This window comes from Mercenaria mercenaria, chromosome 3, assembly GCF_021730395.1.
Source record: "Mercenaria mercenaria strain notata chromosome 3, MADL_Memer_1, whole genome shotgun sequence".
Taxonomy (NCBI): Eukaryota; Metazoa; Mollusca; class Bivalvia; order Venerida; family Veneridae; genus Mercenaria; species Mercenaria mercenaria.
The window spans coordinates 65,631,923-65,738,617 of record NC_069363.1 but is presented as its reverse complement, the minus strand read 5'-3'; the positions used below and the strand labels follow the sequence as shown (position 1 = coordinate 65,738,617).

The following is a 106,695-nucleotide window of genomic DNA, read 5'->3' as shown; positions in this document are numbered from 1 at the left end:
TAAAAAGTAAATTGTAAAGCATGTCTTAAACATTTATGTAAAATGTATGTACATATAGCAGTAGGGGAAACTTCCCGTTCGGGAAATCATTTATGATTTTTACCCTACTTCCCGAACGGGAAACTTGTTACTTATTATAGTAACATGCTTCCCGCTCGTGAAGTAAAAACCCGTATATTTTGTGTAGGTTCATTACAAATGCCCGGTGCATAAGGCTATATATGAGACCTCCAAATTGAACACGCCATATTGAACATAAAAGACATCTCTAAATGTCTACCTTTCAGGATATTTTTTTAATATCTTAGTATTTTTTTTATTAATTTCTCATTGAATCGGCCCTTTTTCTGAAACAACTGCAAAAAGCAGGGTTTCCGTTTCCCGATTTGGAAACCTAACTTCCTGATCAGGAAATTCTTCAACGAGTCGTGGCATTTTGAAAATTTGTGAAAATGTGTGGTACATCTTTTAATCATACTAAATGGAACACCGGCATCAAGCCAGACGAGGTCATAAGAATCAGAAGAAACATTTCAAACGAAGACCTGAAAAAAAACCCTGAAAAGTACAGTGTCATATTGCAAAGGTTGCGAAACGCCAATAAAAGTAGATCAAGCAACACAGACTGATACTACTGAACACGTGTGTACAGGAACAACTGTTACCTTAATTGATACCAGATCTTTCTTTCAGTTATTAACTTTTTCACTTTGTACCAAAAGCTAGTGTTTGATAAAAAGTGGTTTCACGGTATTTAGAAATAACAAAAAGCAGAAACTTTAAAATGTTGAAGAACATAAGATGTTTTATCCGGATCTCATCACTAATGTTAAAAATTTGGCCAGATTTTTTGTTTTCAGATGTGTTACTTAATGTTTTGCCACAGATGTTGTTTTGTTGTTCTTCACATGGATATTTTACAACAGATTCAATTGTCAAAGTGATACCAAATGTATTTTTCAAAATATAATTTTTAAACAAACTTTCGAAATTCGAACAGGTAGCTTTAAAGCAACTGACAGGGAAACAATTTGATAGATACTGTCATACACTAGAACCAAAAGTATTATTAAATTAAAGTCAGTTCTTTAGGTAACTTATAATACATATTAATATAACAGTATTACAAAACAAAACGATAGAATATAAAATGGGTTTACTTATAATGACATAGAAAGATAGCAGTAACAAGTCCCTATAAGTTCATGGTTTGGTTTCAAAGTATATATTGCTTTAGAATACTAGTATATAATTTCATATTTTTGTTTACTTCTCTTGTTAGGTTTAACGTGGTCTAAAAGAGCATATGCTGCCTTTGCACTCGGGTGTGCATAAAAGGAAGAGCTTATATTGCTGTATCAAGGGTAAAACACTAACTTATACTGGTTTCTGACTGTCTGTCTGTCCGTCCGTATGTAGATGCAATCCTGTGCGCACCAACTCTCCTCATTCTCTTGACACAATTAATGAAACTTGACACAAGTGATCAGTAGTAACCCTAGTTGTGCATGGTCATGATAGGTTCTTTCAGAAAAAAATTCTTCACAGTTATGGGACTTTGTTTTTTGTTTATATACTATATACATACAGTCTGCATATGCAATCTTGTGCACGCCTAACCTCCCGAACTCTTGCACCTTCACACAAGTGATCAGTAACAACCCTAATTGTGCATGGTGCATGTTACGTACTTTTAGATAAATATTCTGCAGAGTAATGGGACTTTGTTTTTGTTACTATACTATATACATAGCCTGCATATGCAATTTTGTGCACGCCTTTTGCACATAATTTAACGAAACTCCTCATAAGTGATCAGTAACAACCTTACTTGAGCATGGTGCATGTAAGGTTCTTTCTGAAAAAGATTCTACAGAGTTATGGGACATTAATTTTTTTTGTTACTATGCTGTATAAATAAAGTCTATGTACATACATTCAACATAATTATGCAATCTTGTGTGCGTCAAATTGCATTGTACTGTGTGAGTGTGTACGGGGGCACATTCATCACCTTCAGTGATAGCTCTAATTTAGTTCGTTCTATTTGTATGTAAGCTTGTATCTTAGTACTGATACCTTGGAATGATTGAAATTTCACACAGTTGTTTACTGCGATAATATTGCCCGCAGTACTTACACTCCATAACTACACTTTGCATTAATTGAACAGGGTGCACAAATGAATCTCTACTTTTTAAATACTAGGGTCCTCCTCAGGTTTTGGGATCCCCATTTGTCTCTTAATAAATTATATAAAAACGCAACAAATGTCAAAAAATTCGAGAATTCTTATTTCAAGTTTATATCACATAGACCCTTTACATGCACACAATGTAAGTTTCATATAACATGTGCATTATTGTGCATTCATGTAGCAACACATACAAGAGATCTAAAATAAAGTGTGATTCAATGTAGCAACACATACAAGAGATCTAAAATAAAGTGTGATTCAATGTAGCAACACATACAAGAGATCTAAAATAACGTGTGATTCAATGTAGCAACAAGGTACAAGAAATCTAAAATAAAGTGTGATTCAGTGTAGCAACACATACAAGAGATCTAAAATAACGTGTGATTCAATGTAGCAACACAAACAAGAGATCTAAGATAAAGTGTGATTCAATGAGGCCAGTAAATCAGGTTGTTCAGTTCAACAGGATGATGCAAAGAAGAGACCAAAAGCACCGCCTATAGGTACCATCGCTCGTCTACAGTGCTGGGCAATATGTAAGAAAAAGAGTTATAGTTCAGATTTTCTAAGTACAAAAGGGCCGCAATTCTGAGAAAATGCAGGTTAGAGGTATGGTTCTTCAACCAAATAGTTCCCTACTGATCTTCAACCACATAGTCCCCTTATAAAGATAAACAAGTGTGCAAAGTTTCAAAGCTGTAGCTCTTACAGTTTTTGAGAAAAGGTTACCTTAACAAAACATTTAACCACGAAACTCAAATTTTCTATGTACAAAAAGGGTCATAATTCTGACAAAATGCGATAAAAGTTATGGTTTTTGGCCTACATAGTCCCCTTATGATGATTAATAAGTGTGCAAAGTTTCAAAGCAAGCTTTGTAGCTCTTACAGTGTTTGAGAAAAGGCGGACCTAAACAAAACAAACATTAACCGACGCTGATGATAAAGTGACAACAGCATATCATAGATTCTTTTTCAAAACTCAGAGGAGCTAAAAATGAAAAGTGTTTACGTAAGAAACTATGCTAGAGTCACACAAAACAAAATCTTCGAATGTATCAAAAGTAAATATTCAAGTATTTGACCCGCTGCCTTTGAACCCAAACTCATATGAGTCTGTTAAAATCCTGGGGCACCCGACACACATAAAGTACAGGACCACAACTCGTTGAAAACTTGAAACTTGATATTATTACTGTTTATAACGAAATGAAAGAATACATTTTCTGAATGTCTGAGAGTTAGGACCATGTTTCGGAGAAAAAAGTTTGAACATGACCATATGAAAATTACACAGCATATAAATCATTTATATTTTTTTACAAAATCATTGTCAATTTACTCATATATGTATTGAATTCAGGTAAGAGACTGCATGAAGGGGCCGCACTGGACAGTTCAACGCTGTTAAAACTAAAAAGACCTGTTACATTATTTTTTTTGATGCATTTACAACAATGTACCAGCGCTTAAACTTTACATAACTAGGTTAAACATCGTTTTTGACAATTGTTTACTTTCATTTTCTTTACAAATGGCATTACTTTTTTTAAGAGGGACAACTCTTTTAGAATATTTTAAGTATCCAACTGTGCGGTTTTGTGACATGCTTAACCTTCAATTTCCTGATTGGGGAGTAACTAAAAGGCTAGGTTTCCTGATCGGGAAGTAAGGTTTCCAATTCGGGAAACTCTGCCTTTCAGCAATTTCTGAAGAAAATTGGCCAATTTCATTGTGACATAAAAATTTGATAAGACATTTAAAAAATTGTAAACGTTAGAAACTTAGATTTATCATTCAAGTTTAATGTGGCATATTCAATTTGCAGATCTTGTGTATATTCTTATGCATCGGGCATTTTAAATGAACTGAGTCTTAAACTTGTGATATTGCTTCCCGAACGGGAAGCATGCTACTATGAAAAGTAACAAGTTTTCCGTTCGGGAAGTAGAGAAAACCCCATAAATGATTTCCCTTCTCTATAGAGGGTTTAAATATCAGTGGTAAATAATAATATTGCAAAATATTTGAATATACATATATGATGTTCTGATTTTATGATAACTACCTTAAATCTGCTTTAAAAAGGACAAAATACATTGTATTGCCTTCTCTGAAACTTTTTCAAACAACTCTTTCAAAAGCTGAAGGTCATAGTATGTAATGTGCCGTTGAGAGAAGTCCACACAGTCAATTTAAATAGGTGTTTGACATGGTACATATTCAGGTTGTTCCTCTTTGTTCAGAAGATAAGAATGAGTCAAACGGGTATGAACTATTCAACAACGAAAAAGAACAACTTCCTCCCTGCGAACAGATCTATTCCATTGGCGCCGTTCACCTAAAGTAGGGTTTTATTGAACGAAGCATTGTTCCATGGCAATTGCCAGTTTGTTGATATTTCACCTAAAATCAGTGTATGGTAATTTCTAGATTGTGGTAATAAAAGGGATTTCTTTGCTGCAGTATCAGCATCTTCGTTTCCATAAATAGCAGCATGACTTGGAATCCAACAAAATAAGATAGACTTTTTGAATAGAAAAAACTAATAAACTTTTCTTCACTTTATTTTGATATAAAATTTAGGGCTAAATCAATAGCTTTGCCTCGGCTGAAAATAATGTGTGTTTTGGCAAACGCATTTTTAACTGATGAAGGTGGCTGATGGCAGCACAGCCAACCTTCGAATCATTTTTTGAACCGTCTGTGTAAATTGGCAAATAATCCTTGTAAATTCATCGAATTCAAAATCAGTTTCGTTCATAGAAGATTTTATGCGTAATTCAAACTGTTTGATTTGTTTCTGTTTATTCTCATATGAATCGAAGTACTTTGCTCAGCATTAAGAGGATAGTGCTAGGACTGGTCAGCTCGGTGTCAGTATACTGTGACTTGGTGGGGTATCTTGTCACTTGTCCACGGCGTGATATTCCAGTGAGGCAGCACTATAAAGTTGGGCATTGTGCTCACTGCTACAAGTAGACACCGTTTATGTGACTGAAAAATTGTTGAAAAAGACGTTAAACCCGAACACATGGACACGCACGCACTTTGATTTAAAAATGATTTTAAAGCAGGAGTGGATTTGTTTGCAGCCACCATCAAAGCATATTGTAATGAAAGTTTTTCTTGGCTTCAACAGGCAATGTTCTAAATGCACCAAGAGCAGTGCGAAGACCTGGTTATGGAATTTATCTTATATTTTCTTGCTGAACTATCAACTGCACTCTAACTTAATCTAATCAAAGCTCTATATAAACACTTAATAAAACCTGGTGATCAGCTCCCCAGTCAGTATTTGAAATTACCTTTAAAAGATTCAATGACTTCAAACATTTGGCTTTCAAATACTTTTATGTGGTATAAAATAAAGTTGTTATATTAAAATAAAACAACAAGAAATTTTGCTTTGTCAACAATTGGTATTTTGGTACCATTTAAGAAAAGTTCGGGGTCACAGTGTTGTTTCCGTATTTGACAAAAGTGAACACACTGAGGGTTCGACTTAGAAAAGTCAAAGCCATTTCCATGGCTCAAGTTTGAACTTTATTCAAACACTGGTGACTTTTATTACTAAGTCACCTATTACTGCGGTCTCTTTAGGAAATTTCTCTTACTTGGTTTGAACAATTCAATACATTGCATATGCATTCTATTAGGCAACGGATTACGTTAATGAAATTTCACTTGCTGGGAGATAACCTCTCATAACATGAAATCTCAACAATTGTTCTTACATCTTCATTCTATCATATGTTTAGTTGAATATCGAAATTTCGACAAAATCAAATCACGCAATCTTGTACATTTATATAATTTTAAAGTTAAAACTAAATTAAGTTTTAAAATCATGTTATTACACGAGTGTCTTTTCACATTAAACGCGTTGAATAGAATAAGCTCTGTCGACCATTTTATCATTCCGCTATAAAAAATATAATAAATCCGCCCCAGGTCTGGTTATATTATAGGAAATAGTCTCTTTATTATCAGAAAACTATTCCATTAAACTCCTCAAAAACTCTCATAGCAAACATAGTTTGTAGCGTCAAATTTATGTACCGGGGGTATATACATAGAGAATATTAGGTTACTGTCTTATAAATTTAAATTTATTAAGTGAGTCGGAGAAAATATAAAAGTCGAGGCTCTGTCAAGACTTTTATTTTTTCGTAGACGAACTGAATAGATTTAAATTTATAAGACAGTAACCTAAAGTTCTATTTATCCTACCTTCTGATCTAAAATCATTCTTTAATTAAAATTCAAAATTTACCAACTAGATCTGAGTCTGTCTTGCACAGAAATTAATACGCCCCACCATTACACAAACAGGTCTTTAAAATAAAAATATTACAAAATAAGAGCCGAAAAACAAAGGCTCACCTTGTTTTGCTTTGTGTCCGACTTCTCTGTTCTGCTGAACATTAAAGAATAATTTTAATTTGCTGCCAGGTGAAGTTTTGTCCTAAGTTCAGTTTGAATGCCAGATTACCATCTTCACCAAGCAAACGATTGACGAGACTTATATACACGCCATATCGCCGCTGACAGAACAAATAGGCAACCGTTTCCTCGATATTTTATTCAATAACACTCCATTCCAGATGCAATATATCCTAGATTGAAGTGTAGAAAGCTAAAATTCTGAACAAACGCTATACATGAGTCACTTTCCGTTTCTCCGAGCGTTTCCGTTATAAAAACGTTTTGTAGTAATTGCAAATATGGTATGCATACACTATACATTTGTGACATGGTCTCACGTACCTTATAAAAGCGCGTTTATGAAAATAATTGCATAAATATGTCTTTTAGCAGTTATTCTCAAAAACAAGATGGCGTCGTTTTGAAAAAAATCCAAAAAGTAGTCCGCCAAGCTTTATCTAGTCACTGACCAGATAAAGCAAAATTTATCTGACCCCTTGATTTTTGCCGTTATTTTGCATGAAAGTAGGATAAAGTTAACTTACTGCACTGTGCTAAAATATTCGACTTAAAGCGACTAACCCACACATTGTGAATTGTAATTTTTAAAATAATTTAACATTGAAAGGCAAAATGCCGCCTCTGTTTCATATATTTACTATATTTACATGAAACATAATGGTTGACCAGTTTATAGTTTCCAGAATTACGGGAACAGTCGAAGTTTTGCAGTTTTTCTCATGAAATTTTATAAACCGTTACAACGCTTTATTTTGTAAACATTGATAAATAAACAACGAGACGCGACAGTAATTTAGACGCTATCATCACGTGGGCAGCAAACTAAAAGTGCGCATGTAGTTTGATGGGTAAATTTATATACTCGTCTACCGATTAGGGAAGTCAGCATGATTTACTTTGCCTTATTTAGGTAAGAACCACTCGTACCGAATAACACTACCTAAATAACGGACCGTTCCATTTTTATCGCTCGCCGCTTTTTTCTTTGGTTTCTAATTTATTGTTTTGTTTCTCAAAACTGGTAGTACCTATAAATCAATCAATTATAAAGTTATGGCCGGGCAATGCTTTTTATTAAAGTGAAGTGTAAGATTGTTATCAAACTTATAAAACTAACCCGTACAGGTTTAAAAATATCAAAGAAAGCTTAAAAAGCATTAGATCATATTAAAGGCGGAGTTTATTTAGATATAATTACGTGTCAGTTGTGACATATAATTTTAGTGAACATGTTAGAACTAGATTTACTAACTCATTTTGTCTTTATTGAATTGTAGTGAAGAAAAAATAAAGACAAAATTTAACGGATCTGGGAATCGAACGCCCGACGAAAAAGTATAATACGAATACCGTAACCGCTCTAGGCCAACGAGAATCACTGACTGCATCGTAAACGCCTTTGAGAAGGAAACTTTGATTTGGTAAGTCACACTTGACTGAGCAACTGACCTAGAAAACTATAGTAGTTACAAGCTGGCCAATCAAACTCCGTGACCTTAGAAATAACCTCTGACGTTAAAATTATTCTTTCCTATTTGAGGCGACTCTCTGACTGAACGCGCTCCACGGATTACAAATTACAAAACCCGAGGATGGAACAGTGGCTTTTTCAAACATGCCAAACATCTTATTTGTCACAAAGGTTAACATACATGTACGTCGTTACCTTGGAATGCATGGCGACCCTCTAAGTGTGCGCAACAAATTCACGCGTCGAATGGTACACACTACATGTGGGCAATTGCCGTATTTACTCTTAATTGTCGTATTTACTCAACTGAAAATGGTAATGGATTTACTTTATTGTAGGATTCAACAACTTACATGTATGTTAGCGTAAATATTTTGAAAATAGCGGACTTGACATTATTCGGTGACCAATATTTAAGACAGACATTTCAACCAAAATTTTTACAAGATGATCATTATATATTTATATAGATGTTCCCTAGAAGGAACTTGCTATGCCTTAACTTGTGATAATGTTGATGTTTTTTTTTTTAATTTCAAAACGTCACAATAGTGTGCGATACCTATACGTGTGCTTTCTATTGATAATCACATGATGTGTAAACCTTATCAGAAATTGTAGACGAATGTTTTTATCCTTAAGTTAAATTTATCAGGAAAACAACGTTTTTCAACAGAATTTGATGAAAAATACATTGTAAGAGCATCGAATATGCAGCATCTAGGTGAATACAGCAAAAGGTTGATATTTTAAAATCTGACCCCACGATGTGTCGGTTAGTCGCGTTAAATCTGGGCTGAAATAGCAGTTGAAATTCATGTCTGTCCGCAATAAAGCACGTTATGTAATGCCAAAACAAAATATGATTGCTTTATTTCACTGCCACAACGCCGAACATGTGATAAACAGAACAAGTCTAAAAGCTTTGATATTAAACATTCGTGAAGTAATTCATTTTCATATTACTTCATTTAAAAAGAATTGATATTTTACTATGACATACTCTGTAGACCTTTAAACCATTTTGTTACGTTTTTTTCTAAAAACTGAACTTTTCTCGTGTTTCTCGCCTTCGAAAAACTAGACTCTTTTTAGCCCGTAATTCACGTGTGATTATTAGTTGATTTTATTTTGTTGGGTTTAACGTCACGCCGACACAATTATAAGTCATATGGCGGCTTTCCAGCTTTGATGGTGGAGAAAGACCCCATATGCCCCTCCGTGTATTACTTCATCACGAGCGGGCACCTGGGTAGAACCACCGATATTCCGTAAGCCAGCTAAATGGCTTCCTCACATGGAGAATTCAACGCTTCGAGTTAGGCCCGACCCCACATCGGTGAGGGGCAAGTGATTTGAAGTCACTCGGCCGCGGAGGCCCCAGATTATTAGTTGAGTTGACATATCATGTGCAGGATACTAACATGAAATATATACGGTTACCATTTTGTGACAAAATTTAGGTTTTTGAAAACGGGTCATCTTATTTGCAAATTATTTTCTTTTCGAATATGCAATCTGGAGGCACTCACTGAGCAGTGAGAAAAGGATGCAGATCAAAGAAATGTAAGCTCGTTCAATAGAGGGGACACACGATGGACTGTATGACTAGTGCGCTTCAAACATGCAGGCCCTCCCTGGTGGCAAAATCCAAGAACCTTTGACTAGTGGCTTATAATAGGACAATACATGTTCTCAGGAGCTTACAACACATGGCTGATTATAAATATGATTCTCAAAGCTGGAAATAACAACAATCTCCAAGTTCCTGTTTATTATCACTTTACGACAAATAACACGTTTTTGAACTATTATAGATGTAAGAATAACAGAGAAACTTTGTTTTGTTTTGGAACATTACATACATTGATAATTTTCTTATTTTATTTTAACTTTTGAGTAATTATCACAATTCTGGTGTGTTGAGTGTACAAAATAGGTTACATTTTGTTTAAACAGTGGTACATACCTGGGCCCAGTTGTTCGAAACTTTAACAGGCGATTAAGCTAACAGTTGGTTAACTTTTAGAGTTATTTTTCTTTGAAAAACAAATGTATAATGTTAGAATAATGAACAATGAAAACTCTTTACAATGAAATTGAAACATCATACTAGGGTTTCTCACCAAGTCTAGTATTTGAAACAAAATTTAACAGCCGGTTAGTTTAACAGTTAAAGTTTCGAACAACCGGCCCCTGAATTAAACAGGAATATTGGTCTGCATAACACACACACACACACACACAACACAACACAACACACCACACACTATATATATATATATATATTATATATTATATAAATATATATATAATATATATTATAATATATTTATATATATATATATGACAAGTAAAACTTGCATCTATCTGAACTATAGATAAGAACTATAAATTTTATTTTGCAATGAAATGAAATCTACTTGTACACGAAAATAATGACAAAAATTGTTGTTGCAAAATAAGATTAAAATCTTGAAATAAATATAATTACACTTTAGAAAAATGCTTGGCTGACTTAACTGTAAAATAGAAAATGAATAATAAAACTTATAAAGAAGTGCGTATGTCGAAGTTATTTATACATGCATTGAAGTTATAAACTCGGTTATTTTAAGAAATTGACAACGTGTCTCTGGCCGCAATGCTCTAACGACGGAGAAAAAACTGCAGCGGTTTTGATATATTATCAATCGACTTTTGCCATCGGCTGCATTTTAAGATGTTAGTCGATATGCTTTAGGCAGTTTCTCGAACTGAAATGTTTAATGCAGTCTATACGATTTGTATTGAGGTTTAGATGTAATTATAGACGGTGTCGTTGCAAATGCCCAGTGTAGGTAATTTAGATATGTCCGGTCGAAATATGCAAGTTACGAGTACAAAATGTAAAGCACTTACTTTTCAACAATTGACAAGTCCGCAATTTAGAAGTAGAAATAAATGTACAAACAGTATCAGTTACATCGCAGGGTATGTGTATGAAGGTGTTTCAACAGTGGTCAGTTAGCCTACCCAGTGTTACATGATCCCAGGTCGGAACTTCCTTGTCCACTTCAGGTTGTTGACAATTTCCTTACAAGAAACTGGAAGGCAGTCTTGTACTGTCCCTACTGAGCTGTTCAGTCACATTGTAAGCCTTACATTCCGCACCTTCTACTTTATTCAACAAATAGCACATTTTTTATCGTTTTTTTTTTTTTTGTGTGGAAAATATCACATATTTTTCTTCATCTAACAATACTAACATGACCGGTATGAGGAGCGGATGCCTTTAGGATTGGACTTTCTGAGTCTATAGTAGACACATACAGCTTGCATCATTTGAAATGTGGCAAAATGATGTTCTATACGAATGACTATTATCCAATAGGTACGTAAGATTTGCAGACTGAAATCCTGAACGAGACCCTATCTTCCAAAATGACCAAAATATAACATTACCAGTATAAAGGGCGACACATCCAGTCGTAGCTCGTGAAAATTAAACTATATCGCAAGGGAAAAATCTATTTCATAAATATATATTACGTTATCTTATTTTAAGCTACATGTAGTCACATTGAGCGGAAAAATGTAATTTTATTGCTATCTAAAAATATAGTTTGCCTTGAGCTTCAAGGAAATGCGTTTGCATGAAATCAGTTGATATTTAAAGGAACGTGTAAGGGCCTAAATAGTGTTTGAGGCGGATAGAAAAGCAGACAGAAAATGTAAGAATATTTGTAAATTTCACTTTTTATTCTAGTAAAAAATTCAATATATCAATGAAAAAAAAAAGCTTTATCATATGTGCTATTTGTTTGGCGATGGATGTGAATTACATTTCATATTATTTTTTGTTTGTCTCTTATAAATCTTTCATTAATTTTGTTCTTATTTCCATAGTAGGGTAGAAATAAATTCATGATTAAATCTCTGTCATACATTGTAAGCTGTTGTTTTGGTAGTTAACAGACGTCGTTATCTATCGGGTATGTTTTTCTTTGAATTTTTACTGTACAGAGAAAACACAGTAATTTGGTTTTATTGACAACTAACAACCATAGTATCAATATCATAATAATTAAAAACTGGTCATACAAGTGGAAGTGATCTTACGTCTCGGTGTATGTACAATATCAACGAAAATGCTAGTTTTATTATACAATGTGCCAGATAACAAGACAAAATAAGATTATTATATTTTTGTCATTTAAATATCATGTGTTAGAAAATGTGGAAGGATGTTCGGGGAAGGGGAGAAAGAAAGGATCACTTTTCAAAAGGGTCCCAAAATGCAGCCTCATTAGGCCACTAACCACAGCAGTATAATCGTGCACGCGCACAAGACTAACACACGCAGACAAGTACGCACTCACGCACGCAGCCTTGTATAGTTAAAGAAATTGTAAATAGACAAGTTGGACAAACATCAGAGGCACCGCTCAGGAACGGCCGTTGGCAAAATAATCACGATATATGGTGGGTAGTCATTCTCATCTATCAGATGTTCGTCAAAATCCCGAGACACGTTCATCCGGGGAACCACGGTAGACCTCTGGTATGCGAGAATGGTGGGTAGCTAACATCACCCCAAAACGGAAAGGAGGGAGGAATGGTGCGTAAAAAGGGGAACGGGTGATAAGAAATATCACACGGCCACCATAGAGAGAATAAACATAAACGAAGCGGACGAAAGTCAGGTTGAATATCACTGTGTACATTCCTTACTGAATTCTTGTCCTGTACATGGAAGAAGAAGTAGAAGAAGAAGAAGAAGAAAATAGGAGCATCGCCTTGGAACTGTCATTAACCTGTATAGAAGCCACTTGGGGTTTAAACGCGTTTTGCGCATGTCCATCTCTTCCATACCCTTTCTTCAACAAGTTAGGCAAGACAGTGTAAATAAAATAACACTACGCTAAGAAAGGCGTTTCAAAATTTTCCTGATATAATAGATTTGATAGTAGAAACAACCTATGTACAGATGTATGGTTAATGCATCATCCGTTTTATTAGGTAATCGATTCTCAATCACTCTACGGTAACATGCGATATACTAGTATACCGAATGAGACATACTATCGAATTAAAAAGTGTGTCATTCCAGCACGTGCACAGAGCGTCTGACTTCTGATCTTTCGGAAGAATATGCATTTCCTCGTGCGTAATAAGCGTCCACATAGCTTGTCTGAACCGCAACGTCTTGCACAACAATATGGCAGTACTATTTTGTTTTATTCCAAAATCTACCTTTGAACTGATACACGCATATTTCTGCGCAAGCTGATGGATTGTAACGATTCCCGATTGAGACAGTGCCTTATTTCATATTAATTTTGGTTATTAATCGATATCTGACATAGCAGTATTGACCATATCTGATCCAGACTGTATAAGGGGAGCACATCATTTCTTGTCGTATTTGTCCTTGTGGAGCAAATCATAACGGTATAGACTTTGATGAAAGTGTGAATATGTTTTTAGTATTTAGTAAAAGATATGTTAATGTGTGTCAGTAGAGCCTAAATTTCGAAAAGGCATGAGTGTTACTTTTTATGCCGCCATATTCATTTGGTGTGTGTCTGTGGTGTGTGTGGGGGGGGGGGGCATAAAGCGTTGCTGCTGTACGTACGTCCGTACGGTCCGAAAGTTCGTGTGTCCAAATCCTCCCTCTGCTAGCCTGATTTCCTTCAAATTTTCAGAGGAAAAAAAGCTTAATGTACAGGTGATCATGACGGGAGGACATTTTGCTTTGACTGAACGAGCTTAATGTGTAAATGACCATAATGGAAGGAACAGTGTCTATTTTACCGCTGCCCAACTCCTAAAATACACTTGAAAAGATATGCTAGAATGTTTCACAAATGAAGAACATGGATGTTAAGATGACTTTAAATAATAGGCTTTTCCTGAGCTATTTTTTTCATAAATTGTGACCCTTTATTGATAAAAACTTTGCTATTTAGATGATGGCGCAGTATGTTGGGGCATCCTTGTTCTTTGGACACAATTCTAGTGTTTACATTGATTAACATAGCAAAGTTTTCAACTTTAAATATACGGTAATGTCAGTTTTGTTACTTGACTTACTGCTCCAGGAGGCTTACAGTGTTTATCCTGTTGGTTATGGTTTCATGCTGCCTTGGTCACAAAGGGAGGAGTCAAGACAGATACCGTTATAGCAAGAACTACAGGTTTAGAAGACCGACGATTTTTCCCAATCCTTTTACAAGTACAATGATGCCGCGAACGACGACAACAACATTGCCGCCACCAAGCAGACCAATCGATTCCCGAGACGACATTGATTCCGCAAGGATCGGTGTCAGAATACCACCACGAGAGTGTGTCATATCCTATAGCGATTTCGTAACGCACGTGAGTTATTAATAATACTTATCATGTACACTGTATTGTGAATCGTATGAATTTAAGGACGTATACTAATTACTTTACCGAATGAAAGTTGCTGAATTAGTGACTGATACGTTTTAATATTAGACAGCTGTAAATGATTAACGGCAAAGATTACATAATTCCAAACACTACAGACACCTTATTTGCGCTGTTAACCCTTTACACATGACATGCAAAATGTGGATTAATTAAACAGTAATTAAATTGCACCCTAGTCGTAACCGCACTTTCTGAATAAAAACACGAATGTACTGTATCATGTGCATATTTTTATCACAAAGTTGAATGCACCCTAGTAAAATGGTGTATTTTCCGAGATAAGTTTTTCTTAAAGTCAAAGATGTATTTCTAGAGAAAGGTTATATGTACATATAATTTACATATAATTAGTACAAAAACTAAAAGGGAATAGTAAGAATACTGTTAGCATGAGTAAAGTACATTTTGCAATAGTTCAGTTTTGGAAAATTAAAAAATAAATTCATAATGAACACTTACATAGGGCCTACAAATTGTCCTAACTTTTTATCATTTTGTAATCGAGATACGAATACAAAAGAATAAACAAAATGGTTTTACTGTTTGTTTGATATATTGGTAAAACAAAATAAATAAAATTCATGATTGAGGACAATGGTATAAGTAAATAAATGGCAAGGTGTTTTGTTGATTCTGAACGTGTTTACACCCATACAATTTTTCTTTTACGTAATGCAATTTCATGAATATAAAACATGTCAATTATGGAAAAGAATTTGTTTATCTCATGTAGCACAGTACATTTGAATCAGTAACGTAAACGCCATACTCGAGTTATTCAAGACATTTTCAATGAAAGTTATAACCTGGAAAACTAATTTCAATACTTTGTTTAAACTAGTATTGTCGGAATTATAAGAATCGAATCCTGTGTCCGGTTAATCACAATTCATCTCTAATTCCGCAATACTCCCGTCATCTAAAATATATTACTATACTGTAAGATTTTATGGCATGACATTGACCAGTAGTTTCTGCAAAATTAGTCTCCCTTGAATATACGCGGATCGCGGACCCGATAACGTTTATCGATAGACAGTTTTACTATAGATTTATATAGGAAAATATATTTCAACCATTAAAAACGTATTTTTATCGTTATTTAACAACATTTTATAACCTCGTGAAGTAATCTTCATTTTTTGCCATTTATTTCAATGTATTTTTTATTGATGTGGTACCAAAACATTTTGCTTCCATTTTTGTTTGAAGTTGATGACTATGGTTTCTATGTGTTTCTATATAAAAATGTGGAATATATCGCATATGTCAGGTTTTAAAAAGCTATAAATTATTTTCTATCAAAATGACATTATTTTATAACCTCGTAAAGTATTCTCCATTGTCTGAACATTGTATGGGTATTTTTTATTTTAAAATTGAAGAGTGACAAATTGCTTCCATTTTAATTTGAAAATGAAGCAATCACAATCTTCAGGACTCTTTTCACATAAATTTACTTGACGGTATACGGCAAGGTGTATCAATGTGTTGTATATCCGTTCGAGAGTTTTATTTATTTATTTATCCGTCACTAGTGCCAAATTATATAGTCTATTTAATACTAGGATTAAAGGTAAAACTTCTTTTGAATTGGCAAACTTTAAGTAACATCATTGGTCTTAAAATGTCCGCATAAAATTGAAAAGGCAATTAGAATTAATGATTACATAGATATACTGCTATATCATAAATAAGTTAACCAGAAATTTTGACAGAAGTTTCAAGATCAGTAAAGCCGTATCTACACAAATATTGCACAGCTTTGTAACATTTTATTTTAATAATGCTATAATACAACAGTATTGTTATTTTTATACGTTACGTAATTCCCTTAATATTAGAGCAGACGTAGCAGAATAATTCATGGAAAGAATAGTGGTTATACAAATGTAAATATATGAGTCCTTTGCAATGTGTTTAATAACACTTTCCAAGTGAAAAACAGTCCTTTCGCTACTTACAAAATGATATCACATGCGCAGAAAAGAAAATAACGATTTTGCGCATGAGATATTAAATCGCCGGGAAATGATATATTATTCAGGTTAATACACTAATAAGAAATTTACATTGGTGATTTTATGCAGTACAATAAATTTTGATATTATATCAATTTGTAATTATTATGATAAAGTAACATATTTTCTTGTTAAAGCATATATGTGAAGGAAAAGTTTGCTTTTTGATAAGTAACTCAGACATAATATTCAACTTGTAAACCACATTAATATACTTAAATCGTTTTTTTCTATTAATAAAGTTAATAATATATATACAAGAGTTGTTAAAATACGTAGACTGGCTCTACAATTTTGTTCCTGTTCTTTTTTTTGCAATTTAGTATAACTTGTACCGTTATAACTTCTAATTTGTTCGCTCATAAGAATTAACGTGCAAACGACCTAGTCGACGTGTTGACATCTTTGAAGTAAAATCATCATTAACATAAAATTGATTTCCCAACTCCATGAAGATAAGTTATAACATGTATTCGATGACTCCTTAAAATTTAAAGTAAATTGGCCATTTGAGTTTAAAACAAACAACAACTTGTCAACGGCATACGAGAATGCCTTGAAGTCTGAGCAAAACATTAAATGGTTTAAGAACTAGGGAACATCAGCAGAAACTTTCGAGTTACAGTAGAAGACAGGAGTTGTAGCTGAGTTATCTTGAATACATCTCGATTATACATTAAAATTGATTTTAATAACTTGATAGGGTATAACATGAACCTGTAAATAACTTGTATCTATATCTCCAGAGAACATAATGAAGAAGAAAAAAATCATATATCTTCGTGCTTTATCTAAATATGTGCCGCGCTATGAGAAAACCAACATAGTGGCTTTGCGGCCAGCATGGATCCAGACCAGCCTGCGCATCCGCGCAGTCTGGTCAGGATCCATGCTGTTCGCTTTCAAAGACTATTGCAATTAAAGAAACTGTTAGCAAACAACATGGATCCTGACCAGCGCAGACCACTATGTTGGTTTTCTCATGGCACGGCTCAATTTCTTCCTACGCTTATTCTTTAAATGTTGTGCTTATTTTTAATCACAAAAGTTGTCCATAATAAGTTCTGAGGACTTTAAGGAAAAGATGAATCACGGTGGGGAATCACATGACTTTAAAGGATAGAAAAATAAATTTCGACAAGCATTATAAGCTGGTCTATTTTCATTGCTCGTATAAAAGACACGCCAATTAATTGTATATTTTTAGTTCGTTATTTTTTTAAGCTATAGTAAACAACACCAATTAAGAAATTGTGTTGCTTCTGATATTTATAAAACAAAGAGGACATTTGTATCCCTATATTGATATAATGTATTTGTTTGATTTTTCTGAATTTGCTAGTCACAGAAATACCCGATATCGAGATTAAAGAATCGCATCCTTTACTTTTAGGTTTAATTTTACCATGTTAAGGAGAAAACATATAATTTTACCTGAGTGCATTCAACCCACTGGAAAAACATCTTAACAGGATTCAGTATATTGTATGCACATAATTATGATAACCAGTAAAATTTCTTTTAACATCATATTCATATTTTGCGGTTACCTCTTTGGCAAAACACTCGTTTTCATCTGAAAGGGTTTTCTGTTGTAATGCGTAATTGTTACAACATATTTCTTGCTTTAAAAACTTATGTGATATGAGTAAAGGTAAAAATGAATTTTATTTCCCGTCGCGTGAGTAGTTTTATGATTTTACTTAATGGGTTCAAATAAGGCAAAGTCAGACACTACAAAAAGATAAATGGTTGTTATAAATGTACGTTTCATGTCACCCAAACCTTGAGGTCTAAAATGTGCGCCGCCATGGGTGTTCACTTTTTCTTACATGTGTTTATTTTGGAAAAAAAAAAATCTTGTCTAAATTTCAAAGACCTGGCTCTGTGTTCACATATTTTTTGTTTTTTGGTCTCAACTTAGATTGAGTTTGAAGTTTTATTGAACAGAACACAACAGAATATTTAATTTGACTTAAGCATGTACAGCTTATCGTCCATACATTCTTATATACTTTTCCTTGTTAAAGCACTCTTACGCTAGAATGACGTCATGTTAACGTGCGGTGACGTCAATGTTTTTGTTGCGAGCAAGAAAGAGCGCTACTATGGTTTATCTTCTTTTATAGATTAAAGACCCACCACGACCTAGTGACCTAGTTTTTTCGCCCACAAAACTTCATGAAAATCATTCTTATAATACAGGTAATATACAGCTAAAGGTACAGGTTTTCAGGTGGACAATTTAGGCCCTTCCTGAATAAATGTGTGTTCACAACTTTATCTGCAAACTTATTCAGTCATTCTCTTTTCAGCATAGTTTTAAGTATATAGATGAATAACTGTCTTACACTGTAGAAACAAAATGTGATCGAAATTTAACTAAATACATTGATTTATTTACATATTACTACATTAATTCAATACAATTTTAAGACATTAAACACACTGTCTTTGCCAAATATATGTCACTGTTATACAGTTATTTCGTAGTGCCTCTTTAAAGGCATACTAGAATCGAAGTAATTTATAGCAAAACCGTGTTTTAACACTATTTTACATTCTGGCGGTAATACGTCGTACAAATAATTTCACTCGGACTGCGCCCTCGTGAAATTATTACGCTCGTCGTATAACCGCCCATCGTGTATAAATAGTGTAAAAACACTCTTTTGCTATAAAATATTTATGAAATATCAATTTTACTAAATGACAAATCAAACTCAGCTGAGACTGAACATGTTTTGTGAACATGGAGCCTAAAGCTTAAATATTTAGGATACTTTAGATATCAAGCATGTATCATTTTGTAGTGGTCTTCTACCAAGTTTGTTCATATGATACCCTTGGATCAATATTGGCTTCGCCCTCAGGATTTTTGGTTTTACATAGACTGATATAAGATTTTTTTTAAAATGCAACTTCTTGACTGAAACCGTACTTGACAGACCTTAGATATTTTTCATGTAATTTCATGTGGCATGGTATGGTGGTCCTCTATAATTATTTTTCAAATGATGGCAATGGGGTAAAAAAACCTGTCTAAAACATGAAGTATCAAGTCCTTTATCTTTTGCGTTATGTAGATGTTCCTAAGCAATCTGGTTTAAATCTTAGCTCTGTGGTTAAAATTGTTCCCGCCCAGGGGCCACTTGTTTTGCATAGACTTATATTAGAAAAAACTTTTGGAATCTCCTTGTCTATAGCTGTAAAACCTAAAGGCTGGACATTTGGTATGTAGCATCGTCTAGTGGTCTTCTACCAAGTTCGTTCAGTTCTTGCTATTTGGGTCAAATTTCGCCATGGAGCCATTTATTTTACTTTAACTGATATAAGAAATCTATAAAACTCCTCTTCCGTTCTAAAGCTATGGGCCATTTAGCTCGACTTATTTAAAACAAATTTGTTTCACCACAAACACTTGGGATGACGACCTCCTCACACCCCCCCCCCACTCCCTTCCCAACTGTAAGCCAGTATTTTTAAGTATTCAACATAGGTAGAGAGCATAGACCATTTTTTGGTTCAATTTCACCATATTTAAATTAAAGCACTCAAAGCACTGATGGAGACAGCAGTTGCTGCTAATCATTTTGTAAAAGTGACCTAATGGCCTTGTTTTTAATCCCAGAGAAAACGGTTTCGAACATGGCATTGATTTTTTTAAAAAATCAAACATTTTATCTAGGATTTATGTAGATCTGGTAGAATATACAAACTAGATATCATTAACACAAATACTCCTTAGGTGATGTTGAAAATGGGGTCTATACAATGTTTACAAAGTTAACTATAATTTGAACTTGTAACCTAGTTTTATTACCAGAGGTGACCCAGTTTCAAATTTTGTACAGTTTTAAGAAAGACAAACATCCTGATGGCTACGATTGACCGCAAATCAGTTAAGACATTTCAGATACAAATGTAATACCAAATTTGAAATCTGTTATTTGAAATTTTTAAAGGTGAACATTTTAAATATACTCAGCAAATTATTAGGATAATGATGTTTACAATAAAAATTGTATAACGGATGGCACATGTAGAATGCATGTGTCAAAATATAAAGTGTGACTGAAGTGCAAGCATACAATTATGATTGTTACAATTGTTAATTATGAAGTATGCATGGTCCGGTCTGATTTCTGCATGTACACGGTAGGCATATGTACAAAGTCAATGTCCAACAAAAAGTACTAAGACCTAAACATTCGTGTACTACATGCAAAATGAAGAAACGAAGTACCGAAACGAAAGTCCGTGTCATGCGAGTACCGTGTGTTTGGATATAGTATATTTCAGATTTCAAAACAACCGCCATTAGAATACCACTGGTACAATAGTACACCTTACGAACTTTTCAAGAGGAAAATGAAAGCAGTTACCTGGAAAGTCTATTAAAGTTTCTTTGGGTCTCTTTAGACAAACACTATAATCACATCATTTTACAGATGAAACTAGAGGCCATTACCTATATCATATGTACTTACTGACATCATTTTGTGGGCGAAACTACACCTCATTTGCTAATAAATCATGGTCTTATTGTTATCATTTTATAGATGAAAATAGATTTCATGAGCTTTATAATACTACCTAATAGCATCATTTTGTAGACGAACTATATTCCATTAGATATGATAACAACATGATACAAAATATCTGTAAGTCTGTAGATAGCAAAGTCAATTCTCTTTTCGTTATGGATCAAACATACGCTTAGTAAACATTTACTTACCTGGCAAAACAAGTTTTCTTAAATTAATGCTTTTTTTTGTAAAAGAGTTATACGAAGAAATAAAGGAACATAACTCATTATCCCAATTAACATCATTATATATACCCTTTCATGTCACTCAAACGGGTATAAATAGATAATAGATATTCACGCTTGGTAAACAACAGGGCTATCTTTTTCAGAGGTATACGGTAAATCGTTCTGTCGCAACTTTCGAGCTACTACAGGTTGAGATAGAAGAACGTCAACTTAGGTGGGTGTCATCATAGTTTTTGTATTTTTACAAGCTTTTTATTGAATATTAAAAATCGGGGAATGGTAGGCGATGTAAATTTGCTTTGACTTTAAAAGCAACTTAAACAGGGGGGTGGGACGTATTTCCAAAATGGCATCATTTGTTTACTTTTTGACATAAAAGAGGACATATTTTGCAGCGGTAAGTGTGTTTAATATATACAAGTTTTCAGACGATAACGCCAAGTTGGTGGCCGTATAATTTATCTTCCATAGGATTTTGATCTTATATGTTTATCTTTGTTTGTTAAAAAGTTATTGAAGGTACAGTGCCAGTTTATAGTGATGAACAAATCGTAGCCGTGCGTGAAAATGTAATTCCTGTACAAAACGAACACTTTACGTGATGTTTATTGATTTGGACGTACATAAATTTATACTGTAACTGAATATATTTATGTGCTACTTCTGCAAAAATATTCTGGTACAAGCAATAATTTGTTGTTTGGAGTTGTACACACGACATTTTTGTTGTGTGATTGTTCTACCAGGAATATGTATAACTACATGTAGTATCACAATTGAAACAGTTTTCCTATAATATATGTATATACAATTGACATTATAAAAATGTCAGTTTATAAAAGTTTTCAAATGGTACAGCTCTTTAATATCATTCTAATAAAGTCGCAAATATTATTCATAGTTTGTGCATTAAAATCATACATATACTTTCTTCATGTTAAACTCGCGTTTTTCTTTGCAAAACCCACATAAGTCTTGTAGTCCTACCTGGGGACAATTATTTGCATGTAAATGACACTGATGCGTTAAATCATTTTAGATCTTACTATGCAGCCAACACGCAACATTGCATTCTTCTTCTTCTTTCTTCTTCCTATTATTATTGTTATTATATTATTTTTATTATTAAATTAGTAGATGTACTCAGCACCCTTTCATTATGAACACATTTACATACAGAGGCAGTCACTCCAGGTGCAAAATTCATCCTCTTTCAGTACAGACACAGAGCGATCTGTCCAGAGCGACTGGGCGGGAGAAAGGTCCAGTAATAGAAAGATAAAAATCATTTAGAAACAGGCATTTCTGGCTTACTGAACTTAGCTCTTTTTAAATCATTAATGTGCTTAGTGTAGCACTTTTTCCTTGAAAGAACCAGTACAGACCTCATTCTTCGGTGGTCTACTCTTAAAGAGTATCTCGTAAATTTCAAGTACTTGACTGGTATTTGAACCTTTGACATTTGGATTGAAAGTCAAGTGTGTCACAAATACATGTATACCAAAGTTTCATTGCATCTTTTTCAACAACACTTTTTAAACCTAGCTTACTGTGTTGCATGTAGGGTATCTTAAATACTGTATGATTTTTAAGATTGTGCAGATTGGAAATAATACACTGTTTTTCAAGGTGAATGTACCATGTATTCAAATGGGATTAAAATTTCAAATTTCATTTTCATTTTTATAGAATGGATGCGCTATCTCTCTAAAGAACCTAAGGAAATCTTCCTTTCTCGTAGATATATAAGTCATATTGAAATAAATCAAATACATGTACATGTACCAGAAAAAATGCAGTTAGCTGCGGTCACTTTTGCACAATAACCTGGAAAATGTGTTACGTGTCCATACCCTATAAATTATTATCACTAAATTATATGGCCAAAAGCACAATTGATTTGTCATTCATACACATACAAGTGTGCAAAAACATAATTTTCATCTTGTAATCAAACAAAAAAAGTGTTGATTGTTGCTACATTAATAGAGTCTTCTTAATATCCGGTCCAGAACTCTACCAAGAGATTACAATATGACTTGGCATAAATTTTCCCCATACACGCCCTGCGCAAAACCCGAACCCCTAGCTCAAAAGTGAAGGTCACACATAGAGATGAAATGTCAATCGTTTTTTCCCTGTCCTGTCTATAACTCAGTTATTCATTAAGGAACTTAGATGTTTCCCACGCTAATATGATGTGGCATGCGCAAAACAAGGACCCGTAGGTCTTAGTTCAAGGTCACATTTGAAGGTCAAAGAACAATACGGCTTTCTTCCTATCCTGTCTTTGACATGGCATTGATATGATCTGTTTGGTGGTAAATATATTCCCCATAATCAGACGACGTGTTAGGCGTGAAACCCGTACCCCTAGCTCAAAGGACAAGGTCACACTATGATATAAAAGGTCAACAGTTTTTTTCCTGTTCGGTCAATAAATTTGTCATGAAAAACAGGATTTAAATATTAGTTGGCATAAATTTTACCCTGTAAGAACATGCTTCAGGCAAAATCTAGATACTTATCTGAAAGATCAAGGTCAAACTTGTAGGTCAAATGTGAAAAGGGCAATTTTCCTATCCGGTCTAAAACTCATCTATTCATAAAGGTATTTGTAAATTATTTGACACAATGTTCTCAATAATGATGACGTGCCTTGCGCAACACCAATACACCTATGTAGAAGGTGGTCAGGGTCACAATGAGAGATCAAAGGCCAGTATGATCAAAAGTCAATATGGTAGTTTTTACTCTCTAGTCACTTATCCACATCCTGCACCCTACATTTACCCCTTATCTCTCTCTTTGCCCGTTTTGGACTTAAGCTATTATGGCAGGTTGGTGTCATCAAATCTTTCTACGTATATGTCTGACCTTTAATATCAGGAATTAGAAATGTACGAAAAGTCTAAAAGTCTAGAGAAATGCATAATATTTTATGTTGCTTTCTCTAGTGTTGATGAGAACAACATTACATTTAGTATTTTATATATAACACTTTATATTTCTAATTGCCGATGTTTATATTGGATTGTAGACTTTAAGAAGACATTTCAGTAGAACAATTACACAACAAAAATGTCGTGTATACAACATCAAACAACATAATGTTGCCTGTACAAAAATATTTTTACAAGGGGAGGTTTTAGAAGTAGCACATACAAATCTTCAATTAAAGTATAAATTTATGTGCAAGTCCGAATCAATAAACATCCCGTAAAGTGTTTGTTTTGTAGGAATTACATTTTCATGCACTGCTACGATTTTTTCGTCACTATCAACCGGCACTGTACCTTCAATAACTTTTAACAAACAAAGATAAACATGTAAGACCAAAAGCCGGGTGAAGATAACTTATATTGCCACCAACTTGGCGTTACCGTTTGAAAATTCGTATAATAATAAAACACACTTGCCCTCCCCTCCCCCTATCCTCCATCTGTTAAAGGTCGCAAATCTATTCTTTATTTATGGTCGTGGCGATGTTTACCAGCAAACTGATTTAATGGTAAACTGGGCTGTTTCGTCATGAAAGCACTTTTATTGTCAAGTATTTGCATTTTAACTGATATCTAAAGGCAAACCGAGTAGGCTTGAGATAGTTGTAAGGTATACAATGTATTTGGAAACAAAATTTGTACCAAAGATGGTTTGCGAATAGAAATATTCACTTTTTGATTGTGAGAGACAGCTCTGTCGTGAAGGACATAGTCATGTCTCTAAGGAGACAGCTCTGTGTTACATGTACAGTTGACCGTAAAAGGACAGTAGTTATGTCCAGTTACGAGATACAAATCAGTTATTACATTTTTATATTTATACAATATGTGTAAAATACATTTTGCCTTATTTTTTCTTATATCTATTTTGCTTGTTTTGGATTATTGCCGTTTTAACCAGTACTACCTTGTTTTCCGCAAGTAACCTTCAACTTCTCCTTATGAATCATTGCGTCATAGACGGAAGTTAAACGATTTCAGACACACTGTCAAGTATTCAGGGAGATCATACGCCTTAACCGGGCATCAGACTCGGGCATCAGACTCGAAGCCCATGACCAATAGATCTGCACTCACTATTGAGCTAAGTGGGCTATAGCAGGCTATTTATTTAAGAATGTACATGTGCAACTTTTCCTCTAAAATGAATTAATTCAGTTAGAGAAAATGTACTTCATGAAATTAACTTGTGAAAAGCAATAGACGGGTTTACAGGGTTACCCGTATTTTTATAAGACGCCAACTTTAGTGGCAGTGGCTCTGAAATTTGTTTACAATATATAAAATTTGTAAAATCAAATCTGAATATAATGATACCATTATTACTTTCCGTGGAGGACACAGCCCTTTTTTGTACGTAAATAAAATGTATTTTGTACAAATAACACAGACATCATTGTACGAGCACGTTCAAATGCACTTGTGAATCTAAAACTTTAAGTTTTTAACAGTCATACTTATTTATCAATTAAATTTATAAGACAACCTTTCGTAGAAGCTTATTATGATGTATTTAATGTACTAACATGTACGCATTAAAACAGCAACCTCAGTTACACATACAATAACTGACCAAATGACTAAAGTGATCGGTCCTCTAAATGTTAGAACTTCTTGTATAATTGAAATTCTAATATTTCTATTTTTATTTCCACCAATCTATTTTATTTGAACAAATCAGACGAGTTATTAGCAAGCGTTTGGCTGAAACGGACAAGGCCTAGACTCCAGATTTAGGGTAAAATTATCTTTCTTTGAAATTGAAATTTCGTCATACTATGATTTAAGAGCATTAGCATCATAAAAATACGAAATAATAATAACAATAAAAAACTTGCCCGAGCCGGCAATCGAAAAAGGGCCGCCGCAGGAATAAAACTTTCCCGAGATGAAATACCTACTTCAGAATGGTTAAAATAAAGGCAGTTCACTTCCGTTACATCGTTACAAACGCAACTTTTCAATTTTGAATGCAAAACAAAATCTAATTGAAAAACAATTCATTCGCACGTCTGCCCATAACATAAACTGTTTTTGCTTTATTATCATTTCTTCGCAAACCCGTGATAATCGTAATCGAAAGCTAGAATATCAGGTTAAATATTTATATATTTTTAAATTTCTACTTTCACTTTCAAAAAGTTGAAATCAATGCTCTGATTGGCTAGCGGAACTCTCCGAACTTGACCCTCAAAATTGTACAAATAGGCCTATAGCCTTATGAAACATCTATATCAAAATGCTATGCAAATTAATACATATATGTATGATCAATGGTACAGTGACTGTATATTATTTTAAAAGAGGACAACCCAATATAAATATTGTAAAGTTCTCAATATAGCATTAAAATTTTGAACACAGTGCTACCTTATAAAAACAGAGCTATCTCCTTGGCGACATGACTATCTCCTCTCAAAAACAAAAAGTGGATATTTCTTCTCGCAAACCATTTGCAAATACATTGTATACCTTACAGCTATCTCACGCCTACTCGGTTTGCTTCTTGATATCAGTTAAAATGCATATATCTGACAATGAAAGTGCTTTAATGACGAAACGGCCCACGGTGGTTAATCAAAACGGCTTCTATAGGAAACCTTTTGCGTTTACGAAAACGCACCGGTTTCTATACGTATAAAACGTAAACATCTGGACCGGACACGTCAAGAAATGTTGGATAATTTCAAAGGTATTTATGTTTTTCCTTCAACTGCGATTTCACGGAACATGTAAAACATTTATGTACATATTTCAACAAACACTTACCCAAGGCAAGCATCGATTACTGAAAATAGCCAACAAAATACCGAGATCGTTTGCGAGTGATCACCGAGAATTGAAAATTACTCATTTTTTCAATGTTTTGGAATAAAACTGTACCATGTATGATAGCGTTCTTGAGTCAGTTAACATTCTTTTCTCGGCAGTTGTCCACAGAAGATAACCAAAATGGATTATATGCTCGGTATTGTGTAAATTAGGAAGACTAATAATATCTGTCATGTGTTTACGAATCGGATAGAAATATCTGTCCCGAGGGCACCTGCGCATTGGGCGGTAATGAGGCTTGCCGAATTATCGCCCATGCGCAGGTGGCCGAGGCACATGACTGATATTTTTTCTTGCATATCGTATACATGGTAACATTTTATTCTGGCAGATTATTTTTCTTGCATACCGTATTTTACAAATAAGAGATAAAAGTACTTACGTAGCACTCTTTTTATAGTAGCGCGGGAAATTAACGTCCGTAAGCAGAAGTGACGTCATGATGTTTTGCGTTACGCACAATAACAAAGTTCCACATTAGTTTTGTCGTTTGTAGCGTAATGTTATGTTTTTATGGTAAACTAACGTATTTTGAATCGAGAAATATACTATAAGGAACGGAGAGAAACTATCAAGGTACATGTTTTTTTCGTATTTTACATAAACAATATATTATTCATTACCAACTTTTAGTAACATCTCGAAACCGATAAAGCGGGACAGATCTACCTATCATAAAAATCAATAAAACCAATAATCCAATATCATCGCTACCAATTTCCTAATTGTTGTTGTTGTAGTAACACGGGGGGGGGGGGGGGGGAATCGATAATTAACATCTTTGGTCATTATCTGATGCATTTACAGGCGGGCGGTTTGCTAAACGATATACTTGAATTGAATGAAGTTTTGATAATCATTAAAGTGAAAATCGGAACAAGTCGAAAATTTATATAATACTGTATTAATTGTCAAATAAAAGTAATATTTAAGAATATGAATATGTTATCTAAAATATTTAGAAATCGTTACATTTTATACATCGGACACATAGATTTACTTTCTTTTTAATACATGAAACATCATGCTAACGTATATCTATGTACAGAAAAGAAATATTTACGCACAAGAAACTGTGTAAATAAAATAAATATTCAAGAATATGAATATGTTATCTAAAATATTTAGAAAGCGTATATACTTCCTCTATTCGCGCTTTCTTTCACATATTATGAACATTAGAATATGAGCTTTTCATTCTAAAATATTTTCAAAATTCTAAACCACTAACGTTTTTCGATTTTCATCGTAAAAGGTAGTAAAAACAGCAAATTCTCATGTATTTCCATAACATAAAGTTTGTCAGTAATTAAGTTTTGAAGCCTTCCTAAGAAATATAGCATTTTTTTTCAAGATATCTAAAAAGTACTTTTGTGGTCGAACGATCTGGAGGCCGGTCGCTTTAAAGAAAAAGAAGTATAGAAATAAGACTTATACTTAAAATACTTAACCTTTACCATGCTGGACACGATTGGTTCTTCCTTTGCAATCAGTGCAGACTGATCATGATCTGCACTGTCTGCCATTCAGCCAGTAACTTTTTGGTATGCATCCTTTTCATAATTAATAGTACTGTCCAAATTGAAGGACAGACAAGTTCATTATTGTAATTTAGTATGGTAAGGATTAAGTTTCTTATATCGTTCCTAAATAGAAATATCATATTTGCGTGATTTGAATAAGTACTGCTGACAAATACTACTACCATAGTATACTTTAACTACAAATATATTGTTACAGGAAAAAACAACAACATTAAATAACAATAACTCATCAATATCTCAATTTTAGAATAACAGACTTAACTAAGTAATCACTTAAGATTTTTCGTGAAATTTGGACCAGGATCTTTACTCAGTTGATATTTACGGAACAACACTGTTAACGATGTGAATTCTAAATTTATACTGATTCTTTCTACTGTCATACGATTTATGAAATAAGGGTAAAAATCGTAAAAACAAATTTCATGAAAGAAAGGGAAAAGACTATATAAAGACAGAAGAAAGTGAAAGACATATATTACAACGCAAAAACCATAAAACCGTAAAGATACCTATCATTTATAGTAAATGGGGTAACATATTTTTTATGGCCCGCCTTGAAACAACACTGACCGGATATTGTTTACCCCTAGGCAATATTGTAATACACAATAAAAGTCAAAGGGTAATTTTAAGATATTTGTTACAATTAAATCAAATAATAGATATCGCAATTTTTTAAAACGTGTGATTAAAGAATTTACCAAAAACATGCATTAAATTAAGAATACAGAATAATATATACAAAGGAGGTTCGGAATGAAGCAGAATTATCAGTTCATCAAGGCTATCTTTCAAATTAAAGTTTGGTCATATTATGAATAATAGAAAATGATTTTTTTGTTATGTTTAAAAATTATTAAAAAATCCAATATGAAGAAAAAAAGATGACCGCGTCGGAGATCGGACCCGGACCGCTACCGCAATAAAAAAAAGTCTCCAGGTCGTTTGACAAAAAATAATATAGGTATCTGGAAATAAATAAATTAGTCATCGTTATATTTCTTAAGAATGCTTTGAAACTCAATTACTGACAGGCTATATTTTACGAAAACACATGAGAATTAGTTGCTTTAAGTATATTTGCGATGAAAATTAAAAGCATTTGTATATTTAACGCGAATTGAACACTAAATCCTCCATAGCGTTATTTTAAACGACAGCGGATCTAGGTTTCGGCGTTTCTGAGTCCAACAATTAATTTGTTTTAAATTGTCTAATTACAATGTTTTTTTTTTTTTTTTTTTTTTTTTTTTTTTTTTTTTTGTTTTTTTTAGTCAGTGTGAAGTTGCCTACAATTTATAGGCTTTGAGCTATAACAATTTGTACCGACAAAGTCAGACTAGCAGACGACAATATTTTCCGTAACAGCTTCCGAGTACTTACGGATGACGGCGGAAAAAGCCGGAATTTTTTAAGAAATGTTCACTGTACACACTAAAATGTAAAAAGGACCAAACAAACCATTCTAAAATTTAAAACAAATTACACATAACGAAAATTGAATAATTTTTCTACATTTTTAGGGGTATCGAATTTTTGATTTTTTGCGGAAAATATCTCATTTTATCTGTTATATTTGGAAAAGTCGGTTTTTTTTACCCGTTTCCTTCTGAGTCTATATGAACTGAGGTGGGTCTGTTTAAAGTCAAAAAGGACCAACCAAATATTAAAATAATTTTTTAAAAAAATATTCATAATATCCGGAATAAATTAAACTTTAATTTGTGGGGTATCGAATTTTTGATTTCCAAACAGAATTTTTTCTATTTAAGTTTAAGTATTTTTTTCCTTCTTTGTTTATATAGGCAAATTTATCGATTTTCCAATAGATCGATGTTACTAAAAGTTGGTAATGAGTGCATGAATCACTAGTTGTCATAAACAGCACGAGAGTCATCTGGCATGGGGGTGCCAGATGGGTTTTGCCGGCATGGGTAAAATCACCAGAAACGCCAGTCCGGTGTGCAAGAATTATAAAGGCAGCGGGTTATATAAGATTAAGGCACCGGATATGTAACGAAACTGTTGCCATCGGTTGCTATACGAAATGACATATAGATAAAGAGAACATTCACTATTTTACAACGTCTGTTTCAGCTTAAAACTGGTTAAAATTTAATTACGCATAATAGCAAAAAGCAAAGAAAGTATGAAGAAGCACTGGTACGAATAAGTGATTAATGGTGAATTGAGACTGAAATGTTAAACAATTTGAAAATACTAAAACACGATAATAGCAACGGATGATTTTGAAGATATCAAAAGCAATGCAAAGCGGCATTAGGTCATTTCATTAAGTAGTTAATTGATGCAGAGTTTATATATAACTTCTATGCGGGCCAACAAAATACAATCAAACATTATCTTATTTATGTTAAATGTTCACAGTTAATTCCTGTTGCAATCTCTCCGATGCTGGAAAGGCAAGCTAGCGTAATTTCACACGAAAACATGTCCGTTTGTTTATTCTTCCCTCATAAAAATGAAAAAAAAGAACAAAAAAAAACTGTTATTATGAGAGGAATTTTTCTGCGTGACCAAGTAATCAAATTACCTCCCTCAAGTAGAGCGTCTTCTCCTTTTCAATCTGAAATGAAAATATTTATAAAAAACAGAAGTGTCTAATAAAATCTGGAAAGTAGATAGCCTAACTCATTCGGCGTAAAGGTTTGTCCATTTTCAGACCGGATATTTTAAAGCTGTCATGTGGTCAAACCTTTACGCCAGCCCGCAATAGCTGAAAAAACATACAGAAATCGGCCGTCAGTGACCACATATTAATACGTCAAACTTTGTAAAGTAAAAGGATTAACTGATGTTGAAAGCTAACTTAGATAACTTATAATATTTATGATTATCCGTCAGAAAATATTCAATTAGAATTTATTTCGTACAATTTGGAGGGAAATCAAGCCGCTGAACTTTGGGTACCACATTTCTCCCGCATAAGTGTCGAACATGTAAAACGGTGTCAATGTAAATTATCATACCGTATTATTGTGATTTTTGGTTGCGGGTTTATCCCGCTACCGAAGTTAAAGTGTATTTCTGACAATCATAGCATCTTTATTTTATTCCGAATCACATCCAAAGGATGTTCATGTGCTACACAAAACATTCCCATTCATGAACAGTGTGGATGAATTATCAATGATCAAGCAGTTCTTATTCAACCTGTATCCACTCACACTGACCATTTAGATTATATAAGATCTATCAATGATAAGGTATTCTAGCCCATGGTTACATCACAAGCTGGGTCAGGCAGGGTTCATCTTAGATATGAGGCATATTAAATTTGTATTTGTTTCTCATTCATGTATAGCATTTAAACAGAAAATAAATCTACCAAAAACTTGCAACCATCAGACATTTCAAGGCTTTGATTTTTCTTGGCAGTTGCAAAAACATTAATTTACTTTATTTATGCCTGGACATACACAGTTTTACAATCGCTAATAAATACATCAGGTAAATTGTCAAGTAAACATGATATTCGGGATGTACTTTATTCCAAACGAGATTCGACTGGGATCCGTGCATAAAATTGCAGATTGTAGCAGACATAGAAATCTGCGCCCAACTTAAAACGTGTCGCTGGCCTCCAACGTATAATTAGATCTAGTAATTCTAGTAAGTTACCAAGACATTTTTTAAATTTATCGTATAGTGTCCGGTACTAAGTTGTCGTATATTATCCGTAGCGCATGCGATCATTGTTTATGACCGTATAAATGCAATTGGGCGCTTTTTTACAACAATTCTTTTTTCATCACAGTCAAAGCCTATGCGAGTTTTCATCAATATCATTCAGGATTTATTTCTAAAATCTTTGATAAATCTCAAAACCACCACTTTTGTTTACACATTTATATCACATGGGTTTGCAGTGAGTCATTTCTTTTCGGTTAACTCCAAGGTAATATCAAAGAAGTAGAGTAAAAATGCTACACTTTATGATTCAACGTGTACCGTGAAATGCAACAATTTAGCAACTTTCATGTTTTATTTTGACTCTCCTTCACAACTTTCCACGTGTCTTCAATTTTTGACAGGCATTTATATGCGTATAAAAACCGTTGCATTTTTCGTATAAAAGCAGCGGAACACAAGAAAATCGTACAAAAGTCGCTTCGATTAACCACCATGGGCACAGTTTACCGCTAAATCAGTTTGTTGTTGAACATCACCACGACCATAAATTAAAAAAAAAAAAAGCGAACTTTAAGTTCTCTGTAAAGTTAAATAAAATCTTCATCGCCTACCATTCCCCGATTTTTGATTTTCGATACCGTACTTGTAAAAATACAAAAAATATGATGACACTCACCTTTGTTGACGTTCTTTTATCGCGACATTCACTAGTTCGGAAGCTGCGACAGAGCGATTTACCGTATACCTCTGAAAGAGGTAGCTTTGTTGTTTACCAGGCGTGATATTCAAAGCCAAAGAACGTACGGTTAAAATTGCAAAACAGACCATAGTAAAATATACAATGGGTTGCTAACAATTCAAACTGTTTCATAATCAGCTTAATAGTATGGTATATAATAAATGAAATTTCTGATGTTTTTTCCCAACAAAATATGTAATTTAACGAATTACAATCGGAATACTCTTGACATATTCGCTTTTTTTCGACGCGTAGCAATACAAATCTTATCTAGAAAAGATTCGTGTTGCTTATCATATAAAATGCAGTTATGTCCAGAGTATCTTAATTATCCAATATCTGGAAATTTTAATTAAACTGAACCTTAATTTGATAAGATTCGTATTGTTTATTATCGAAAATACGAATAATATACAACCAGAGTATTTAAATAGTTCAATACATGTAAATAGTAACACGAATCTTAGCTACATAAATTTCCTGCTGCTGGTTACTGAAACATCAGATTGTCCAAGAAAAACTAACCAAATTTGTAGAAGTTAAGGACAATCTCTTCGAGTTATTATTTGTTTTAAAGTATTAATCTTACTAATACTGTATATAAACTGTTTTACTGGATCTTATGCCAGAAGTATACGACCATACTGGAGAGACCTGAGACGATTTTAAATGATGAACACAGCCAGGATATTTTCTTTCTGAAATTTATCCGAGTCCGATATACATTTGCTTTTGTAAAAACCTATGTAAATTGAGATACTAACCAGTGTACATGTAAGTCTTTTATTAAATTCTTAAGTACGTATCAAGTACTTCATCTTTACCAAAAGTGATGTTGATATATTTTATTAGGTTGCTGACATGGACTATATCTCTCCCTACGGTATTGACAACGACTATCCTATAAGTGAATTAATTTCATTCAAGTGGGCAGTCAAGTGGAAGCTGATAAACGACACTCATATTGATAGACTCGGAAGTTATTGGTAGTATTATTTCTTTACGATAAGTATCATTATCGAAGATCAAATATTGCTAATATTTTATTACGTTTTTCCTAAATTAGTAATAACGGTCTGCAGGAGTAGTAGCAGAGACTTTTTCAATGTGGAAGATGCTACAGTATGTATTTAAGAAACGAAACAAGGAAATGCATTGATGCAAGCATCAAAGACGCCGCCAAGTGTTGTGTCTGAAGAAACAATACGAGTTTATAAAATATTTAGAAATATTCTGACCAGTTGAACATGTGGTCACAAATGGGAAAATCTATGCTTCAAAGTTAACTGTTAAAGGAATCTGCAACAAGGTTCGCACTCTCAAACTACATCACTGTACCTATCAACTAAGAAAATAAGAAAAAGGTTAAAAATACGTTAACTGTGCTACTTCCTACGTTCATTTCAATATATATATGCTTATTGATTCCTTTATTTAATTTGTTAACAGGTTTTTCAAGGAATTTTATTCAGGCAAATTGTAGTTTTCTGTATTTTAATTTTTTTAATTCTCGTCAATTTTCGTCGAAGTTTACTAAAAGGTTAATGTAAAATACATGCGCAATATATAAACAACACTCCCTTGTCCGCAATTCACGCGTTGCATTTTGGTATATCTGTGGTGTGTTCTATTTATAGAATATGAGAGAGTGCTATCAGGTAAGTGGTTCATCGAAAATGAAACTTATTAAAAACATTGTATTTGAATGTAAAGGGCTAATGGAAAATACTCTAAAGAAGTTGGAACATATTTACGTTCCGATTAATACACTTTTTGTCATTTTAGTTATGTTTCGTGAATTCTTCTAATTTCTTTATTTTGAATTTACCAATGTTAATTCATTCCGTATTGCATGTAACTGTTAAACTAAAAGTTACGACGTGAGGTTTCATTCCAACAAATTTCCGGTATGACTACTTATTTTAATGAACTTGTAAAGTTTAAATTTTTATCATAATAAAGGGTGATACATTTCATGTTTTAGTAGATTTCACTCAGCACAATGAAAATGTATTTTATACTTTCCACTGTTTCACTGTGAAAATATGAGACATATTTTATTTTAATCTATCTGAAATTCTCCAAAAACAAGCAGTATTATAACAAGAAATGTTATGGCAGCATATAGTGAAGCTTATTTTTTTAGGGATGATACTACAAAAATGTGTGGTTTCCTTGACTCGACGTTCAAACGAATTGATGAAACAAAAGCAATTTTTGGCCCAGCAACAGGAGGTATGTATCAGTAAAATAAATCAGTTAGAGCTATGCCAAAGTGAAGTATAAACAAAAATGTTTGTAAATGAAATTTGTGTTACACCTGTACAATCTCGGTTAGGTCTTGCCTAGATCGGAGTCGTGGGCCGTGAGGTATGTGCACTGGTTTTTATTCAAATGAAACCAATAATGACTTTTCTTAACACTTTTATATTATACCTATCAGAACCATATGTAAATAGATTCAGTACACTAAAACGATCTGATTTAAGTACGATTATGGAATAGATCTGAAGTGTCTGGAGTTATTGACATTTGACTTTTCAAAAATGGCACTCTCACAACTTCATTTTACTTATATGTATAGCTATAAGATTTGATGCAAATTTAAAAACGGACCAAATCGCTTCAGTTTGTCTACAGTGGTGCCATTGATGTGTAAAAATAGAAATTTCCTTATTTTACGCTCAAGCACATTCATTTCCCTTTTTTTTTATTATCAAAATGACATTGCTAAAGATTGTTTGATATAAGTAATTGAGAACGCATGACATTAAACCATTTGGTCTAGAGTGGTGTGACTTTGATTTAGCAGTACGGTTGTATTTCCTAGTCTAACCTGTATTTTGAAACAATGGTCTTGCACAGTGTTCTGAATGAGTCATAGAGGACAAGTTTGACTAGAGTGATGTGACCTTAATGACTGCTTGTAGTTGGAAAATGTGAAATACTTGCGATTTTAATTTGAAATCGCTCCTTGTTTAAAACATTGTTTTTTTTTTTCAACTTTTTAACGATTTATGCACTGATAGGAAGTTTGTGTAATGTCTATAACAGGAATGAATAAACACGAGGGCCGTATAAGGCTTGTGCACTGAAATGAAGTTTATGTGGCTTGGTATGATGATACAGGAATGGATAAACTCGAGGACCGTAACTCTGTTATGAATAGTGATACAGTTTTCGCTATTTTTGTAACTTATTGTTTTCAATTTTTAAAACTTAACATTAAGGAGAGTAACTTTTTCCTCACCGCAAGGAATTACCTTACAAAAAGTGGTTGCAAATAAAGAGGAGAAAGTTACATAACTTTATCATTATTTATAAATAAACTCCCTTCGATCTTCTCAGATCGTTCGACACGACTTTTATGTCGTGTTAATGGTTCTGTTTAGTTTCACAGCATGACCATTTTGGCCAGGGTGGTTCCAGTACTCCCGCTTTCAAAGCCTTTAGTATTGTATGACCACCCCTTGGATATGGTGCCTGCTTTTCAATTTTGTCTTTTGACAGTTCCTGTTATATGCTGGCTCCATAACCTAAGATCCCCTTTCTAAATTCCTGTATGTTTAGTTCTGCCCTTTGTTTTCTCGTTTAGGGCAAACCCATTATTTTATCTGGGGACCAAACGCCACTTTTCATGGAATTACACGCCACAACCCGTGTATTATTGAAGGTTCCATGTTTACCGCATTTTGAATACATCGGCGGATGTCTCCAAATTTATCTTTGTACTTTTAGTATGTGTAAATATTGAGTTCTGCTCAAACCCGGTAGCATGCATTTCCGCTACCGTCCATGAACAGGCTCAATCAAACCAAGCCTGCAACATTTTCGTTTTTGTCGTGTTGAGCGACCTGTGAAGTTTCCACTTTTTCTATTTTATACATCATTTTCAGCTTGTTAAAAACAATTTTAGACTTGAATCTATTGATGAATCACACTTTGAATCTATTAATGAAAATTAAATATAACATTTCACAATTATTGATGGGAATGAAATAAATTGAAAAGCATAAGAACCGTATCTCTGTCTTAAGTAATAATTGATACCATTTTCTGTTCTTAATTTTCCTTTATATTTGATACAATTGCCTTGACCCCACTGAATAAGAATAAAGTAAAGTACTTTTATATAATGAATATTTTGGCCAAAAGAGAATATGTTAAGGTGAGAACGATAACTCTTTCGTGAATAATATTAACATGATCTCCAAAATTGAAATTAAAATTTGAATAGTATTTGAAAGTTTGTTCTGACCGCATTTGGGAAGAACCGAACTGAAGCAAAGATTTATTTGTACTTATTGCATTGAAAAAATCTTTATTTGTTCTAGCCACCGGCGCGTTTGTTACATCTACCAGGAAAGATTACATATTGAGTTTTGATGTGCAAAATCACGTTATGCAATACGTTTGCTATAGTGGAGTAGATGAGAGCAGGTGTAAGGACGCTGAGATTTTCCTTTTGGTCAAGGTAAGGTTTACTTTTGATATTGATCCAAATGTAATTTGATTGTTTGGTAGTTTAATATATCCCTAATTTGGTATATGAGATAGACAATTTACAAACATTATATTTATTTCATTTTATAACATAGCTTAGATTACATAGCTGCAAGACAATATTTACATATATTTACATATATTGATGATAAATATGTCTATGCTGTGTAAATTAGCATTATAAACATGAATTAAAATCATTTGATTTTTCCCAAATATTTGATATAATAAAAGGAACGGTGAATTATGGCTTAAACGAAAAGATCAACATTGAATCGAGTGGACAATATGATTTTCCTGGAAATACGGATAGTATAGATAAAATCAGGAACTATATTTTTATCGTTAGAATTACAATCTAACGTGGCTGTTCTCTTTAGATGATGAAGAGAACAATATCCTGATATTTATAACCACGGAAAGTAGACCATTTATTTTCTCTGTAGCAGGCTTGCCTGAAAATGTTAATGTAAGATTGACTGCTATTTGTGAGCGTAATTTAATTTTGTTATCCCAAAATATACGTGCTTTCTGGCAGTCCTAAAAGGTTGATTTTATAAGTAAGTCCAGAAGTAAGTAGAGTATGTAAGGTGCCTCAAGTATTCATACTTCCTAATTTTGGCTTGAATATTACCTACATAAGTAGTCCAAAGTTTAAAGCGTACTTCAGCGGTCTCTAAAATTTGTTAAGAATGTGAATTTTAATTGTCACTTAATCTGTTCAGGCATTAGCATTTCTTTGCAGTATTTATTCCTTGTTTTCTTTTCTCGATAGAATGTAAAAGATGTATTTTTTTATGTTTGTTATCATTTTGTTTCCAGGTTTTAAGCCTCTTAATAAAATATAAGTCCCATCATTCTCGTGTGTTGTCCGTTGTTAGTTTTCTATTACGTGAATTGCACTTTGGACTTTCACTTTTTCGTTACATTCGTATACCTAACAGTTGAATGACCTAGCTTGTGACAGATCGACTATAGGGCTCAAATTGAATACCTTTGTTATGCGTCCTATTCATTATTTATATTGACACAGTTGCGAACACAATCGTACACAAACGTACATAAACGAAAAACATACAAAGAATAAATGTCACGTCAAAGTAACCATCATCTCTCGTTTTCCTTAATACCCGATTTTTCCGAATTACATCGATTTCATATCAGTCATTTATCGTTCGCTTTTGCGTGTAATTGCCGGAGATTAAACCAGGGATCAAACGGCACTAAATAAGGTCGTCAATTACTTTATTTCATCAATATATCATAAATGTAAAAGAAATAGACTGGATTACTTAAAACACAAATTATTCTGATTACGACATTTTTTGTATAACAGAAAGAAAATTTATCGATATACCAGATTATAAAGATCTATATGCTTGCTGGATTTGACAAATTTTTAAAGAAATGACATTTCTGCCCATCCAGGTGGTCTAAATACATGTCTCATCACATTAAATATCCAAAAGAGTTCAAGAACTAAAATACTTACTTCCGGAATCATTGTGCTTTGATTTTACACGTAAAGACGAAAAACTTCTTTTTTATAAAGTAATATTTATCGCCAATGTAATATCCCGTTAGAATCTTTAAAAATACCTAACATTTGCATTAATCAAGCTACAGAATTATGCCATAATGTTACAACAGTAGATGAAAATCGAGACCAGCCAACCATACTCAAGATAATACTAGATTATCTTCATTCCAGTACTTATGAAACCGGCAATCATATTAGTGATCGTTTAGTTACCTGCATATTTCTTAAAGCGATTGGCTATGCCAACGTACCGTACAAAGGACCAAAAGACGAACTTTAAATTGGCATTACTTTCAAATTTACTCAAGCCTTTCTAGATTTAGTACATTCAGACATCCCTTATGAATATGTTACCGTTCGCCGACGAGACTGACCCTTGCATAATTATGAAATACGTATAGAAAACTTGAACATTGGAAACGGACCGCTACAAACCATAGAAAACCGTTTGACTGGATACGTATTAAGTCATAAAATTAGTAATATTAAAAAAAAAACAAGCAAAAGAGAAGTTTTCTTTAACAATATCAAATACATTAAACGATTTTTATTTTAATAACCCTCACCAATATTAGCAAATCGTTCAAATGCTTGTTCAAGAAAATCCATTCTAATGCGATTTTACCCCTCTTTTCTTACATAAAAATGACATGCTATGATAATTCTTTCACTTTGTCAATACTTTAGACGATTATTTCTTCTCCGTTTCAAATATCGATGATTCGCGAGCTGGCTTACTAGCTTTTCCAGGAAAAGAAACTTATGAAAACATCACTCTGAACAAACAAGGTTGATATTATCCGTAAGTATTGACTGAAATAATCAATATAGTTTAGTAATGGTGCGCGTAGTGGTAAATTGTTTGCCTTCTGCGCATGTTATCATGAATTCGAATTTGTTTCATACCATATCTTTTTTGTTTCACTGAATCTTTATCTCTATTGCTTTATTCTTATATTAATTTATGTACCTTATTTAACGTTTCTTAATTGTGTGTTGATTATTATTATTTCATTATTTCTTTTTTTTAATCACAGTATAATATTTATTTTCATAAACAATACAAAATAACAGAAGTTCAGCTCATTCCAGTTCGCTGGCGGTATCTGTAGTGCCAGTACTGCGTGTCAGTACTACTTCCGTCATTTGAATCAGTCGTGTCATCTGCCAGGTTAATGAAAATTCTATTCTGATGCTAACCTGTGTAATGATCGCATGCCTTTATGTTTTTCTATCGCCTTCTCGACATGATCACAGACATTTCTTCATCTATCCTCCCCATTTTCCGCAAAGGTAGCATTGGTAAGATTCATTGTGTCATTAAGTCTGAAATGATGGAACGGCACAAGTGTATAAACAACGCAAGTGTAAAATGAAAGAGTTGTATTTTCTTTAATATAAACAGTGAAAATTGACTTTCTATTATCGTACTAATCTAAAAGTAAAATTCCGATGGCCAACAAGGGACTTTAACTGGCTCAAAATTAACTTAATGGCATTAAACTCAGGATGGTATGGCGGGAGACGCAGGACTTCATGACCATGACGTCGTATAATCTGGACTACGGAATATGATGGTGATGGTTTATGCAGTCTGAACAGATCAAGAAGTTGTGGTTTCAACAAGCCGTCGTCAAAGGCAATGTTATGGTTTCGAAGCCATTCCTGAAAAATGACAAAAAGACAAAGTACAAATACCGTTACCTCGATATTCAAGGGACTGCAAAAATTACATCGACGTATCCGAAGTTCGACGCAATAATATCATCTATCTAGGACTACAGGATTACATCCCATTCTTCTTTTAGAGAGTTTGAAAGGGGAAAAAAATAATATAAAACGTAAATACGTTACTAATCTTAATTTTTTTGACAAATAAAACATCTTAATTCAATACTACATACATGCAACTTTTTAAATATGGGGTCCTTCCCCATGAATAGCATGCTCGGTAGAGTTTCTAGGTATCCCCCTCCGGGTTGGTGACCGGGCCCTTTCTAAACAAGTCTATATGCAACGGTAATGATCCTGGTTGAGTAGTCATTTTGAATGTGTTTCAATAACGAAAATTTGCCAGTTATAAATACGCATATTGTTACTCAGTCAAAAATGGCAGATTTTCACTCAGTCAAACAAAAAATATTTTGTCTAAGTTAAATTAATAATTACATTGGAAAACAGTTTGCCCGCTGTTTTAGACTAATTATTGAGAATTAAATGCAAACTTGCTAACATTTAAATTGATAAAAAGACTAAATAACAATCAAAACAAACACACAAACCTACCTGATTATGATTAACACATCGCCGGACAACAATAGGTTAATTTTCACACCTTACAAATAACATGGGTACTTTTTGACAAACTGTAATATCGACGAAACCAGGTAAAAAAAACAGTACAGATAAATTGACGGGACTGAAAAATCCCATCGAGCTAAACAAAATATCGTGCTAATAATACCGAGGTAATGATAAATGATACCATTAAAATATATAGAGGAAAGTCGGGACCGACCAAAACACATCGTTCTAACCGGAGTATCGAGCTAACCGATATCGAGGTAACGATATTCAACTGTATTGTAAAATGCAAAATACAACTGGAAAAAGTTTAACGATTATATCTTTACACGGAGTTACTTCAAGTTTAATCAATTACCTTAATTTCCTGCTTCATAGAACTAGACGTCGGGAACTTCTCTGCTTGCATCGAGTCATAACTTTTGTTGTCCGTCACGATCGCACTAGGGTTATGTAGATTGGGAAGTAGCTTTTCTTCTAACCACTTCGTGAAGTTTTGTCGGTCCATTTCATGGTGATAGTCTCCATGTGATGATGATGTTTTGAACACTATTTGAGCTCCCTTGATAAATCCGTTGCGACATGAACAACCATCAACCGTTGTCCGCGGTTACAAGGAGGTAAAACACCCGGCAGGTCATCCCATTGCCAACATCTCTTGGCGGTAAAAGCTGTGTCAATCCTGGTTTCGTCCATGTAAACAAGACAATATCCCTTGTCTTCCAGCTTTTTCTTCTTAGCATAAAATGCCAGCTACTGCCTGGGTAACTGATTTCTGTTTTTAGGACAGTCAAACGATTCTTCAATGTCGGCAGCTGACGGCGATGGGTGTAGAATTCCTGAATCTTGTTCCTTACGACAGACTTGTCTACGGGTTTGTAAGGTACTCGTTTCGAGCGTTGCGGCGACCTAAGTGTTCCTGTTTCCCTCAGCTCTTTCCGCAATCTAAAACTGTTCGTTTACTGCCTCCAGTTGCTTGAATTGTCCGTTGAATAAACGAACCCTTGTCCGGTCCTGGATTTTTCTTGAAGTACTCGGACACGTTAGAGACAAATAATTTGTCTTTAGATCTAAGATATTTTAAAGATTTTTTATTCGATATTTTCAAAACGGCGCAGTGTCATGTACATAGAAGAATGTCGGATACTACTTCATTCCTTTCCGTGTTGGGGAGGGCCGTCATCTGACGTTGTAAGAACTTGTGGCCCGGCCCATTTGCTTATTTGTTTGTGTTTGTAAAAAAAATTGTTGTATATGCTTGTAAATATTGAATGAGCAATAAAATATGTTTAAAATTCCTTTCCATAAATGAACCAAAAAATTATGATAAGTGTGGTAATTTTCCGCCTAATAATTTTAAAGATAAATAAAAAAAAAATAACATAGCAAAACGTAGGGCTCGAACACGTAATGCAGAGATTTCTGTCTGAACAGTTTGTCCTCACTGCCATTTTTACATCTGACATACTGTCCATTAAGATGTATATATAGCATTGGCTTTTCGGTAGTTTTCGCTATTTTGGTTCGGACACGAAAATTAATTTACGGAAACATACGGAATATTCATGAGTGCCAGGTCAATACTTACGGACAATATCCTATCTAATCTACATAAAAATAAAGCAAACGGTCCGGATAAAACAAACCGTAGTATGTTAAACGAAACGCATGTAACAGTTTGTGAACCTAGAGGATAGTTGTTTCTTTCAGTATAAGACCGCAATATATTTAAAATCACTGAGTGAGCACCATATCCAATATTTTCACGAGTGGTGTAACTATTAGTGAAAACGTAACTTGGTGTTCACGTGCGAAAAATATTTCGATTTTACATGTAAAACAAACAAAGTTTCGTTTATTTTATTATACATTTTAATGGTTCCAAATTGTATTTGTACCCATTTTACCGACGTAGCGTCACTCGCATTACTTCATGATGTCACAATGATGAGACGGTATTTAGGTTGATAATTGTCAAATAAATGAAATTTCCAGATTTTCTTTTCACAGTGCGATGGGACATGTATATTTACAATCTTGTAAATTTTATTTTATTTTAATTAATAGTTTATTTTGCAAAGACATTTTCAGTTAATCATAACTGATATTCCATTGCATTTACCATGAAAAATGAAAATGATATTTCCACTGATATAAACAGTGAAAAAAAAATCAATTTTATTTCATTGATATATATTCCAGTATTCTGTTGAAAAGCTTGGAACAAATGACAAGTAGTCAGGGTTTCTGCCAGGTCATTTTACGGTTCACCATTTCATTGACATATATATAATAAAATTTACTCAGCTTGTTGAATGTAAATCTACATGTATTACATTCTGCAACATTAATATATCTTTTGATAGGGTTCATTTTCAACCTAAGACAATATGGAGAAAATGAAATATTATAAACTCGATTATCAGTTATCTGCACAATCAAATCTAAACAGTTTAGCTATACAGGGTCATCCTATTCTGGCGAGACATTAATGTAAGAATGCATGAAGGATCAGTTATAATGTCTTTGTTTTCTTTTTAAAGTAAAGGTCTCTTTTAAGTATATCTCGGCTGTATGGGGACGACTATACACTGGCCATTCTGACAATCTTGAATATATCAAATCAACATTAAACCAAGATTTACATATAAATATGACTTACGGTTTGACAAAGTCCATCTCATTTATGTTAAGACTCATAAACATCTTGCAGTTACATTTCTGGATGACGGTACATGGCATGTACACATTTCATAGTTTCTTCAGCATCTTAAGTAAGGACAACAATAAACGAGTAACCTACAATCTTTACATAACATTTGAGTATGCCTCTGTTATATGAGATAACCGTACCTGTTATATGAGATAATCGTACAACATACGAAATATGTTTTTTTCGTACGTATGTAAATACGAAAATGTATTACTTCAGAAAATCGAATGTAATGCTGTCAGAACAATCACCGGTTTAACTAAATCTGTGCAGATAACTAAAATATCTCAGCCCTGACATGGCCTTAAACCACGATTTATTCAACAGCCACATACGCAACATCAACAATGAACGTACGGATATTGATGTGAAGATACTGAACATTTATTTTTTTCGCAGTCCATTGTACATAAAGAAGATACTTCAGATATTTCGATGTCATCCTTATAACTGTAAAAACTGTCAATTTATCCGTTGATTTTTTTTTAACTTTTTTCAAAAAAGTTCAGCAATTTTTTAAATCAATCAGACACTGAAACTCCACGTAACTAATGAGGACACACAAGGCACAACGGATAGTTTTTCCTTTTTCTGTTTATCTTTAATCTACTAGACATTTTTCTCAATTAAGTTTTCTCTGTATTTTATATGTTTATACTAAATTATCTATCGCGTTGTTACTTTGACCTGCTCTTGGGGAGGGCTGTCAGTAGAATGTTGAAGAAACTTGCTGTCCAATTCGATTCCTTCTGATTTCAATGTAACTGGATGTTAAAATAATGTATGTATTATGTTTGTTGTATAAACTCGTACTGATTCGTTTGCAAAAAATATGTTTAAACTAAATATGCGAATAAATAAGCAGGCAACATCAGCTACAAAACTGTTGTATGACAAACTAGGTATCAAGTTACAGATACTTGCTTGTGTTTATTTTACCTCTCGGTAATCCATTTAAATACTAAGTGCAAAGCAAAGGAGCTGCTTCTGTACCAATTTTCACGTCTTTAATATGACACATCCAGAGACTGACGTCCCGGCCTCCCACACTCAAAACAGGAACTCTACCGTTGAGCTACTGAATTTGTTCCACTTTTTCTTTGGTATGACGCGACCATGGGCAGATCTCCCAATCTCCAGCACTCAAAACATCCACTCTACTATTGAGGAATTGATTTTTTGCTTTTCACTTTTTTTTTGGTAAGACGCGGCCGGCCATGGATCGATCTCCTGCACTCAAAGCAGACTCTCCACCGATTGATCTATTTGTCAAGTCTTTGGTATGAGGCGTCCAGGGATCGATCACAATGTCAATTGAAATATACATTAATGTGCTTACATCCTCGTTTATAAGGGACAAATGAAATTTTGTAAATATCTAGGATATCAGAAGCTATAATATATAAAACAGACTTGTAGCTTAATCTGAAGTGGACTCCAGATGCATTTTTACGATTACATTAGGGGAGTTTCTCAAAATGTTATAGGCCACTGTGTCAAAATCTAGAAAATTCAAAATGTCATCAAAATGTAGTTCCATCTAGAATGTCTGATTTTATATAAAAATATTGTCGCTTAAGTTAGTACGTGTAGCTATATTGGCCAGGATAGGAAATGCATATGAAATTAGTTGGAATCAACAGCAATCAACACCAACACCAACCTTTACGATCTGAAAGGTGTATTTCTTAAGAAATCGCAAGCAGAACGCCGAGATTATTGTTTAATGAAACACCAATCCTCTAACGCGCCCATGTTCATTTGTGTTATTTTGATATTCGGAAAATATCTAAATAACATGTTACTTTGTTAGTAATGTTAAAACTTGAATATGCTTTTTCTTTGTATATATCGATCATCAGTAAAATGCCTAGCAACATGCAAACAAAACCCAGAAATAAAAGTTTTGGTACTTCGATTACATTTCAATCTTCTGACGTTTGACACCTAAGACCCTTACAAAAATTTTGAGAAACTACCTGAAATTCATTCTACACGGATGTAAGTTTCAAATCTCTAACAGAGACCACTAGCTCTTAGAAACCTCATTTAACATGCATTTAAAGCCCATTGCATGCAAAATAACGGATTGACAATATTTGTAATCAAAGTAACTTTACTTTTCAGGAACAGAGACCAAACCAACCGGGCAGTGATGGTAAAGTTACTGGGGAGATTTGTTTGGACGACATAGACTGGCGCCTGATTGAAGAAACCTTCAAAAACTGTTTGGGACAGCAGTTTGTAGACGATACAGACCCACAAATCATGTGGCTTTGGGAGAATGATGGCGAGGCAACTGAGGGTAATGGATTAAATTGTACAAATAGATACTTTGAAGAAATAAATGATACTGTAACAGCTTTTATATACATTGTTTTGTCACTGTTAAGTTGATCTTTTATAAGAAGAAGCATCTGATTACAATAGATTATTTTATTTTATCAATATGAGCCGTGCCATGGGAAAACCAACATAGTGGCTTTGCGACCAGCATGGATCCAGACCAGCCTGCGCATCCGCGCAGTCTGGTCAAGATCCATGCTGTTCGCTTTCAAAGCCTATTGGAATTAGAGAAACTGTTAGCAACAGCATGGATCCTGACCAGACTGCGCGAATGCGCAGGCTGGTCTGATTCCATGCTGGTCGCAAAGCCACTAAGTTGGTTTTCTCATGGCGCGGCTCATATGTTTTTACATTTACTTATAACTTTGGATAACTATTACATGACGAAGTATTTTCAGAGAGTCAGAAACACCTGCTTTTCAGATGATAGTTCAAAATGGAAAGTAGATGTTCACTGGAATTAGTTAACATTACATTGTATTTCAGAGTGCGCAAAGCCAGGAACACCTGCTTTTCGGAGTAGTCTAAAGTAGATGATCACGGAAAATTAGCCGCCACATCGGCTCTCGTTCCAGTATTTGGCTACCCATGCTATTTTACATTTTGATTTCATTGCGATTCGTATTATTTACTTCAGAGTTATTTCTGCGGAGATCTCGGAAGAGAATCTTTCCAACCTTTCCAACAATCAGTTGATGAGTATTTCTGTTCTGTTTTAAAATTTGAATGTCGATTCAGACAAACGATGTTATTCAGTAAACGTTCGTGGTATGACATTAAAGGAAATAAATTAGAGTCGATATCTATAGTTTTAGTTTTGTTTCGGTAGCAGTTTGTAGGCTTTGAAGTAAGCCGAACAATAAACAGAAAGCAATACAAATAAAAAATAAATAAACATACTATAACAATTACATGAGAAACAATATTAATGACAAGTTTTACAATAACAATTACGGAGCAATGAATATAAATAACACATACAATTAGAAAAATGAAATATAGAATAACAAAGTTTAACACATGGCTTACAAACATTGAATGATAGTAAGTTATACATACAGATACAAAGTGGCATAACATTTCATTTGTTATTCTTCTAATATCCTAAAAGGAACCGGATGTATACTTTTGAAATTTAGCGTGCGCTTAAAACGTCATATCGTTGATAACATTTCAAAAGATGAAATTCCAGAATACGCAATCATAACATTTCAAAAGATAAAATTCCAGAATACGCAAACATAACATTTCAAAAGATAAAATTCCAGAATACGCAATCATAACATTTCAAAAGATAAAATTCCAGAATACGCAGTCATAACGTTTCAAAAGATAAAATTCCAGAATTCGCAATCATAACATTTCAAAAGATAAAATTCCAGAATACGCGATCATCACATTTCAAAAGATGAAATTCCAGAATACGCGATCATCACATTTCAAAATGATTTCCTTTGATCTGGCCTACTGACCTCGTTTTTAACCCCACATGACCCAGTTTCAAACTTGATATTTGGATCGTCAAGGCTAAAATTTTGACCAAGTTTTATAAAGTTTGAGTCACAACTGTAACCTTTGTAGTGTTCACAAGCTTTTCCTTTGATTTGACCGAGTGACCTAGTTTTTGTTTCCACATAACCTAGATTCAAACTTGACGTAGAGGTAATCAAGACAAATATTGTGACTAATTCTCATGAGTTTCAAACTTAAACTGTGGTCTTTAGATTGTTCCCAATATTTCCCTTTGATCTAGCTTATTGACCTAGTTTTTGACCCAACATTACCCAGTTTCAAAGTTGACTTAGAGATCATGAAGGCAAACATTCTGACCAAGATTAATGAAGATTGAGTTACAACTGCCGACTCTAGTGTTCACAAGCTTTTCCTTTGATTTGACCGGGTGACCTAATTTTTAACCCCACATAATCTAGATTTAAACTTGTTTCATAAAGATTGTTTTACAACTGTGGCCTCTAGAGTGTTTACAAGGCAAATGTTGACGGAAGTCGCACGCCGACGGACGGACGCCGGACAATGACCGGTCACAATACCTCACCTGAGCACGAAGAAAAAACTAAACAAAATTAAAAAAAGGTAACATAAAAAAAACAAGAGGGTCATGATGACCCTATATCGCTCACCTGTTAAACTTTGCACTTGAATCATCAAGATAAACATTGTGACCAGTGTGAACAAGCTTTTCCTTTGATCGGAGTGTTGATCGAGCTTTTGACCACACATGACCCAGTTTCAGATTCTAGGAATCATCAAGATAAACATTCTGACAAAGTTTTATGAAGATATGGTCATAAGTATTGCCCATAGAGTGTTAACAAGCTTTTCCTTTGATTTGAGCGGGTGACCTAGTTTTTGACCCCAGATTACTCAGTTTCAAACTTGGCCTAGAAATGATCAAAATAAACATTCTGACAAAGTTTCATGAAGATAGGGTCATTAATGTGGCCTCAAGAGTGTTAATAAGCTTTTCCTGTGATTTCACCGGGTGACCTAGTTTAAGACCCGACATGACCCTAGTTTCGATCCAGGCCTAGAGATCATCAAGATAACATTCTGTGCAAGTTTGTATTATAATCAAAGCATAAATAAAACCTCTATATGACTGAAAGGGCCAAAATAGAAAATTTTGCCCCTTTCAGGGTCAGTAACTCTAGAACTCATAACGGAAACTAGCCGGTTTTTGAAAGGAACCAAGATCTTATTGTGACTTAAGTTGTATGTAAGTGTGGTTAAAATCGAATGTAAAATGTTGCTTCTATCGTGTTCACAAGGTAAAATTAACACATTTTGGCTCTTTCAGGAGTCAATCAGGGGCCGTAACTCAGGAACCTTTGAATAGATCTGACAGATTCATCATGGAATCCAAGAGTTAATGTTGTTAAAGATATTTTGCATCAAATCAAAACCATAAATGAAGTCTCTATATGGCTGCAAAAGCAAAAATGGAACATTTTGTCCCTTTTAGAGGTGGAGGACAAATGATTTCAGACACAATGTCTTTCATCAAATCGTCACGGAGAACATACGCCCCGCACGAGGATCGAACTCGCGACTCCGCGATCTGTAGACCAACGCTGTCCCTACTGAGCTAAGCGGGAGGACTCAGATATTATGCCAATACAAGTTGTGTGCAAGTTTGATTCAAGTTGATTGCAAAATGTGGTTTCTATCGTGTTCACAAGCCAAAAATAGCAAAGTTTGGCCCTTTAAGGGACCATAACTCTAAAACTCATTAAGGGATCTGGCCAGGTTTCAAAAGGAAACCAGAAATTATGCCATAACAAGTTGTGTGCAAGTTTGATTTAAGTTGATTGAAGAATGTGGTCTCTATTTTGTTCATAGTCCAAAAATAGCACATTTTGGCCCTTTAAGGTGCCAAAACTCTAAAACCCATGATAGGATCTGGCCAGATTTCGAAAGGAACCCAGATTTTTGCCAGTACAAGTTGTGTGCAAGTTTGATTAAAGTTGGTTGCAAAATGTGGTCTCTATCGTGTTTACAATCCAAAAATAGCACATTTTGGCTCTTTAAGGAGCCATAACTCTAGAACCCATGATGGGATCTGGCCAGATTTCTATCGTGTCCACAACTTCCCCACAAGAATTATCAGAGGTGGAGGACGAATGACTTCAGACACAATGTCTTTTATCAAATCGTCACGGAGAAAATACGCTCCGCCCGAGGATCGAACTCGCGACTCCGCTATCGGTAGACCAAAGGTGATTGCAAAATGTGGTCTCTGTCGTGTTCACAAGCCAAAAACAGCACATTTGTGTCCTTTAAGGGGCCATAACTCTGATATCTATGATGGAATTTGGCCAGTTTTCAAAAGGGCACCAAATATTATGCCAGTAAAATTGTGTGCAAGTTTGATTAAAGTTGATTGCAAAATGTGGTCTCTCTGATGTTCACAATCCAAAAATAGCAAAGTTTGGCTCTTTAAGGGGCCATGACTCTAAAACTCATGATGAGATCTGGCCAGTTTTCGAAAGGAACAGAGATATTATGTCAACACAAGTTGTGTGCAAGTTCGTGTTCACAAGCCAAAAATAGCACATTTTGGCTCTTTAAGGGGCCATAACTCTAGAACCCATAATGGGAACTGGCCAGTTTTCAAAAGGAACTGAGATATTATACCAATACAAGTTGTGTGCAATTTTGATCAAAGTTGATTGCAAAATGTGGTCTCTATCGTGATCACAAGTCCAAAATAGCACATTTTGGCCCTTTAAGGGGTCATAACCTTTGAACCCATGACGGGATCTTGCCAGTTTTCGAAAGGAAACGAGATATTATGCCAATACAAATTGTTTGCAAGTTTGATTGAAATTGATTGCAAAATGTAGTGTCTATCTTGTTCACAAGAAATTGCGAACGGACGGACGGACGACGGTGGCAGTTGAGCTAAAAAAGTAAGAACACTAAAAGTGACAACTGGTACAAACTTATTAGCATCAGATTTTTGCAAGATATTCTTATAAATAACAAAAATATATTGTTCAGAAGGTAGTAAAGCGGTGCAACGCCTTTGAAATAATGCAGAAATTCCACATTAGATACTTAATACCGTGTTCAGACTACATTTTTAATCCTATATTAACTTGCGTCCACACTATATGTGGTTTAAACCGTGAATTATGTAAAGGTCAAGTGGTTTCTGTAATGTAGCGCTAAAACTACCTCGGGAGGTGGTTTTAATACCATATTAAAAAGTAATACTACATTATTTTACAAGTGTGAACGCAAATGTGAGTTATAACTGGTTTTGCAATCCCAAATCCACAGGTCTTACCTTTCAGCAGAAGAATACCGTGTGTTTCTCTTTTGTATCAAACTATTGATGCTATTGCTGGCAAAAGTAATTGGAGTGTTGATGAAATACAAACATTAGATTGCGATATGGAGTCATGCTGATGCTCAAAATGGACTATAGATGGAATGAACAGAAATTCTTAGATGAACACAGAAGTTTAAACATTGTTTCTGTTAGCCTCCTTCTTTGTTACCTTTTTTGCTTATTGCAAAATATTTGTTAACTTCCAACATTGCATGTATATATTTAAACCACATTTATTTGCCTAGTGTGGATGCAAACTAGATTATATTTTGATAGGTTTTAAATGTCAAATACCAATTATAGCCAATTAGTGCCTGATAAAAATAAAACAGATCTGCTAGTGTGAACACGGTATTATTTTCACCCACTATCAATTTTCAGTGTCATATATACATTCTCTGCCAAACTTTGTGGAAACAACATCTCGAAAAAATTCACCCAAACTGTGGGCGAGTAGCTTTAACAGTGATAACAATCGGACGTGGATTCGTTGACACTTACATAACCCTAAAAATAAAAAGTCACGTAATAAATCTGAGCGCAATATGGAAAGTAGTGTCATCTACAGGAATAAACAATTCTGTAGCCAGTCTAACTCTTGAAAAGAGCTAGAACACTCTCTTATTAGTCCCCTACTGGTTGAAAACCAGTTTTTGACACTAGGAATGCGCTTTTCCGTCCGTCATTCCGTCCAACCGTCCGTCCGAGCCCACATTTGCATACTTGGTTGCTAAAGGAACAATAGGTAAATATTCTTTTTCTTTGATGTCACTCATTTCATAAGCTTTTATGTGGCTATTTTAAGTGGCTAAAAGAACAATAGAGAAAACAAAAAGGTAGCCATATAAATACCCACATGTACGAATGTACACAATTTCGGATCAGGTCCTACTACAGTGCACGTTTATTTGTTGGAATTGGCGGATTGAAAAAGTAAATTTAAATTCATATAAATCTACATGTAATTTGTTATAGTAGAATGGTAGGATGACAGGATAATAGGATAGCAGTATATCAACCTCTCGTCGTACTATCGCTATCCTACCATCCTACTGTTGCTATTCTACTGTCCTACCACCGCCACCCTTCTATTCACCATCTTACTATCCTACATCCCTTGCCCTACTATTTGAAACTTAATTACTGACAGCTTATTTGTTACAGAAGCACATAAGAATTGTTTCTTTTTACTATTTCTTTTCCATTCAAAGTTGAAAAGCGTTTGTAGCGGGGTACCGGTGGTAAACCGCCTTCCTTGATAAACAGCTTTATGTTAAACGATCGTGGTGCATTGATCAAAAGCGCAGGAAAGTTTTATTGCGGCTCGGGTTCGATTCCAGATGATTTGTAACGGCTGAACATAAATTCCGATTAGGCATTTTACAATGGTCATTTAATCAATGTGTTCCTATGAATTTGTTTTGTTAAGGACGGTTACTCAAATATTTGCTAATAAAGCGTATAAGGCCTAACTATAGTAAAGGAACCAGCGTGGGAGCCATTTCAGCGTAATGGGGGATAGGTTTTTGAAAACTAATTTTTCACTTGGCATGGCCACACAGGTCTAATTCAAATCTAGTTTCTGTTTAAATTTCATTGTGGGTGTATTTTTGACATTTTGGTAGGACAAATGGGAAAGGAGGTTGTATTTGGTGAAGTGAACTTCCAAGTCACAACAATGTGATTTTGATGTGATTTTACAGTAATCAAATGTGACAAGATAATTCTCTCTTAGACAATACATGACCCCTACTTAACTTTTCATTTTATGACAGTTTTTTTTCATAACTCTTTAAAATGAGGAAAGGATTTGTTCTCTAAAATAGGTCTATCTATGTTTGGCAGCTCTTTAAAAAAGTTTGTTTTATATAGAATATATAGGGAATACTATTTACCGGTGTGTGACCATCATCCAAATATCATAAACTGCGGTTTGAAAAGACAGGCATAGATTCATCTATCATTATCTTAAGTAAATCTAAGAAATCGGAAACAGATTTAAGTTTCTCATACTCTGCATCCAGCCTTCTAACATTTGAGCGTTATTTTTGAAGAACTGTGGGCATGCCCTAATTATCTCGTCACTAATTTAAACCCAGCTCCAGCAGCAGTCATATGGGAGTTAAAATCGCTCACAGATGTTTCCAAGAATGACAAACGCATGTCGGTAGTAGAAACTTTACGCTTTGCTTTCGACAGAGTCTAATTTATTACTATTACGACCGGTGTCAAGGGATGTTCAAAGGGAGGTTCAAAGCCTGACAACCACTGGAATTTCTCTGCCGACTCCTAGATCTAGGATTGTAGTTGCGGAGACAGATGAATAGGGAACTAAGGTGATTGTTGTGATTGCTAGGTATATAGAATCTTATTGATAGTGGCGAAAACACTAGTGCAAAACTTTAACCAGTTAATTGCCCGAAAAACCTCACACTTTTTCCCCACCATGCATTAGAATATAAGCTTGAGAAATGTCACAATTTCCATTTCCTCCCATGAACAACTAATTCAAACAGTCTGCTGTTATTCGACAGGACTGTCTTGCGATAGGGTTTTTGTTAAAATAAATAAATTTAAAAAAAAACAACGACAAAACCAAAGCCTTCGCGTCCCCTACAGATGCGATTTTTACCTTGCCTTTATGAGAGAAATAGCAAATGGAACAGCATAATGAATCTAGCTATTGCATTATATAAACCAAAAGAAACCGTTGTTTCGTTTTTGCGTAAAGGGTGGTGGTACAAGTAATCATGGTAGTATATCTACCTGCTGAATGGTGCTGAAGACTTACGTTAACATGAAAAACGGAGTCGTATGTTTATGTTTCCGCAAAGGTGTATATCAATGTCGATATAACCTGGGATTGGCAGTTTCGGCGCTTACAAGGGCTGCTTTCAGTGTTTCTTTCTTCCATACTTGTTCTTTATTTATGAAAAAAATACCTTGCGATCAAATATGAAACGTTGCCTTACGTACACATACGAACAAATAATCATCTCACCACCTGACAGGACCACACTTCATAGAAGTCTTAAATGAGAAGCTGGAAATATGATACATGTTTGTGTGTACTTATCTTACTTGTATGAAGTAAATACCCTGTTAAATACTGATGTAAAAAGCAAAAAAAAATACTGCTTATATTGAGCATTGCATGGCGAGGGAATATTTAGACAACTGATATAAATTATGTGTCTAGAATATTTTTTTAGGGTGTTGCTCTACAGAGGTTGCACTGTATTATGTAATCTTATTCAGTTTTATATATATCTTGTTTCCTGAGACGTTGGTCGTAGCACTGGTTCATTTTATACAAACATATCTAGCTTGGAGAAAAAATACCACGATAGCAACACATTACTATTTTAGAAAACACTGAGACAATTTAAGACCAGACCAAAATTGTTTAGTACATTTAAAATAATTTAAACCTTAGAAAATATTAATTTTAACAAAATTTCGTCATTTTGTTATATTGACAATATTATTGAATATGCAAATTAATTCATAAAATTAAAAATACTGCTCATAAAAGGCCATTGTCTCAGCTCTATTTTGATATAACTTTTATGTCCCCACTTTGGTGGGGGGGCGGGGAGGGGGTTGAGGGGGCGGGCGGGTGGATATAGATTTGCCCTTGTCCGTCCGTCCGTCCTTCCGAGAATGTCGAGTCGCGCCTAGCTCTAAAAGTATTTGACGTAGAGTCACAAAACTGTACAGGAATGTTGGTCAGCATGTGTGCACCTGGAGTTTTGCGTCCGGATTTATTCAGTCGTGTAGTAGTTATGGTCCCTGACTTTGTAAAAATTGGTCATTTTAGTGTTGTGTCGCGCGTAGCTCCAAAAGCATTTGACATAGATACACCAAAGTTTACAGGAATGTTGGTCAGCATGTGTATTGTGCACCTTGGGTTTCGAGTCCGGATTCATTCAGTCAAGTAGGAGTTATGATCCCTGACTTAGTAAAAAATTGTTCATTTTAATGTTGTGTCGCGCGTAGCTCCAAGAATATTTGACCTAGAGTCACCAAAGTTTACAGGAATGTTGGTCAGCATGTGTAGTTGTGCACCATGGGGTTGCGCGTCCGGATTCATTCAGTCGTGTAGGAGTTATGGCCCCTGACTTAGTTAAAAATTGGTCATTTTAATGTCGTGTCACGCGTAGCTCCAAAAGTATTTGACCTAGAGTCACCAAAGTTTACAGGAATGTTGGTAAGCATGTGCAGGTGTCGTTTGCCATGTAGTGGTGGGGGGGGGGGATCTGTGTCCCATGGACACATTTCTAGTTTATAGCTTTATCACAAAACCTGACCAAAATATCATTGATTAACATCTGTATTGTTGTCATTTCCAAAAGATGAACGGTTGCCATGGAAACAGTGAAATCATATATAGTTCAAGAGTTTTTTCATTGGAACATTTTTAGTTTGAAAGAGTCTGCCTTGCAAAACAATTTGTTACCTGTGAAAACAATCTAAGGGGGAAAACATGGTTGCCTTTGCTGATACCACCTATATGCAGATTGATTTTGAATGCCATAATTTATGTTTTGAAATTAACTTGGAAAGTTTCCATTTTTACGGAATGTAAGGCGTGTCACAAACGCATAGTATTTTATCTTGTAGGTTCAATGTTGAATTACAAACAATGGAATCTGCACTTTTAAAAAGGCATAATAGTATATATATCTTATGGTTAATGCTAAAAATATCCTGACAATACTTGGAGGTGTTTGCATAAATCTAAACGTGTATGAATGCGATGGAAATAACGTTGTACATGTGCAGCTATATTTCTATTTTTTAAAATATTTTTTACCCTTTTTCAAAATATATAATTTAAAATCGGGTTAATTTGGAATTGCGAAATGTGGACTTTGATATAAACAATGAACCATGTAAGAAGATGAATGACCAACGGGTTTTGGTTGCGGGTTTTATGTAATAGTGACAAATGTCAGTCTATTCTAGAGAGTTTCGCAGAGTACTGATTTTAATATTGTTAGAAATGCTCTGGGAGAGTTGACTGGCACCTATGGCTATTAAATAACCCATAGGTAAATAGTGATCAAGAGTTATTTGGCCGGCCATTGATATGTTATTTCTCCATGCAAGAGGTCATCCTGATATTTAGTCACTAGGTTTTCATGAAACAAATCTAACTCAAGATAGAAAAAAAAAATTGAGTTTGAGACATATGGCATTTTTTGAAGAAAGTTTTACAATTAGTGTTTTTTTTTTTAAATTAATGAACATAGTTTGAGACCATACTTTATAAATCACTTATCGTATGATATTTCTAAGAAACATGGTGCTAGTCATTTACCATGTTTCCTAAGTTTTATGAATGAATCTGCTTCAGATTAACCATGGAGTAAATATGATTTTGCATAGAATTTAATTACATTTTTTTTTAGAAAATATATATATCCTTAATTAACAGAAACAGGATCATCATTTTCATCGAAAAAAGGGACCTTGCCACGACATCCTAAATCATATATGTTTGAGATCACATTAAAATTTTGCAACTTCAACAATCATCTTTCTTACTTAGTGGTTGGTACAAATGAAGAAATTGAAAAAGATAATCATATACTTCTTTCTGTTTCAGTTTTCACACTAAGCAGAAAATAAAATCTACCAAAACAAGCAACCCCCAGACGTCTCAAGGCTTTGATTTATTACTGTATTTTGCTACTAATATTATTGAAAAAATGTTGTTAAACATGAAACAAATATTTAAAGTTGATTTTCAGCTATCAATAATACCCTAGTACTACTTTTAAAATTTATGTAAGAAGGGAATAACGGGGCTGTATGACCGGTATGCTTCAAGGTACTGGCCCTCCCTGGTTGCCTTTTACCCAAGGCTAATAAAAGTACATACATCACTTGGCTGATTAAACTGTGTATGCTGTAGAGAGAGGTGACTTTTGTTTCATAATTCTCAAAGATAGAAATAGCATCCAGGTTTTTGTTTATTATCATTTTATGATAGATAACACGTTTTAGAACTATTACAGATACTTTGTTTATGAGCATTATACGCTCATGAACTTTAAAAAAAGACATGTCCTAGATTTTGACACGTAAAAACTTTTTCATCTGCTGTATGTACTTGATTTATTTTAAATGAAAAAGGTGTATTGCAATGAGGATGTGAGGATATTTGTTGAAAACATAGAAACAAAATATTCAATTACATTATACTTTTAAATTGGAAAACGTATCTTTTTTCTTATCCACCACCTTACACCTATTCAAAATAATTGTGTATAAATATAAACATAGCATGCAACATAAAGAATAGGTTTAAAAAGAGATTACAACAGTTTCATTTTTTGCGGACACGTGCTTTTAGATCCTGTAAAAAGAGGTTGCAAAAATGATCTTTCCTGTGGCTTTGCTACTTGAAACCTAACAAGTAGGCTTCTTTTAAAAAAGAAACCTAGGAGAAGTCCAGTGTTGCCCTTTTTAAAGTTAAATCGGAGACATAGATAACAATTGTTATATGATAGGTTGTGCTACAGACGAAAAACAGTTTCCCTGTTGCACGCCTGACACTGTGATCTATTAGGGGCCATAGGCACTGTGACCATGACCTAATGACCTCAAAATCAGGTTATGATCAACCTCCGCCAATCCGAGGACTGTAGGCCCAAGCATATCCTAGTTACTGAATTTCATTTAAAAATGTTTTAAAGCATACCGCGGCAATAATTTTAGACTGAACTTGGCTCTGGTGAAAGCTGCCAAATTAGCATTACCATTTTAGCGAGAACCTCACATGACAGGCTTGTTTGTCAGCTGCCCCGTTCGTTTGTGCCAAAGCTTCCGAAAAGCTTTAGAAAAGCTTAGAAGAAAATCCCAATCGAACAGACGTCTGCCGGAAGTGAAAGAATATATCATTCTTTTTTTTTTAAATGTATTTTTCAGAGATTTTTTATTGTTAATGCGCTATTTTAAACATTTTATTTGTTCTAGTTTATTACTTAGTTTGTAAAGTTTATATGTAGAATTGCCGCCTTGTTTTGATCACATGATTAACATCTCCGACTATCGAAGCTCGAAAGAACTCTTCTTATTCCGGCAAATCTTCCGAACGGGGCAAACGAACCCGCCAGTTAAACAATAAATTCATTTAATTGAACGAAATACATTTAAACGTGATTCAATTCATATGCATATCTTTGAATACTTTGAACAAAGTATAGTAAATATATATATATATATATATATATATATATATATATATATATATATATATATATATATATATATATATATATATATTTTTTTTTTTTTTTTTTTTTTTTTTTTTTTTTTTTTGTTTATTATAACTGAATATAACTGAACTGTTTCCAACATTTGTAACAATAGTATTACACTATATTTCTTTATTTTAAACGAACAATTATTTTCGTCTTAGAGGATTTCAAAACTTACTTGTGCGCAAGCGCATTGGGCCATTTTAGACCGGCTCATTGTAATTTGCGCTAGAAAGTGAAATCTAACGCCATCAAATTAGTAGATTAATCTAAATCCTCCTAGTTTGAAAGCCATCACTATGGAGAGGTCTGTCTTGATAGACCTCTCTAATAATGTCTTTCTTGTTGCTGTAGGGTGTAGTTTAGAGAGTTGGACTACGTAGATCAATGTAAAGAATCGCACCATCATATATTTTACCGATTACTTCCGTAGCTGTTAGGCACACAAAACTTTGTTTTAATATTGATCACCTTTTTGTAGTACATTTTATTGCGTTTTCAATTTTGGACTTCTTTCAATTAGAAATAATAATTTCATATTCGGAATGCAATTATTGCAAAGTATTGAACTATATGTGTAAAATGAATGTGAACACTAATCGTTTTCATGCATATTCATTTTTCCTGGTGCAATCCAAATTTTAACAAGAGCTGTCTCCGTAGGATGACACATGCCCCCGATGGCACTTTGAATGAATAGTTATGGCCGATGTTAAGAGTTTAGGACCTTTGACCTACGGAGCTGGGTCTTGCGCGCGACACATCGTCTTACTGTGTCACACATTCATGCATAGTTATTTTAAAATCCATGCATGACTGACAAAGATATGGACCGGACATGCCCATCAATGCACTATCATGAAAAATGATCTTTAACGTCTAAGTGTGACCTTGACCTTTGAGCTACGGACCTGGGTCTTGCGCGTGACACGTCGTCTTACTGTGGTACACATTCATGCCAAGTTATTTGAAAATCCATCCATCGATGACAAAGATATGGACCGGACACGCCCATCAATGCACTATCCTTTAACATCTAAGTGTGACCTTGACCTTTGAGCTACGAACCTGGGTCTTGCGCATGACACGTCGTCTTACTGTGGTACACATTTATGCCAAGTTATTTGAAAATCCATCCATCGATGACAAAGATATGGACCGGACACGCCCATCAATGCACTATCCTTTAACGTCTAAGTGTGACCTTGACCTTTGAGCTACGGACCTGGGTCTTGCGCACTGCACGTCGTCTTACTGTGGTACACATTCATGCCAAGTTATTTGAAAATCCATCCATCGATGACAAAGATATGGACCGGACACGCCCATCAATGCACTATCCTTTAACGTCTAAGTGTGACCTTGACCTTTGAGCTACGGACCTGGGTCTTGCGCACTGCACGTCGTCTTACTGTGGTACACATTCATGCCAAGTTATTTGAAAATCCATCCATCGATGACAAAGATATGGACCGGACACGAAAATTGCGGACGGACCGACAGACCGACAGACGGTTCAAAAACTATATGCCTCTCTTCGGGGGCATAAAAATAGTCCAGTAATCGTCTTACTCACTCTAGAAGAGTAAATGTGCGATTTGAAATACTGGACTCTAAGTGAAAATACAGTATCGAGCTCGATTAAAAGCAGTCCAGTACTGCAACTGCAAAGAAGTGACATCCTAACGGTGTTTTAAAGTCATTTATTTAACCGCAAACATTTGGTTTTAGGATCCACCATTCATCATCCATGCCCATTGTTAGTCAATATCTTTAATAATTTTAACACGAACTGATCATGGCTGAGATCATAGGACATATTTTATTACATTTTCAGCATGCTGTAAAATTGCCAGTTACCAACGTCCTCGTGTTGCTATTGTCCGGTTCAATAAAGTTGAAAGCGTATGGCATATATAAAGCAGGTATCTATGCGCATAGAAATGTTCTATAGAAGAAATATTGATTGATTTATGAAAGTGTCAGTTGTCAGGACCGGTGTATACTGATACCAAGGATTAATAGACAGGTGCCAAGTTAAAGACTGATTAATAGACAGGTGCCAAGTTAAAGACTGAATTGACGTTTTTTTCCAAAATTTCACACTTGTCTGTCTTGTAATATAAACAGCATTGACAGTAATAGGTGCATTTTAAAGCAGGCTGAAAATGTAAAGCAAAAAATTTCTATGATCGTCCCCTTTGTTCAGTTCGTGTTAAAATGCTGACAGATGTTGGCTTATGTTGACAAGGGTTGTGGAATGAAGGTCCTGATCCCAAACGTTTGTTCGTAAAACCTCAAGGAAGTGTGTTCGGTATTTTGTATCTATGTGCATTTACATGGAAATATGGTTATTTCGGTATAAAGAAATATTTGATTTAATTGTAAACTGCCAACGGCAACAGGAAATAAGTTAAATTAGATAATATTTGAAAGAACTTGTAAGACAGTAAATACAGTGAATGCCAACAAACACCAAATATCTTTTTCGGTGTATCTGTCTAAGCCAACTTTTGACCTACTTAAAAACCAATAAAAGTTGAAAATTGATAATTCTTAAACCAATGAAAACAGCGGAACTGGGGCGAAATGAATACTTGGCTGAACTTAATAAACTGTTTCGCAATAAGTTCCGTTACATTTCAACAGAATATTACAGTAGATACTGTCTCTAATGACGTTTATAGGTGGAGCACAAAAGTTTTTTGTAGACAGGAGGTATTTATACACGTATATGTCATTCGCTCATTTGTCATCAGCTTCTTTGAAATAGAACATTGCATTCGTCAACATACCTCAGTCTCATTTGCTCATTTGTTACTGGCCTATTTGTAATCATTAAACAACTTCCATGCATATTGTTCATCAACCTTATATAGTGCCATTCTCTCATCCCAAATGTAACAAAGTGTCCGTAACGACATAATTTATTTTGTTACCAACTCATTAGACTTGTGTGTCATTGACTCATTCGCATATCGCTCATTTGCAATATGACAAAATGTCCAATACTTAATAGCGACATATCGTCATGTCGTTAACACATAAATGTGTTCATTCAAAACTTACAACTTGCAACATGTATCTTCATGTCTCTTTATTTTGTTATCTACAACCTGCATGCTCACAAAATTCATACTTACAAGATTTAGCTTACCAAAAGGTTCCTTCTAGCGCATATTAAATATTCTTTTTAAGGGATCCTGTTACGATGTTTAATAAAACAAGTATGAAAAATGTGTTTTGTTAGTTTACGGGCATAATTAAAAAAACATAACCATACATCGCAGTAGATATATAATAGAAAATGTGGAAACTCCACAGGTCGCTAAACACGACAAAAATGAAAATGTTGCAGGCTCGGTTTGATTGAGCCTGTTCATGGTCGGTAGTGGAAATGCATGCTACCGTCCACGCCCTCTAGCCACGGGTTTAGCAGAACTCAGCATTTACAAATGCAACAAATACAAAAAAAACTAGAACTATCACTAAAGGTGATGAATGTACCCCCTGCATGCACTGACACAGTACATTGCAATTTGACGCACATAAGACTGCATGATTATGTGGACTGTATGTATATAGACTGTATGTATACAGTATAGTAACAAAAAAACAAAGTCACATAACTATGCAGAATATTTATCTAAAAGAACGTAACATACACCATGCACAACTAGGGTTGGTACTGATCACTCGTGTGAAGTTTCATTAAATTGTGTGCAAGGGTTCGGAAGATTAGGCGCGCACAAGATTGCATATGCAGACTGTATGTTAACAAGAAACAAAGTCCTATAACTCTGCAATTTTTGTTGTTGAAAGAACCTAACATGCCCCCTGCACAACTACTGTTGTTACTGATCACTGTGTGAAGTTTCATTAAATTGTGTCAAGGGGATGAGGAGAGATGGTGCGCACAATATTGTGTCTATGTATATAGTATAGTAACAAAAAAACAAAGTCCCGTAACTCTACAATATTTTTTTTCTGAAAGAGCCTAACATGTCCCATGCACAACTACTGTTGTTACTGATCACTTGTGTGAAGTTTCATTAAATTGTGTCAAGGGGATGAGGAGAGATGGTGCGCACAAGATTGTGTCTATGTATATAGTATAGTAACAAAAAACAAAGTCCCGTAACTCTGCATTTTTTTTCTGAAAGAACCTAACATGCCCCATGCACAACTACTGTTGTTACTGATCATTTGAGTGAAGTTTCATTAAATTGTGTCAAGGGGATGAGGAGAGATGGTGCGCACATGATTGTGTCTACGGACAGACGGACAGACAGACGGACGGACGGACGGACGGACGGACAGACTGACAGACAGACAGACAGACAACCTGAAACCAGTATACCCACCCCCCTTACAACTTTGTTGTCGGGGGGTACAAAACAATTCAGAGATATCCGCAGATGTGTTCATACGGCGGTGCACATGGAACCTTCAATCATACACTAGCGTGTACATCCGTGAAAAGCGGCGTATGGTCCCCAGTTAAAATAATGGGTCTGCTCTAAACGAGAAAACAATGGGCAGAACTAAACAAACTAGAATTTAGAAAGGGGGTCTAAGGTTTTAGAGCCTGCACATCACAGGAACTGCCAAAACTGACAAAATAAAAATGCAGGCACCATATCCAGGGGGTGATTATACAATACCCAAAGCTATGAAAGCGGGAATATTGGAACAACCCAGGCCGAAATGTTCAAGAGAACCAATAACACGAAGTCGTCCTGAACGATCTGGGAAGATCGAAATATAACATTTTACTACAGTACATATTCACAGAATACCGAGAGACACTTAAGTCACTTTACTACAGTACATATTCACAGAATATCTTAGTTTTCCGAAGTTTGCGAAAACCACAAGATATTAATTTTGGGGTATTATGGAAGGAATCTGTCATACACTATAAAGTGATCACTGTCAAAACAAGCCATATTTCTTATATTTAGAACGTGCAGTTCATTAAAAGGTCAGATTTGTTTCATGAGTAACGTATCATGTGTTTTCTTCGTTGAAACATTTCCTTACTCTTCATATTTCACATGTATAGGCATTTGTAATACATCTAGAGAAAAAGTATTTACGAGATAAGGCTGTTCGTAGCTGAGTTATGTGCGCTTGATTTAGAAAAAAAAATGTCATGTATTTTATTCGGCAGCAACACGTATATAAATGTTGAAGTCAGTATTTCAAAATACAAACCTTAATATGTTCCGGGAAGTCTATTTGTACATTAAAGTAAGATATTTGCTTGCAATTTGTAATGAATAGACGTACGGAATTTCGGTAGTTGATCCGAGGAGCACATGGGGTCTTCCTCTTAAAAAATCATGTTGGATCGGAAAGATAAAAAATATTGTACTTGCTGGTTTTGACATTTTAAATATCATTTTCTGATTTTAGTTTAATTTTTTAGCAATTATCTCAATTCTGTTGTGTAGAGTGGACAGAATTGGTTCCATTTGGTTTAAACAATTGTATACATCTGAATTAAACAGGAATATTGGTCTGCATTACATGTAAGATCAATATATATTTCACTAGTAAAATATTGCATCTATCTGAACTATATATAGATAAGTATTATAAATTTTATTTTGCAATGAAATGAAATTTACTTGTACGCGAAAATAACGGCAGAACTTATAGTTGCAAAATAAGATTAAAATCTTGAAATAAATATAATTACACTACACCTCACTACTGTTTCTGACAAAAAAAAATAAAACAAAGAACAACAACAATAAGAAAAAAACCCATTAGCGTAGTTGGAGTATTGAACCCCAGCCCCCTATGAAACAGGCCATCGCGTAACCACTTCACCATTCTCAGTATAGTTATAATATAGGTATTGACTGTATAGCAAACCATACTGAACCCCATAACAGACAGACAAGTCTATAAATTGAATTTATAAGCTTCAAAATTAAACTATACTGCTCTGCATTCGCTAGATGACTGACTTCACTGTTAAATGGAAAATGTATAATAAAATTTATAAAGAAGTGCATAGGTCGAAGTTATCCATAGAAGAATTGAAGTTTCAAACTTGAATACCATCTATCGTTTATTCTAGGAAATGTGTTTGTTTGTTTGTTTGTTTTGGGTTTAACGCCGTTTTTCAAAGTATTTCAGTCATGTAACGGCGGGCAGTTAACCTAACCAGTGTTCCTGGATTCTGTACCAGTACAAACCTGTTCTCCGCAAGTAACTGCCAACTCCCCCACATGAATCAGAGGTGGAGGACTAATGATGGACATAGTGCCTCTGACCGCAATATTCTCACGACGGAGAAAATTTGCGGCGGTTTTGATAAATTATCAATCGGCTGTATATAAAGATGTTAGTCGATATGGTCTGAGCAGTTTCTCGGACTGAAATGTTAAGGGCAGCCTATATGATTTGCATGAAGGTTTACATGTATTGCAAATGCCCAATGTAGGTAATTTAGATATGTCCTGGTCGAACTAGGCAAGCTACGAATACAAATGTAAGGCACTTACTTTTCACTGATTGTCCACAATTTAGAACGGGGGTTAAAATGTGCAAACTGTTTCGGTTACATTGCAGTGTTTATTAAGCTGTTTCAACAGTGGTCAATTAACCTACCCAGTGTTACATGATCCCGGGTCGGATAGAACTTTCTTGTACATGAAACTGGCAGGCAGTCTTGTCCTTACTGAGCTGTTCAGTCAAATTGTAAGCCTTATTTTCCTCAGCATTTGCTTTATTCAGCAAACACGCAATTTTTATCGTTTGGTTTTTGGAAAATATCACATGTTTTTCATCTAGCATGTCCGGTATCAGGAGCGGATACCTTTGAGATTTAACTTTCTGAATAAATAGTGAGCACACCTGGTTCGGATAATTGAGGACTTTACAAAAGCTTTCATGCATCATTTGAAATGTGGCAATGTGATATTCTCTACGAATGACTATTATCCTATAGGTAACTTGGTTTGGTAGACTGATTTTGATTGAACTCTCAATTAGAAACAGGCATACACTTCCTTTAAGCTCATTTCGGAGTAATAATAAATTGACATAAACAGAGAAAAAGTAATTTGACGTTCTCTTCGAAATAGACGATAAACACTAGAAATGTATGTGACTTATATGACAAACACACTAAACTAACGCTTGACAAATCACCACCGGAAGACCGTTCCATAGGTTCAATCCACATCCTTACTGTACCTCTTTATATTGTACTTACTCTTAATCCTCCACCTCTGATAATTCATGTGGGGAAGTTGGCAGTTACTTGCGGAGAACAGGTTTGTACTGGTACAGAACCCAGGAACACTGGTTAGGTTAACTTCCCGCCGTTACATGACTGAAATACTGTTGAAAAACGGCGTTAAACCCAAAACAAACAAACAAACAAACTCTTAATCATTCAAGTTCAAGGGAAGTGATTTTAGATTGGTTTTACCAAGTTTATTTACGAGAGGTAATGCAATGTGCAACGCCGCTCTTACCCAAGTTACACCGGCTTAGGCAGAATTAGACTTTTCAGAAATCCTGAACGAAAGCCATTGTTCAAAAAGCAACAAAATATAACAACATAGGGGGCGACACATCCAATCGTAGTTTGTGGAAATTAAACTAATATCGCCAGTGATTTTTTTTTTCATAAATATGTATTATATCATGTATTTTCAAGCTACGTGTAGTCACATTAGGCGGAAAATTGTGGTGATTTAATGGCTAATCTAAAAATATTGTTTGCCTTGAGCTTCAAGGAAATGCGCTGGCATGAAATTGTGTAATATTTAAAAGAATGTGTAAGATCCTACATCGTTTACTGGTATTTGAGGTGGACAGAAAAGTAGACAGAAAATGTAAGAATATTTGTAAATTTTCACTTTTTATCATAGTAAAAGGCTCAATATATCAATAGAAAATTAGCTTTATCATAAGTGTTATTTGTAAAAAAAAGGCAAAAAACAATTGCTGCTACTCTTGTTTGGCAGTGGATGCAAATTACATTTCATAATTTTTTTTGTTTGTCTCTCATACATCGTTAAGTAATTTTTGTCCATATTTCCAAAGTCAGGTAGAAATCAAGTCATGATCAAATATCTGTTGTTTAAATTAATCTGTTGTTAGTTTACAGACGTCGTTACCTGTTGTGTATGTTATGTTTTTCTTTGCATTTTACTGTACAGAAAAAAGGTCGTAATTTTGTTTCATTGACAATTAACAACCATATCATCAATATCATTAAAATATATATATATAAAAATGGTCATACAAGTGAAAGTGATCTTACATTTCGGGTTATATATAATATTAACAAGTAATGGTAAAATAGTTTTATAATACAACGTGCCGCCGCATTTATATGAGTATAACATAACGGGATAAAATCAAATTATTGTATTTCGTCCATATTTCCGAAGTCAGTATTTCATCTTGTTAATGTAATGAACAAAAAGACAGCATTCGTTTAAATAACGGTGTGGTAGAAAATGAGGTAGGATGTTGGAGGAAGGGGAAAAGAATGGTTGACTTTTCAATAGCGAAAGCCACGGTCGAAAAACTTAGTCTGCTTGCCACAAACCACAGCAATGTAATCGTGAGCGCGCTCATGACTAACAAGCTTGCTTGCACGCACACACGCACGCATACACACAGAGTAAAAGAAATAGACTAGTAGGACAAACATCAAACGAAACAGTGGGGCAAAATCATTAGTTTGGAGCTCCAACCGGTATGTGATGACTAGCTAACATAACTCCTAATAGACTTGAAGGAGAGAGGAATGGTGCGCGAATAAAAAAAAGTAACACTTCCAGCATACAGGAGATTATAAATAAAATATAACATGAAGCGGACGAAAAGCAGGTAAAATATCACCATGGACAAAATACATTCCTTACTGGATTGCTGTTCTGTATATGAAAGAAGAAGAAGAGGATGGTGATGGAGAGGAAGAAGAAGACGGAGAAGAAGAAGAAGAAAATAGGGGCGACGCCTTTGAACTGTCATTTTATATCTGTATAATGGTCATTTGGGGTTTGAATGCGTTTTGCGCATGTCCATCTCGTACGTACCCATTTTTCAACAAGTTAGACAGGACAGTGTAAATAAAGTACTTGTAACACTCCGCTGAGAAACACTTTTCAAAACTTTCCTAGAATAATAAATTTGAAAGTAGAAACAACTTGAAGCTTTATGTACAGATACATGGTTAATGCATCAGCCGTATGATTATGTTTGGTTATTCATTCATTGATATCGTTCTTTGTTTCTTTGTCCAGAATGTATCAGGGGAGCACATATCAGCTAAACTGATACCTCTTGCTGTAATTTTGCTTGTGGAACAAATCATAAAAGTATAGACCTTGATGACTATGTGAATATAATTTTATTTAGTAAAATATATGTTAATGTGTGTCAGTAGAGCCTTAATTTCGAGAAAGCGTGTATGCTATTTTTATGCCCCCAACTTCTTCCATACTACTAGCCTTAGATGCTTCAACTCCAACTCCTCAAACACTATTTAAAGTATATTTTAAAAAGTTTCACAGATGAAGAACTTCGATGGGAAGATGACATAAATAATGAACTTTTTTCTGTGGCTTTTTTTTCTAGAACTATTGCCCTTTCTTGATTAAAACTTTGCTATTTTGATACATGGGAGCATCCGTGTCTTATGGACACAGTTTTAGTTTTTAAATTGTTTAACATACGAGGACGGGTCAATATATATACTGCCCAGACCACTTCTGGTCTGATTTCAGCTTCTTTATGCATACTTATATTTGAAGGAGTCTTTTCTTGAGACTATTGTATGAAGGAATAAATTTTCTTTTCGAGAATTTAAAAGGGAAAGGTCCCACTTAAATGCTGCACTCCGTCAAGGAAATAATACGTGTCAACATCCTACCTATTTAAAAGTATGTGTTGGTGCATTGTACGCCTTCTAAAGCATAATGGTATTCTAAAATCATGAATGTCCCGAGTATATCATTCAAGCTCATGCAGCTTTGGACGTTGTATAAAATATACATGTATGTGAGTCAGATATGAAAATTATTTTTATGACACTTCAACACAATCCTTTGGCAATATACAGCAGGTATCTTCACAACTTTAAATCATTTTGCTGGAAGATAATTGCATCAAAAGATAGACGGCGTAATCCCGAAAATGGCGAACATTGGATTTTCATATTCCCCACATTGATTCAAACCTTATTCTAACACGACCAGCAAATAACCTAAATACATGCAGAGCAAAATCCATCTCGGGTTATTCTGCAATAAACCACTCGCGTGCAATGACGTCATCAGATCCATGTGCGTAGTACGGTCGTAAAAAGTAGTTACCACTTTTTTCTAACACTGTTGATACTAGTATGTCGTGTTAGAATCGAAATAATTAGTTCCCAAGTGTGATTTATCGTAGAATAACCTGAGTTTTTCGTTCTTATGCGAAACATTATATCACTCAGGCCTACGGCCTTCGTGATATATTCTTACGCATAAGAACTTAAAACTCTGGTTAGAATGGAAATAATTAGTTCCCAAGTGTGATTTATCGTAGAATAACCTGAGTTTTTCGTTCTTATGCGAAGCATTATATCACTCAGGCCTACGGCCTTCGTGATATATTCTTACGCATAAGAACTCAAAACTCGGGTTATGCTACGATAAACCACGTTTGGGAACTTATTATTTCTTGAATAAAATACTGAATCATGCAATTTAGTACAATTATGTTGAAAGGATATATTTCTATGTCTCATTTTGTATTTTTAAATTTTCTGTTATATGTTTAAGCAGAATTTTTAAGGCAAAAAATTTGGAAGGTGGTACGTGTATACAAGTGACCGTATTTCAAAGATAACTGATTAATATTTATAAATTATGTCGTAAAATGTTTCTGATAAACAATCTCTGCGCATTGAAGCCATAATTACCAAAATACTTTGTTGTTAAGTAGCAGAGGCCGGATACTTACTGACCCGCTCTCGCAGCAAAGTTTTCAACTTTTACAATTCGATAACGTCAGTTTTATCACTTGACTTTCTGCTGCAGGAGGCTCACAGTGTTTATCCTGTTGGTCATGTTTTCATGCTGCCTTGGTCACAGAGGAAGGAGTCATGTCAGAAACCGGAATAGCAGCAAGTACTACAAGCCTATAAGACCGACGGTTTTTCCCTTTCCTTTTACAAGTACAATGAAGCCGTCGACGACGACGACGAGGAGGCCGCGACCAATCAGTCCGATCAGTCCCCGAGATGATATATGGGCCGAATTGATTGGTGTTAGAATACCACCAAAGGAGTGTGTCATATCCTTTGACGAGTTCGTAATGCACGTGAGTTATGTTTATATTACACTAATCATGCGCATTGTATTTTAAGCCAAGGAAGCCAGTAATGTGAATTAAAGAACGTACACTACACGCCTGGTTAAACAACAGGGCTACCTCTTTCAGAGGTATACGGTAAATCGCTAGGTCGCAACTTCCAAGCTAGTACATGTCGCGATAAAAGAACATCAACAAAGACGAGAGTTATCATATTTTTTGTATTTTACAAGTTGTATTGAATATCAAAAATTGAGGAACGGTAGGCGATGTAGATTTGATTTAACTTTACAGAGAACTTAAAGTTCGCTAATTCATTCTTGATTTATGGTCGTGGCGATTTTTACCAGTAAACTGATTTAACGGTGAACTGGGCTGTTTCGTCATGAAAGCATTTTTACTGTAGATGACTTGCATTTAACTGATATCAAGAAGCAAACCGAGTAGGGCTGAGATAGTTTTAAGGTATACAATGTATTTGGAAAAAGAATTTGTACCAAAAATGGTTTGCAAGTAGAAATATTCACTTTTTATTGTGAAAGACAGATCTGTCGTGATGGAGATAGTCATGTCGCTAAGGAGACAGCTCTGTGTTACATTTACAGTTGCTCGTAACAGAAAATTAGTTATGTCCAGTTACGAGATACAAGTCAGTTATCACATTTTTATCTGTGTATAATACATTTAGCTTTATATTTTCTTATATATTTTTTGTTTGTTTTGGATTTAGTGCTGTTTTAACCAGGACTTCTGTATTTAGCACCAGTACTACCTTGTTCTCCGCAAGTAACTGTCAACTTCTCCATATGAATCATTTGTCATAGACGGAAGTTAAATGATTTCAGACACACTGTCTGATATTCAGGAAGAGCATACGGCTTAACCGGACATCACACTTGGAGCCCAAAATCAATAGATCTATACTCACTATTGAGCTAAGCGGGCTATAATTTTTTAGAATGTATATTTGCAACTTTTTCTCTTAAATAAATGAATTCATATAGAGAAAATATACTACATGAAATTATAGCCGGGGAGCCAAGGCATGAAAAAAAAAATGGATTTACCTGTCCGGTTATGCTAAAGTCAGTTTCTATACATATTATGAAAGAACAATGTCTTATGGATTAGAAAAATCGGGCCTGCAAAACAAATGCTCTTGCGAAATTTGAGTATATCAAGGGGAGATAACATTGTATATTTGCAGTCTTTTAAGATTAAAAAACGTTTTTTTTTCACTAACATAACATGACACCACGTTTATAAAAGCATTTCAGATATGTATATTTTAACATTGCTTTTATACATAAGGCTTAGGAGGCAGTAAACAGTTTTCTGTGCTTCTCGGCCTAGAGTCGCCTACCCAACTTTCAAAACCTCACACAAAAGTCTGTAATCACACACCTGAAATAAAGATATTGCAACATTAACATCACTGTATGTCTATCGTTACAAACCATCTGCAATACATCTCTAATATCTAGTTTTCTGTTTACAAGACCTGAATTTTGTGCTCTCCCGGTCGCGGAAACTGATGACGAAAAAGCTAAATTTGCCAATTTTCAAATCGCTGTAGAAAATTCCCTGCAAATGATAGCTACAACTGCTACACTGTTCCATACTCCGGTAACACTGTAAAATCTGAAAATAAGCTCAAATATATGTGCCATCCATACCGTTTTTTCACTATTTCAGTTTTCCTGAGGCCCCTGCTAAAATGACAACCCCACTTTAAGCTAGCTCAGAGGAAGCATGTATACGCACCTGCAAGTCATTACGTCATACTATCAAGATCAAGGCTACTCAACTGATTTTCTTTAAATAAGTGAAACTCAATTCTAGCCTCTGAAACTTTAATTCTAGCAATTATTATTATTTTAAACTTCAAGTATCCACTTCAATCCGTAAGGTGCCTCTTATTTGTAAATTTGACCCTGGCCAATTCGACACTAACAGCTAAAAACTGTTTACTGCCTCCTTAAGGGAGACAAAAATGATCCCAATAGTATGACATTTGCTGTTTATTTTCTAATTTAATCAATTCAGACCAAAAGAAACCCAATTTCATGCATATCCAGCATATGCTGTTGAAAATTTTGACAACTGGAATAGATCATGCATGCAAAAATTCTACCAGGAACGCGTACCGAAATTTACTAGTAATATTATAGTTTCATTAAAGGCCCATTGCATATGAAAATGAGGTCTCAGTCATGTTTTTAGTATCTAGATATGTTCAGCTGCCAAACTGGCTGAATTTTATGGCAATTCTAAGTCACTGGTACTTTGCTGGACCTGCTCCAGGAAGCTACAAACACATGCATGAGCACCATATGTCATCGTCTTAATGTTTCACAAAATACCCCTACATGCTATTTTGTCTCTCTCAAGACACTAAAAGGTGGCTATTTGAAGATAATAATCTGCACTGTGATGTTTAGCTATGATGTACATGACTTTCAAACTATAGAACTGACTGCATCAGACCACGTCAATTTGATAATGATCACTTTTCGCGAGTGATGAAATATGAGAAAAACGTTGTTTTTGAGACAAATCTATCAAAATCTATCTGTTTCAGAATAAATAATATCTATTTTCTAAACTTTTTGTGCTGTGACTAGCGTCAGTGTTATAAGCAATATGTACAAAAATTCTAAACTGAAACGGACGATGAAATACTGATTCAGAGGACATAGTGCTGAAAGTACCCCTGAGGTCTGCTCCACAGTCCGAGCCACTATTTTTGCTGTTAAAACGCTTACTGAATTAATAGAAATCAATGAATTAGCATTTAATTGCCTTATTTGACGACTTTAATGTCACAGTAAGCATCTGTTTAAGCCAAACGATGCTATAACAGACAAATCTTTCATTCTATCGGCTCGGAAAACACTATAAAACTGACATTCATAACTGAATCGCGGTTATCTTTGTTATTGCTCTTAAAAACTCTCATTTTGATTCAAAATTAACTTTAAAACTCATATTCCTTCACAAATCATACTGAAAAACCTCTAAGACATATAATAAATGCACATGGAAGAACTTACAATTTTTCAAGATTTGCTCTTAAAAGGAGGCAGTTAACAGTTTTCTGTGCTTCTCGGCCTATAGTCGCCTACCCAACTTTCAAAACCTCACACAAAAGTCTGTAATCACACATCTGAAATAAAGATATTGCAACATTAACATCACTGTATGTCTATCGTTACAAACCATCTGCAATACATCTCTAATATCTAGTTTTCTGTTTACAAGACCTGAATTTTGTGCTCTCCCGGTCGCGGAAACTGATGACGAATAAAGCTAAATTTGCCAATTTTCAAATCGCTGTAGAAAATTCCCTGCAAATGATAGCCACAACTGATACACTGTTCCATACTCCGGTAACACTGTAAAATCTGAAAATAAGCTCAAATACATGTGCCATCCATACCGTTTTTTCACTATTTCAGTTTTTCTGAGGCCCCTGCTAAAATGACAACCCCACTTTAAGCTAGCTCAGAGGAAGCATGTATACGCACCTTCAAGTCATTACGTCATACTATCATGATCAAGGCTACTCAACTGATTTTCTTTAAATAAGTGAAATTGAAATATGCAAAATGTACTCATTTTATGTACATTTTATTATAAAATTTGACACCTTAAATACCAGAGAATAAAATAAGAATATTTAACCTTAAAAATGTATGTACTTCACGACCGATAATTAGAACAAACAGCCTGTTATTTACCATTTGATAAATACAAGCAACACTAACTTAAGCTATCACTGAAGGTGATGAAACTACCCTCCACACGCACTGACACTGTACAAAGATTGCATAATTATGTGGACTGTGTGTATATAGACTCATGTATATAGTATAGTAACAAAAATCAAAGTCCCATAACTCTGCAGAATATTTTTCTGAAAGAACCTATAACATGCACCATGCACAAGTAAGGTTGTTACTGACGGCTTGTGTGAGGCTTCATTAAATTATTTGAATGGTTCGGGAGTTTAGGCGCGCACAAGATTGCATATGCAGACTCTATGTATATAGTATAGTTACAAAAGACAATGTCACATAACTCTGCAGAATATGTATTTCTAAAAGAATGTAACATGCACCATGCACCATGCACCATGCACAACTAGAGTTGATAATGATCTCTTGTGTGAAGTTTCAATAAATTGTGTGTAAGGGTTCAGGAGATTAGGCGCTAAAAGAATTGCATTATACAGACTGATAGTACATAAATGAAAAGCAAAGTCCCATAACTATACAGAACATTTATATGCACAACTAGAATTACTACTGATCACTTGTGTGAAGTTTCATTAAATTTTGTGAATGGGTTCAGGAGATTTAGACAGGATTGCATATGCAGACTCTATGTATATAATATAGTAACAAAAAACAAAGTCCCGTAACTCTGCATTTTTTTTCTGAAAGAACCTAACATGCATAATGCACAACTGCTGATGTTACTAGTCAATTGTGTGAAGTTTCATTAAATTTTGTCACTGGGATGAGGAGAGATGATGCGTACAAGATTGTGTCTACAGACAGACGGACTGACAGACAGCCTAAAACCAGTATACCCCCCTCCACCCCACAACCCTTACAACTTCAAAACAGTAAAAGGCGACGAAACCTTTACTTGCTGACTATTCATTTGGAAAGTAAATTATTTATATACCTTTTATACAATTTTGTCAAAACCGAGAAAATGTAGGGGTTTGAAAATTACCCCACCCATCTAAAACCATGCATAAAATGTGATCGATCGATCCATACAGTTTGCGACAATTAACAAAGTATAAATGCTTGCTTCGGTGTTGTATACACCTGTTTTTACCTTTCTAATAATAAACAGATATATGGAATGTAGTTCTAATATGTTGAATGTAAAAAAAGAAATTTGACAAAATGTGCAATTTTAATGTCTACATCTTCATGAAACTTGGTTAAAATGTTTATCTTGATGATTCCTAGGACAACTTTAACAGGTGAACGATACAGAGTCATCATGACCCTCTTTTCTCAGAAAATGCTAGCATAAGACTTAGATGAATTAAATGTAAAATATACAACAAAGTGCCATGGACCGAGTATTTATACAAGGAGTAATAACATTGTAGATAACACTTACTGGTTTGGCACTAAAGGCTGAAATAGTGATTTGAATTTATATATTTGTGGTCCATCTGGAGTATAAACAATTAATTTTAGTTACACATTCCAGCAGTACTAACGACAAAAAGTTACATCTGTACATGCAATTTAAGTAGCCATTTATACAATACTTTATAATATCATGCGTAACTATCCAATCTGTATATAGAAATACTTATATCAATTTATACATGTACTTTACGGCTACCGCAAAAATTGACTTTGCCTTATACTGTATAAATATAACTTACACTGCCAGTGTAAATGGTAATCTTATTACTTAAAAACACTATGTTATTTTAACATTGTCATTTTTAGACTACAACAGTTCAATATGTCTTATTTGCAACTTATACACTAGTATCAATCAAATTCATTTAATTCTGTGTCAAACAGACGGTGTTTTATTCTGCGACACTTCAGGCATTGCATTGCACAGGCAGGATACAATGCATTTTATATTAGATTGGTGCAAATACAATTTCTTAAGCACTTTCCTTTCGTTCATTTATAAAGTTTTGCTTGAAGGCTTTAGTTAATTAATCATCATTGTTAAGACAAACTGGCCGCTGCATAGATGACGTCCAAGTTGTATTGGGTCAGATAGTATGAAACTGGATACATATGCAGACTTGTAAACGGATATCTGATATGCCGCTCGTAAAACTTGAAATCTATGGAAGACATCTAAGGTCTCCTTCGTTAAGGACAAATACATGAGCTCTATGTTAATCTGTACTTCCACGATTTTTTTTCCTTCCGTACAATAATGCATCAAATAATCTGCATGTTCTTCTTTAGTGACATGAGCAGCACGGCCTGGTTGACCAAGAAAATCTAGAGCTGTAAAATGAGAGATGTTGTCACTTAAATTGTTGGTGGTTACAAGAGTACAACAGCTTTAAAGGGTAGTTGCATGTGGTCAGTAGAAGACCCATATTGTTTTGGTTGTCAGTAGCTGAAAGGACATAGAATCTAGTCACATGAAATTGATTCCGAAAATGTTTCTGCTAACTAAACATCACTTTTGCCTACAGTTGCCAAACCTTAAATTAAAGATGAATGCTTGTGGTCAGTAGATAATGACCTTTCTTAATTTGATGGTCAGTAGGTCTCAGTGACCTTGAGACTGAAAACGGTTTCCGTTGAAAAACTTAAGAATGATTTGACTTACAATCGCCAATCTTCATACGATGATTGCCTGTGTCCAGTAGCTGGCTCCTATTGCTTTGGAATCAGAGTTATATAAAGACTGAAAAAGGTTTCCGACGTAAAACCTTATTAACTACATTCATTAAATTTAAAAGAATTATTTTCTGTGGTCAGTAGATGGGCAATATTGTTTTGCGACAATTGATCAAGGATGAAGATCACAGTTACCTAGCTTTAGGCCTAACATGATTACTACTCAGTAACTAAGGTACGTTTTGTCTGTCGATCGTATTAAAATGTAATGTTTGTAGTCATTAGAAGACCCCTGATATTAACAAGTTCAAAAGTCAAGGTCATAAAATTTGAAATTACACACCATTTGCCTCCAACAAACCATCATGGGGGCATATGGGTTTTACAAACACCCCTTGTTTATATCATATTTTATATAACTTCAGATAGGCTGCGTCGGTATATTTAGTGTACATCGCGTTAATAATAATTCTAAGATGTGTTTTAAAATTAGTAACGAGTAACTGCCCTTGACTTTTCATTTAGCATTTGGATAAGTTTTGCAGTCTCGAATTTTCCAAATAAATTAACATTTAACTATAACCATTTGAAGAGAACATCGGACTAGTAATATCGCTTTCTTGGCATTTTTCGGTTTTTAGCCTCTATACTATAATCATTTTACTTATACAAGGTGGGTGGGGTAATTCAATTACCTCCGTATTATTAATTTTTTTGGTTTTGGCCAACTTGCACATGAAAGTATTCAAATGAGATAGTAAAAAATTAAAGTTTGAATGTAAAGGTTTCAGTACTTTTCGGGAGCGTTGTTTGCATTTTATCAAATCATAATTTATGAACAGGTTGTTAATTCTAATTATCGGCTACCAAATAGATACTGTTTTCGATCTTATATTTTAAATTTAAAAGCTCTAAAATACCCCTCATCTATCTTTAAATTGTCATAAATATCGATTATATTGTTTACATGATGAATAGAATATATTTCATTGATTTTTGGTCAAATATTTTTGTTATACATTTTTGCACTGTACACAGTTGGTGGGGTACATAAAATACCTCGGATTTGCGTATATTTTAGCCAAACCTGAACAGGATTGCACGAAAGAGTATTTAAATAAATTGATTTCCAAATGAATAATTATTAAGTAAAGGTTTCATCGCCTTTCATGATTGCTGCTCGTATTTATTACTTTTTTTGCATTATATAAAGTGGGTGGGGTACATAAATTACCTCGGATTTGCGTATTTCTCAGCCAAACCTGAACTAAGTTGCACGAAAGAGTATTTAAATAAATTACTTTCCAAATGAGTAGTTTGCAAGTAAAGGTTTCTTCGCCTTTTATTAGTGTTGCTCTTATTTAATAACGGGTTGTTAATTCTAATTATCGGTTGTAAACTACATATGTTTTCTTACCACTTTTGCTATTTAAAAATCTTTTAAATACTCCTCATCCAGCTTTATATGGTCAACTATATATTATATTGTATAAGTGATAAAAAGAATATATCTCCTTGGTTGTTTGTAAAATATATTTTATTATACATTTTTGCATTATATAAAGTGGATGGGGTACATAAAATAACCCGGATTTGCATATTTCCTGACCAAACGTGAACTAGAGTATCTAGATTATTTTCTATTCTTATGGACTGTTTCGCAGCGGTATTTATAAATGACTATGAGAAATAAGACTATTTAAAAGGGTACTTCTTAATACCGTAATTTTTAGGTTAAATATTTTTTATTTTATTCTCTGGTATTTTAGGTATGAAATTTTATAATAAAATGTACATATAACGAGTACATTTTGCATATTTTTCAACCATAAGCCTTATGCGTAAAATCAATGTTGAAATATACTTATTTGAAATGATTTTTAGAAACGTTATGTCATGTTTAGTTAGTAAAACGCGTTTTTGAATCTTAAAAAACTGCACATACAGATCAGCTCACGCGGAAAACCCACTTTACGTTTTTCCTCGAAGGAAAAATCTTGTATAGCGAGGAATTCCTCCGAGTACTGCCTAATTCTGACTCGGAGTACCGACTGTTATAGTTTTATTACTTTAGCGGAATTCCGTCGAGTCACTCCGAGAAATTACTTGACGGAACTCTGAGTCGAAATTATACAGGTAACACTATAATGATTTCCGGTATTTTATAGCCACTCCGCGCGACTCCGAGTCTGTAATAAACAATAAATCTGCCATTTCGAGTGCCGCGAGATGATTTGACGAAACTTCGAGGCAGTATTTCCTTACTTGAACGGATATTTTTTATATAATTAGCTTGTTCTTTTAATTGTATGAAATTGGTGTGAATTTTGATATTGAAATAGTTTCTGACCATGCGAATTAGATTAAGAAGTATATTTATGTATAATAAACTAAATTATTAATCATGCGAAATAAAACAAACTTTCATATCACCGCTGTTAAAGGAAAGTGATTTGTTAAATTTTGATATTTAAATAATTTCTGACTTTGCGAATTAAATTTAGGAAAAAAGTCGTGTAATAATTTATGCACTAAATTAAGAATAATTTATAACTAGATAAACTTTGAAATAACACCCGCTAAAAGTAAATTGTTTAGTATGATATTGAAATATATGCGAATTAGATTTAGAAGTAAATTTATGTAGAACGGACTAATTATTAATCATATATAATTAAACAAACTTCCAATGACCGCCGTTAAAAGAAAGTGCTTCGTTAAATTTTGATATAGGAACAATTTCTGATTTTGCGAATTTAATTTAGAAATAAAGTCATAAAAAATGCACTAAATTGCTAAATTATTAATATTTTATAACTAAATAAACTTCAAAAATACACCTGTTAGAAAAGTAAATTGTAAAGTATTAAGAATTATATAAAAGTAAACAAACTTTCAAATAACTGCCGTTAAAGAATAGTGATTTGTTAAATATTATGTTGAAATAGTTTCTGACAGTGCAAATTAAATTTAGAAATAAACTGATGTAAAATGGACAAAATTAGAAACTATATAAAACTAGATAAACGTTAAGATAATGGCCGTTGAAGAAAAGTGACTTTTATAAATAAATAAAAATTATAGGAGAAATGATTTATTTTATTCATTTTGAAGGAATTATAAATGGGATAAGAAATACTACTGCCGTATCCACTCAAAAAGTGTTAAAATATCATAAGTAAACATAAAAATTTGGTTTATTTTAAAGTAAGATAAAAATACTACAGTATTATTTTTATTTACAAATACTGTGTTATTTCGCTTATCACTATGTAAAATATAATCACCCTGCTCCGATTAATCTGAAATCTGTCCTCGAAGTTACTCGAAGGCCCGTTTAAATTTGTATAGGTAATTATTTATTCGTCTCGGAGTCACTCGAAGGAATTCCGTCAGATGACTCGGAAACAAAAGAAAGCAATATAGGTGTGTATTCCGCTAATTGGATTTCATCTCGAGTCACTTCGAGGATTTCCTTCGAGTGACTTCGCATAAATCCTCGGAGTTAGATAGCGAAATTCCTTGACGGAAAATGGCTGACTCGAAGAAACTTCGAGTCGGAGCCTTGGTATTCGTTTTGGCCATTCTCCGAGGATCGAGTAGAATGGGTTTTCCGCGTGAGCTGATCTGTATACAGAGTTATCTCCCCTTCATATTCTCAAATTTCGCAATAGTTCTTGTTTTGCAGGCCCGATCTTTCTGATCCGCGAGGCATTGTACTCTCATAATATGTATAGAAACAGACTATAGCATGACCGGACAGGTTAATCCTGTTTCTAGGCACTTTTCGCACTTTTGGCTCCCTGGCTATTAGCTTGTGAAAAGCAATAGACGCGTTTACAGGGTTACCCGTATTTTTTAAGACGCCAAGTTTAGTGGCAACGGCTCTGACACTTGTTTACATTGCCTTTTACATTTTTAAAAATAATTTCCGTGGAGGACACAGACCGTTTTTTTTGTACATAAATATAATGTATTTGGTACAAATAATAGAGACGCTTTGACTTCATCATTGTACGAGCACGTTCAAATGAACTTGTTAATCTAAAACTTTAAGTTTTAAACAGTCATACTAATTTATCAGCTAAATAAAATTTATAGGACAACTTTTCGTAGAAGCTTATTATGATGTATTTAGTGTGTTAACAATGAACGCACTAAAATAGCAACCTCAATTACACATATAATAACTAACAAAATGACTCAAGGGTTTGATCATCTAAATGTTAGAACTTCTTCTTGTATAATTGAAATTCTAATATTTCCATTTTTACTTCCACCAATCTATCTTTATTTTAACCAATCAGACGAATTATTAGCAAGCGTTTGGCTGAAAAGGACTGGACTCCAGATTTAGGGTAAAATTATCTTTCTTTTAAATTGAAATTTCGTCATACTATGATTTAAGAGCATTGGCATCATAAAAATGCGAAATCAAGAAAAACAAAAGGACCAGGGCCGACGCGGCAATAAAAACTCTTCCGCGATGAAACACGTACTTCAAAATGGTTAAAATAAAGGCAGTTCACCTCCGTTACATCGTTACAAACGCTTTTTTCAAATTTGAATGCAAAAAAAAAAAGGAAAAACAGTTTATTCCCACGTCTGTCCATAGCATATACTCTTTTTGCTTTATTAGCTCACCTGAGCACGAAGCGCTAAAGGGTGAGCTTTTGTGGACAGTGATTGTACGTCGTCCGTCAACACCTCCCAGCCTAAATCACCAGTCCAGTTATAATGAAACTTCACAGGAGTGTTCCTTGCATGATCCAAATTGAAAATTAGTCAAAGAAATGAATCCCATACAGAACTCTGTGTCAAGGCAACCGGAAGGAAAAACTTTAAAAACCTTCTTGTCCAAAACCACAGTGGCTAGGGCTTTGATATTTGGGATGTGGCATCATCTAATGGTCCTCTACCAAGTTTGTTCAAATTATCCTCATAGGGACAAAAATGGCATAGTATACCTTACAGCTATCTCACGCCTACTCGGTTTGCTTCTTAATATCAGTTAAAATGCATATAAAGGGTGTGTAGTAAATTCGTTCCTATTCGTTTTTGTTACCCTAATAAACTGTATAGTGTCGAATGGATTTTTTTCTTGCGCGTCTTGCATTGTTACTGTAAAACCTGAATTGTCTCAAATCAATTTGCATGTAGACGAAGCGTGATTTCAATAAAAATACAAAGTTTATAATGATCGATAAGAATATGCTGTTGAAATTTTAAGACTTTCCTTGTACTATATTCAATTTTCTAAAACTGATATGCGTTCTTGTTTGAATTTTAAAATTACAGCAGCACTTGCCTCCTCATTTGAAAATGAAGCGTATGGTGAAAATAGGAACGAACTTTTTACACACCCTTTATCTTACAATGAAAGTGCTTTCATGACGAAACGGCCCAGTTTACCGCTAAATCAACTGGCTTGTAAACGTCGCCACGACCATAAATTAAAAATAAATTAGCAAAGTTCTCTTTAAGTTCTGGAAATTTAATTTCTCTGTAAAGTTAAATTAAATCTTTATCGCCTACCATTCCCCGATTCTTGATTATCGATTCTATACTTGTAAAAATACTAAAAAATGATGACACTCACCTTTGTTGACGTTTTTTCTTATCGCGACGTGCACTAGCGATTTACCATATACCTCTGAAAGAGGTAGCTCTGTTGCTTACCACGCGTGCACCCAATAATTTACTTTCTTTACCGATTAAAATTTGCTGATTTAGCGACTGATATGTATAAATATTACATAGTCAAATACGACTAACGATAAAAGATTACATAATTCCGAATTCTTCAGCTTTGAACCCTTTACATGAAATGCGAAAAGTCGCTGAATTAACGGTAAGTTGCGTCCAAATCGTAACAGCAATGCACATTTTATCACCTTTCTGAATAAAAATACGAATGCATTGTATCATGTGCAAATGTTTATCAAGTGGAATGCATCCTGGTAAAATGGTGCCTTGTTTTCCTAGATAAGTTTTCTATAAATCAAATGTGTATTTCTAGAAAAATGTTATATCATACAATTTACATATGAATAATACAAAAACTAATGGAAAATAGTACGGAACACTCACATACAAAATTAATAATGCTAATTTTATATCATTCTGTAATCGAGAAATGAATAAAAAGACTAAACAAAATGATTTTACTACTTGCTTGATATATTAGTAAATAAAATCTGGAAAGTAGATCCCTCGGAAGCACCGAGAAAAAGGCAAACAGTGAAAATTGCAGACTCGGTTTCATTGAGTCTGTTTATTAGCAGTAATGGAAAATACAACACTGCCCACGCCGCCTAGCACCGGTTTAAGCAGTATTCAATTCTCAAATCTAAATGAGTTGAAATCAATGATCCCGAAGGACCAGAAAATATAACAACACTGAGATGAAGTCGGGGCGACTTTTTACGGCCGCCACACAACACTTAACACCCGCTGTTGTGAAGTAAATAAAATCTGGAAAGTAGATCCTTCGGAAGTACCGAGTACAAGGCAAACAGTGAAAATTGCAGACTCGGCTTGATTGAGTCTGTTCATGAGCAGTAATGGAAATGCAACACTGCCCACGCCCCTTAGCACCGGCTTAAGCAGTATTCAATCTTCAAATCTAAATGAGTTGAAGTCAATGATCCCGAAGGACCAGAAAATATAACAACCCTGAGATGAAGTCGGGGCGAAAGCACATATAACACCCGCTATATAAAATTCATAAGACAATGTATTGGAAATGAAATGAGAATGTGTTCTGTTGATTTCGTGTTAAAGGTAATCAAGCAGCACTTCCGGGCTAGTCGGATAATGGCGGAAAGAAAACAATTCTCAGTTAAAGTGGCATCTTTAAGTTTAATGTATGCCAGTTCCTGTTTTTATTTCATTTTGGACCTATACTTGACATTTTGGTAGTATTTTCAAGGAAATTGTTTTCACATTGATAGAATTGTAAACAAACCTTATTACTCATGTGTCCGTACCAAATTTCAGCTGGCAGTTTGGAAGATATTTACTAATGTTGACCTGTCAAACAAAAGAACTCTCTTAGAAGATAAATAAACTCTCCTTGTTTTTTATTGGTAGTTTATAGGTCATTTAAGAACATAAGGTCGGTAATACGTTTTAAAATGAACCTGGTAATATTTAAACCGGTTTCTGTTTTTATTACATTTTGGACCTATTTTGGTAGCATTTTCAATGAGATTTTTTTCGCATTTATAGAAATGTAAACAAACCTTATTACTCATGTGTTCATATCCATATTTCAGCTTGCAGTTTGGAAGATTTTCCATATATAGTGTTGACCTGTCAGACAAAAAAGTCTCTCTTAGATGATACAAGAACACTACTTTTCTTGATGTTTTTTGTAGTTAATAGGTCGTTTAAGAGCATAAGACATGCAGTTCGTTTTTTTAAAATGGGACTGGCTATGAGTTACAGCTCTCAGAAGATTCTTAATTTTATATAGAACAAATAGCAATTTCATTTACTACTGTACATCCTATAACCCGTTAACATCCTTCTTTTATTATAGTAAAGAATATAAAATTATCACAGGAAAATAACTTTATTACCTCATGCAACACAGTACATTTCAAGCAGTAATGTAAACGCCATACTTAAGTTATTTAAGACATTTTCAATGAAATTTTTAAACTTGAAGACTTATTTCAATACTTGAAGAAAACGGTATTTAACACTTAAGTTATTTAATTACGTATAGTTTTAGACACATTAATAAGGATTGTTTCTGTAAGTCGTGTGCTTTCAAGCCTTTGACTGACAACATAATCGTTATGTACAATACCAAATAATTCTGGAGAGCTCTCTTTCAAGTAATGTAACTGACTTTAAATTAACTTACTATAATGTAAACAGTTAGAAAAGACTTTTCTCATGCATGTAAACAATACATTACAACAAAAACTAAATATAATAAAAGTCTAATAAGTGAAATTAATTTTTTTTTTTTGAACTAGTATTGTCCGAATCATAAGAACCATATTGAAGCTTTTAAAAAAAAGTCTACGTGTCTGAGACTCGAACTCCCGACGAAAAAGTATAATACAAATACCATACTGCATCATATACGAAGTGTACTGATTTCGTTTCATGTTATTGTTTTGTTTGTTTACATTTCAAAACGCCATAATACTTTGCTATACCTATATGTGTGCGCTCTATTGATTATCGTGTTTGGTGTTATTTTCTCTCACTGTCACGCGATGTTTGTAAGGTCCTCGCTGAACGGAATTCCGTTTTTTGTAAACCGGGAAACCCTAATCAGAAATAGTAGACAAGTGTTTTTACTTTTAATTTATTAGGACAAGGATTTTATACATCATTAGATGAAAACAGAAACACAATTAGACATCAAATATGCTACATAAAGGTGAAAATAGGACACATTTGATTTTTTTTTTTTAAATTTCACACAACGATGTGTGGGTTAGTCACTTAAACAGGAATAACCAGTTTCAAATTTTAGTTACTTTTAAGAAAGACAAACATCCTGATGGTCATGAAAAACATTTCAGGTAATGCCCAATTTGAAATCTGTTATTTGAAAAATTAAAAGGTGAACTTTTTCCTTTAGCCTAAAGTATTCAAGTTTTCAAATCTGCTCATCTAAATAAAAGTTGTATAACGGATGACACGTGTAGAATGCATATATCAAAATATGAAGTGCAAGTGCAATCATACGTTGTTAATTCTGAAGTATGCATGGACCGGTCTTATTTCTGCATACAGTAAAACCTACTTAAGCGGTAACCTCTAATTAGAAGCCAACCTGTCTTAAGCAGCCTGTGTCTCATTTCCAAAAATGGTCATTTATTCTATAAATTACCTACATTAAGCAGCCACCTGCTGTAAACAGCCACTTTTTCCCACTCCATTGGCTGGCTGCTTAAGACAGGTTTAACTGTATACACGAAAGGCAGATGTACAAAGTCAATGTCCAACAAAAATATTGAGACCTAAACATTCGTGTACTACGCGAAAAATTATGAACTTTATATTCACATTGGAAACATTCGGAATCACTCAGCTCTAGGGTTAGAGTTTATGGTTAGGGTTAGGGTTGAAATTGGCCCCATCCTGGGGCAAACTTACTTTTACATAGAATTGTTTTGGGAAAACCTTTAGAAATATTCTTGTCTTGAACCATAATGCATAGAGATTAAATATTTGGCATGTCGTATTATCCAGTGGACCTCTACCGAAATTGTTCAAAATCATGACCGGTCTATGCCAAATGAAATGTTAATTCTTCAGGTGTATCGGTTGAAATATCATTCAATTAGCACTGGCAATCAGTCCTTTCAGAGCTTTGATTGAAAATCGCCATAGCCCGTGTGAGCAAGACGAACACTATGATAATATCATTTTATAGATGACATTAGACGCCAGTTAGATGAAAGTAGATAACATGTACCTAATAACATCTTTTGTAGGCAAATCTAGACTCCATTAGCTGTAATAACACGCTCTTAAGGGGATCGTGACAAAAAAAAAGAACTTTAGGACTGAATTCACATTTTCTTAATGGATCACAACATTTCTACATCGCAACAGTAACACGAATCTTAACTACATAAAATTCCTGTTGCTATTAACTGAAAAAAGCAAATTTGTGGCAGTTCTGAGCACTCTGTTCGAACTATTATTTGAGTTAAAATATCATATTTTCTGGTCCTTCGGAATCATTGATTTCAACTCATTTAGATTTGAAGATTGAATACTGCTGCAGCCGGTGCTAGCGGGCGTGGGCATTGTTGCATTTTCCATCACTGCTCATGAACAGACTCAATGAAACCGAGTCTGCAATTTTCACTGTTTGCCTTGTTCTCAGTGCTTCCGAGGGATCGATCTACTTTTCAGATTTTATTTTAATCTTACTAGAAAAAATCACAAATGTCAACTGATTTACTGGAAAATGATATAGCTAACGCATATCTCTCCCCGAACCTTAATAAGTTATCTTATGCCAGAAACCTACGACCATAGTGGAGCGATCTGAGAAGATTGTTGAATGATGAACACAGTCAGTCTGAAATTTATCCGTGTCAGATATACGTTTGTATTTGTAAGAACGTATGTAAATGGAGATACCAACCTGTGCACAAGTAAGTCTTTTAATAAATTCTCAAGTACTTATTAAGTACTTCATTTTTACCAAAAGTGATGTTGATTTATTTCATTAGGTTGTTGACATGGACTATGTGTCTCCCTACGCTATTGACAACGACTATCCTGTCAATCCCGAGATATCGTTCAAGTGGTCTCCCCGATGGACGCTTGAAAACAACAATGGTGTCCGAAGACGCGGAAGTTATTGGTAGTATTATTGCTTTAAGATAATTAACATTATAATCGGTCCAATATTGCTAATATTTCATTTAGTTCTTCTTAAATTAGCACTAACTGTTAGCAGGAGTAGTAGTAGGGATTTTTTTTCAATGTGCAAGATGCTACAATATTTCCTACAATGAAACTTTTAGACTTTTCACTGTGAAAACATTAAATATTAGACATAGTTAATCTTCAAGAAATTCGCGCAGACAAGAAGTGTTATAACAAGAAATGTAACGACAGCAAATAGTGATTTTTTTTTTCTTTTAGGAATGATATTACAGAAAAGTGTGCGTTCCTTGACTTTGTGTTTCAACGAGTTGATGAAACAAAAGCAATTTTTGGCTCAGAAGGCGGTATGTATCAGTAAAATAAATCAGATAGAGCTTCTCTAAAATGAAGTGCCAACAGAAATGACTAAGTGAAAATTTGTTTACCTTTCCTAATATTAAACTTATACAATCTCGGTTAGGTCTTGTCTAGATCGGGGTATGTGTACTGGTTTTATTCAAATGAACCATATAGTGACTATTCTTAACACTTCTACATTATAACAATCAGAGTCATATCTAAATAAATTTAGCACAAGTACGATGATGGAATAGATCTGAAGTGTAACATCTGTTTTTTATTAAATGGCACTCTAACAACTTCCTTTTATTTATGTGTACAGCTGTAAGATTTGATGCAATTCTAAAAACGGACCAAATCGCTTCATTATGTCTGCATTAGTGTGCCATTGGTGTGTAAAAATAGAAAATGTCATTATTATACATTCTAGCACTTTCATTTCCTTATTCATCATAATGATATTTGAAAAGATTGTTTTATATACTTAGTGAGTAAGAGCAAAGTAACGCGAAGTAAGGATTGTTTGTTTGTTTGTTTGTTTTGGGTTAAACGCCCTTCTTTAACAGTATTTCAGTCATGTAACGGCGGGCAGTTAACCTAACCAGTGTTCCTGGTTCTGTACCAGTACAAACCTGTTCTCCGCAAGTAACTGCCAACTTCCCCACATAAGTAAGGATTGAGAACGCATCACATTAGAGTATTAGGTCTAGAGTTGTGTGACCTTGATTTATCAGTAAGGTTGTATTTAACCAGTTTAACTTGTTTCCCAGTCTAACGTGTATTTTGAAAGAATGACTTTTCTCATAAAAACATTGCTCAGTGTTCTGAATGAGTCAGAGAGGACTTGTTTGACCAGAGTTATTTGAGCTTAATGGCTGCTTATAGATAGGGCTTTCGAAATGTGTTTTACAGACAATCTGCGAAACACTAAGACTTGTGATTTAGGCCTGAAATTTCCCCTTGAATAAAACGGTGTGGTTCTGTTTAATAATACCCAATTTTTCAATTGTTTAACGATTTATGCACTGAATGGAGGTTTTTGCGTACATGTCTGAAATAAAAATGGATAAACTCGAGGCCCGTATAAGGTTTGTGCACTAAAATGAAGATTATGTGACTTGGTATGATGGTACATATCTATAACAGGAATGGGTAAACTCGAGGACCTTAACTATGTTCTGAATATTGGTAACATTTTTGTCATTTTTTTTTTTTGTCAAAAAAAATAATACATAACTTTATCGAGATTATTTATAAATAAACTCTATTTTGAAGATTTTATACATTATTTTCAGCTTGTTAAAAAACATTTTAGACTTAAACTTTGAAGCTACTAATGAGAATCAAATGTACAATAATTGATGGGAATGAAACAAATTGAAAAGCGCAAGAACCGTAACTCTGTCTTAAGTAATAATTTATATCCATTTCTGTTCTTAATTGTTCATATCTGATACAATTGCCTTGACTCCACTGGATAAGAATAAAGTATAGTACTTTTATATAATGAGTATTTTGACAAAAAGAGAAAATGATAAGGTGAAGAACGACAACTTTTCCCGGAATAATTATAACATTATCCTCCAGATTAAAATTAAAATTTTAATAGTAGTTAAAAGGGTACAAGGAGTGTTTTTGTAGCCATTATAACCGCTGCAAAAACGAGCTGCTTTCAGTGCGGTTATGAATCACCATTATTGATAGCTCAAGTTTGTTCTGACTGCATTTAGGAAGAAACCAAACTGAAGCAAAGATTTATTTGTACTTAGTGCATTGAAAACGTTCTTTATTTGTTCTAGCCACCGACGTGTTTGTTACAGCCGAAAGGAAAGACTATATGGTGAGTTTAGACCCGAAGAAGTACGTTATCCAATACATTTGCTATAGTCAAGTGGAGCGGAACAGGTGTAAGGACGCTGAGCTTTTGGTTGTAATCAAGGTAACAATTACTTTTTATATTGATCCTATAGTAATTTGGTTGTTTGGTAGTTTAATATATCCGGATTTGATATATGAGATAAACCATATACAAACATTATATTTTAGCTCACCTGAGCTAAAGACTCGAGGTGAACTTTTGTGACCACTCGATGTCAGTCGTGCGTCATGCGTCGTCGTCCGTCGTCCGTCTATCATTAATTTCTTAACTGCACAATAGTGGTTTGATTTTAACCGAACTTGCACACAACTTGTATTACTATAAGATGTTGGTTTCTATTCTGAACCATCCATATCCCAACATGGGTTCTAGAGTTACGGCCCCTGGAATGGGCTTAAAAAGTGCTATTTGCCTTGTCTGCATGATAGTGGTTTCATTTATGATTTGATTTTAACCAATCTTGCTCACAATTTGAATCACCATAAGATCTTGGTTCCTTTCTTAAACCAGCCATATCCCGTCATTGGTTCCAGAGTTGCGGCCCCTGACAGGACAAATATTGGCTATTTTGGTCTTGTTTACACGATAGTGGTTTCATTTGCCAAAGGCTCAAGGTGAGCTTTCGTTACCGCTCGATGTCCATTGTCTAATGTCCACCGTTTTTTAAAAAAGATGTGTTTTTTTTAACTACTGAGCAGATTTAAAATACGTGCAAATCTGTTGTTGCCATGACAACCGAAAGGAAAGACTTAAAAAATCTTCTTGTCCAAAGCCACAGGTCCCAGAGCTTTGATATATGGTGTATAGTATCATCTTGTGATCCGCTACCAAGAGTGTTCAAATTATCTCCCTAGGATCAAATTGTATTTGTACCCATTTTATCCACGAATCGTCACTTGTATTACGTCATGACGTGACGTCACGGTATTAATAAAAATTGAAAAAATTGACAAGCAGTTGATGTTTCCAGATTTCTTTTACAGTTTATTGCGATGGAGCTACATTATTTATAATCTTGTAAATTTTATATACATCTATATCTTTATTGAAGTTTATTTTTCGAAGACTTTCCAGTTAATCATAATTCATATTCCACTGCATTCACCATGAAAAATAAAAATGATATTTTCACTGCTTTTAAACATTGAAAAAAAAATCAATTTTATTTCATTGATATATTCCAGTACTCTGTTGAAAAGCTTAGAACAAATGACAAGCAGTCAGGGTTTCTGCCAGGCCATTTTACGATTCATCATTTAATTGACATATATAACCAAATTTACTCAGCTTGTTGAATGTAAATCTACATGTATTATATTCTGCAACATTAATATAGCTTTCGATAGGGCATGACATTCAGGGCTCATTTTCAAACTTAGACAATATAGATAAAATGGAATATAACAAACTTGATTATCAGTTATCTGCGCAATCAAAGCCAAACAGATTATATAGAGTCATCCTATTCGGGCGAAACTTTAGTTAATGTAGGGGTACCTCAAGGATCCAGCATAATGCCTTTGCTTTCCTTTTTATGTAAACGATATTACCGAGCCTCTTTAAATATATGTCAGCTGTATGCGGTCGACCATTTACTACATAATATATAAATGGCTTAACTTTTGACATAGTCCATCTCATTTTATGTTCAAACTCATAAACATCTTGGAGTTACATTTTGTGATGATTATATATGGCACATACACATTTAATAGCTTCTTCATCCTATTAATTCGGGACAAAGATATTGCTAAAGTTCAACATTAAACGAATAACCTACATTTTTTCTACATAAAACCAAGTTTTGAGTATGTCGCTAGTATATGGGATAATTGTACAACGTACGAAAATGTTTTACTTTAGAAAATCGAATGTAATGCTGCCAGAACAATAACCGGTTTAACTAAATCTGTTTTCATCAATAGTCTTATTAACAAAATTGGCTGGATTTCATTATCCGATAGACGCAAATTACTTACACTAGTTGTCATTTTCAAATACACAAATGTTGATCTACCAACTTACTTAAATGAACTTCTGCCAGATATGGGGGCCTCCTAGGCCGAGTGGTTAAGGTCGCTGACTTTAAATCACTTGCCCCTCACCGACGTGGTTTCGAGCCTCACTCGAGGCGTTGAATTATTTATGTGAGGAAGCCATCTTGCTGGCTTACGGAAGGTCGCGGTGGTTCTATCCAGGTGCCCGCTCGTGATAAAATACTGCACGTAGCCTGTGGTCTTCCTCCACCATCAAACATGGAATGTCGCCATATGACCTATAATTGTGTCGGTGCAATATGAAACCCGATAAACTATTAAATTATTCTGCCAGATATTGTAAGTGATATAAATTCGAATAATCTGAGAAACCAGCTGATTATGCAACTGTTGTCAAAATACAGCATTACCGTCATCTATTAAGCTTTTGAATGATTTAGATATAGAAACTTGGAATTCACAACCTCGCTTAAACGAATGCTACTAAAACTAAAGCACCCGTCAGTCCAATATATGTTCATGTAGGTGGCTGTTTCCTATTAGTGCATCATGTCCAAATACGAAACACACGCAGGCAGTTAAGGTTTTACCACGATTTAAATTTCCGATGAATAACAATAACAAAACAAAACCAAAAGAGTATTCAGTTCTTTCCAAAAATCATTACGTTATGATTCAGCCTAATGATTTTCTTTACCCGTCAGAAAGGAACAATCCTTATGTCTCAGGGTCGAGTTTTCATTACCAATATTAAACAATAGATTTTTACGTGACTTCAGTGAGCTCATTAAAACAATTTCAACCAAAAATATTGATGTACAATGTATAGTAGCACAATACAATGTCCTATATGCATTGCGGAAAAATAAAAACGATTTTGACAGATCGTGAAAACTAATGACAAATTTGACAGATGTAAGATGACTTATGACCTGATTAAAAGTTTGCTGTTATTTCTACCTTCCCGTAGTGCTGAAGTTTACAACTCATAAATTAAAACAATAAAAGAGTTGACTGTTAACATACTGCCGGTTTTTCTCTCCAAATCTCGTAAGAATTATTATTGTTTCAATCACCTGTCACTAATACGGGCCATTCACAGAATTGTAACTGGAAAAACAGATCCCTTATTCTCTCATAAATACTTAGGATTTATCTAATGAGCACATGTATTTAACACAATTTTAATACCAATTGTGCATTACAATAATGCTGAAATATCTCAGCCGTGACATGTCATTAAACCGCGGTTTATTCGACAATCATATACGCGACAACAACAATGTACGTGCGAATATTGGTATGAAGATGCTGAACATTTCTTTTTTCTCTGTCCGTTGTACATAAACAAGATACTTCAGATATTTCAATACCATCCTAATAACTGTAAAAACGGTCTATTTGTCCGTTGAATTTTTTTTACTCTTTCAAAGTAGTCCAGCAATATTTTAAATAAGCCAGACACTGAAACTTCAAGTAACTAATGAGGACACACATACACAAGGCACAACGGATAGTTTTTACTTTTTCTGTCTTTCTTTGGTGTACTAGACATATTTTTTCAATTATTTTTCTCTGTGTTATATATGTTTATACTAAATTATCTATCCAGTTGTTACTTTAACCTGCTCTTGGGGTGGGATGTCAGTATAATGTTGAAGAAACTTGCTGTCCCACTCTTTTGCTTCTGATTTCAGTGTAATTGTTTCTTTACATGGATGTTAAAATACTGTTTGTATTTTATTTGTTGTATAAACTCGTATTGATTCGTTTGCAATAAAATATGTTTTAACGTTTTAACTAAATATACGAATAAATAAACAGGCACTGTTGTGCGGCAAACTAGGTATCTAGTAACATATACTTGCTTGCGTTTATTTTTACTTTTTGTAATCCATTTCAATACTAAGTGCAATGCAAAGGAGCTACTTGTACCAATTTTCACGTCTTTGATATGACGCATCCAGAGATTGACGTTCCGACCTCCCACACTCAAAGCAGGAACTCTACAATTGGGCAATTGATTTTTATTTTTCGCTTTTAACTTCTTTTTGTATGACGCGGCCATGGATCGATCTCCTGCACTCAAAGCAGTTTCTCTACCACTGGGCAATTGAGAACATATCTGTTTGTAGCATCGCGGCCAGGGATCGATCACAATGTCAATGACCACTGTGTCAAAATTAAGAAAAAGTCATCAAAATGTAGTTCCGCCCAGAATGCCTGCTTTTATACAAAAAGTATTTTCGCTTAAAATAGTACGTGTATCTGTAATGGCTAGGATCAGAAATGCATGTGAAAATAGTTGGAATCAACAGCAATTAACATCAACACCAACCTTTACGATCGCAAGCCCTAATGAAAAGCGTATTTCCCAAGAAATCGCAAGCAGAACGCCGGGATTATTGTTTAATGAAACATCAATCCTCTAACGCGCCCATGTTCATTTGTGTTTTGTGTGATAATCGGAAAATATCTAAATAACACATGTTACTTTGTTAGTAATGTTTAAACTTATATATGCTATTTCTTTGTATATATGCGATCATCAGTAAAATGCCTAGCAACATGTTTCAAATCCCAGAAATAAAAGCTTTGGTATATGTATACTTCGATAACATTTCAAACTTCTGACGTTTGACACCTAAGACCCGTACAAAGATTTTGAGAAACTCCCTGAAATTTATTCTAAACGGATGTAAGCTTCAAATCACTAATAGAGACCGCTAGCTCGTAAAGACCTGAATCATTTTACATGCATTTAAATCCCACGGCGTGCAAAATAGCGGATTGATAATAATTATTTTCAGGAACAGAGACCAAACCCACCGGACAATAATGGTAAAGTGACTGGCGAAATTTGTATGGACGACATAGACTGGCCCCTGATTGAATATACCTTCAGAAACTGTTTGGGACAGCAGTTTGTAGACCATACAGAACCACAAATCATGTGGCTTTGGGAGAATGATGGCAAACCAACTGAGGGTAAAGGCTTAGAATATATAAGCAGACTCTTTGAAGAAATAAATAATACTGTAACTGCTTTTATATACATTGTTTGGTCATTGTTAAGTTTATATTTGTAAGAAGAAGCATTTGATTACAATAGGTTTTATTTCACTTTATCATTTTTTTTTACATTTACTTTTCACTCTTTGGATACCTATTACATGACGTTGCATTTTCAGATTGCGCAAAGCCAGGAACAGATGCTTTTCGGAGGAATTTTGAAAATCAAAAGTAGATTATCACGGAAAATTAGCTGACACATCGGCTCTCGTTCCAGTATTTGGCTACCCATGCTATTTTACATGTTGATTTCCTTGCGATTCGCATTATTTACTTCAGAATTATTTCTGTGGAGATCTCGGAAGAGAATCTTTATCTTTCCAACAATCGATTGTTGATTATTTCTGTTCTGTTTTAAGATTTGAATGTCGTTTCAGACAATCGATGTTTTTCAGTGTTTCATGGTATGACATTAAAGGAAATAAATTATAGTCGATGTCTATAATTTTAGTTTTGTTTCGGTTTCAAATTTGTAAGAGAAAGATCGTGAAACTTTTAACATCCCAATAGAAATGTAGATTAACAAAAACAAAGTTTACGACATGGTATACAAACATTGAATGATAGTTAGTTATATACACTGAGGCAGCAACGTTGTACTATAATGACCGGAAATACATCTTTGAAGTTTAGCGTGCACTTAAAATGATATATCGTTGATAATATTTCAAAACATAACATCCCAGAATACGCAGTCATATCATTTCAAACGACAAAATTCCAGAATATGCAATCATCACATTTAAAAAGATAAAATTCCGGAAAACGCAATCATAACATTTCAAAAAGTAAAATTTCAGAATACGCAAACATAACACTTCAAACGATAAAATTCCAGAATACGCAATCATAACATTTCAAAAGATGAAATTCCAGAATACGCAATAATAACGTTTCAAAAGATAAAATTCCAAAATTCGCAATCATTACGTTTCAAACGATAAAATTTCAGAATAAGCAATTATAACATTTCAAAAGATGAAATTCCAGAATACGCGATCATCACATTTCAAAATTTCAGCAAAATCAAACAATGACATGTTATACATTTGTTCATTTTACGACTTCAGTCTATTTTAGAAAACTCACAAAAATACGATAAAATGTCCAGAATTCGAGAACAAGCGCTCAACTTTACGTGGGAATAAAATGACACCAATACAAAATAACGTCGTTGTCCTCCCTTATCAACGGTAATTTCTGATTTTTATGTGCTATTAACAACATGTTGGTCTAAATATATATCGTCGCTGAGCTGTTACCACTTTTTTCCAGCCTCAAAGTTTCAACATCAATTATTTCGGACATAGTTCAGGTTAAAGACGCTCGTAATTCTTTCTTGATATTTTGAAAATTGGGAAGGGATTTTTTAAGTTTTGCCGCAATTTATGTTTTTATTTTGGAGATAGCTCAAAGATTGAAAATTACATTTTAGCAAACCGTTTCCAAGTTATTCAATAGTGTTGACCTGTCACAAAAAAAAATCTAATAGAAGATACCAGACCCCTACTTTTCTTGATGTTCTCGTTGTTTATAGGTCGTTTATGAATATAAGGCTAGTAATTCTTTTATAAAATTGTATTGGCAATGTGTGACAGCTCTCAGAAATTATTAATTAATTTTATATATAACATATAGTTAACCTATTTACCTCTGTGCTTACCTATAACAACGTCATTGACAAAAATTGAAATTTGTCCAAATCATGCGCGGTTTTCTGCCAATTTTCTCAGAGGGTATGGAGGGGGTCCGACTGAACCCTTCCTATGACAAACATGTGACTTTATACACTAAATAATTTATTGTGATTTTAGTGGACGTTAGCCGTTTACAAATACAGGGTTGTCAATGGGGTTTTGATGAGCAGGCTGAAATAGAAGAGAAGCCGAGCAGCTAGAGGGGGTCCTGAAAATTTTGAAATTCAGAGCTTCATTTTATATACAACATACCCCTTATTTTCACATGTTTATGAACTCACCTGTTAAATTTAGAGGAAGTAATAAAAGTTTTCGAAAAGGTAAAATGTTTTGTTTCTTTGAGATAATTAACATAAACATGAATTATGTCGGGATCTTATACAGCACCATACACTTTGAATGCGATCCTAATATTGCCTTTTCGAAAGAACATTTTCTTTCCTTCTTCGCTTCTTTCCTTCTTTTAGGATTTTCCAGGTGGGATGTTAAACCCCTAAGACTTTCACTGTTTGTGGGTATATTTTTATATGCGTATTCAGAGCCTGAATTTTTAGATTAAAACGGTGTTAATGTGTTATTTACTTGCAAACCCGAGTAGAAAATGATAGATATGGCACGCATAAACGCAAGCTAGGAAAACTGTCTGAAAGTGATGTTGCGGCAAGTACGTTGCAGTTCGCACGCGTTACTGAAAATGCTACCAAACCTTGAAAACTAATTTTATCAAACTGAAACTTGGCAGTTTTCATGAGTTCCTGGTACTAAATCAATGATATTGAGAAATTGCAGAATTCTAGTTTTTCTTATAGGTTTAGAACTACCAAATAGCACTTCGGAGCTTGTCAGGTTAAGTCCTCAGTTTTCCCCCTTTTAAGTGTCATTTTCATGTTTTATGTAAACCTCTTCCTATTTTCACTTTATTTTGGACATATACTTGACAGTTTTGTAGCATTTTCAAGAAGACTTTTACATTTATAGAAATCTTAACAAACCTGATTATACATGCCGTCATTCTCAAGTATCAATGCTGTCAGTTTGGAAGTTTCTCGTGTTGACCTGTAAAATATATATAAATCTCTCTTTTGGTAAAAAGATTGATAGGTCATTAATGAACATAAGGCTAGTAATTGTTGTGGGCAGCGAAGCGTGACCACAGATTTACCATACCACAAATTTACGGTCAAAATGCTTATCCGAAACCGAAGAACAAGTAGTTACATGTCCTTCATACATTTTCCGTAATTCAAGTCTGTTTTACTTTCAGAAAGCTTCTAAGATTCAACTTTATCAAAAAATGCACTGCTTAAGTACACATTTGTCGTAATATATATTTTATAACAAAAATCAACGCGTATGAAAATGAGCATGCTTGCTTTGATCACATAACCAAAACAATTCCTCATCACGTGACCAAAATAAACTATAAATAACCTTCAAAAATAGTATAGTACTTCAGCACCATCCGCGTAGATCTATAATCGGTATTAATACCAAGTTGCATCTTTTGTAAACGTTTTAACATAAATAGTATAGTACTTCAGCACCATCCGCGTAGATCTATAATCGGTATTAAAACCAAGTTGCGTCTTTTGTAAACGTTTTTACATAAAACTCAGTTCCCGCTAGAAAAGTTAACCGAAATATTATTATTTATAACAACACCAAAGAGAGCTTGTTTTGGTCACATGATCAGAAAACATCTAACTAGCACGGCGTGCGTTCTATTTTCGGATAAAATTGCGCCCGTGCATCCGTTGAACTTTGTAGCGGCATAGATATTGGTTAATGGAAAGATATATTGCAAGAAATTAACAGAAGAGGTGTTTTCCTATTTATTTCTTATAGAGAAAGATACGATCCTTTTATAATATTTACTTAAATAATCTTTATTTGCACGACTTAAGAAAAATAATTGCAGCCGTAACGGAGGGGACGAAAAATTCGTACCTGTTTCCCGAAAGTACGAACGTATGCAATTCAATTTGATTTAATATTATATTCCAGCTGGTGTTTTTGATTGACATATCATTAGAGGGTATAATTATTTCGAAAGTAGCATCATTTTTGACAAATTCGCCTTTTAATCGCCGGTAGATTTGCGGTGTTTTCGTTCCCAATTATTCACGTTCTGGCGTACGATTTCTTCTCGGATAATTATACAATAGCGGGATTCGGAAGACTGCAATGAAATCATTTGAGATCATTCAAACTGAGTTAGAAAAATTTCAGTTTTCAATATTTGAATTTGAACAATAAAATTCGTACAATGATCCTTTGGAAGCATAGAATGCAGCCAAGAAGAATAATAGCAGTTAATTCATGAAAGTGTTCTACAAGCTCTTGTTATCACTAGAATCTCCAAACAACACATAATTATCAATTAGTCCATAACTTTTGCTCACATTTACTGTTATTCCCCTTGTTCCAGTAAAAGCAGGGTGTTTCCCATTGATTTGTTAAAAAATGCTTATAATTCAAAAAAGATTTTGAGCACAATTAACCAAACCTCTCATTAACCAATTTTCAATAAACACACGAGCTTTGCTCATATATTATTTTATCCCCTTTGACTCTGTGTGTGTGTGTGTATGTGTGCGCACGGTGTGTGTGTGTGTGTGTGTGTGTGTCCGGGTTTAACGTCTTTTTCAACAATTTTTCAGTCATATAAACGACGGTGTCTACTTGTAGCAGTGAGCACAATGCCCAACTTTATAGTGCTGTCTCATTGGAATATCACGCCGTAGACACGTGTCATGATTCCCCACCCAGTCACATTATACTGACAATGGGCTGACCGGTCCAAGCACTATCCCCTTAATGCTGAGCGCCAAGCGAGGAAGCTGCTAGTACCATTTTTTTACGTCTTTGGTATGACGCGGCCGGGGATCGAACTCGCGACTCCCGCACTCGAAACGGACGCTCTACCACTAGGTTACCGAGGCGATTAAAGCAGACTTTTATCCCTTGATTTGGTAAAAGAAAGATATGAATATGCTTATTAATCCAAAGTAGTTTAACCAGAATCACCAAACTTAAGCTAACTGTTCATGCCCATTCCCAGAAGCTGTCAACCGCTGCCCACATCAGTCCTCTCAGTGCTTTGATTTTTATAATGGACATAACTATGTGACAGTTCTCAGGAAATTTTATATATAGAAATATAATATTAAATTTATTTGCTAATGTGCTGCCTTAAATCCAGTGCATACCGCAGTATTATATTCAGTCATGTCTGTGAAATGTAAGTAAAGAGGAAGATGTTATTACGGGTCTTGCAATCTTAATTTCAAAGATACCAAAAGATGGACAAATTGATCATAATCGTATATCTTAATATTTTCAAAACTACCACTTATTATACCACTTATTATAAAGAACACTATATGAGTAAAGGCGACGATAAGTTGAAAGTAATTCAGAGTTCTAGGACATTGGTAAAAGAGTAAATTGAGAGTAAAGTTTTTCAGTTTAAAAATTTTAACAACGTGTGACATGCAATAATAGACTTCCGGGGTAAAATACAGTTTTACACTTTTACATGAAGAGATTTTTCGGTCAGTACGCAAGGTCTCGTAAAAGTAGATACTGAAATGTTTTTCAATCTGCAATCGTTTCACTGCCCTAATCTTTAACGGGACCCGAAAAGACATTCATAGCATTGGGGAACAGTGTACGCCAGGCTCCATTTATCATACATTAGGATTTAAGAATTTTCACAACTAGTGATATTGTCTTACAATTTAAGGCTTGCTTACTATGTACTGCTGTTTTGTTCATATCCTACCTATCCATTCATGTAAATGACTTGTTCTTGCATGTAAATCATATTGGCAAATTAATAGTCTGATATTCCTTGTCCAAATTTCTAATTTCTGTATCCCATTTTCTAATTTGTTTGTATAAAAATCACGTTTTCCAATTTCTTAATTAGATGTTCCCGTTTGTAAATTGTTCTTATAAAAATCACTCTTGTGATGTAAATTATAACAATTTGACATTAAAATTCTTACTTGTAAAATGTATTTTACTTATTTTGAAATAACTCGTAAATATGATTGTTTTAACTTCCAAGATTGAACACACTATTTAATGTTTATTTTGTTTATATAAAACATAACAATGATACAAATCGGACTTAAATATATTGACATTTACAATAAGATAACCATAAAATGTCACGTATTAAGTCTGGCCGCAGAATGGAAAGTAGTGCCATCAACAGGAGTATTCATTTCTACGATCAATCTCAAAATTGCGGAGAGCTAGAACGCGCTCTTAATTTGGATATTTTAATTATTTGGTAAGTGTATATGATTTGTATCGAGGAAATAAGTTCTTGCGCGACTAAGGAACCACGCGTTATTAGTCCGCAAAAAAAGAGTGCATATTTCTCCTTGCAAAGCTGATAATCATTTTGTTACAGTTTCATTTTTACTTAAAGATTATACTCGTTCTGTTATTTTGGCTGATATTGAAATTAATGATGTACATTTGTAATTGAGCGTCAGGGTACCCGGCCTTAGTTACAACACATACCTCATATGAAATAATTACATATTAATATTGAGGGATCTTCCACTATAACTTGAGTTTATAAAACTAGTACGAAATAATATCGACATTAATTCGGGTAGTTCCATCTGTATTACAATTATTGGCGATTTACGCATTATGTGAATTTTGATTTTATGTGTACCTTACTGTAAATGGTCCGATTGCTATTATCGACGTAAAAACCAATATCGTACATGGCTATCCTACAATCTTACAATCGTTATCGCACTGTCCTACCATCACCGACCTTTTAGGTTTAATGTTTATTCAACCAGGAAATAGTATAGTTTTGATACATTTATATCATACAAATACATGGCAACAGAGAACATTCATCATAAAACAATAAACAAAGAATAATATCATAACATAACATAAATATCTTTTAGACAAACTGTCCTCATATTTGAATATGTAAATGGTATTCATAGTATCCATATTTTCTTAAATCTATTGTGCATAGTAATGTCTGTAGATAAAATATCTATGCACCGCTATTGTAATTTCCATGGACAAAAATCTCTGCATCGCTATTGTGCATATTAAGTTCCATGATGGTTATCAAATGTAAGCCTACAATATGTATGTTGCAATATAAAAATTAATGAAAAGTAGTATAGTTTGTATATGTTTCAACAATTTTGCAAGAATGAAGATAAGAGTGTCTTAAAGTATATATAACAGATTGCTGAATACATAACCCGTAAAATGATAAAAACGAAAGCGAAACATAAAGATCAATTTCTATTTAATGCAATATACCGTTGATATACCACTAAAACTTGTATTCCTCAGCAAAAGAACTTTACAAGATAAGGCCTATGGGATCTTCACTGATAATTGCAAAATCATCAAAATCTTCAGAATTATGACTGTTGTGAGAAGTCCTAGTTATAACAGAAGCTGCCTTTTTCTTGACATGTTTCAATTTGTCTATAATAGTATTGGAATACCACTAAACAAGGCGTTACAGTACTCCTATCGACGTTTAAACAGGCAATTGGCGTGAATATATCTAGTGGCATCGCTCGTAAGATACATTACAAGGATTATGTTAGACAGAAGAAAATTATTTTAAATACTATCTCCATGTTTACAAAGCCTGTTCAATCTGAGCGGGATTTGCTGATATATCTAAAACATCTTAATCAAACTAAAATCAGGATTGTAGATCAATCTTAAATAGATTCTGGAGACCATTTTTTTTTTGGTATTTCTATTATTTTTATTATGACATTTATAAAACTAAGTGTTAAAGAAAGGTTAAGTAGTAAACTTAACAGAGACTGAAAATGCTTTGTTAACTCAGGACCAGAGCTCTGTATAGTATTGTATACATTCCTTCCCTGTATAGGAAAGTGCAGACAGACAGTTTTTAAACTGTCACCCATTAAATTACTTATGTACCATCATTTAGTAACATGAAATAACTACCAATTATTGTACTGAATATTCATAGAAACCTGTCATGCAAATTTACTACTTTGATACAATCATTGTAATTAAGAAATTACATCATTTTTTCAAAACAACAAGCCTCCTAAGGGTACAACAAGGTAGAAGGAGCAAAACTAACACCATAAGTGATCAGACATGTCAATCAACTTTAACATAAATTCAAAATGTACAGTCATAGGTTAAATTTTAGTAACCTGATCCTTAATCACTCACAAGTATCTATTTTCACAATGAGACAAGTAAAAAATGTAAAATTAGATAAAGTGGCACAGACCTTTACAATCTTGGCAGTGACATTGGACCTATGTGGCGTCATCAGTGCTTGCATCAAAGATCTCTTTGACCCAGCGGGAGGTTCTTCTTCAGGCAGGAGAGGTACAACAATGTCATCATTGACTTGTACTGGTTTTGCATAGCCAAGCGAACTTGTTGAAACAATCCAAAGCGCATCTGGTTTTCTGAATGCGTTCGATATCTTGTAAGTCATGTTGACTCTAACCATGTTGAATTTGTGGAGTTCGTAGCATTTCAAAACATAGGCTTCTTTTCCATTAACACCAATAATATTAAAATACTGCACTGTTCCACTCTTGCCTTGATAGCTAAGTAGCTTTTCTAATTTTTTCAGGACTTTTAAGCTAACTGTTACTTTCTCATCTTTTGATTGGTCAGCCTAGTGAAGGGGTGCAAAGGAAATTTTCACCAAGTTTAAAAAAGAAATGTATATTTTGGGCACAAAAAGACATAAAAAATTTAGAAACACACATGATGAAAAAATTAAATAATTTAAATAGATAATTAAATCAAAGATGAATGGCATGTGCAATGCAAGGCATGTGAAAACTTCTTAATTAAATTATCTTATTCTTTCTGTTTGTGTCACAATTGACGAAAACGTTATGTACTGCTGAACTGACCAGTTCTATATTTTTGAAGTGTTCAATTTCGCATCTATACGAATTTATGAATAGAGCTTTCACAATGTGCTGGCTGAAACCAATACATTTAAGTAAATATACTGTCTGTACCTCACTTGACATTGTAGTATTGTTCTATATTGCTTGTGTTTTATATTCATTTATACTCTTTTGCTGCAGATCAACAGAATCTCAGATTAAGCTATGAGATTAAATTTTCTGTGTCAGTAACAGTTAAAGTGACTGTCTTTGAATATAAGAAACTTTAGGCATGTGTTAATACTAGTAGCAATTTGAGTCCAGTATACAGGCAAAACTGTTATTTACATGAACGTTAATAAAAGTATTAATTTTTAACATCTAATATATCTGTACAATTTTAAACAAGCTGCACCTCCAATCTATTCATGAAAATTACATGATACATTATTTTAGATGTCTTAACCTATTATACTCCTCAAGGACTCCAGCAGGTGGCTGTATTAAGCTCGGATTGAATTTTAGTATGAATAACCCTGTCAATTTTTTAACTCGACTAAGCCATGCCCTTTTCAAAAATACAATTGCCTAGGTCAACACATATTTTGTCTAAAGACAAACCTTGAACCTTATGTATAGTGCAAGCCTAACAAAGACTTAATGGAAATTGGGAGCGGACAATCGTTCTACCATTCAATATAAATGAATGCTCAATGCGTTCAATTCCAATAGCATTATTGCCTTGTAGTCTTAATGTCTGACCAATTGTTGGGTCATCAAATAGAACATTTATCTGAGAGAGACATCCATTATCGCCTGTGGAGAAAGAATGTACACGACCCATTGCACCACTGACAAGACCTTCGGGAGTAAGAATGTTTCTAAGTAACATGACTCGAGCACCAATACATACTTCTAATTGTAAGGGAAGTCCTCCTGCATCTCTGTCATCATTTGGAATCATTTCTGGAGGTACTTCAGAGTCAGTTATTTTATGTGCGGTATATAAAGGAAAAAGAGTGTAATCTTGGTTGTCTTGTACAAGATGATGTCTTGAACTTTGGGTTAATTGATCATTGTTTTGTACATCTCCATGTACCAAATTTTGGCTAGTTGTATCAACACAGTGCGATACAGACTGACCATCATAGTGATAAGGATCAGTGGGTTGAAGCGAGACATAATCCGGGTTAGTAATTCTATGTGCCGTAAATAAAAGAAAAAAAAAAGTGTTATCTTCTTGTACAAAATCATGTTTTGAACTTTGGGCTAACGGATCATTATTTTGTAGATCTAATCCAAGGACTAAATTCTGACTAGTTATATCAACATAGTGTGGCAAAGGCTGCCATCATACTGGTAATGACTTGGATTTTGAAGCGAGACATTAGGGATGTGGTCTCTTGTACTATGTGCTAAGCTAATTGGCGTTAATTCATAAGCAAAGCTTGAATAATTATCTAAAATAAAATTCATTAGCTCATCAAAAGATAAAAATGACACAACAACAGCTTTTCCATTTTCAGAGTGCACTCCCTGAGCATTACGTCCATGGGAGTCAAACAGAAAGAATTTACCTCTATCAGGATTAACATACAATGCAACTGTTAAACCATTTACAGTAAGCAACTGAAAGGGAGAGAGGAGGTGAGCTTGCAAAATTGAATCGTGAAATGCAGATTGGCCAAAATTGTGTCTGTTATTACCATCAATTTGCCCATAGAACTGATCGCGGAAATACTGGATATCGTAAAACTCGTTTCTAAATGTTGCTAAATTTGGTAAATCATGGTGCTAAAAATATCGAACGTGCTGAAGTGATTGAACAATTTCACCATACAGCTCGTTTCCTTCATGCAATATGTCATCAACAGCATACGATGTAATTGTTGAAATGCGATTGCTTTCGATTTGAAAAAAAAATGCAAAAGCCATAGCTGTGCATTGCATGCCATTGTAGGAAAAAAAACGATAGCATTCTTGGTGAAAATTTCCTAAAACACCCCTTACCATTCTGCCTTTCTTTGTTCTGTTTACAATATGGCGCGAACCCTTCAAATCACGTGATCTGGTAATGGCAATTCCTACAATTTCATTGGATATTTGGAAGCGTCACTCTTGGAAAACTTTACATAGTGTAACCGCCCTTATCAATAAGTCAGACTAACTTTTGACGAAATTTTAATTAAAACTTTTAATTTTCTGTTCTACAAATGAGGAGAAAAATGACAAATAGCATTGCTTTATATTACATAATAATTTGAATTACGTTCATTTTTGATGTTTGGTTTTAGCTATTTTGTGTTTATTTGTTTAAATCTATTGTGCAATACAGTGGGTCCATTAACAAACTATTCACTGTGTTCTGTGAATCTCTTCGAATCTATCCATTACTATCTGTACAGGGTCCAAAATCAAAGTGTATCCCTTATACTCGACGCCGCCTCCTGGCGGCGTCGAATGATGTGTCCTATTCTGCATAGTAGGGCAAATCTATCCCGCAGATTGACTTGCTGTTCCACACCTGTATTGGAGTGTAACACTGCATGAAGATTCCTAACACAATTTGGTGTCTCTAAGTCACCTATTACTACTGTCTCTTTGGGAAATTTCTCTTACTAGATTTGAACAATTCAACACATTGCATATGCATTCGTGTAGGCAATGGATTACGATAATCAAATTTCACTTGATGGGAAATATATCTCATGATAACATGAACCTTAACAAATGTTCCTACATCCTTATTCTCTAATTTTTTTAGTTGAATATCGAAATTTCGACAAAATCAAATCATACAATCTTTTACTTTTATATATTTCTAAAATCAAAACTTAATCCCAGTTTAAAACGTCGCAAATATTAAAGCCATGTTATTACATGAGTTTCTTTTTCGCATTAAACGAATTGAATAAATAATGAAGTGCAAAGCTCTGTTGAGCATTTTATCATTTGGCTATCAAAGCATTCTAAATCCGCCACAGGTCTGGTTATATTATAGGAAATATCCTTTGTTATCAGGAAACTCGGAAATCTATTCCATCAAACTCCTCAAAAACTCCTCAAAACTAGATTTACTGCAAACATAGTTTCTTCCCTGTACGAAATTTTACAACTGTAAAAGACCTGTATTTTTGTTCAAAATAACAGTCGTGCTTATTCCAAATTTACACCTGTAGATTTTATATAACAACATTGATTTTACAGCTGTAAATTTCAATTTACAGCTGTAAAACGACTGTAAAACAGTTCGGAATATGCAAATGAGCTACACCTGTAAAAAAGTTACAGCTGTAAAAATGAAAAAAGTTACAGCTGTAAAAATGCCCAAAAGTTACAGCTGTAGAAATATTATAGGTGTTGAAAAAGAGAGCATTATTTTAAGGGACGAAAGTAGGGGTGCAAAAAGTTTTAGGATGAATTGCAATTCTCTAGATAAGGTAGCAATTACTATGAAAATGGCAAAATAAATGATCTAGTAAGTTAAGTATATGTGGTATGATTTCAGTATAGCAACTGCAAAATTCAAGAGTAGGATACAAAGTAGGACGTATGCAGATCTTGTTTATATAACTTTCTTTGTCAGTCATGAAAACATATGACAATCTTGTAATTATTTCTTTTAAACTTATCGGCTTCAAGTATAGAGTAAATTGTTAATGTATGTACTTATGCATGTCCTTTTACAACTATAATAGACAATTAAACATCTGTACTTACTCTATACCGCTTTAAATTCCAAAACTTTACAAGATGTGATGTCTGTGTGAATTTCAGTTATATCCTGCCAAAATGCATTAAAGATGGCTGACAGTACTCATGTTTCCCTCCAAAAATGTTACAACTGTAATTTTGAGACATGACCATTTTACAGCTGTAACTTTCAACAGAAAAATTTTTACAGCTGTAAATTGAGACCTTTATATTTTACACCTGAAAATTTCAACTGTATTTCTGATCAGTTTTCCACTTAAAGGTCTTTTACAGTTGTAATTTCAAAATACAGGTCTTTTACAGACGTTTTACAGCTGTAAAACAAGTCCTTTTTTTCGTACAGGCCGGCGTAAAATCCATTTAC

At 34.2% G+C, this 106,695-nt stretch overlaps 2 protein-coding genes across 2 annotated transcripts; both read left to right on the top strand.

Moving 5' to 3' along the window:
* Window positions 1–11,723: 11,723 nt before the first annotated feature.
* Window positions 11,724–47,340, top strand: LOC128555692 (uncharacterized). The gene is made up of 7 exons (XM_053538809.1): window positions 11,724–11,832; window positions 14,203–14,482; window positions 33,985–34,118; window positions 35,279–35,367; window positions 37,467–37,606; window positions 46,320–46,497; window positions 47,025–47,340. Coding segments are annotated over exons 1-7 (870 nt in total). The 5' UTR covers window positions 11,724–11,830; the 3' UTR covers window positions 47,072–47,340.
* Window positions 47,341–66,463: 19,123 nt separating this feature from the next.
* Window positions 66,464–94,467, top strand: LOC128556053 (uncharacterized). Its single transcript, XM_053539957.1, has 7 exons — window positions 66,464–66,520; window positions 69,725–70,007; window positions 86,566–86,699; window positions 86,984–87,069; window positions 88,864–89,003; window positions 93,751–93,928; window positions 94,132–94,467. Coding segments are annotated over exons 1-7 (879 nt in total). The 5' UTR covers window positions 66,464–66,518; the 3' UTR covers window positions 94,188–94,467.
* Window positions 94,468–106,695: the final 12,228 nt, after the last annotated feature.

What these genes read in the sequence shown, in the direction of transcription:
- LOC128555692 (XM_053538809.1), top strand. An exon ending in GATAGACTCGGAAGTTATTG is followed by an intron (nt 34,119 to 35,278) that starts GTAGTATTATTT and finishes TTATTTTTTTAG; the next exon opens with GGATGATACTACAAAAATGT. An exon ending in TGATGGCGAGGCAACTGAGG is followed by an intron (nt 46,498 to 47,024) that starts GTAATGGATTAA and finishes ATTGTATTTCAG; the next exon opens with AGTGCGCAAAGCCAGGAACA.
- LOC128556053 (XM_053539957.1), top strand. An exon ending in CGAAGACGCGGAAGTTATTG is followed by an intron (nt 86,700 to 86,983) that starts GTAGTATTATTG and finishes TTTTTCTTTTAG; the next exon opens with GAATGATATTACAGAAAAGT. An exon ending in AGCTTTTGGTTGTAATCAAG is followed by an intron (nt 89,004 to 93,750) that starts GTAACAATTACT and finishes AATTATTTTCAG; the next exon opens with GAACAGAGACCAAACCCACC.